This window comes from Salmo salar, chromosome 04 (genome assembly GCF_965601325.2).
Source record: "Salmo salar chromosome 04, fSalSal1, whole genome shotgun sequence".
Taxonomy (NCBI): Eukaryota; Metazoa; Chordata; class Actinopteri; order Salmoniformes; family Salmonidae; genus Salmo; species Salmo salar.
Genome location: NC_138294.1, coordinates 44,299,405 through 44,442,883, shown reverse-complemented (window position 1 = coordinate 44,442,883; position 143,479 = coordinate 44,299,405). Strand labels below are relative to the sequence as shown.

The window sequence follows — 143,479 nt, the reverse complement described above, 5'->3', positions numbered from 1 at the left end:
CTGCGGCCCACCAGTCTCCTGCAGAGTCCCTCAGGCACCGGCACTGACTTGGGCTTCCGCTTCAGCCAGGATGACTTCATGCTCAAGATGCCGGTAAGAAGTGGACATGACGAAACCAAGGCTTGTTTGAAATGTTGAGCAAATACCAGTACAGAAAGTGGTTAAGGGACAGTAGTCAGGTGATTACAGTAGTTGTTTCAACAGTCTGGCAATATCAGGGGCTGTGAAGGACTCTCTTAGGTTGTGTTACCCACAATCTCTCTCTAAGATGTATTACTGTAATGTGAGGAGTGATTATTATGGATTCTGGTTGTCATGGTGCTTTTGTGTTGTACACCTCGGTCTGCTACTCTGCGTTCTTCCACAGGTGGTTATGCTCAGTTCAGTTACGGACCTGCTTCGCTACATCGATGAGAACCAGCTGACCTCCGAGTTTGGTGGAACTCTGGAGTACTGCCATAGTGACTGGATTGTCCTTCGTACGGTAAACATGCTGTCCCACGGTGTCACCTAAAGCAACACATTGATTTATAGGCAGACCTGGTATTTTGGAACACTGACCTCATCAACGACACGTAGACAATTAACACCGCAAAGGAGCCTAGATGTGCAGTGTGGCAGAATACGTGACAAATTGGTGTTTTTGGTATAAGGCAGACGTTCATTCATATTTGTCTCCCTCTGTAGGCGATTGAGAGCTTTGCCGTGACTGTGAAGGAGATAGCCCAGTTGCTGCAGTCGTTTGGCACCGAGCTCGCCGAGACCGAGCTTCCAGATGAGGCCGACGCCATCGAGTTCCTCCTCAGATCCCACACTGACAAATACAGGCAGCTGAAAGTAAGACACATCTCCCATGACAACCTTGGAATTATTCACACTTTTTTGTTGTTGTTGTTGCAAGGCCGTAGTAGTGCATGGTGTTGTGACGTCCTGTGAATAACCGAATGGCAACGATTGCAGGAGGACATCAGGTCAGTGATGCGGGAGGGCCGTCACTTGCTCTCCAACCTGGAAGCCGCCAAGGCAGCTAAAGCTGATGGTCAGGAGGACAAAGATATCAAACAGGACTGGGACACGGTGCAGAGGTGCAGTACACTGTTAAAAAAAGATGGTTCAGACAACTGTGTTTCTTCACATGCCGTTGGTGTGTGTAGTTCCATTTATCTCATGTTGTCTTTGCGGGAGCTGCCATGGGATGGGGTTCTGGTGGAATTATCGTTTTGATAGGTTTAAGTGTTTGACCTTTAGCTTGTGTACCATCTGTTTTCTTCAGGCTTCTGGCCCAACTACGGGACATGGAGGTGGCTTTTGATGGCTTTTTTGAGAAGCATCACCTGAAACTGCAGCAGTACCTTCAGCTGATGAGATATGAGATGAGCTTTCATGAGGTACAGCCAGTTTAGAGTGGTACAAGTGAAAACTGTCAATCTGTACTATTTCCTACATTTAGTGCCAAAGGTCAAACTTCCTTTTTGCTGTTGCTCAGATGGAGGAGATCCTGGACCGGCTGTCTGGTCAGGAGAAGGAGGTCGCTGCAGTGGGCGGCACTGTGGTCCAGACAGAACAGCTATTAAAAGATCTGGAGTCACTGGACACCCGCGCACAGGTCAGGGTTCCACGCCACAAACGAACCTCTCGCTTGACCCTTATCCAGTACATCGTGAGATTTCTGTCAGAGAACCGTAAACTGCTCCAGATAGGTGCACCTCTGATGGGGATCCTTGACCGGGTTTTTTGTTGTTGTGATTGTGGTGGTTGTCAGGAAGAGATGGGCCGCGCCCAGATAATCATCCTGCGCGGCCACCAGCTGGCCACCGGTCACCACTACGCTCTGGCCCTGATCGTCCAGCGGTGCAACGAGCTGCGGCACCACTGTGACGTGCTGACCACCGCTATCCGAGCCAAACGGGCTGCCCTCACCCGCATACGCGACCTGCTGCTGCGTCTGGAAGAGGCATGCGAGCGCACGCATGCACACACACACACACACACACACACAATTGTAACCCCCATCGTCCCATATCCACTCATAAAGCTTGTAGAGACAGTGATGTCTGTGATAGTCAGTGTGTCATGCTTCCATGCGTCTGTGTGTGTGTGTGTGTGTGTGTGTGTCTGTGTGTCTATGTCCGCCTTCAGGCCCGGCGCTGGTGTGACGAGGGGGCTTACCTCTTAGCCAATCAGCTGGTGGATAAGTTCCAGTCCAAGGAGGGAGCTCAGGGAGCGCTGCAGGACATAGAGAGACTCCAGGAGGAGACACCGTTGTGTCTGAGCCAAAGCCCTGATGTCCTCAGTCTGGAGTTTGAGGCCATCCTGACCCCTCAGCTAGAGGTATGCGTCCCTGTTCCATAGTGTGTTCTTTGGTATCAGTCACTTTTCCACCCAGCCTGGCTCCAAGTCATACCGTGCCATTTCCTCCCGTTATCATTTCATCCCAAAGCTCTTTGGTACGACGACAACACCCTGTCGACACGGCAAACATGACACATACTGTAATACTACTACTGCCACAAGTGTAGAGTATTATTATCAACAACCTACTGTTGCCAGCACTTTCCACCTTTCTCCTCCCTCATGCAGATCCAATAGGCCTGTCGATCTCTATCGATAATCTCTCTCTCTCTCTCTCTCTCTCTCTCTCTGTCTCCCTCTCTCTCTCTCTCTCTGTCTCTCTCTCTCTCTCTCTCTCTCTCTCTCTCTCTCTCTCTCTCTCTCTCTCTCTTCGTATCTCAGTCTCAGATTGGGGTGGCCACTGAGAAGCTGTCTGCCATGCAGAGAATGATCCACAACAGACAGGCATGTCTGAGGAAGCTGGCTGACATTCAGGTGCGGCCCGTCCAGCTGGTGGCCCCTCGGCCTGAGCACTCTCCCCGGTGCAAATCCCCTCTCTTCTCCCCCAAACACAGTACGTTACCATAACTACACAACCGCAAAACTCTTCCCGAGGCCTAACGGACGCTGAATGTGAATTAGTTCTCGTACTCTGATTATTAGGTGTGTGAGAGAAGATTTTTCAAGGATGATAGTGGACATTCAGCAGCCTGTCTTCCTCAGATCAAGTGTTCATACTTGAAGTAATCGTCTTTTTTTTCATAATCATTCTGTGCATTTTCATGCCTGCAGGTGTAGATTTCAACTCGGTTCTCAACTCAAGGTTCTCTTTTGACCTCTTACCTGGCAAGAGGGCAGCTCGGAAAAGCCCTAGAAAGGTGAGAGTTGGGTTCTGACAACTAAAGATCAGAAGGTTCCTTAAGATCCACTGTATTCATTATAAGTGTATGACACGCACGGGACCTGTATTAATATAGGACTTTGGTTACGTGGTTATTTCGACCAGCATGTCCGGTTTTTCCCAATCGACGATTCGGATGGGATTCGTTTTTACCAAACTGCCCAGGGAAATATATCATTTTTCTCATTCTAAATGGACCATCGTGACGGGAGCCAGGAGGTTGTTCTAGGCGTGAATATATTTCAACTTATATTGGCTTTCAGTTTGGAGAAAGTCTAAATGGTATCAACAAGAGCCGCGAACTGTATGCAGACACTCAATTAACGGACGTAATTGCCAATTTATCAATTCATTGGCACAATATCATCCGCTTAATCTTTTAAAAGAGAAATAGGCACTGCCCGCTGGTTGAATCAACGTTGTATCCACGTCATGGTAATGAAATGACGTTGAACCCAAGTGGAATAGACGTTGAGTTAACGTCTGTGCCCAGTAGGCGGGAAAGTTGGTATATGACAGAACAGATCGTTCATTTGTACGCTACGTCGCGCTTTGTTTTAAGACCGCGTGCAGCACCTGTTCAACTCTGTAATATCCATCAAAACACAGGGATGACGATTCACACGGGGTAAGTATTATCAGAGGACCTGGGGAGTTTTCTGGGGGGGGGATAATAACCTTCCCGCCAGGTAAAAATGACTGACATGGCAGATACGGACAAGACTACAATGACGGATGTGGTGTTTTGTGCTCGTGCGGATAATTACATTACCCGACCATCCCAACCTCCCCCGTCCCAATAGGGCTATAGAATGTCCCCTACTTTACATTTCATGTCAACACGATTTGCGTTTTCTCCCATGTGGGATAGCCTATTTTTTTTAATCTGGCCTCCACATCATTTTTGTCCTACAGAGTGGCTTATCATTGTTTCAGCTTGTCATGTTGACTAAATTCATTCCTGCCCTCTCTCTCTCTCTCCCTCTCCAGATAGAGGTGATGCATGACTATGAGGAGAACCGCAACTCTCTCTCCTACGGCCAGGAGGGAGAGGAGAGCCCAGACCAGCTGAAACGGTGAAACAGCCCCCCACTCATCATCAGTCTGCATGTACTGTCTGATTCCAGCTTGGTTTCATCAACTGTTTATCTGTCTTTGTTATCTGCCTAGAAAATGTAATTACATTTCATTTAATAAAGGAATTTCCCTTACTGGTGCCTCTTTGTCTCTCTCTCTCTCTCTCTCTGTGCATCTTGCTGACTGTGCTTTGTGTCTTCAGACACATAATCAAAGAGCTTATTGAGACAGAGAGGATCTATGTAGAGGAGCTGCTCTCTGTCTTGCTGGTAAGGTGTTTCATTTAACAGTTGCACAGACACACAAACCATCCCGACGGGTACGATATAAAAAAAAAACAAGTCTTCATTTCTGTAGGGTTACAGGGCAGAGATGGATAACCCCGTCCTCTCCAACCTACTGCCCTCTGTCCTGCGCAGCAAGAAGGAAGTCCTCTTCGGGAATATGCCAGAGATCTACAAATTCCATAGCAGGCAAGGATGTACACAAACACTCGCTCTTTCACACGCACCGAGGCACTGATAAGCAGAAGCTCTGTTTTTACAGTGAGGAGAGTATTGATTGAAGTCATGCCTCATCCTCTCCCTCCTCTCTACAGGACCTTCCTCCAGGACTTGGAGGGGTGCCTGGAGACTCCCGAGAGGGTTGGAGCCTGCTTTCTACAACGGGTGAGCAAGCTTGTGATCACCCCTCTCTGACTTCATGTGTTATGGGGTCCTCAGTCAGAGCCCCCTTGTAACCCTCTGCGGTCAGTTGGCTTGGTGTTGACGTTTCTCTGTCCGTTTCAGAAAGAAAAGTTCCAGGTGTACGAGCGCTACTGTCAGAACAAGCCGCACTCTGAGTTGCTATGGAGACAGTGCTCTGCTTCCCTCTTCTTCCAGGTACTCTGGCTAAGTGGACTGCCAAACTGTTTTTCATTGAAGAGAGATGCACTTCCCCTTACCTCCCACTTTTGAATCCCCTTTCATGTATTGATAAAAAAGTTCTAGTTTTGACAAACGTTGCGTCTTCTGGACACATTTGAAGGATTTCTTCAGTCTTTCTGTCTCCATCCTGTGTAGGAGTGTCAGAAGAAGCTGGCGCACAAACTGGGGTTGGACTCGTACCTCCTAAAGCCTGTCCAGAGACTGACTAAGTACCAGCTGCTGCTGAAGGTAGGGCTTGGGCTCAGCCGACATCTTGACGTACATGGTCCGTGTGCGCGCTTTAACATTCCATATGAACACATTGGGGCCCTCCGGGCTCCTGTCTTTCCCGACAGGAGCTGTTGAAGCACAGCGCAGAAAGTGGTTATATCTCTGAGCTGCAGGGAGCACTGGAGTCCATGCTGGATCTCCTCAAGTCTGTCAACGACTCCATGCACCAGATCGCCATCACAGGTTATGAGGTACTGCATGTGGGTGAGAGAATGTATGAGTGACTAAGTGAGGATGAATGAGAAGGGACAGATGTGCATCTTTTGTCTCTCAGTGAATTTTTCGTAATAATTATGTCTTACCATATCCCAACGTGCTGGGTTGTGTTGTGTCTGGCTGTGTCCCCAGGGGGAGCTGAGTGACCTGGGTCGGGTGCTGATGCAGGGCTCCTTCAGTGTGTGGATCAGCCATAAGAGGGGCCCGACGAGGATGAAGGCCCGTTTCAAACCCATGCAGAGGCATCTCTTCCTGCATGAGCACGCTCTGCTCTTCTGCAAGCGCCGTGAGGAGCATGGGGAGGGCCACGACCGCACCCCCTACTATAGCTTCAAGCACTGCCTGAGGGTAAGGCCCGGGGGGGGGCAGGGCACGACTGGCACTTCTGTTCTTATCATATGGACACACGTTCGCTTTGATTAAAGGGACAGTCAATACACTTGCGGTGGGGAATTGTGTTTTCTCTGCAGATGAGTGCTGTTGGCATCACTGAGAATGTCAAAGGAGATGTGAAAAAGTTTGAGCTCTGGTACAGTGGCAGAGAGGAGGTGTATGTTGTTCAGGTGAGGGCCACGTTATGTGTCATTTGATTTTGATTATCTTCTGCTCTCAGTTTAGTCTGTGTCTTGGGAAGTGATGGAGTAGGCTTGGTCTGGTCTTACTCACTTCATATGTATTCACCGTATTCTAGTCAAGACTCATCCTATATAACTACTGCTGTACCCACCGTTTCTATTCCTACACTGTCCATAATGTCGATAAACACCGTCCTGTATATTGGAATTCCGGACTCTGACATTGCTCGTCCGGATATTCCTCAATGATTTTATTTTATGTTTGGTAGAAACACAAGCATTTCGTTGCACCTGCGATAACATCTGCAAAATGTGTACGCGGCCAATACGGTTTGGTTTGATTTGACTCGCTGACACACGCACGGTACTGACGCCCGTGGTTGTGTTCCCCAGGCCCCTACGTTCCAGATCAAGATCGCCTGGCTCACGGAGATCAGGAAAATTCTCACCAACCAACAGAGGCTCCTCCAAGGTTTCTACTTTGCGTCTACTTGTGTGTCAGCTTCCATGTTGGGTGTGTTGTTCATTCCCCTCGTCCTCTATTGTGCTGTGATGTGACTTGTCTGTCTGCATGCCAGTAGTTTGGTTAAACTACCTGGTCTAAATTCCCTTTTATCCTCCCCCCCTCTCTCCCTCTCTCAGAAGACATTCCCCCTATTCAACTCTCGGAGCAGACTCCTCTGTCTCCTCCCTCTACTGACAGGTGATGCTCTTTGCATGTCCTCTCACGTCCGCTCATGTTCTCTCATGTCCCCCATGTCTTACAATTTGCATGACGAACAAAGAGAACATTGGGATTTCCTGGAATTGTTTGAAAATGGCGCTCGTAGCGTGTGATTCGTTTGTTGTCGATTCCAATCATAGCTTGGTATCAACTCATCTCCAACCTAGTGACTCCCGAAATGTCAAGCTTGTTTCTCTGGCGTTGGTCTCGAGAACGATGTGAGTTAGCCAGTGCCTGAGGCCAAGCTTGTGACCATGTGGATGTTGTGTTTCTGCCCCGTTCCTTTGCGACGCGGGACAGTCTGGCTCATATGTCGGTGTGCATGCCGTGGAGTCCCGGGCAGATCACTGGCTGCTCAGGTTGTTTTGATGTCCTTCCTCACAGTAAACCTCCAGACCAATCCCTCAGCACGGAGGAGGCCGAGTCGTCGGGCCGCACCAGCCCCGTCCTCACAGACCCCGTGGTCTTCTCCCCCCAGCCCCAGCACAACAATCGACGCAGTGAGTAAGCGTGGAAAACAGCAGCCATTTTGTCTCACCAATTCACTTTAGTAGCAAGGCAGACTCCAAGTCTGCTGGCCAGTTGGGGCCGGTCGGTGAGGTTTTGACACGTGGGAAGGTTTTGAAAGTGTCTAACGTCAGTGACATTTAGGTGAATATGTTTGGCACGCAGAGAGACCTTTGACTTGTGAGGAGGGTTGTAATCGAGAGCTTCTGTCTGTCAAACGTAGGTTGGCCTGGCACCTCCCACTCAGTGGACGTCTGCGAGGGTCTGGAGGACTGGAGCACCACTGACCTGTCCAACCTGTCAGACTCTGACGAGGAGGACGACCCTACTCCACTGGTGAGCCGGTCTAAAGGTCACCCGGCGTTGTAGTGTCAAGTGTTCTGCAAAACAGTTTGTGGACGTAATTGGACATTGGAATTAGAGCATGGTGTAAAATGTGAGGCTATTGTCAGTCTGTTTTTTCTTTATCTGGTCTTAAGGGGACATGCTTTCCTCTCACAGGTTCCTGGGAGGTACAGGGCCCTGGTGGAAAGTAGTGTGTGTAGTACAGATGACCTCATCATTAATTGCGGCGATGTCATCCAGCTGCTGGATCAGGACACTGTAGGGAAGTGGTGAGAAGCCCCGTTACTAATATCACTACCGCTGTTACTGTTGCTTGCCGTCGTTACTACAGCAGTACTCCTGATTCTCTCTCTGTCAGGCTTGTGAGGAATGTCAGTCGTTGTGATGAGGGTCGGGTCTCAGCTGATAACCTGCACAGGATTCTGGGAGAGAGTGGCCGTGCCCACTCAGGCAGGATGGAAGGTGAGGGGCTCCCCATGGACCAATAGTAGAGATCCCTGTTCTTGTGTTTGTAGCTATTAGCAAGAATGAATAAGATGTCCTCATATCCACATACATACCTGCACATTACGACCTTACTACCTGTGTGTTTCTCTACATACCTGCACATTACGACCTTACTACCTGTGTGCTTCTCTACATACCTGCACATTACGACCTTACTACCTGTGTGTTTCTCTACATACCTGCACATTACGACCTTACTACCTGTGTGCTTCTCTACATACCTGCACATTACGACCTTACTACCTGTGTGCTTCTCTACATACCTGCACATTACGACCTTACTACCTGTGTGCTTCTCTACATACCTGCACATTACGACCTTACTACCCGTGTGCTTCTCTACATACCTGCACATTACGACCTTACTACCTGTGTGCTTCTCTACATACCTGCACATTACGACCTTACTACCTGTGTGTTTCTCTACATACCTGCACATTACGACCTTACTACCTGTGTGTTTCTCTACATACCTGCACATTACGACCTTACTACCTGTGTGCTTCTCTACATACCTGCACATTACGACCTTACTACCTGTGTGCTTCTCTACATACCTGCACATTATGACCTTACTACCTGTGTGTTTCTCTACATACCTGCACATTACGACCTTACTACCTGTGTGCTTCTCTACATACCTGCACATTACGACCTTACTACCTGTGTGTTTCTCTACATACCTGCACATTACGACCTTACTACCCGTGTGTTTCTCTACATACCTGCACATTACGACCTTACTACCCGTGTGCTTCTCTACATACCTGCACATTACGACCTTACTACCCGTGTGCTTCTCTACATACCTGCACATTACGACCTTACTACCTGTGTGCTTCTCTACATACCTGCACATTACGACCTTACTACCTGTGTGCTTCTCTTACTCCTTCAGGGAATCAGAAAACCCGAAAGCTCAGCTCTCTCTGAATGAAGCACGTGCCATCCATCCTCCGTCCGGACAAAACCTCTGTCACCACAACTGTCGTCCTGACATCATTCCCATCCAAGGTCGTCTTCCCCGGAGTCTCCGGGGGCCTTGAACATGCTGCCAGAGACCGACCAGTCATCAATCAAACCAGAGGATCTGAAGGGTCAACTTTGCCTTCTTACCGTCCATCTCCCGAAATGTATAATAATCAACACCATATTAATACCATGACGATAAACCACAAGGACGTCTTTTTACATTTCCTCCAGAGAGTGCATGTGTTGCCGTGGGTAACATCCCTTCCCACGTCAAGCAAACAACCTCAAGCACAAGGCAGTGGACTGAGTCTACTTTCCGACCCCAGGCAGCATCACAACATCACCTTAAAGAACTGTCACCCCGGGACATAGGATCTCCATGTCTTCATTTTCCTGTGGATGAGATGCATGAACTGTTTCTAGTCCACTTTATAAATATATTTACTTAGAAAAGGACTGTTTTACTTCTGTTACAGTGAAAGTGAATCAATCTCTATTTTTTTACATTTGTGTGTAACTATCATGGTTCATGATAGACCATAACAGATTTCAACATATCATCAATGCCAGGTTATGTGCCAAAACATGCTATTGTACAGTTTCCCTGTCTGCTTTATTTGTTAGAACAGCCTCATTTTGTACCACTCTCATTATCCCCAGTTACTATGGTAAATAGCTTACATTTCAGTGTGCAAGCAAACCGTGCCAAGCGTTGTATTTCTATGCTCGCTATTCTGCATGAATGTCAACAGGGTGTTGCAGGTGGTCAGTTCCCTGTTGAACATTGCCTAATGCTTCTTTTTATGTGCACTGCAGTTTTGTGCCAGTAGGGGGTGGTGTGTCAGTCATCTGACCATTTGACGTGAGAGGAGGGTCCTGCGGTGCTGCTGCCGCGGCTGCTATTTCTACTGCTGAGTGAGTGCGATGATTGGATGTTGCAGCTTATGTGTAAATTCTCCACATAGACGGACGTTGGGGATTCATGTAAATGTACAGAGAATTTCATATATGATATGGATGGAAATTATTTTACCAAATACAAGCACAAGATAATCTGATGGGAGAGTCTTTCTTTACATTCTAGTCATTTAGCAGACACTCTTATCCAGAGCGACTTACAGTATTCAAAAAAAGAATTTCAAGGAACTAAAAGACATTGAGGATACAGCCGTCTGGGTTTTGATGATGTAGAAGTAGTTCTGCCCAAGATACAGGGCTCTAGGCTGGATGGTATGGATGAAGATTCCATTTACGTTTTCGTAAATGTTTCTTTACCGTCTTAACTTTTTTTTTTTTTACCTTTATGGGTGTGGATGTGCATTTTGTAAATGTTGACTGATATTACTGTATGAGGCGTAGGCCTCTGGGTCAGTCCCTAATGTTTTTGAATCTGCCTGAATATTTTGAAGAACTTACAGAAGACATCCAGAGACATCATTTCCAGGATCCCTTTTAATAAATCAACAAAAGAGTAAATCAGCTCAGTTAAACATTACACAATTGTAATAATCCAAAACGTTAAGTAACGTAAGGGCAGGGGGCAGGGGGGGTTTGAACCTGTCAGACATCAGGCTCAGAATTGGAACCAATGCTTCTAAGCCCAGTGACATTGGAGATCCACGGGAAGTAGCGTGACACACGGGTGTAGATGCCATACTTCCCTTCCTTGGCGCACTCCTCCCCCCAACTCACGATGCCTGTGAGAAACCAAGTGTCCCGGTACTGGGTGGCATGGGGACCGCCACTGTCCCCCTGGCATGAATCCTTCTGCTCGCTGCGGTAACCGGCACAAAACATGAAGCGGGACACTCGCTCTGCGCTGCTGCCCTTGCACTCGGTCCGGTCCACGTAGGGCACCTCCACCTTCTGCAGTATGGAGGACTCGGGGCCCTGGAAGCGCATCCTGCCCCAGCCGCTGACCACTGAGCTAGAGGCCTCCCTCAGCAGCGTCTCAGTGAAGTCCTTGGGCCCCAGGCAGATGGGGAGGCTGTAGTCAGAGAGGAGGGCGGGCGTGCGGAGCTTGAGCAGGGCTATGTCGTGGTTGTACTGACTTATCTTGGCGTCGTATCTCGGGTGTATGTGATGCTCAGCCACAGCGTGGTCATGCTCCGTCCCCTCTTTGACCTGCATGTTGTGCTCCCCTGTAGAGAGACATTGGGATCAGATGAACATTATTTTGAACGAATGAAGCACACATACGAAATAGGCAGTCACTCCTACTTGGTTTGACTCACCCACTCTGACGAAGAAGGATCCAATCTTGCCCTCGTTCAAGCAGTGGGCAGCGGTGATGACCCACATCTCACTGAGGAGGGTGCCACCACAGAAGCTCTGCCCGGTCAGCTTGCTCATCAGGGACACCTGGCAGTGTCCCAGAGGTTAGCACAGACAACCGCAGTCTAAACACATTGACTGGAGGGGCTTAGTTACACTCACACACTCTCTCTCTCTCTCTCTCTCTCTCTCTCTCTCTCTCTCTCTCTCTCTCTCTCTCTCTCTCTCTCACACACACACACACGACAGTCCTACCTGCCAGGGGATCTCCCCAGGTTTCACTGTATTTCCCCCAACGATGCGCTGGTCGCTGGATGTCTCTTCCTGGATGGTGGGCAGTGTTGGGAAGAAGGCCCAGGAGGGCAAGTCCCCCAGCACTGAGGAAGAGTGGCTGCTACTGGTGCTGCTGATCCGGTGGGCGTTTGTGGGGGTGGGGGTGGTGGCATTGACCGCAAGAGAATCTAAGGTGTTGTTCACAGAGGCCTCCAGTGCCTCAGTGCTGTTGAGGGCGTTGTCGTAGGACTGCCGAGTCTGATCAACATTTATGGCTGTGATGATCGACCGAGAGGACAGCGTTGAGCTTATAGCCTTGCCAAGATGACCACAGGGGAACGGTCCTGGCAAACAAACATAGATGAGATCGGTTGAAAATAGATGAATAGATGATTTAAATCAACGCAAAGGGAACATAGTGCACGGATTTATATGCAGGATTAATCAGTACCTTCTGGTTCACAGGTGGTCTTGTCCGGAGCCAGTTTATATCCTGTGGCACAGTCGCACACTGCATGCTGGGCGTTCAGCACACAGAAGTGGGAGCAGCCACCGTTGTTAATGTCACACTGCTTAGCCATCTCTGAGTAGGGAGAATCCATGAGAACAGAGGATTAGGGGAATTAACGAGGTTAACATGTAAGCTACTATAAGGTAAACATATACAATGAAATGTTCAGGTTAAAGCAGGAATATCAGCAAATCCAATCGAATGCCAAGCGGAAGAAAAGATAGTCTACGTTACTGCGTTTGATCTGATTTTAAACAGAATACAGGGACCACATTGCTCACCTATCTCACAGTTTTTCCCATTGAATTCAGGTAGACACCAGCATACATAAGCACTCATGGCATCTTTACACTTCCCCCCATTCTGGCATGGGTTGGACTCACACTGGTCCCCGTCTGTAGGGGCACACAGACAAACACTTGACTACAGGTAGATGAGATAGATTATACCAATCAACTGATAGTACAACACTACTATCTCTATAGAATATCGATTTATTTATATTTTTAGCATTAAACGCTTACCAAGGTAATTCGCCCAGAATTGCATCTAAATAAAAAGAAAACACCATTATTGATGCTGTCTGTCACTTGACATGGCAGAGCCTAATGGGCAGATGGACTTCATGTGGGGTTGTAGGGGATGCTACCTACTGTTTTCTCCTCGTTCTCAAACACTTCCCTCGCCTCCTCCAGATTGCAGCGCTCCTCGATGCACTCCCTCTCCAGGTTGTCCTTCTTCATCTCCTCGAAGGCCCCCGTGTTGTAGCGCTTCTGCCTCCTCAGGAGGGTGTCTGCAGACTGCCTGGACAGAAAGACTGAGGCTGGGGAGGAAACGAGGACAGAGATGGGGAGTCACTAAATTAATTCCCCTTATAGGTTCAGGTTGGTGAAGCATATGTCATTTACCATGAAGAAGAAAATAGCATCATTGACATATAGAAAACATCCCTTCCTCTGACTCTTCTCATCCTCACCCTTATGCTCTCATCCTGTATCTGCACCCTGAAGTTTATACGATGTGCCACTGCATTTGACGGACTGAAAACTGAACTGGAAGAAGCAGGGGTGTCATGCACACCAAAAATCGGAGGGGGCACAAAGTATGTGAGGATGACTAGGGGGGAGTCTGGAGGGGGGCTAGGGCCCCCGTCAGGAAGTTGAAGAATTTTGCATTTTTCAAACACTTTAAACAGCTTTTTTCCTGCAATCTAGAGCCATAATTATTATGCTTAATTCTATTTTTAAAAATATGCTTATTTTTCTGCATGTCTAAGCATACCTCTTGAGCTGTCTGTATCCTCCCGACTGGTGGTTATTTTTTTAAAGAAACTAAATACACTATATATACAAACGTATGTGGACATAAAAATCGAGCACACCGCCATGCAATCTCCATAGACAAACATTGGCAGTAGAACGGCCTTACTGAAGAGCTCAGTGACTTTCAACGTGGCACCTTTCCAACAAATCAGTTCGTCAAATGTCTGCCCTGCTAGAGCTGCCCCGGTCAAACTGTAAGTGCTGTTATTGTGAAGTGGAAACGTCTAGGAGCAACAACGGCTCAGCCGCAAAGTGGTATGCCACACAAGCTCACAGAATGGGACCGTGCAGTGCTGAAGCGCGTAGCACGTAAAAATGTGTCTGTCCTCAGTTGCAACACTCATTACCGAGTTCCAAACTGCCTCTGGAAGCAACGTCAGCACAATAACTGTTTGTCGGGAGCTTCGTGAAATGGGTTTCTATGGCTGAGCAGCCGCACACAATCCAAAGATTACCATGCGCAATGTCACACGTTGGCTGGAGTGGTCTAAAGCTCGCCACCATTGGACTCTGGAGCAGTGGAAACACATTCTCTGCAGTGATGAATCACGCTTCACCATCTGGCAGTCCGACGGATGAATCTGGGTTTGGCGGATGCAAGGAGAATGCTACCTGCCCGAATGCATAGTGCCAACTGTAAAGTTTGGTGGAGGAGGAATAATGGTCTGGGGCTGTTTTTCATGGTTCGGGCTAGGCCCCTTAATTCCAGTGAAGGGAAATCTTAACGCTACAGCATACAATGAAATTCTATATGATTCTGTGCTTCCAACTTTGTGGCAACAGTTTGGGGAAGGCATTTTCCTGTTTCAGCATGACAATGCACTTGTGTACAAAGTGAGGTCCATACAGAAATGGTTTGTCGAGGCCTCCCGAGTGGCGCAGCGGTCTGAGGCACTGCATTGCAGTGCTAGAGGCGTCCCTATCGACCCGGGTTTGATTCCAGGCTGTGTCACAGCCGGCCGCGACCGGGAGGTCCATGAGGCGGCTCACAATTGGCCCAGCATCGTCCGGGTTAGGGGAGGTTTTGGCCGGCCAGGATGTCCTTGTCCCATCACGCTCTAGTGTCTCCTTGTGGCGGCCGGTTGCATGCCAGCTGTACGGTGTTTACTCCGACACATTGGTGCAGCTGGCTTCCGGGTTAAGCGAGCAGTGTGTCAAGAAGCAGTGAGGCTTGGCGGGGTCGTGTTTCGTAGGACGCATGGCTGTCGACCTTCGCCTTTCCGGAGTCCGTACAGGAGTTGCAGCGATGGGACAAGACTGTTACTACCATTTGGATATCACGAAAAAGGGGTAAAAAGTGGAAGAACTTGACTGGCCTGCACAGAGCCCTGACCTCAACTCCATCAAACACCTTTGGGATGAATTGGAACGCCGACTGCAACCCAAGCCTAATCACCCAACATCAGGACCCAACCTCACAAATGCTCTTGTGGCTGAATGGAAGCAAGTCCCCGCAGCAATGTTTCAACATCTAGTGGAAAGCCTTCCCAGAAGAGTGGAGGCTGTTAAGGGAGCAAAGGGGAACCAATTCTATATTATGCCCATGATTTTGGAATGAGATATTCGACGAGCAGGTGTCCACATACTTTAGGTCATTGTAGTGTGTGATTCCCTTCATCTCTTCTAACATCTGTGTAAAAGATTGAAAGGAATGTGAGTCTTATCCATTTAGCTATTGCGTTTCTTTTCTAAAGTATTCCAACCTTGCCAGCAGGCATGCCAGCTAAGATAGTTAGACAAGTAATCTACTCTAACTTGATTGATAGCCTGAAATGGCTTCTTGGTAGCTAGTTATGAGGATGGGTGATTGAGAACCTACCTGGGCTAGCTAAAACCAACTTCATAAAATTGCTAGATGGCTAGGTATTACAGAGAAACAACAACAAAAAATGTGCTTAAAATGATAATAGTTATATATTTTAAACAGGACAAAGCTGAGGGGGAACATGCCCCTGTGCCCACTACAGACATGAGGTATCAGGGAAGAAGTGAGGCCAGTTTACTGAAATCAGAGTAAAGTCCTGGTTTGGGTTTATGTGAAGCAGATATAACAGAAACTGTTGAGACAAATAATATGTGAATCAAACATCACATTTGTACAGTATTTCTATACTGTCACAAAGAATGATAAAGAAGCACTTATGAAAAACATAGGATACTGTTTGTCGCTATCTTTTTTTTGGTTAAATGTGTGAAGCCTACCTCCAGAAGTGAACTCGTTTTCCACCATGAATACAGCAGTTATGACAAATAAACAAATCCTTGTCATCTTGTTGCTCTAGGTAGTTATTCCTATTGATGTCCCACCAAACAGAAAATACCAAAAGGGAATGGACAAACTGACTCTAAACTCCAAAGTACAGGAGACTATTTGCACATGACCACCTGGGTAAGCGAATCTCTCTCACTCTCTCTCTCTCACTCTCTCTCTCTCTCTCTCACTCTCTCTCTCTCTCTCTTTCGCCGTCTCTCTGTGAGTCTCTTCAAGTTTTTTTTTTTTAAGTTGGGTGGCTTGAAACCTAACTGTTATTATTAAATCTATTGGTCTATATATTTTGCTGATTCAAATGTAATTGTTCATACATTTTGAGTAATTGAAGACAAATGTTGTCCAAACTTGGGCAACACAACAAATATTGACAGTTGCTGCCTGACTTTCGTCACCCGTGTGTTTGAAGTACAAGACCGCTAAATAGTGGTTCTTCAACCACAAGGTTATTTCCACTCTTGACAAAGGTTACAAATGGCTGTTGTAAATTCTAGTCTGTGTCACAAAAAACAATGATTGTGTACACAAATGAGTGGCAGAGGTGGGTATGTCAGTATAACTCTAAGTTGTATAGTATTTGCAGAGCTGTCAGCTCCCGATCTCTTCCTAGGGACGATGCCAGCTCAGGCTGAGGAAGTTCTGCCTCACTAATTATGTGTCTTTTCCAATATCTAACTGTCCTGCTGTTTACCCCGTCTGAGCTTTAGTGGCAGTGTGAAAGCATCAGGACAACACATAGGACATGGAAACTATTGGGAATATTTCTAAAAATGTACAACTGCAAAGTCCTTATGAACCATTATATAGTTTTGCACAGCTAACAGAATGTAAGATTTATCACAGACAATGCTGTCATCTCCCCATGGACATTGACAGCACCTGTATTCAAGCAATGATCTCGTTCACAGATAAATATATTTTGCTTAGAAATTACAATGGCGAGCTGAAATTTGAATTTGGTTCCTTTTTATGAAAGCTTGGCCATTTGAGTCGGTACCAATGATGTACTGCATATAAACCCTGGATTGCTGATGCTATGCATTGGCCGTTGAGAGGATATGAGGCCACTGGTCGGCCATATTGGCACTACCCAGTAGGAGCAGTCCTCCATAGGAAGGAATTGAATTAAATGTTTCAAGCACAAAATGACATCTATTTAAGTATATTTGTGTTGTAGTGGGGACAGTAACATTAGTACTCTCTAAAAAAATACTTTAAGGAAAATGTTTTATATAGTTACACAATGAGTAAATAAATACACAATGAGTAACTATAACTTGACTAAAACCAGTTGAAGTCGGGAAGTTTACATACACTTAGGTTGGAGTCATTAAAACTCGTTTTTCAACCACTCCACACATTTCTTGTTAACAAACTATAGTTTTGGCAAGTCGGTCAGGACATCTACTTACGCATGACACAAGTCATTTTTCCAACAATTGTTTCCAGACAGATTATTTCACTTAGAATTCATTGTATCACAATTCCAGTGGGTCAGAAGTTTATATACACTAAGTTGACTGTGCCTTTAAGCAGCTTGGAAAATTCCAGAAAATGATGTCATGGCTTTAGAAGCTTCTGATAGGCTTATTGACATCATTTGAGTCAATTGGAGGTGTACCTGTGGATGTATTTCAAGGCCTACCTTCAAACTCAGTGCCTATTTGCTTGACATCATGGGAAAATCAAAAGAAATCAGCCAAGACCTCAGAAAAAAAACTGTAGACCTCCACAAGTCTGGTTCATCCTTGGGAGCAATTTCCAAAGCCTGAAGGTACCACGTTCATCTGTACAAATAATAGTACGCAAGTATAAACACCATGGGACCACGCAGCCGTCATACCGCTCAGGAAGGAGACGCATTCTGTCTCCTAGAGTACTTTGGTGCGAAAAGTGCAAATCAATCCCAGAACAACAGCAAAGGACCTTGTGAAGATGCTGGAGGAAACAGGTACAAAAGTATCTATATCCACAGTAAAAAAAAGTCCTATATCGACATAACCTGAAAGGCCGCTCAGCAAGGAAGAAGCCACTGCTCCAAAACCGCCATAAAAAAGCCAGACTACGATTTGCAACCGCACATGGGGACAAAGATCGTACTTTTTGAGAAATGTCCTTTGGTCTGATGAAACAAAAATAGAGCTGTTTGACCATAATGACCATCGTTGTGTTTGGAGGAAAAAGGGGGAGGCTTGCAAGCCGAAGAAGACCATCCCAACCATTAAGCACGGGAGTGGCAGCATCATGTTGTGGGGGTGCTTTGCTGCAGGAGGGACTGCTGCAATTCACAAAATAGATGGCATCATGTGAAGGAAAATTATGTGGATATATTGAATCAACATCTCAAGACATCAGTCAGGAAGTTAAAGCTTGGTCGCAAATGGGTCTTCCAAATGGACAATGACCCCAAGCATACTTCCAAAGTTGTGGCAAAATGGCTTAAGGACAACAAAGTCAAGGTATTGGAGTGGCCATCACAAAGCCCTGACCTCAATCCTATAGAAAATGTGTGGGCAGAACTGAAAAAGCCAAAATTCACCCAACTTATTGTGGGAAGCTTGTGGAAGGCTACCCAAAACGTTTGACCCAAGTTAAACAATTTAAAGGCAATGCGACCAAATACTAATTGAGTGTATGTAAACTTCTGACCCATTGGGAATGTGATGAAAGTAATAAAAGCTGAAATAAATAATTCTCTCTACTATTATTCTGACATTTCACATTCTTAAAATAAAGTGGTGATCCTAACTGACCTAAGACAGGGAATTTTTACTAGGATTAAATGTCAGTAATTGTGAAAAACTGAGTTTAAATGTATTTGGCTAAGGTGTATGTAAACTTCCGACTTCAACTGTACACGGTGTACCAGTACCTAGTTGATGTGCAGGGGTACGAGGTAATTGAGGTAGATATGTACATATACTATAGGTAGGGATAAAGTGACTAGGCAACAGGACCAGCAGCATATGTGATGAGTCAAAAGAGTTATCAAAAAGGGTCAATGCAGATAGCTAACCAAATAGCTACCCGTACTAACTATTTAGCAGTCTTATGGCTTGGGGGTAGAAGCTGATCAGGGTCCTGTTGGTTCCAGACTTGGTGCATCGGTACTGCTTTGCCATATGGTGTCAGAGAGTCTTTGACAATTTTTAGAGCCTTCCTCTGACACCGCCTGGTATAGATGTCCTGGATGGCAGGGAGCTTGGCCCCAGTGATGTACTGTCGTACCCTCTTCATGACTGTGTTGGTGTGTGTGGACCATGATAATACCCTTGTGATGTGGACACCGAGGAATTCGAAGCTCTCAACCTGATCCACTACAGCCCCGTCGATGTGGATGTGGGCGTGCTTGGCCCTTTTGTTTCCTGTAGTCCACAATCAGCTCCTTCATCTTGATCCCACTGAAGGAGAGGTTGTTGTCCTGGCACCACACTGCCAGGTCTCTGACCTCCCTGTAGGCTGTCTCATCGTCGTCGGTGATCAGTCCTACCACTGTTGTGTCCTCTGCAAACTTAATGATGGTGTTGCAGTTGTGTGCGGCCACACAGTCGTGTGTGAACAGTGAGTACAGGAGGAGACTAAGCACACCTGAGGGACCCCGTGTTGAGGGTCAGCATGGAGGATGTGTTGTTGCCTACCTCCTGTCAGGAAGTCCAGGTTCCAGTTGCAGAGGGACGTTTTTGAGGATCCTTAGCTTAGTGGTGAGCTTGGAGGGCACTATGGTGTTAAACGTGGAGCTGTAGTCAATGAACAGCATTCTCACATAGGTGTTCCTTTTGTCCAGGTGGGAAAGGGGAGTGTGGTGTGCAATAGAGATTGCGTCATCTGTGGATTTGTTGGGGTGGTATACGAATTGGAGTGGGTCTAGGGTGTCTGGGATGATGATGTTGATGTGAGCCATGACCAGCCTTTCAAAGAATTGCATGGCTACAGATGTGAGTGCTATGGGCGACAGTCATTTAGGCAGGTTACTTTAGTCAGCTGGTCAGCGCTTGCTCTGAGTACATATCCTGGTAATCTGTCCGGCCCTGCGGCCTTGTGAATGTTAACCTGTATAAAGGCAGGCTAACTCACAGCTAACTCCACTTACCCTGAATGAAATGACTAAGCCAACGGGTTGAGGACCAATGAAATCAGAATCCCTCCATCTTGCAACGATTGCATCATAATCCCCTTCATTTTAGAAAGAAGACTGATTAAATATTTTATTCAACAAATGTTTTTTTTTGTAAAAACAAAAATAGTCATGTTAAAATATATCACATTACACATTTAGTAATGACAGAATGCATTTGAAACTTCACACACAGTAACACTCTCGTATGACTTAATAACATTATTGTGTCGATAGGAGTGGGGGGAAAATGGTGCTTGTGGTTGTTAATTGATAAGCACACCAAAGACGGCGTTAACGATAAGTAATAAAATAAAGATGGCCCCTCTGAAAGCCTATTTCACACCATAGCCTGCTGAATTTTCAAGATAACTTTGATTTCGGCGCAAAGGAAATAGTGGCACTGACTTGCCCATGGATTGCTGTTTCAGCATTGTCTCAAATGAAGAGTTCGGCGTTCGACTAACCATGTGCGACAAACATGCGTAGTTACTAGCCTGCTAGAGTTAGCGCAGGAGGATGAGCAATATATGGATGAAGCTTTACCTGGAATGTGAAGCTATCTGAAACTGGTTAGCTTTAGGAAACCCTGAGTAGATCTAGCTCGCTTCATAGGATACCCCTCTGGTATGACAGCAACCCATGCGTTGGTTTTGTCTACCTAGCCACTGTTTCAAATGCTAACTTTTTAGCATTTGTGACACAAATCCAACGTAAGTGAATTGTACCTACGGTACATTCGCATTTTTACTGTCTAACTCAATGTTACTTATAGATGATTCGGTGGGGGTTCTTAAAAAAATATTCACCTAATAGCAGGAACAGCACCATCTAGTAGTCCGAACCTGGTAATATCAGGATGTAGGATGGGACGTAAACCCAACAACTTTAATGGCAAATTACTCTAAACGGGGGGGGGGGGGGCGACGACCCTATCACCAAATTCACTGAGAATATATAGCACAGGATGAAGAAACAATACTCCAAGCCGCAGCGCCATACTCCTTGTCAGACATAGAAAACTGAAACTATGTACTGGTCGTTGGGGTGGGATTGGTGTGGTGTGGAGGGGGATCCGTGAGTAGCTTCTGACCACTTCTTTGGATTCCACATGTCTTACTCATTGTTACAAAAAAGTTTAGTCTAAATTGGATGTTAGGTACTATAATTATTGAATATTATATGAATCCTATAAATTAAAATAAATGGCTTCTGGAAAGCTTATCTTGTCTTGTTTCTAACTGCAGAAACGATTTCAGAACAATCTGAGATGGCTTGCTGAAATGACATGGAATGATCTACTTACAAAATAAAATGCTTACCATTGAAAAGGTACTTTAATCTTGTTGCAACATAATATCCTACAACAACAAAAAATGATTGTGGATGCTCTATCAGAAAGCTATTGGAGTCCTATTGGACTGCTTTCTTTCATGGACATCGAAAGTAGGCTAATCCTAACAGATCCTGTAGGATTCTCGTAATGCTGTAAGATTTTGTATCACCTCTATCAGAATCCTATTGGTGTATAGCCATGTTTTGAGAAAAAAAATCCTTAAGAATGTAATATAAATATACACTGCTCAAAACAATAAAGGGAACACTAAAATAACACATCCTAGATCTGAATGAATTAAATAATCTTATTAAATACTTTTTTCTTTACATAGTTGAATGTGCTGACAACAAAATCACACAAAAATAATCAATGGATATCCAATTTATCAACCCATGGAGGTCTGGATTTGTAGTCACACTCAAAATTAAAGTGGAAAACCACACTACAGGCTGATCCAACTTTGATGTAATGTCCTTAAAACAAGTCAAAATGAGGCTCAGTAGTGTGTGTGGCCTCCACGTGCCTGTATGATCTCCCTACAATGCCTGGGCATGCTCCTGATGAGGTGGCGGATGGTCTCCTGAGGGATCTCCTCCCAGACCTGGACTAAAGCATCCGCCAACTCCTGGACAGTCTGTGGTGCAACGTGGCGTTGGTGGATGGAGCGAGACATGATGTCCCAGATGTGCTCAATTGGATTCAGGTCTGGGGAACGAGCGGGCCAGTCCATAGCATCAATGCCTTCCTCTTGCAGGAACTGCTGACACACTCCAGCCACATGAGGTATAGCATTGTCTTGCATTAGGAGGAACCCAGGGCCAACCGCACCAGCATATGGTCTCACAAGGGGTCTGAGGATCTCATCTCAGTACCTAATGGCAGTCAGGCTACCTCTGGCGAGCACATGGAGGGCTGTGCGGCCCCCCCAAAGAAATGCCACCCCACACCATGACTGACCCACTGCCAAACCGGTCATGCTGGAGGATGTTGCAGGCAGCAGAACGTTCTCCACGGCGTCTCCAGACTGTCACATGTGCTCAGTGTGAACCTGCTTTCATCTGTGAAGAGCACAGGGCGCCAGTGGTGAATTTGCCAATCTTGGTGTTCTCTGGCAAATGCCAAACGTCCTGCACGGTGTTGGGCTGTAAGCACAACCCCCACCTGTGGACGTCGGGCCCTCATACCACCCTCATGGAGTCTGTTTCTGAGCGTTTGAGCAGACACATGCACATTTGTGGCCTGCTGGAGGTCATTTTGCAGGGCTCTGGCAGTGCTCCTCCTGCTCCTCCTTGCACAAAGGCGGAGGTAGCGGTCCTGCTGCTGGGTTGCTGCCCTCCTACGGCCTCCTCCACGTCTCCTGATGTACTGGCCTGTCTCCTGGTAGCGCCTCCATGCTCTGGACACTACGCTGACAGACACAGCAAACCTTCTTGGCACAGCTCGCATTGATGTGCCACCCTGGATGAGCTGCACTACCTGAGCCACTTGTGTGGGTTGTAGACTCTGTCTCATGCTACCACTAGAGTGAAAGCACCGCCGCTTCAAAAGTGACCAAAACATCAGCCAGGAAGCAGGAACTGAGAAGTGGTCTGTGGTTACCACCTGCAGAACCACTCCTTTATTGGGGGTGTCTTGCTAATTGCCTATAATTTCCACCTGTTGTCTATTCCATTTGCACAACAGCATGTGAAATTTATTGTCAATCAGTGTTGCTTCCTAAGTGGACAGTTTGATTTCACAGAAGTGTGATTGACTTGGAGTTACATTGTGTTGTTTAAGTGTTCCCTTCATTTTTTGAGCAGTGTATATACAATTCCCATCAACAAAATGTATTTAAATCCTATAGGAGAAAAAACATTGAAATCCTATAGGATACTATAGGATTCAAATACAAGGATCCAATTACAATGCAATTAGAATCCAATAGAAAAATCGTATCAGATTTTGGAACAAGTCCTATAGCATAGAATCCTATAGGATTTTATATACAATAATCTCATTGAAAAATCTTATCCATGTGCTGAAGCCTGGTCCGGACTATGGATCACATAGTCCGCTGACTGTCTGTGCCCTTAACCACTTTATGTAACCCTCTCTAATATCTGTCTCCCTATCTGTACTTACATCTATCCTGTCCAAAAAAAATACAATAAAATAACTCAGATCTCCCCCAAAAAAGTCAGTTAGCCTTATGCCAGAGCAGTTGTTTGTCAACAGCAGGCCAGCGTTGATTTATAGAAAATAAGGGAAAGCCGCACACTCTAAGAGCTCAGATGCAAAAATGTAATAACCAAATAACCAACGTTTCGACAGCAAAGCTGTCTTCATCAGGGTATCATCACAAACCCTGCGAGATGAGTCATTTATATAGTGTCAGAAGACACACAGGTGTTTGTAATCATGGCCAAGTGTGGCCTAATATCATTGGTTAACTCAAATATTTACAAAAAAATGGCATACAAAAAGACAAATGGATAGCATACGATCATAGCATTTGTAGTCTAACATGTATCGAACAAACAATTACAATGGCAAAATCACAATAATCACAAGAATGGCTTCAGATCAAAGTCTATGTTGAGACCGAGTGTGCGGCTTTCCCTTATTTTCTAGTTTTCTACTCCGCTAGCCAGCACCTCGCCTTTATAGGTGTGCGTTTCTTTTTTTCTACAGCGTTGATTTATAACATATATATTTTTTTAAAACAGTCAATCTACTCTGCCCTAAATCTTGTAGACCTCAGAAAGTCCCTAATGACAGGAAAGAAAGCCAAGATGAAGATAATAAAATGTTCTAAGTAGGTTTACCACTAAATACTTTGGATTATATAAGCATTCGTAGTCGTGATAATCACAACAACCTGAAACGAAGAAGTATGACAGATGATGATGATGACGATGATGATGATTCTGATCACGATGATGATGAGGATGATGATTAGGCGTTATTGAAGTCCTTTTTGGAAGAGGCTACTGCCTGTATTGGGAGTAATAATACAAATACGGGGAGTATTTCATGCATTTCAGATGATTTAAATGTAGTTTAATTCATTTTGACTGTTTTGTTTCAATGAAATCTCTTTAAACAACTTGGCACTTGCACGGTGAAGTTGGCACCTTGGAATCTTGAGTCTCGGATAGAGTTCTTCAGTCTCGCAGGCGCTGGACCTGTGTGGCTGAGTGGAGGCGGCGTTGTCTGTTCTTGTGGAAGGACAAGGAGGGAGGTTACTCAATCTTGGTAAACTACCTCCGTTCACTTGCAATTTTGTATCACCTGCTATCAATTTGACACCTTAAAAAATATGATCGTTTATACCAATGTGTGTATGTCTCGGTTATGGCAGTTTTGCTTTGCTTGCAAAAACGTGGCGGAGTGGTCTGAGTATCGAACTGGTTTATGTGGTTTACAACAATGCTGAAAATATCTTCTTTAAGATTACACTAATATGACGTGTTTTATTGGACACTGAGTTCACATGGTAAATTATGTTTTATATATTACCTCTCTCAATAAATCAAGTTAGCAGACTCCCTGGCTAAACGACCAGTAGCCTACGGTCGAGTAGCTTATCCTTAGTGTTTTTGTGCCACAGAGCCCCACCTGATGATTAAAAAAAATCTGAAACCGCTTTACATACTCTTGTAATTCGAAGGAGAACCAGTGTGGCGTTGTTCTGCTGGGTTGAAGCTTCATTGTGCGATTTACCAAGACGGCTCTATGAGTGCAAAGACGGCGAAACAAGTGACAAAAGAGGAAAAGGAACATGCAACCAGAGGTGAGTGATCAGCCTACCTAAATGTCAGAATGTATAGCCTTTAGGAATGCTTTATGTCACTTCCACTGTAATGTAGGGGTTTAACATTAAGTCGGCTAATTATCTTTTAACTAAACGAATTCAGTGCACCTCATCAATATAATATCACAACGGGTTTTGACTATTGTCAAGGTTACCTACACACAGTCGATCCGATATGCAAATAACAAGGAGAAACGACTTGATAGAAATGTAAATAGTGTAGGCTAAACAGAATATGCCGTGTGCGTGGATTTTTAGCAGTAGTGAGAATATACCGTAGGGGCGAGAAACGCGAGACAGACACCCAGTCTGTTATGACAACGGTAGTGCGTAGTGGAGAGGTTATGGTGGTTCACTGCGAGGTGCGCCTTCTGGACAAATATTTATGTCATGAACAGAATCTCCGCGGGAAACGCCGCAATGGAAGCTGGGAAAAATTAAATTGCCATGGAGACAAAGGAGGTAGTAGACCGCGAGTTCCCACCGCTTTCACTACAGGGAGTTCACCAAATGATGTATATAAACCCTGAATTGCTGATTCTATGGATTGGCCATTGAGGCTTTGAAGCCACCGGTCGGCCATGTTGGCACTCCCCAGTTAATATATTTAACTATTTTTTTGTTGTAGTGGGGACAGTAAAATTAGTCATCTCTAAAAAAATATACTATAATGAAAATATTTGTATATATTTTTCCCTTTTGTATTTTTAAGTTTGCAATAAGTTGTCTGTAATATAATAAATGTGGCAAAACGAATGTAGACGTTAATAAATGCATTTCTATTAGCTTCCAAAATATTTTTACACTGTGGGGGAGTGCCAAGATGGAGGCACGGTGGCTTCAACACAGCGCCCCTTATTAGTCATCTAGTGCATATATAATTCATTGAGTAGCCTCTACAGGGAGTAGACCTAACAGGGTTTAGACCAAGAGCTCTCACAATAACATCATATTCATACATTAGAAAAACAATGGTTCATTCATAGCATTCACATGACTAGAATGACTAAATAGTAGCCTAGGTGGGCATCTCAGAGACTCCAGGTAATTGTAGCTACTCAGAGTAAGGATAAGTCAAAACAGTTATCTGGTAAGGGTACAACAAAACATCAATGCACTCTCTCTCTCTCTTTCTCTGGTAGAAGGTTAGATGTCATTTAGCCAATTTCTAAGGACCCCAAAGGATCTTGAATTTTTAGATGCAGCGGATTAAGCTAGTGTAGACTGTAAACACAAAGTAATTCAACGTTTATAAAATCATGTGAATTAAGGAGGTTAAATAAAGTGCAGATAAAGCAACAGAACGGTTGATAACATAAGGATTTGCAAGTTGAGATGATGGCACTTTCAATTGTCTTTTTCCTTAAAGGATAGTAAAGGTGGGGATCTCCCGTAATGTTTCAGCTCAACATCCATATTGGATTTTCTACTGGATTTTCTAGACTGTCAAAGGGCTGTTTTGTGTTGTGTTTCAGGCCCCAACATCTTGTATAAACAAATGTTTTTATATATTTTTTGTCCCATATGAATTGTTGCTTTAAAGCCCTGTTCTATGCTTTAGACATGAACACAAGTGACTGTCAATTGTGTCAGCGTAAGCCACATTATTGTAGATTGTTATTCGGCAGATGGAGGTCTGTCTCTGCCCATAGCCACAGCAGACCCTAGGGCTGCAAGACTGCCGTCTCTCACCGCCCACTGATCATTTGTGGACACTAACATATCTATCCTGACAGTTTATCATCAGTATTAAAGTGTAGGAAGCGGGAGATAATGTAACTCACCGCAATTTAACTACATGCATATATTTTTGATTCTGATTGATACCGCTTCAACGTATTCATTTATGCCAACTGGTCATTTATCCAAATTACAAAGCAAATTTTGTATGGAAAAAGTAGAGGTATCAAAAAGGCTTTTATTGAAGACGTTTAAATTCCATTTACACCAAAAACCCTCCGTCCAATCTCCTTCGCCACAGGCTTACACACGACAGGAGCGCATCGACATGTGTCTTGGCGGCACAGTCACTCATCCTGAGTACTGGCAGTGCCTAGTCACAATTTTCCAGGCCAAATGGTGTGCATTACCTCCAGAAGAAAGATAATGGACATTTGTGTTCTTCCTTTATCTTGCAGGATATTCTGCTGTCTCTGGTGAGAGAGGGTTATATAAATCCATGTCTTACTGTGTGTTTCCAGTGTGTGTATTGTTGGTGCACACAATCTAACTCATTTTATGGTATGATATTAAATACCCTGGATTATGTTCTGTTACGGCAGGATTCTAGCCAATCTGTGGATGTGGTGATTATTGAGTCCCCCTGCCGTAATACGTGTTACAAAATCTTCTGCTGTCGATTGAAGCAAGCCATCAGAATGGGAAGAGAAAACTCTCCTGAGGGTTTGTCCATGAAAATGTTATGTTTGCACCTGGTTTGGCTTTTTGATATAGATCTTTGGGTTTTGCTTGAATTCAGTTGTCCTTTGAATGGCATGTTGATGTCATTCAACAGGATTATGATGTGCTTTTTCACGGAATTGGAACCCCCCGCAGCCTTGATGCACCATTTACATTACATTACATTTAAGTCATTTAGCAGACGCTCTTATCCAGAGCGACTTACAAAATGGTGCATTCACCTTATGATATCCAGTGGAACAACCACTTTACAATAGTGCATCTAAATCTTTTAAGGGGGGGGGGGGGTTAGAAGGATTACTTTATCCTATCCTAGGTATTCCTTAAAGAGGTGGGGTTTCAGGTGTCTCCGGAAGGTGGTGATTGACTCCGCTGTCCTGGCGTCGTGAGGGAGCTTGTTCCACCATTGGGGTGCCAGAGCAGCGAACAGTTTTGACTGGGCTGAGCGGGAACTGTGCTTCCTCAGAGGTAGGGGGGCCAGCAGGCCAGTGGTGGATGAACGCACCACAGTAAACCTTTAATGCTTTTTTCCTTCATGGGAGAAGTAGTAGGTGATGATGTCTTGGACCACATTTTCGTCTGTACATAAAGCGTGTCAGAGTAGTAGTGCTGATCCTAGATCAGTACTTATACTCTGACCCACTTTATGAATACGGACCCTGGAGCCTCTCACTCCTAAATGATTTGACTTTCATTTGGCTCCATCTAGTGGAGAGTGTTCAAGTGTAAAGAGTGACAACTCAACAGAGATAAGTTACCACCGGTTTGTAATACTGCACGTAAGAGGGCATACCTGGTATGCTGGTGTCCTTATAGCCTACCTTGAAAATACAATCTGTAGACTAAAGAATTTGAATTGGATTGGAAACGAACGCCCCTGCCCTGAGATGAAGTTAAACTATAGTTTAATGGTAGAGATTATTGGAAATGGTTTCCGGGAAGCTGGCTATTGTGTCTACATTGAAGTTTTCCCCAATCAGGGGCGGAAATCCCGGGGGGGACGGGGGGGACACGACCCCCCCATCCTTGGAAAAATATGATTTGTCCCCCCCAATATATCACTGAAACATAACTATGTAATTTAAATAATGTTAATAATACGCAATGAAAGCAATTGTGCTGATTATAGACACTTAATAGCGCGTTTTTAAGTTTCAAAAGATTGCGACCCCCCCGCCCTTTGCCTCACAATGGTTTGATCCACTGCCAGTTCCTTAGCTTGCTACATAACTGCCGTGAGGTTCATCCAGTCAATCGCGCACACACACTAGCTGAATATGCAGAGCTAGCGCGCAAATATGAACTATTAAGCTAGCTAGTACCTATTCCATTTATGTGGCGTCGTCAAAGATGGAATCAGCATGCAGATGATGTAAGTTAGTGCTTCAAAGTCCCTGTGATAAGGTTAGCGATAAACTGAAGTCCAAACTGAACAGAACTACACTCTCTTCTACCATTGTCTTAAATATATTTAATGGTCTTGTTACAAAAGCTAAATTGTCGCAAGGGAACTTTTATTTATTTATTTTATTTCACCTTTATTTAACCCGGGTAGCAAAGATTATAGCAAACACCACTGAAACTGAATTGGTGCTCGCTAGCTTTGCAAATTCAGCTATTGTTAGAAGCCAGCCAATATGAAACAAACTATTAAAATTACAAAAGGTTGCAGCATATGTTGTGTAAATGGTGAACTCATACAGCTGTCAACTCTTGTCATTTTAATCCGTTTCACATTTGCTAGCTACCTTTTAGATCGAAGCCCATATAGAATGATTGAAGATGATAGAAGCCCATCTCCTACTGTAAATAACCTACACAATGTGTGTGTAGCCAGCCAGCCAGCCAGGTAGAAAAATGGCAGAAAAATAAAGGACGGACATCAGAGTATTTTTCAATACACCAAAACGCATAGTAAGAACCCTAGTAGCCTAATATCTCAAAGACTAGTTGATAAAATGTTCATAAGAAAGAAATTAAATTCTAATGGAAATGTTTCACAATGATGTCATTAGGCAGAGCAGGCAACAGATGGCACACAGACAGCAGAGTTGGGGACAGATATGCAGGGACAGACTGGCAGAGACAGGGAGTCTCAGGTAAGTTTGTTGAGTCTTTGTTTGGCAACATTATGAAAGGTTCTCAATTTTTTTGACTTGTAAAATAGGAACATAATTGGAAAATGCCATGGATACCCCCACTCTCAACTTAAACTGGTGACTGAACTAAGATTTGTTAAAGGCAATGGTATTGCTGTTGTGATTAGTTGTGTAGTTTTGGGTACCGGTAGTTAGGAGTACGGCAAACACCTTATTTCTTTGGTTCCTCAATATACATTTACCATATTACAATGTAGGCTATGTGTTACAGCACTACTTTTGGTGTCCCCCTCAGGAATTGCTCTTGAGAAAATTTCATGTGATTGTCCCCTCCAAAGTGGATATCAGATTTTCGCCCCTGTCCCCAATGACTGTGGAAATGTTTATGTTTGTGGTCAGTTAGACTTTATAATAGAGTTACCTAATGATAGACAGGGTCGTAATATGACTGCATCTTACATATTGTAGTTTATATACTATATAGCCTACTCCCCGCACTAATTATGACTAATTCTAATTATTAAAAGATCTTTTTTCATTTGATAATTTCTCTACTGCAAAACCGTTGGCCTCTTATTCACCACGATGACGACCATCTGGGTCGTAACAGGAAGAAAGAGCATGTTAATATAATTGTCCCGAGCTGTAGGCCTAATAAGACTTCCTTATTACTTCTGGATTTAATGAGTTGCTAGTAAAATCTTTAAAGCTGGAATCCTTAGTGGTGAAACTGCGACATTCGTTTGCGATATTACAACAACAAAGAAGTTACTGCAAACAATGAACACGCGCAATAGAACAGAAGCATATATGTACTGTGCATTTTGTTTGCCATGATGCGCAACGTTCCCCCAGCGCTCCCCACCTCTGCTTCATCAACAAACAAAAAACTATTACAACTGCTGTGGGGCAGAAAGTGGCTCTGTTCCCCCCCTACTGCAGAATCCATCTTTAAGGGGGGTGGATTGCTTGGCTTCCCCTTTCTTTCCACGGCTATTGTGGGAGTGTTGTAGTCCATGTAATGGATACCTGCGATCTATTTGATGTTTAGATCAATTCAGCTATGAAGACATCAATGTCACAGTCCATAACATTCACAATTTACAGTATATTTAATGCCAAGGTGAATAAAATGAACATTTGCCATAACAAAGGATAGACTTCCAAGCCAGTATATGCCATGTTATGTTTGTAAAAGGGTTCCCTTACCTTCCTGCACATCAGCGTAGGCTACAGTGGCCCAGTAATGCATGTTTTTTTTCCCGATCAGCGATACCTTGTGATAAATCATTAACGAGCGTTTCTAAAGCCATAATAATGGCCAACTAATGCTCTATAATCATCTCCTATCACAACCACGTGCACAGATTTAATGGATGGAATGCCTTTGAGAATTGTCGGTTTAAACTTCGGAAAGTTCTCTTCCCTTTCACTGTGCATATCGGGGAAGTGCTGAAACATTAACAAAAGACTCTTCCTTGGCGAAGCATGACTTTCCCTCTGCGGAGATCCGCATCAGGTACGCTCATTTAAATACGTTTTATTGTTAAAATATAGAATAACCTTTATGTTTTTAAAATAAAATAGAAAAAAATGAGTTTTGGTGGGGAGGAGGCCCCGATTTAGCTAAAAAGTGTCGTACTTTTCCCATTCAATTCAATAAAATATTAGGTATAGCCCACACTCTTAGCAAAAAGGGTTCCAAAAGGGTTCTTCGGCTGTCCCCATGGGAGAACCATTTTTGGTTCCAGGTAGAACCCTTTTGGGTTCCATGTAGACTCTGTGGAAAGGGTTCTTCATGGAACCCAAAAAGGTTCTATGTGGAACCAAAAGGATTTTACCTGGAACCAAAATGTGTTCTTCAAAGGGTTTTCCTATGGGGACAGCCGCAGAACCCTTTTAGGTTCTAGATAGCACCTTCCTTTCTAAGAGTGTACTGAGCCGACATAGCCTAAATCCTCTTGTTGCATACTGTAGGTTGAAGTAGTTTCCCCTCCTGGAGTGCCTGTTGTGAGTATGAGTGCTGTCCACGGTGCTGATCTTAGACTAACGGTCCCTGTCTATGGTGCTGAGCTCAGAGGTAACATCCCTGTCCATGGTGCTGATCTTGTGACGTTTTTGCACACGGTGCTAATGTAGTGACATTCCCTGTCAAATATAATTGAGTAGGTGTTTCATAGAAATAGTAGTGTACGTTTGCGCTGTCCAAGGTGCTAAAGTTAAGTGAAGCTCCCTGTCCAAGGTACTGAAGTCATAAGTGACACTCCCTGTCCAAGGTGCTGAAGTTATAAATGACGCTCCCTGTCCAAGGTGCTGAAGTGACATTTTGTTGCTTTCCTGCGATATTTGATGTTAAAAAATTTATCTATTCACAGTTTACCTGTTGTTGTTGGTATGGGTGAGAATGTTATTTTACTGTTGATAAGAGAAGGCAAGAATTAGGTGATTCTAAGTGAGTGATTCTCTATGAACTGCAGGTGAGGCAATTGAAGAAATGATCTGTGTTAAGGGCCTTAGAGAGGGCAATTGAACACCAGAGGAACGTAAACAGAAAGTCAAAACAACAGTGCCACTAGTATAAACCTAGATTTATACCACGAATCAAGCAACTAAAGGGCTTTAAAGTGGGGTTGTAATTTGATTGAAATCTTTAATCCAAATACAAAGAAAGTTATAGGGGAAAGTTATACTAGCCTACGTGGACATTTTATTTCACATTAGATCTCATTAAATCTCAATCGAAGAATATGATTGGTTATTCTTTAATTATTCATCCATATAAAACTAGGAGGCGCCACTCATTGATCCTCGAACTTTCATTGACATGAAAGGACCTATAGGATATATGGCGCCAAATCTGAAGCCACAACTAAATTTAAACGCATTTCAATCTGATGACGGATGTGGTTGTTACCTGAGTGAAGACAGGCAAGGCATTGACGTCAGATAGATGTTACCTCAAGATGAAAACCTATACCATAGTCCTTCAGGAATCCGACGACATTTCAGTTTATGTTCTCGGCGCATCGGAATGCACCAATTTCATTAACCCTTTGGAAAGTATATTATTCAGATTCATATCACATAACCACATCCCTGTTGGAGAGGGGACAGGGAGCTGAATGAGGCATGATCTGCCGCAAACAAGTTAGTCTTAGCAGAAAACACTCAGCTGGATACACCTCCCTCTCCTGATTCTTTTTGCGATGAGGACATATGCGACATCAGAGCTATCTATATATATCCCTGGATTTATACGATACAACGTTTTCTTGAATTGTTTTTGGATCAGCGTCTCATGCCTTGCCTGTCCAGATGCTTATATTCAGTTACCTGTTTCTCCTAATCAATTTGGACAAGACTCCTGTCTATTGCGCAATTCATACCGCAGAGTTAGGGAGGTGAAAGGAGTAATGGAACCACTAGTATTCTGCCAGCAGCACAAATTAGGGCGTCACTTTTATATGGTAATGAGGAAACCTTCAAAATATAAGCCCACCACTTTTCAACATCATTTTCATTCAGCCATGAAGACATCAATGTCACAGTCCATAACATTCTCCATTTACACTATATTTAATGCCAGGGTGAATAAAATGAACATTTGCCATAACAAAGGATAGACTTCTAAGCCAGTATATGTTTGTAAAGGGGTTCCTTTACCTTCCTGCATATGAGGTTGAAAAGTGTCCCGAATTGCCCTTTTAATAATGAAATTATATTTAAATATACATTTGATATTTATTTAATGTAGTGGTGGACACCAATTTTGATAGGTCGATGTGATATCGATATTGTCTGATATCGATATGAGCAAGGCATATTGTGATATTGGTTTATTCTTCAGTGTTCTGTAAAAAAATCTTACATAACTCTTCCTGCATGCGCAATGCCCTCCAACAGACCTTCTCACAGGCTGCTTCTCATTCTTTAAAAAAGTAACACAAAAACTAAAACAGGCTCCTTAGCCTACTTAGTCAACTGTGGATGGGATTCCCATTGTATTTAAACCTGTTTAGGTAGGCTTATGCCACCATAACAAACCTGGCCCAATGGGAAATCCACAAGCAGTTGTCTGGACTATACAGAAAAGTGAACATTCAACACAGTCGCAATGTATTATTCTACAAACCGACATATCAATATTGAATCGAAAAACGCAACTGATGTCGATATAGATTTTCCATATCGGTGCCCATCATTCATTTTGTTTATTTATTCAATGATTGATTGAAACTAATCATAGAGTGTGTTAGACCATGCATATTTAGCCTAAACATTTGATGAAATGGGGGGACTGAAATGAATGAGCGTATCCTAGTGTGTTAGACCATGCATATTTAGCCTAAACATTTGATGAAATGGGGGGACTGAAATGAATGAGCGTATCCTAGTGTGTTAGACCATGCATATTTAGCCTAAACATTTGATGAAATGGGGGGACTGAAATGAATGAGCGAATCCTAGTGTGTTAGACCATGCATATTTAGCCTAAACATTTGATGAAATGGGGGGACTGAAATGAATGAGTGTATCCTAGTGTGTTAGACCATGCATATTTAGCCTAAACATTTGATGAAATGGGGGGACTGAAATGAATGAGCGTATCCTAGTGTGTTAGACCGGGAATTAACTGACACGTTTTATTAAATCAATTGCAGTGCTTCTCAGAATATTTTCTCTTTCGACTGTTATTGTGGCTTGTCTCACGTAATGCACTTTAAACTCAGAACATGCCTTTGCTGACCGTCCCAGACAATCACCATAATATAAATTGTAACTGACCTTGTCTCTGTTATTGTTTTTGAAGACGAGTTAATAGACCTTTACTGTATACTGCTAACCTTGTTAGATAAGCAGCACATAAAGGCCTGTAACTTGGAAATAATTGTGTCCATTGCTGTTCTGAAAGCGTGATTATACTGTGTACTAATAGCCTGGTTGATATTCATTACGTTTAACTTGTAAATAAACACGATTTTCATTTGGAATAAAATGTTTGCAAGGTGTGTTTGGTTTTTGAGTGTTAATAGTTCTGTGTGTATATAGGCATTGGCTTCAGGACCATGGATAGCGCCAGATCATTGTAAGGCGGTTTCACCTACAATGTTCATATTAAGTACTTGAAATACTGAGGGTTGTTGATAGAGGTAGTCTTCATACATTTCAGGCCCACATTTTACGATACAGGTACTCTACTTTTTATCTACAGTCAAAAATGTCTTCGGTGTTTCAAGTACAGCGTCATCAATGAATTGCAGTGCATTGAGGAGGAAGAGAAGAAAGTGCTGCTGGGTATTTAGACCACAGTCCCCCATTAAATGGCACCATATATAGATAAACTATATGATATATCTTTGAGCCAATATGTAATTGCTGGGGACCAATGGATTGGTTGGAGTAGAAAGTGCTGCTGGGTATTTAGATCGCATTTCCCCAAGAAATAACACCATATATAGATTCTACAGACCCCACTGAGTAATCCCAATCCCCCTTTTACCTCTGCACATTGGATCGTTTTTTCTATATAAGCCAATATGTAATTCTTACACAGTGTATGGAGAGGGTGGAGTAAGGAGTCACTAGCACTCTGTATTAAACCCATTGCCCAGACCAATTTAGGTTTTGCAGACTCTATTGAGTAATTCCAGTTACATATATTTGTATTTTATTAAAAGTGTATTTCTTTAAATATAGTCTACACAATAGCTTTCAACATACCAGTATTGGTGTAAACCTTCTAAAGTGGTTGCAATGCTGTGAAAAACATTTGTACTGCACTAGAGTGCTTAAATATATATATATATATATATATATATATATATATATATATATATATATATATATATATATATATATATTCCTAAAGTTTAGCGTGTCTTTGCAGGGGGACTCTTATTTTTAAATAAAAAATGTGTGCTCTTGCAGCCAGCATAATATCCTGCTGCTAGGAGAACGGTAATAGGGGAACCTCTGCACCAAAATGAGGCTAGACTCTCTCTCTCTCCTCACAGCATAACATACATGATCTTTATACCTCATGGCTTTAACAGGTTCCCTTTACCATAAGCCATACTGTAGGTGGCATTGGCTCCAACCCGGAGGAGAGGATTGCTTGTGGTTGCTGCATCAACGGCACACATAACTATGACAAGAGTTGTTTCATTGACTGAAAAACAATTTGAGGACTGCATTTTTCTCACGTAGAGCGGACACATCACAGCCATTGTGTGCATGCAAGAGAAGCTGCGGTGATCAACAACAAATCAAATGCATAAATTGGAGGGACTAGCTGTTGATTCACAGCTGGAGGCGCCCAAGGTTTTTCTGCTTGGAATATCCCGAATCTTCTTTTCCAGCTTTGACAATTAAAATGTGTAGGCTAATATAATAATTTTATTACACACTTGAAGGCTATCATGGATTATTTGGTTGACTTAAAAACAATACTACAAAGACTGCATTGGTTAATATTCATTGTTTGGTGAGCGGAGGATCTCCAATTTTCTCCTGGGACGTTTTGTCATCACCAAGCCGCCAAGCTGGCTATGGCCGCGGCGATCGCCAGCTCCCTCATTCGGCAGAAGAGGCAGGCGAGGGAGCGGGAGAAGGCGAATGCCTGCCGCTGCGCAAGCAGTCCGGATAATTGCAAAGCAGGGGACAGGGGACCCTGTGAGAAACCGAGCAAGCTGAACGTGTTCTCACGCGTCAAACTCTTTGGCTCTAAGAAACGGAAGAGAATAAGGCGACCAGGTGTGCTCTTGAGTGTGATCTTTCGACTTAACACAAAAAAACGGTCATCATAACCATCATCATCATCAGCGGTGTAGTGGTGACTGGAGAAGTGGGTATACTTTCATTTTGCTAATCATTTCCCAAACGGTCAGCCCGGCGAAAGGAAAGGTGCCCTGTGTGAAAAATTCTATGAGAAACAGTGATATACACTCTGAATGATCTAAAATGATCAATCCCATATTGGTCTTTCACAGTCAGGCCAACCCAAGCCGTACTGTGCAATTAGGCTAATTGTAGGCCTGTTATTGAAACAGATAAATGAGGCTGTCAGAAATGTACAGGTTTAGAATTTTTCCCATTTTCTTCAGGTTTTTGGACTCACAGTCACACTTTTTTAATAGAAAAAAAACGACAACATTTGGTGTTCTAAGTCGATAACGAACCTTAAACCACATCAGGAGACCATTTTTGAGGTTTGGGAAAAATCGAAGAATATTTGATTTTTAAGTGTAGTTACCCTTTAATTCAAGTGTGCAGGCACCTAGCACTGTTGTTTGGTTAGTGGTGTTTCTGTAGCACATAAGATGGAGTTTGCAAAAAAAATTGCCAATGGATTGGTGCAACTAATCATGATATAATTCTGCCAGGTAGGCATAGGCTACTTTGTAGCTATTTAATATTTAATTGAGAAGGTTTATGGGAAAGCCTTTTTCGTCTACCAGAAGCCGGTTAGGCCTATCATCACCATCGTTCAATTTTTCCTGTTCCTTAATTGTTGAAACCTGGATGTTTTACTTCATATTATGAGGCATGTCTTACCTTGCTTTAAAGTAGCCTATAGCCAAAATCCCACCATAGAAAATATGGAGGTAATTATTTTAAAAAGACTTCCTCATTATGAGTTCTCCTGTTCTATTGGTTTTCTTTCCACTTTCTTTCATTGTCTAGCAGCCAAAGGCATTATCCTAGTCATATTAGCATCCCATGATAGTTGTTGCATCTTTAGATCTCCCCTCTTTCTAAATTTCTGCTCACGTGCAGTTCGCATTTTTCGAACAGTATATATCCGCAAATTGCATTTTGGAACATTTGCACATAGGACTACCGCTGCTCCTAAAATGTGATCAAATAATAGTTTGCCAACATTTTAAGTAAACATTCTGACCTGTTCCATCAGCCGTATTAATTGATATGGCATGTACCTCCACCACACTACTTTGATACGCATCGTGGGGACTACGAAGTGAGTATACGCAATGCCCACTGAAAAATAAGTCGGTATACCCTTCACTACACCACTGATCATCACCACGAACACCAACAGCACCACTTCTATCACACCACTCAACACTTTCAAATGTGAAGACCTTGGAGTAATGGAAGCTCTGTCCAAATGGTGATATTATAGCATAAGAAAGACCTTATTTGACGACCTATTCCATCAAACTCTGGTGATCCTGCAAGTCCATGCACTCATCAATTCATTACCTCACTCGAACACCAGCAATACATTCAGTGTCATTATCGGAGAAGTGCACAACACCTTCACACTTCCAACGCTTCTGTTGTGCATGAAATTATCATCTAAACAAGAATTACATTCAAAATACATTGTACCGTATCCAGGAAGCTAGTGCACCTGTTTTTGAATCTATGAATTAGCTTCTTTTTTTTTTTTGCATGGCCGGTCACCACGATCCCAGGTACCCATCACACTGTCTGGGTTTGTGCCATAGTGTGATGTCTATGGGATGCCTGAGGTTCCCCGGCAAGTTTACTACTGACTGTGAAGCAGTGGCAAACGAGTAGCGTTGGACTATAGACATGGCATATGTCCAATCTCTCCTCTCCTCCTCTCTTCCCTCTCCTCCCGTTCTCCCGCTCTGCCCTGTCGTCGCCGCAGAGCCCCAGCTCAAGGGGATAGTAACAAGGCTGTACAGCCGCACAGGCTTCTACCTTCAGATGCAAGCTGATGGAACCATCGATGGAACCAAGGACGAGGACAACAGCCATGGTAGGACGATGTGCATTTGACTGGTGTTTTTGCCTTTAATTCATGCTGATTTCAGATTATTGTTATGTAGAATTCAAGAAGAAATGTAGGCTTGACTTTTTTGCTCAACATTTCCTGCAGCTGTATTTTCACTATTACATATTGAGTATATTGTTTCTCTTATACAGTATACCTCTCTCTTTTGTATTCCACATTGCAGCTGTGTTCAACCTCATTCCTGTTGGGCTGCGAGTTGTGGCCATCCAGGGGGTTCAGACCAAACTCTACCTGGCCATGAACAACGACGGCTTCCTGTATACCTCTGTGAGTCTCCTTCCTTCCCAACCACAACATTGGGTCTCCTACACGCTACACACAGGTTGTACAGTACATTTGGAAAGTATTCAGACCCCTTGACTTTTTCCACATTTTGTTACATTACAGGCTTATTCTAAAATGTATTAAATAAATGTTTTTCCTCATCAATCTACACATAATAACCCGTCCAGCCAAACTGAGCAATCGGGGGAGAAGGGCCTTGGTCAGGGAGGTGACCAAGAACCCGATGGTCACTCTGACAGAGCTCCAGAGTTCCTCTGTTGAGATGGGAGAACCTCCCAGAAGGACAACCATCTCTGCAGCACTCCACCAATCAGGCCTTTATGGTAGAGTGGCCAGACTGAAGCCACTCCTCATTAAAAGGCACAAGACTGCCCGCTTGGAGTTTGCCAAAAGGCACCTAAAGGACTCTCAGACCATGAGAAACAAGATTCTCTGGTTTGATGAAACCAAGATTGAACTATTTGGCCTGATTGCCAAGCGTCATGTCTGGAGAAAACCTGGCACCATCCCTAAGGTGAAGCATGGTGGTGGCAGCATCATGCTGTGGGGATGTTTTTCAGCGGCAGGGACTGAGAGACTAGTCAGCATCGAGGGAAAGATGAGCAAAGTACAGCGAGATCCTTGACGAAAACCTGCTCCAGAGCGCTCAGGACCTCAGACCGGGGCGAAGGTTCACCTTCCAACAGGACAATAACGCTAAACACACAGCCAAGACAACGCAGGAGTGGCTTCGGGACAAGTCTCTGAATATCCTTGAGTGGCCCAGCCAGAGCCCGGACTTGAACCCGATGTAACATCTCTGGATAGACCTGAAAAAAGCTGTGCAGAGACGCTCCCCATCCAACCTGACAGAGCTTGAGAGGATCTGCAGAGAAGAATGGGAGAAACTCCCCAAATACAGGTGTGCCAAGCTTGTAGCGTCATTCTCAAGAAGACTCAGGGCTGTAATTGCTGCCAAAGGTGCTTCAACAAAGTACAGAGTAAAAGTTCTGAATACTTATGTAAATGTGATATTTCTGTTTTTTTATTTTTAATACATTTGCAGAAATGTCAAAAAAACTGTTTTTGCTTTGTCATTATGGGATATTGTGTGTAGATTGATGAGGTAAACAAGCAATTTAATCATTTTTACAATAAGGCTGTAATGTAACAAAATGTGGAAAAAGTCAAGGGTTGTGAATACTTTCCGAATGCACTGTATACCACAGTATAGTAATTACCTGTGTTACTGAGCTAGTTGATTACATTGAAGGTTACCATTAACTGCCATGTTAATTACATTTAAGAATCATTTGTTGGTGTGAAAACCCAAGTTGGTTCCATTTGTTATGTCCCCATTGGTAACCTGCATCTTATTGAGAGGGCTGGTTTGTATTCTGGAAGAGTTGCAAGTTACCATGGAGACACATGAGTATGGAAATGCTAATGTTAACCCTCTCAAGTTGTTGTTGTTTTAGCTTTGGTAAGGTTATTTAGCAATCTGGATGGATATTGAATTTCAAACACTTTATTTAGATTCATTATGTTTATTTAAATTCCCTAAAGCATAGTATAGTCATTTGTGTGTGTGTGTGCGTGTGTGTGCGTGTGTGTGTGTGTGTGTGTGTGTGTGGTCACCATGAACATCGGTGTCGCTGGGTATCTCGTGCCAGAATGTGGTTTTGTATCGATCTTTACCAATGAAAGTATTGATCTTTGTCTGGCAATTGAATGAGTCAGTGTTTTCATAGCGTGCAGTTTAAAAGTCACAATCTGAGCAAGCTGTGAGAGTGATGGATGGCTCGTGGTGGCTCCAAAAATCTGAGATTCCCATCCTAGGCTTATTCACATAGTATGGCAAGCGAGTTCAATTCAGCTCATCAGTCAACTGAGGTTTTCGCATTGTAGATTTGCTGCCGGGCACTGTGTGGCCGTCCTATCCTGACTTGTAAGCTGTGCACGTAAAAGGTTCCCAAGCATAGAAATGGAATTGGTCCCAACTGCATTTCAGCTCAGTCTTCTGTGCCGCTTTGAACCGATTCTGTCAGTGTTTCATTCCAGTTAGTTGTTCCATCCCTTCTGTCGTCATTTACTCCCCTTTGGGCATTTGATATGAATGGATAGCCTAGGTGAGAGTGAAATGGCTGAAACTAGGTGGAGCTTTCTTTCTTTCTCTCTCTCTCTCTGTCTGTCCATCTCGGTTTCCTCTCTCTTCATTTTTTTCTCTCACATACCCACATTCCCACTCCTGTCTTTCTCTCTCTTCGCTGTCTCCCTCTTTAGGAGCACTTCACCCCAGAGTGTAAGTTCAAGGAGTCAGTGTTTGAGAACTACTACGTGACCTACTCCTCCATGATCTACAGACAGCAGCAGTCAGGCAGGGCCTGGTATCTTGGCCTCAATAAAGAGGGGGTCATCATGAAGGGCAACCATGTGAAGAAGAATAAACCAGCGGCCCACTTCATCCCTAAACCACTGAAAGGTACGTGGGCCTTTTTCTGTGAGGCGTTGTGTATCTGTGTTGAAGTCTGTTGGGGGAACCCTGAAGTGACTCGTTAGAAAGACTCGCCCTAGTATATTTTGGCGTTTTACTGAAGAATGTTTGTCAAAAGCATAATCAGTGTTGGGGAAGCTACTCTGGAAAAATAGTTTACCAAGCTACCGGTTACTTCACACCGGCAGAAGTAAAGTTACACTAAAGCGACCCTTAAGAAACACATTGTTTACTTAACTAAAGTTACTTTGAAAAAGTAGTTCACTACATCCAAACTACTTTCAATGCCAATAAAGAAAGGAAATTCTTGCCTACTTTATCCATATTTTCTTTTTGCAAAATAAGTAGTGCGTAGTTCCAGTAGTTAGCTACACCGTCTCATGGCAAACAAAGTATTTAACTACCGTAATTTCCGGACTATTGAGCGCACCTGAATATAAGCCGCACCCACTGAATTTTTTTTAATTTTTTTATTTTGAACATAAATAAGCCGCACATGTCTATAAGCCGCAGGTGCCTACCGGTACATTGAAACAAATTAACTTTACACAGGCTTTAACGAAACACGGCTTGTAACAAAAATAAATAGGCATTAACGAAACATGGCTTGTAACAAAAATAAATAGGCTTTAACGAAACACGGCTTGTAACAAAAATAAATGGGCTTTAACGAAACATGGCTTGTAACAAAAATAAATAGGCTTTAACGAAACACGGCTTGTAACAAAAATAAATGGGCTTTAACGAAACATGGCTTGTAACAAAAATAAATAGGCTTTAACGAAACACGGCTTGTAACAAAAATAAATGGGCTTTAACGAAACATGGCTTGTAACAAAAATAAATAGGCTTTAACGAAACACGGCTTGTAACAAAAAATAAAAAATTTGCAGTAAGCTTTAGTTGTCAATTCCTCACGCTGCTGTTTCCAACGTCTTATCATCGACTCATTAAGACCAAGCTCCTGTGCAGCAGCTCTATTTCCTTTTCCAACAGCCAGATCAATCGCCTTCAACTTGAAAGCTGCATCATATACATTTCTCCGTGTCTTTGCCATGATGAGGGTGACAAAATGACTACCGTAATCAGAATGATGGGAAGTTTGAGAGCGCTCGATTTAATATAAACAGTAAACAAAAAAGTTGTTTGACCTTAACCCGTTAGGCAATTTCATTGGTCTAATGAAAGCTTCATGCCGCCAAAAAAACTGAGCACGTCACAGAATGTGTTTTTTTGGAGAAAAAAGATTTGAAAGCGGGAAAAATCCATATATTAGCCGCGTCCTTGTTTAAGCCGCGAGGTTCAAAGCGTGGGAAAAAAGTTGCGGCTTATAGTCTGGAAATTACGGTACTGTAAACACCACCAAGCTGGAGCAAAATGTAATTACTACTCCCCAACACTGTACATAATACAGATAACCAGACTTTATCTTTACCAAACGTGATCTCCTCTCTGCCTCTTTCTCTTCCAGTTGCCATGTACAGAGAACCATCACTCCATGACCTGACCGAGTTCTCCCGCTCCGGCAGCGGTACTCCCACCAAGAGCCGCAGTGCATCGGCCCTGCTGAACGGTGGAGGGAAGACACTGAGCCAGAACGAGCAGTCCACATAGCTGTGGGGATCAGCCTCGGTACAGTAAGCAGACTCAACTGATCCTCGTCAAACTGAACAGGTGGAGAGCAAGGAAATTAGCTTAGCTTAGTGTGTACTGAAACCACTGTGACAGACTGTGACATCATCAATGAAATAAATCCATGAGCTTCTGCGGGTCAACTTTGCTATGAACTTTGATACAAAAGGCCTAAACCATTTTCCTGGTCTGGAGTATATATTCTTCCGTGGATTATTCTTGAGCATATGTAGCGTATTACCCATGTATATCTTTCTCTAAGGGTCTTGAGAGGGAGAGCTACTGGCCAGTATTTATGTGGTCCGTGATCGGTCGCTTCCATGCCTCCTAAAAAAAGCAATTTTTTTGGGGTGTTTGAGTCCAAGAAAGGTGTACATATCTGCAAGCCTTCTGCCTCGGTCTTACTATCTGCCATATGCATTGCTTGCCAGCCGTACCCATTGCGTTAATTTGTTCCTGTGTACCAAAGACTCAAACCTGTTTCTCTGGTTTTGCTGAAGACAAAAAAGTTGAAAACACTGTGGACTAATCGTACTACCTACTATTTACAACATACTGTTTGGCAAAAATGTATACAATAAGTAACACATTTCAACATACTAGGCTCACTCATACTGAAAATGCCTCATCTAATGCGTTGTTTTCCACCATTCATACATTTTGGTACAACTCTTTCCCTTATCTGATTATCAGCTGTTGCCAAACACACGTTGGTCTGAAAAGAGGTTTCTCTTCCCCCCCCCAATAGCACGTAGCGAACTCGTACTAGATGAAACGTGAAATGACTATGACATCGTGGCATTTAAAGCGTCTAACATTTTCTAAATTTGACACACCACAAAACTTTCTTTCGAACGCAAGTAGACTATGAGTAGGCCACGGGTAATTGGACAGGGCCAATGTGTGGTTTATAGGGACTTGTTTTCACAGACCCTCACTGTTGATCTATATTATTTAAAGAGTCAGTTTCCATCTTCAGTTATTCCATCTGAAAGCCTAACCAGAGACCTCTTGAGTTTTGGGAGATCTTGTTGTTTGAATATCTTCGTCAACCCTTTTACAGCGTTGTGTCATTAGTAGGTTCCTTTTCCATTCTAGATGACATAGCAAACCATGAACGTACTTTCATAGTGTATTTAGGTGTGTTTCGTCTTTTGTTTACGTGTATGTGTATTACGTGCTTGCTTGCGTGTATGTGCAAGGATAATAACATAATCCCTGATTTTTTTTTTTTAATGTACAATCAAGCGGGGATTATTAGTGAAATTGAGGGCTCTTCCAGATAAAATGATTATATGTATTCTCCTGCATTGTTTTTTCCTTCCCTGGGGCCAAATGCACTGAACAAAAATATAAATGCAACCTGCAACAATTTCAAAGATGTGACTGAGTTACAGTTCATGTAAGGAAATCAGTCAATTGAAATAAATTCCTTAGGCCCTAATCTATGGATTTCACATGACTGGGAATACAGATATGCAACTGTTGGTCACAGATACCTTTAAAAAAAGTTAGGGGCATGGATTTAAAAAATACTGTCAGTATCTGGTGTGATCACAATTTGCCTCATGCAGCGTGACACATCTCCTTCACATATAGTTGACCAGGCTGTTGTTAGTGGCCTGTGGAATGTTGTCCCACTCCTCTTCAATGGCTGTGTGAAATTGCTAAATATTGTCGGGAACTGGAACACACTATCATACACGTTGATCCAGAGCATCCCAAACATGGTCAATGCGTGACATGTCTGGTGAGTATGCAGGCCTTGGAAGAACTAGGACATTTTCAGTTTCCAAGAATTGTGTAGATATCCTTGCGACGTGGGGCTGTGTATTATCATGCTGAAACATGAGGTGATGGCGGCGGATGAATGGCACGACAATGGGCCTCAGGATCTCGTCACAGTATCTCTGTGCATTCAAACTGCCATCGTTAAAATGCAATTGGGTTCGTTGTCCGTAGCTTATGCCTGCCCCATACCATAACCCCACCGCCACCATGGGGCACTCTGTTCACAACGTTGACATCTGTTAATTGCCCGGTAAAGTTAAAACTGGGACTCATCCGTGAAGAGCACACTTCTCCAGCGTACCAGTGGCCATCGAAAGTGAACATTTGTCCACTGAAGTCGGTTACGACGCCGAACTGCAGTCAAGACCCTGGTGAGGACAACGAGCACGCAGATGGCCTTCCCTGGAACAGTTTCTGACAGTTTGTGCAAACCCACAGTTTCATCACCTGTCCGGGTGGCTGGTCTCAGATGATCCCACATGTGAAGAACCCGGATGTAGAGGTCCTGGGCTGGCATGTGAGGCCATTTGGATGTACTGCCAAATTGTCTAAAACAACATTAGAGAAATTAACATTCAATTTTCTTGCAACAGCTCTGGTGGACATTCCTGCAGTCAGCATGCCAATTCCATGCTCCCTCAAAACTTGAGACATCTGTGGCATTGTGTTGTGTGACAAAACTGCACATTTTAGAGTGGCCTTTTATTGTCCCCAGCGCAAGGTGCACCTGTGTAATGATCATGCTGTTTAATCAGCTTCTTAATATGCCACATCTGTCAGGTGGATGGATTATCTTGGCAAAGGAGAAATGCTCACTAACAAGGATGTAAACCAACGTGTGCACAAAATTTGAGAGAAAGTAGTGTTTTTTTGTGCGTGGGGAACATTTCAGGGACCTTTTTATTTCAGCTGACGAAACACGAGACCAACTCTTTACATGTTGCGTTTATATTTTTGTTCAGTATAGATGCTGATGTCTATCATTTGGTTTGATTCATTGATTTATTGACAATATTATTGCATGGGTGACTGTGGACCTCTGGGAACTAGCAGCATGATGTACTACTGTAGGTCTAGTGTTCTTATTATCTATCTGTTTTGGACCCTGTGCTCCAGTCTGTACCAGACTACAAGTGAATGATCCATAGCACAGACACACGTTTAATCTGGAACCTTCTTCCAGTTTGTTATTTGTTGTTCTAATGAAAAAGCACTGAATAAAATGTTTATAAAGAAATACAATTTTTGTGAAATTGTGCTTATGCTGTCCCTCTTTTCCACTTGTTGATACTAGTGGCCCCTCCCCAGCTATGAAAGGGTTAAACTGCTGTCATCAGTGCTAGTACTGAGACTACAATATCCTGGGTGGTGTAAAATGTCCATTCATCTATTATGGATGGGCTAGCTAGATCATCTTCAATGAATCCTTAGGGAAGTGACGTACCCCTCCACTAGTGGTACTAAAGACTGAGAGGCCATTAATATTGATGGTAATTCCTCACATGTTGAAATCCAAGGCCATCTCAGCAGGGGGGGTAGCCAACCACACCAGAGTGGAGCACAACTCTAGAGCTCTGCTTGAGATGGGATAGACCTCAGTACAAACAGCATTATAAATGTGAGTGCCCACAAAACCGAGAAAGAGACAGAGAGGGTCAGGAGAAATTGTGCAGACTAAAATAAAATATTGGCAAGAAAAACAACATTTGTTTTATTTGATTTGGTTGAGCATGTCTATTCGCCACAGAAATAGAGAAATGTAGTAATGTGGGGAGAGCCCTTCCGTGCAGTGAGGGTGGAGAAAGCATACAGATGTAAGATCTTAATTTGAGCCAGTTTTCTACAGCAGGAAATAAATCTTGCAGCAACAGGAAATGTGAATTATTATATGGATTATAATTAATGGGCATTTTTTTGTTGGGGTTGATACATTTTTCGTTCGGGCAAATCAAGTCTGACATTTTAAAATGGAAATTAAGAAGAGTGGAGACTGTAATAGCAGCAAAGGGGGGACCAACTCCATATTAATGCCCATGATTTTGGAATGCGATGTTTGACGAGCAGGTGTCCACATACTTTTGGCCATGTAGTGTATGTCAGAGACAGAAATGTCAGAACAAGGGGTTTTGTCAAGGTAGAGATGGACCTCACTAGAAACAAACATCCTACCATGATATACCAAATGATTGATTCTGAATCACTGATTGAATTGAATTTGGCCTAATAGGTTCAAATGAAATGGTTGTGGTTAGCCTACACAACAGAAAACCGATGCAAGGTCAACTGATGTAAGGTCTTGTGTTGGGAACATGACAATGACTTCTTGTGAATAGAGTGGAATTAATTCTCCATGGGACACACTCCGGAAGGAACGCAGATGTGTAGCCAAGACTTGAGAGGAGTTCTGCAGCAGCCTGGCCATCGTCTGTGAGTACCAGAGTCGCCATCTACTGGTGAACAAAGGGAGCCACCATTCCATTTAAATGGGAAATCTACAATTCAAATAATAACAAAGCGCCCTAGCCACTTTCGGTAAACAGCGGTGGGATGGGGCTGGAAAAATGTCACCGCTATGAAATCCATAACAGAGCTATGGATGCAAGGACTGACCGTCCATGATATTACAATTACAGTCTTAACCATGTTTTGAGGCTATGCATTGTTTACAAGCAAAGATGTAAAACGAGCTTATATTTTGGGCTCTGATTGGGTTAGACAGTTGAACTAAGCTCACGACACCTTTCTAAGTTATATTCATCAAGAATAAAAGGCTGTGTAGCGTGAGAGAAAGAAATGTATGTAGCAAATGCAGATTGAACCTTTAATGTAGAGAAGCACGCCGACTGGACAAGGCTCTTTTCGGTTTAACTCCCGCGTCCTCTCTCCTCGGTCTACTTTCGCCTCCTTTTTTGAAAAAGGTCGATGGTAATCGAGGAGAGGCGGCTAGGAGACTGAATGTGGGCGAAAATGCGCTTGTATGAAATGAAAATCTCCTTCCTCACTGAGCACACACTGGTTGAATCAACGTTGTTTTCATGTAATGTCAATGAAATGACATTGAACCAACGTGGAATAGATGTTGAATTGACGTCTGTGCCCAGTGCCCACTCGCACATCATCAGGCAAAAGATGTTTACCGGGGTGGGATCCCAAAATAAATGTGCAAAGTGATAAAAACAAATTAAGTTAGTTGTGCAAGACATTTTAGTATTAAGTAGAATATCGTTTTTAAATGTAGTCTATGCATGCTTTTCTCCTACATTACAATGCAGCATCAGATTCAAAGGGTGATGGAAAATTTACTAAATTGTCATACTTGAGAGAAAGTAAAGATACCTTAATAGAAAATCAAGTAAAAGTGAGTCGCCCAGTAAAATACTACTTGATTAAAAATCGAAAGTAACAGGTTTTAAATGTACTTAAGTACAGTGGTGGAAAAAGTACTGAATTAACATACTTGAGTAAAGTAAAAAGTAAACGTAAATGCTATACATCAAATTCCTTATATTAAGCAAAGTCGACGGCATTATTTTTTTTATTTTTTTTTATTTACGAACAGACAGGAGCACACTCCAACACTCAGACATCATTTACAAATGCAGTATTTGTGTTTAGTGAGTCCGCCAGATCAGAAGCAGTAGGGATGACAATGTGTTATATTGATAGGTGCGTGAAGTGGACCATATTGCTGTCCTGCATTCGAAATGTAACGAGTACTTTTGGATGTCAGGGAAAATGTATGGGAGTAAAAAGTACATATTTATTTTATGAATGTAGTGGAGTAAAAGTAGTCAAAAATATAAATAGTGAAGTAAAGATACCAAAAACACCTACTTAAGTAATACTTTAAAGTATTTTCACTTAAGTACTTTACACCACTGGGTGTGGCAGATATCAAAAGTATTCCGCAGTAGGATACACTTGTGCTTCCTCTCCAAAAGGAGGCTATCGAGGAGGGGAGGACCGTTTTCCGTTTCTCTGCTAATGAATTGACACAGTCCCCGACCACTTATTGGTATCCGGGTCACGGAGGACAGAGAACGGAGGACAGACTTTTGCCCAAATGAGAAAAGGCCAAGGTATGGCCATCTGTGCACTTCTAGAATTTGTTAACCCCGTTATTTGTTAACTCTCTCTTTCTCTCCCTTGTAGTTAGTCAGTGTAATGATTAGGGCTCATTCACTTGTTCAAAGGTGCAGTAAGAGTTGTATTTGACACCTGGTTGTTAAGGATTTCTACTGTGGTTTTGGAGTATGGAGTCAGGGCTTGATTCATGCCATCTGGGTAACTGTCTGTTCAGGTCGACCAAAGCCCACCAACAGGGTCATTATCTCAATGCAGTAGAATCCCACTGGACAGCCATATCATTCTGGTTTGAGATGTGTCAGGGCCACTAGCTGCCATTGTTCAAAACAATAGTAGGATTAAGTTGGGTTGAATCAATTTTCACGGCAGAATACAGAAAAAGACAGAGTCACACAGCCATGGTTGGTCACTCCTATATAGAGGGATTCGATAGAGCAGCTCTCCTCTCTTATCTGCCTCAGAATTGCCTTACCTCAACACATACATGGAAACAAGGACCCAGGCCAGTGCTATCCTTCCAGCAGTAGTTGCTTCTTTCATTTGTTCTATAGGGAAGGGATTATGGATTCATCAGGAACCATTTTGGTGGGACAGACAATTTGAAAAAACTTGATGTTCCTGTGTTTTATATTTCCACACTATGAGATTGGAATAATACTGTGAAATTGTGAAAATGATGATGAAGCCCTTTTAGTGTTGGAAAAGACCGCCTGAAAGTTCAACCTGTTTTGGTGGGGTGGAGTTAATAGACCAATAACAAAGAGAGTTCCAAACTCTCAGCCAATAACAGCTAGTTTTCAGTTTTCCCCTTCCCACTCAGGCCACTCGCAGACAGTCCTAGCAAAATTCTTAAATTAGGAATTTCTCTTTGCTAAGAAGCTATATTTGTTAAGTTTTGACCATTTTCATTTACAACAATTACAGTAAGGTACTTCATTGTTACCCAGAAAGGATTTGATATTGAGATAAAAACAGCTGCATTGAGTACTGCGCTCAAGATAAATTGCTGCATTAACCGTAGTGCACTAGTTTTGGCTATGCAGCAGAGGGCACTCTCTTCTAATGTAAATATCCATTTTCTGTTACCTTTTGTACTACTATTTTGAATAGTACAGGTAAAGTGTAATATAAATGGGATAAAATGATATGTGCCATCATGTAAATATGATGACATATCCAAAGATTTCATTTATTTATATTGAAACCAAACCCACAATGGTCCAAAACCTGGTTGGACTACTAAGATTTTTAAATCATAGTGTTGCGAACAGCATCATAATACTCTCATCATAACCATTCATGGAAAAAGACAAATAGCATGACAGAAGTAGCCAGTAGGGGGCACAGTGCTTTCTCTCTGTCCCCTGTTTTGTGACGAGAAAGGCCTCTAATCTATATACTTTCTCCCACATCTCCTCTCCCCTTTTCATCCATAAACGGATAAATAATCACCTATTCAATCTGTCAGCCATTCTACTGTTTATTCTCTTCTGTCGAGTGATAGGCCTACTGTAGATTGATCATCACGATGAGCAAGACTATAGTTATTTGTATAACTGTGTGGGGGACATTTGAAAAGAGACAAAAACAGCAAGAGCTCCTTTTTATAAGGGAATGGGACACCAGTACTTAATACCCTCCCACCTTCCTCCACCCCTCTTCTTCCACATATGCTGTATGATCAGCTCCTTGATCTGTACTTTAAAAAGAAACCTAAAGTCCAATATCTTTCTCTTCTAATGGCTCATATAATGCAGGTTTAACGTGCCATCCAAATTCTCACCAAGGCTCCTTCTTAGTATCTCCTCATAAAATCTACTGGCCCAAATAGAATCTGTAGTCTTAAGTAAGTGGCCCATTGTCCTGTATGCTTATATTGGGGATCTTTTCATAGGCACGAGAGCCAGCAGTGAAATATAGAGGTGCTCCTCCAAGGTACTGTACCCTCTTCTCACTTTTCTCCTCTGCGATAAATACCTTTTAGAGGGCAAGGGTTTGAGGATGGGTTTAATGTGAAAACATTTGAAATACATGGACAGATTTTGTGATAATACATTTTTTGGGTAAGGATTATGTTTAGGACAGGTTACAAGAATGCATGTACAGTGTTTAGTTTCCGTTTTACAAACCTCATCTCGGATTGCAATTGTTCAAGTAATAGTCTGTACATTTTGTCGTTGGGTAATGTGATGTTAGCTTGTTCAGGTTTTGTCAATTGTTAGGTTATCGTCAGTACCGGTTTGTCTGTGTTTATGGATTATAGTTTGTGGTATGAATGGCAGGTCATTTGATAAGGGATATTAGAGATGTACTGTATTATTGCTGTCACTGGCAGACAAAGATCTCAGTACTTATACTCAACAAACTGTGAGCAATCACGGGTTGGATAACACATCACTGATAATGTACATGACGGATACAATGTACTTTATTTGACCTCTGAACTGGTGGGTTTGCTGAAATAAAGCGGACATCGACATATTCAAATGCACTGTTTTGTTTTTTTATCGAACTATATGTGTACGATTAATACAAGGTTAGGCTAGTGGTTTACTTTCTCTTCATTGACTTTGTTTTCAAATGAGATTCAATAAGAACACAAGCAATATGTATAGATATATAGTAAAGCAATACCTTGTTGAAGACTCAATAGTAGGGATTTTCCTTTTTTTAAATTATTTTAAGCTTCACTATTGATGCTGCTTCTGCTTGTTGCTAATACGAAAACACACAGGGACATGGAAATGTAACCGTAGTGTCAAATATAATATTAACCCATCAATTATACAATGAGCGTATTGAGACAATGGCGAGTAAGGATCAACTGATACATGTCTCATAAATAACACAGAAATGAGACATAGTCACAAATATCCTTTGTTCTTACATTGCCACTACTAGTATTGGAATAGTTTCAATTATAAATGTTCTTCCATATCAAAGGCTGTGATAACATTAAACATTACGAAATCAAAGTCACGTCGCGAGTAATATTTCAAATCTTTCTCACGGACAAATATTTTTCATAATATTTCCAACTCATTGAAACATCAGACTCTCACAAAACATGGAGGATCCTGATAAAACAAGTCATCCTACCAGGGACAAGAACACCTAAAAATGTCTACCATCCCTGAATCATATTTTGTCTTGACAAATTCATGCAGTGCATGACAGCTCGTAACATAATCTTAGCCTTTATTTACATACACAGACGTCCAAAAAAAGAAAGCCATGTTTTTTTGGGGTGCGTTTAGGGATGCGTTCGTTAGATCTATTTAATCCGTTGGGCCAGTGAATGACTTAGAATTTGTTCAATCTATGCTACTGTATCTGTATTAAAGATCAGGCTCAGAGATGTTTTCAACTTCCTGATGCCTCAACGTCCTTTGTCTCATACTGGTGCCCTTATGATCATGAGAGTGTTTTGATATTGATTTAATAATGGGACTCGGCTACTATGAACTGAATCGCGTATGCTCGGTACTTGACTTGGACTGAATTAGGTGCTGGTACTTATTTTAGGTGCTGGTGATGTTTATATTTAGATGCAGGAGCTCCACAATACTTCTGAGCTAATAATCTATGAGGAACATGAGATCAAGCAGGGGAATATTTGAAGTGCGTGTACTGAGCTCCGGTGAGCTCCTGCCCAAGGCTGCCTTTTGAGTTTTGAATTATTAAGGAGCTTGCTATTGAGGCCTGCATTCAATGCTTTGCATTTCGACCAAAGACACAAGGGGTGATCATCACAAGGAATTAATTCATGTTTACTCTGTGGTTGCGGAGAATTCCTTTTCAATGCCAAAGGCCTCTGAATACTAGCTGCGTGAGATTGCTGATGCCTCTGATGCAGATGCCATTTGAATGAATCTTTATATAACGTCCCGACACGCTAGATTGGTTAGTGCACATGTTTATTGCCTATCACAAACATGATATTACCAATCCAATTGTTTTTTGTTGTTGCGTGAATTGTATCAATTTGTTTGCTTATGGGGTTATTGAACACACCTTCTTAAAAATCAGCGAGAGCCCTCGAACCATGGATCACAATAATCACACCGACTCCTCAAATAGGAAACAGAGGGACATCCCTGCAGTAAGTGGATGAGAGAAACCATCATAACTAGGGGCTGGCATTTGTTAGATGAGAAAGTAGATAGATATCAAAGGGAGATGCTTCTTGCATCCAAAAAGTAGGTCCATGTTAATGATGGGGAAAAGCTTCAGGATTTCCTCACTTGTATGCTTTGATCCGCCAGGCCTATAGTTTCCAATGGCTCCAAGCTGTTTTTACAAAAAAATGGGATTACGATTAAAGGCACCATTGGACGTCTTCAAATTTTAGCTCTGTTTTCCCGAATTAGAAATGTCATAGACCAGGCTACCTGGATAGTTCATTCTTGTATTTGTTTATTCATTTCATTAGAGCTACGCTACGGTCTGCCGCACCTGGCACTCTATGTGGTAGGCTAACTACGGAGGTCCGCCGTAATGCCCCTATCTGATCCGTGACACCGCCTGGACTTTGTTCAACTTTATTGGCACTTGGATTGGAACCGGTGCAATGGTTAAATAATAACATGAAAATAAAGCTCTTTGGCCACGCACACCATTTATTTATTATTATTCACTTAACCAGGCAAGACGGATAAGAACAAATTCTTATTAACAATGACAGCCTACCCCGTCCAAACCCTAACCCGGACGACGCTGGGCCAATTGTGTGCCGCCCTATGGGACTCCAGTGGTGGGTTTGGTATTGAAAAACTGAAGCATATGCAGAAAAGTACCTCATACCTACGGTAAAATATTGTGATGGATCTTTGATGTTATTTTAGTCAAAAACTTGGTTGCCTCTGCCAGGAGACTGTCACTTGGCCGCAAGTGGATCTTCCAGCAAGACAATAACCCCAAGCACACATCAAAATCCACAAATAAATGGTTCATTGAGTTACAAATAAACATTTTGCATTGGCAATCTGTCTCCGGACATGAACCCCATTGAAAACCTGTGGTTTGAATCAAAGAGGGAAGTCCATAAGAGCAGATGAAGGATATCAAGGATCTGGAAAGATTCTGTATGGAGGAATGGTCTAAGATCCCTCCCAACGTGTTCTCTAATCTCATAAAACACTTAGGAAAAGGCTCAGTGCCATTATCCTCGGAAGGGGAGGGCGATGGAGTAGTACTGAAATCAGGGGTGACAATAATTTTGACCCTTATCTTTTGAAGTTATTATTAAACAACGTCTCTTTTTCTGAGCAATTGTATTAGTATAAAATAATATACAGTACCAGTCAACAGTTTGGACATGCCTACTCATTCAAGGGTTTTTCTTTATTTGTACTATTTTCTCGATTGTAGAATAATAGTGAAGACATCAAAACTATGAAATAACACATTGAATCAAGTAGTAACCAAAAAAATGTTAAACAAATCTAAATATATTTTTTTATTTGAGATTCTTCAAAGTAGCCACCCTTTGCCTTGATGACAGCTTTGCACACTCTTGGCATTCTCTCAACCAGCTTCCCCTGGAATGCTTTTCCAACAGTATTGAAGGAGTTCCCACATATGCTGAGCACTTGTTGGCTGCTTTTCCTTCACTCTGTGGTCCAACTCATCCCAAACCATCTCAATTGGGTTGAGGTCGGGTGATTATGGATGCCAGGTCATCTGATGCAGCACTCCATCACTCTCCTTCTTGGACAATGACCCAACACAGCCTGGAGGTGTGTTGGGTCATTGTCCTGTTGAGAAACAAATGATAGTCCACTAAGCCCAAACCAGATGGGATGGTGTATCGCTGCAGAATGCTGTGGCAGCCATGCTGGTTAAGTGTGCCTTGAATTCTAAATAAATCACTCACGGTGTCACCAGCAAAGCACCATCAAACCTCCTTCTCCACGCTTCACGGTGGGAACCACACATGCAGAGACCATCAGTTCACCTACTCTGCGTCTAACAAAGACACGGCGGTTGGAACCTAAATTTGGACTCATCAAACCAAAGGACAGATTTCCACCGGTCTAATGTCCATTGCTCGTGTTTCTTGGCCAAAGCAAGTCTCTTGTTATTATTGGTGTCCTTTAGTAGTGTTTTTTTGCAGCAATTAGACCATAAAGGCCTGATTCATGCTGTCTCCTCTGAACAGTTGATGTTGAGATGTGTCTGTTACTTGAACTCTGTGAAGCATTTATTTGGGCTGCAATTTCTGAGGCTGGTAATTCGAATGAACTTTTCCTCTGCAGCAGAAGAACTCTGGGTCTTCCTTTCCTGTAGCCGTCCTCATGAGAGCCAGTTTCATCATAGCGCTTGATGGATTTTGCAACTGAACTTGAAGAAACATTCAAAGTTCTTGACATTTTCCACATTGACTGACCTTCATGTCTTAAAGTAATGATGGATTGTCGTTTCTGTCCTTGCCATAATACGGACTAGGTCTTTTACTAAATATGGCTATCTTCTGTATACCACCCCTACCTTGTCACAACACAACTGATTGTCTCAAACTCATTAAGAAGGAAATACATTTCACACATTAACTTATAAGAAGGCACACCTGTTAATTGAAATGCATTCCAGTTGAATACCTCATGAAGCTGGTTGACAGAATGCCAAGAGTGTGCAAAGCAGTCATCAAGGCAAAGGGTGGCTACTTTGAAGAATCTCAAATAAAAAATATATTTAGATTTGTTTAACACTTTTTTTGGTTACTACATGATTCCATATGTGATATTTCATAGTTTTGATGTCTTCACTATTATTCTACAACGTAGAAAATAGTACAAATAAAGAAAAACCCTTGAATGAGTAGGTTTGCCCAAACTTTTAACCGGTACTCTAATTTTCACACAAAAAATAGCATGCAATATAGCTCAGTGTGTATTATTTACTGTGTTGTATTTTTGCTTATCTTTATCAAGGGTGCCCATAATTATGGACCTGACAGTATATTCCTCAAGAATCAATGGGTATATATCATTAATTTATAAGTTAAAAAAATGGATGTAGCAACTAAGGATTCTAGCTTTTAAAACCTTGAATTAATCACACATGCACCAATGCAAATCGGAATGTTGTCTATTCTTAGGCTATATTTATTGAAATTGTGGTTCAGGTTGATATTGAACTTTATATAGGTAAAAACTATGATAATAGGTCAATACAACAGAAGAAAAAAAATGTATAGCAACTATAGTCATTCAGCTAACCATAGCCCCTAAGGCATATTTGAATTTTGTTTGTTTGAATTTTTAACTGTTTGGTCACAGTGTTATAGCCTACCACTGTAACCTACACGTGGCAGCAAAACTGGATGAAATTGCTCAATTGCTCTGAAACAGAAGTGATTCTTGGGATAAACAAATATAGTCTAAACCTTAGGCTACATAAAACCTCCCTGAAATGTCCCAATTTTTAGGCCTATGCGCACATAAACAGTCCTTTCAAATGACATGTAAGTGATTGGTGATAAAATATTCAATAACATATTGTTGCATAAATACACTGAAATGTTTCCTGTGTGTTAAACAGTAGCCTAAGCTAGCAATTATCTCGGTTTTTCGGACATATGGCGATTCGTCTATTGAGGCCTGTCTATAAATTCAGAAAATAACACATATTTACACAATAGACAGGCTACTTGTGTTATTATGAATTCTGTAGCAAAATATCAGTTGTTTCAAATACACTACTTTTATTTTCAAACATGCATGGGGCCGGACAGGATCAAACGTTCCAGATATTCTTATGTACAGTGAACAAAAACGCAACATGTAAAGTGTTGGTTTCATGAGCTGAAATAAAAGATCCCAGAAATGTTCCACATGCACAAAAAGCTTATTTCTCTCAAATTTGTGCAGAAATTTGTTCACATTCCTGTTAGTGAGCATTTCTCCTTTGCCAAGATAATCCATCCACCTGACAGATGTGGCATATCAAGAAGCTGATTAAACAGCATGATCATTACACAGGTACACCTTGTGCTGGGGACAATAAAAGGCCACTCTAAAATGTGCAGTTTTGTCACACAACACAATGCCACAGATGTCTCAAGTTTTGAGGGAGTGTGCAATTGGCATGCTGACTGCAGGAATGTCCACCAGAGCTGCTGTCAGTGAATTGAATGTTCATTTTTCTACTATAAGAAGCCTCCAATGTTGTTTAAGAGAATTTGTGGCATTACGTCCAACCGGCCTCACAACTGCAGACCACATGTAACCACGCCAGCCCAGGACCTCCACACAAACTGTCAGCAACCGTCTCAGGGAAGCTCATGCGCGTGCTCGTCGTCCTCACCAGGGTCTTGACCTGACTGCTGTTCGACGTCGTAACCGACTTCAGTGGGCAAATGTTCACCATGGATGGCCACTGGTACGCTGGAGAAGTGTGTTCTTCACGCATGAATCCCGTTTCAACTGTACCAGGCAGATGGCAGACAGCTTGTATGGCGTTGTGTGGGAGAGCGGTTTGCTGATGTCAACATTGTGAACAGAGTGCCCCATGGTGGTGTTGGGGTTATGGTATGGGCAGGCATAAGCTACAGACAATGAACACAATTGCATTTTATGGATGGCAATTTGAATGCACAGAGATACTGTGACGAGATCTTGAGTCCTTTTGTAGTGCCATTCATCCGCCGCAATCACCTCATGTTTCAGCATGATAGTGCACAGCCCCATGTCGCAAGGTAGCCTGCATGGCCCCTTGTCAACATTGTGAACAGAGTGTCCCATGGTGGAGGTGGGGTGTTGGTATGGGCAGGCATAAGCTACGGACAATGAACACAATAGCATTTTATGGATGGTAATTTGAATGCACAGAGATACCGTGACGAGATCCTGAGTCCCATTGTTGTGCCATTCATCCCCAACCATCAGCTCATGTTTCAGCATGATAATGCACAGCCCCATGTCGCAAGGATCTGTAGACAATTCCTGGAAGCTGAAAATGTCCCAGTTCTTCCATGGTCTGCATAATCACCAGACATGTCACCCACTGAGCATGTTTGGGATGCTCTGGATTGACGTGTACGAAAGTGTGATCCAGGTCCCGCCAATATCCAGAAACTTCGCACAGACTTTGAAGAGGAGTGGGACAACATTCCACAATCAGCCTGATCAACTCTATGCGAAGGAGATGTGTCATGCTGCATTAGGCAAATGGTGGTCACACCAGATACTGACTGGTTTTCTGAATCAAGCCCTTACTTTTTTTAAAGGTATCTGTGACCAACAGATGCATATCTTTATTCCCAGTCATGTGAAACCCATAGATTAGGGCCTAATTGAATTGACTGGTTTCCTTCTATGAACTGTAACTCAGTCACATCTTTGGAATTGTTGCATGTTGCATTTATATTTTGGTTCACTGTAATCATTTTGCAACCTGCAGAAATGTAATTTTTATGTGGAGGCATTTTCATGGGCATGGGCTTTAAAGACCTGTCCGGTAACACGTGAGAAGTTACGGTGTAAATACTACAGTGCGGGTTTGGTTGAATTACCCAATACTGAAATTCCATACATTGCCGATCTAAAGCAGCAGCAGCAGCATCATTGCAGGTAGTGGTGGTAATTAGTGTCAAGCATATAGCAATGACGCGAAGCAGAGTCATGGAAGACATGGGAATAAAGGTACACTTTATGATAGACATGGAATAGTACAGCTTGACGGGTTTGGTGTTACTATAGACGCTTTAGAGGACATGCGGGCTACCAGTTTGCAATGAGGAAATAGCTTGTCAATTAATTCACTGTGCGAAAAATCACGTGCCAAGAGGTTATCTTGGATGTCATTGGTTACTGTATGGGTGCTGCTGTCGTCGTATTTGGGTGGAGTGATTGACTTGATTCGACCAAATACATTTAGGCTACTATAGCCTACGTAATCGAAAGTGTTAGGAGTTTAACCCCCTCTCACTTTGTGCCTTCTGAAAACCAACATTTAACAGAATGGAAGCATACATACGATTTTCGCGCAGTATGGCCATGTTGGAGACCACTTGGCTGTTATGAAGCTGTAAAAGGTTTCCGTATTGCTTTATTTGTTTTCCGTCTTCTGCGTTTCAATGACCAAGCTAGTTGATGGTGGTGCGCAATTCTCCGCGCTTGGTGTCGGGGGCTTTGGAATACCAAGACAACATGAACCGGGGGACAACGACCTTCGGTTAGGGATCAGCCCGTATGGAGAGACCTCTCACTTCACAGCCTTCAATCTCATTGCCGCGTGTCAAGACATTGCCCCCGCACAGAAGTCCCAGTTTATTCCCCAAGTCTCTGGATACGCAGCTGCGCTAGGAAGCCACTACGGAGGCCACATCGGCTCACATGGATACAGAGCTATCGATTCCAGGAATTTTACGTTTACCTATCGCACTCCAGACATAGTCGATTCCGCAGCAAGAGATACTCGGCACGGATTTTTCAGCCGCACCGCAACAGGAAGTGTGCGAATTCCCCCAAGGATCTCTGAAAACCGAGCGCACACTCTATTTTCGTCTATAGGTGAACAGAGCGCATCCCCAAATGGATACATGGCGAATAGCAGGGCGCATTTGGGTACACAGGGAGACATATACGTGGGAGCAGATCCGCATCAACCTGTCTCGGGCCCGCACCCGCATTTCAGTGATACCCAGCGACACTTTGATCACAATGTGGACATGGGCATGAGAGTGACTACACAGACTGGTCACGGTGCTTTCTTTCGATACATGCGACAGCACTCTCAGCAGGATGTCACTTGTAAATGGATAGATGCGAATCAGACGAATCAACTCCAAAAAACGTGCGGCAAGATGTTTTGCTGTATGTCCGAGCTGGTTACGCACCTCTCCATGGATCACGTCGGCGGTCCAGACCAGAGTCTGCATACTTGCTTTTGGGAGGATTGTCCGAGAGAAGGCAAATCTTTTAAAGCGAAGTATAAATTAGTCAACCACATGCGTGTACACACTGGAGAAAAGCCATTCAATTGTCCCTTTCATGGCTGTGGGAAAATGTTTGCCAGGTCGGAAAATTTGAAAATACATAAAAGGATTCATACGGGTAATGAGCCTGCCATACATGCTATAAAACCAACCGGCCTAACACGCAATATTTAATGTTTTATTTGAACTTGGTTGAAGTTACAATGCTCTTTGTTTAAGACTGCTATGGGTCCAACTTTGGCCAATTACCAGTCAATAGGCCTATCCAACTGCAATTTTGACCTACAACGCATTACAATTTCTGAACTCCACGTCTATGTTAAAATTAGGCTACACATTTTCTTTGGCAGGTGAGAAACCCTTCAAATGCGAATTCGAAGGCTGCGACAGGCGGTTCGCAAATAGCAGCGACAGAAAAAAACACATGCACGTTCATACCTCAGACAAGCCATACATCTGCAAGCTGTGCGACAAAGCCTACACTCATCCCAGCTCTCTGAGGAAACACTCGAAGGTAAGCCATTTTTTTTCTTCTGGAGGATGAATGCGAATGTACCTGTAACTGCCAAAATAAAGGAAACACCAACATAAAGTGTCAATAGGGCGCTAAGGCCATCAGGAGACAGAAGAGCTTCAATTAACCTTGGCATAGAGTGTCTGGGGGTTGCGACACCATTCTTCCACGACAAATTCCATCATTTAGTGTTTTGTTGATTGTGGTGGAAAATGCCGTCTCAGGCACCGCTCCAGAATCTCCCATAAGTGTTCCATTGGGTTGAGATCTGGTGACTGAGACGGCCATGACATATGGTTCACATCGTTTTCATGCTCATCAAACCATTGTGACCGTTCCTGCCTTATGGATGGGAGCATTGTCATCCTATGAGGGCTATCCAAAGTAATGGCCTGCCCAGCATTTTTATACTTTACCCTAAGCACGATGGGACTTTAATTGCTTAATTAACTCAGGAACCACACCTGTGTGGAAGCAAATGCTTTCAATAGACGTTTTATCCCTCGTTTACTCAAGTGTTTCCATTATTTTGGCAGTTACCTGTAGGCTTATATGACCTAGAAATCACGTTTCTGCATTGTTATTTCAATGTTTTTTTAAACACACAAAAAATATTACAAAAACAACGGAAGGACTACATAGGCATTTTTTTTATCAATTGGATCAATCAAAAAAATACAGTTTTAAATGATCAAATGTACAATAAATGTTCTCACTTCGCAGGTTCACAAATCTCAACCCTCGGAGAACTCCCCAACGGGAACTTCTGGATATGAGTCGTCCACGCCACCAGCTCCGTGTAGACCTACATCCTCAACCATCGAAGACTCGACAAAAACGTCCATGCTGCTGGTCAAACGTCATAAGTCAATATTCAAAGAGGATCTCTCAACCAATTTGGTTGAATGGTACGTTTGAAAGGTTTAACTGTCCAAGTGTAAACACTAAAACGTCAATAGAATTAGGAACACAGGCCTATAGGCCTACGTTTGCCAAGTTTTCAACAAAGTTACAGAAAACACAGGGTATAGGCCTATGCATTGCCTTAGTGTTATGCTTTAAAGGCGCCATCATAAAATTGAGTCATTTTGGAGTCATTTTTATTCTGTGTCCTCCCTCCCAAATGTTTGGAAAAGTCTTATCCTTGGAATAGACTACACATTGACTGTATAACAGATGAAAATGTGACCCACACAAAGCCTTTAAATTAATAGACAGGCCTCTATATAAGCCTATGGGCTACTGATAAATAGACAAATAAATGAATACACGATGAAAGACAAAAATATACGAAATGAATAAGCAAAAGCCAAATAGGCCTATAGAAACCAAGTGTATGAAAAAGAAATAAGGAATGCACATGACCGAGGAAATGTATGAATAAATAGAGTTGAAGAACAGTCTAGTCTAATTTGCATGTTAATAGGCTAGCGCTAGCCTATTTTAGCTCTTTTGTCAGAATCCGTTTTAAGACAGAAAAAGATAGGTCTACTGTGGTCGACATTCCATGTCGCCTTTAGAAAAGAACATAAAAATGAATGGCTTTATTTCTCTATCTTGAAATATACAGTTTATAATATCATTTATTTAATTGTATTTTTGTTGGAACGTATTATAATGTTGGTGTATACATTTACGGATATAAATAAATCAAATACAAATTATATTTCTATCACATTCATAAGAGGCAGGCAACTTCAGTCAAAGCTTTAATAAGAAATATGTTTATGAGAATTTTATACGATGTTGAGTCTAATAACTTAGATAAGATAACATCCATTTGTATAGATGTTTAGGCGTTTATTTTTTAGATGTTGGAGGGGTAGCCTACCTTTTGCTAAAAGATTCCCATGATCCATTATTTGAGGACAATGCTAAAATTGACAACCCATTACTGCCCACAAGACACAAAATAATCTGAAAGTATTCAGTTGAACATCAAGGGAAAGATTTTAAACAAGCAATTTAAATACATCTGGTATAGGCCTAGTATGTTGTTCAGCTCGTCAAACTAGCATCAGATTCAGACTCAGGTAGGCATCTGTTGTTTCCCCCGCTGGAATTCAAAAATGAAATGAAAGCTAAATGTAAACTACCATAGAACAAGGCAAAAGTTTAATAAATATCAGGAAGAATAAAATAAATTACATAAATCTGACCTTTAAAAAAAAAAATGGTGGCCTTTAATTTATGGCTCGTTGATTTGTTGGAAAGGATCCCATCCGTGCGGTCTATCCCAAATGGCCAATAAATTGTTTCTACTTTAATTTAGCGTTCCCTATTATTTATCATGATGCTGTACATTGTGTAGATCCGTACACTAATCTGCTCTCAATGTAGCCTATGAGATATCATCTGCTTAGAAAATGAAGAAATTGTGTTGAAATACCTGGATATCCTTCATCAGATTATTACAATGAATGCACTTTTGACGATGAGCACGGGAGCAGAGAGAACCCATATTTAAATCAATGCACTACACCGTTCATGTATTATCTATTGCAAGTGTTTCTTTTACTGTTGGCCTTGAACGGGCACACAACACTTACTCACCTCCTCAGCCTACCCTTCATCTCTATTCGTCTAGATCTGCTGGCTTAGCTCGCACTACGTTCTAAGAGGATCAACCGATATAAGCAGTTTCCAACGGCCCTTTGTCACGCAAGTGTCTGTGTCATCGTTGAGGGGGTCTAGTCGTGCTGATTTCTAAAGGATAGCCTGGCTGTGCCAATGTCAACAGACTTCCTGTCGGTTTTGGGGGACAACTTCACAAGTATCAAATGTATACTCAGTAATATCACCGCAATTTCACAAGCGATTGAGTAATCATGCTTCCCACATATTTGATTTCAATTTATTTATTTTTTCAAAATTCCCCCATATCTTCATCTTCCCTGTTCTCCTGCTTCCTCTTCACCACAATCATCCTCATTGCCCTCCACGGCACTGTTCTGAGGAAACTCCTGTCATAGGAGAGGAGCAGTCAGCCATGGTGGTGGTGGTGGTGGTGGTGGTGAAGGTTGTGGTGACAGGCTCGAGCCTGCAGTAATTGCACCCCTGCTGAGGTGCTGGCCTGTCTTGGATCAGGGCCCAGCAGGAGGGGGGCCCCTGACCCTGCAACCATGGAAACAGCCAGGGGAGGAGGAGGAGGCGAGGGGCCTAACCAGTCACAGACTAAGACTGGCTCTTCTCTCATACTCACTCAACTGAACAAAAATGAATCTTCCACCTCTTTGGAACATTTGGGAGAGGAGAAACCGATGAGCAAATATGAAATTCCATCTACAGTTGAGGCTGAAGAGGAGGGAAGGGAAGTTGAAGAGACCTAGCATTCACAAAACCGTTTATAGTCAACTATTATTTGATTATCTGAAGAAAGAGAAAAATAAACTATTTGTAAAACATTCTAGGTCCTCGTCATTCATCAAAAATGTCGCTCGGCTTTTCTGATTCCAAAGTATTTTATTTTCCTCTCTGTGTGTTCGTGCATGCATTTGTGTCTACTCCCCTTCATTACTTTTAAACTTATTTTCAGAAGTCTCTCCTCTCAGTGGCAGACCAAGGCTCCAGGCTAGTAGGGTACACCTCTACCCCTGACCACCTGATAGGCTCGGAGCACTGGGCCAATCAATGACTCTCTCTCCCTCTCCATCACGGTCCCCTCCCTCTACAGACATTTGCTTTGGTCCCTGTTTTTGTCCACTTTCCTATCGTCACATCTGGGTCATTTTGGACAGAGAGATGAGCTATTGCTGTATTATAAAGCCCCCTGGTACAGTAGCTGTATGCAGAAAGAAGAGGAACAATCAACTTCACAGGACTGTCACATAAAAAGGGGGAGGCTACATCATGAATCACACGGGTTTGAAGTGGGTCACGTCTAGATGGGATTCCAGCTTTTGTCAACTTGATCTTTAGATGTATCTTTTCTTTTTGGCATTTTAGCTAACCCTAACCCTTTCCTAACCCGCCACGATTATTGTCCTAACCTGCTGCGTAAGTTCTCCTAAACATGCTACGAGAAGTCAATTCTGACAACAGCTGAAACTCTTCTAGCCCATGACCTTAGAAGTGGTTTACCTCTGCTCGTGGCATTCCATTGTGAGGTGTGGTTCATTGAAGTGATAAAAGCCTATTGGGACTCAGAGTGCCATCTAGTGGTGAAAATGAGATGTAGCGGGCAGCCTTTCAACAGGGCGACGGTCCAAATAACACCGAATCTTCCTTTTACACATCATCTTTGTAAAACATCTTTATTAAACAGGTCACTACATCAATGATAACCCAATGTCAAAGTGTAACAATGTTCATCGATAAAGAAAAGGTTGGGAGCCCCCTATCAGAGCCTCTTAATAATAATGTGACAACCATCTTGTAGATGAATGGTGATTCTCAACATGAATACCGGGAGCGTTGTGAACGGTACTGTGTTTGAACATGCGGACACAACAAGGCGTCCGGGTTCTAGTTACATGTGAGAGAGAGAACCCATGATGAACAATGGGGGTTGTCGTCTCGTAATCTACATCGGAAACACTGCCGTCAAGTTCTGCAGACACATCAACTCACCGGCCGCTTGGTACAAAGATTATATACAGGAGATTTTACATCTGGTGGTATGTGGGGCTAAGACGGATGAATGTTTTTTATCTCTACAGACTCCAACATAGGTCAATGTTACAGCAGGCTGCCACCTTGTGGCCGAACAGCACACATTCAACCGCAGGGTGAAGGAAAAGGTGGCTGCGATATAAACGACAGAGCATTTACACATCCAGGTGACAAATAACACCATCTAACGAAAAGAGAGATACTTATGTATCTCCGGTTTGCAGCAGAATAGATAACTTCCTCTATCATATCATATTTTGCCGTGTGGGGCATCATGTGTTTTGGCTCTTATGAGCAGGGGAGTGGGCTCTTTCTCCACGGCCCAAAATACCTCTGTTCCTCAAGGGGTGTAGTGCACAACCAGGATCAGGTCAGGTTTCTCTCTCTGCTGACCACATGTCTGAGTCTTCGAGGAGGTCCCACTGCCGTCCAGAGGCTCGCGTGTACCGGGCTCCTCTGGGACTGGAGAGTTGCCATTAGGGCCAACCACTCGGCTGCTGGGCAGGGTGTGGAGGGTGTGGCTGCCTGCTGGCTCTGACCCACAGCTCACGAAGGCCAGGAAGCACCTGTAGAACTGGCACACATGACATCATCAATGCGTCCAATGTGTAATAACGGAGTACTGACGTAAAAGGTTTCCCCCATTTCCATATCAAATCACTGAGAAGTAGAAAAATGGCCAGTGTCCCGTTGATAAGCCGTTACCTGGTTATTTAAAAGCCCGTATATGACAGGGTTGAGAAAGGTGCTACTTTTGGCAAGGATGGAGGGGACAATGCTTGTGGTGGGGCTGACCAGGCCAACCTGGCCGAAGGTGGCCAGCAGAGCCACCACCCCGTAGGGCATCCAGCACAGCAGGTAGCAGGACACCATGGAGACGACCATCACCAACACATGGGTCTCCCGCCGCTGTGCAGACGACTGGTTGATTTTGGCTACCTGAGGAGATAACACATTTTATTCAAGTTACCTTACGAAACCCTGTACCAAAGCCTCACTACCGTCGGGTCATTAACATTCTCAGTGGTCAGGTTTAGGTTACAGTGACAGCAGTGTAAAGGCTGCCTCGTGATTTCAGTATATCAGGGAAGGAACACATAAAACACGCTTATTTAATGTTTACGCAGGGAAATCATATAACCATTACACAGACAGTCATAGGGTGGGAGCTTTAACCTAAAAAAACAGGCATAGAAGCTAGAGGTCATGGTTAATAATGGCTAAAATGTGGTGGCCAAATCTCCATGGAATATGCTCGAGACCTGAAATCGAATGGTTAAATGATGGAAAACAACACTGATTCTGAGATGCGCATCAGTCCCCGTTGTGCAGGAAAAACTATATGATCATTTATTTACTCCTTGAAGTCTATACATATTCTGTTTGCCCACTTAAGAAACGATGAAGTCATGACCTCTAATGTTTTTCTGCACAAGTATTGTCACGTCCTGACCAGTATAAGGGGTTATTTGTTATTGTAGTTTGGTCAGGATGTGGCAGGGGGGTGTTTGTTTAGAGTGTTTCGGGGTTTGTTGGGCTATGTTCTTTGTTAGTCTATTTCTATGTTAGTTCTAGTATGTCTATTTCTATGTGGTGTTTGTTGGGTTGACCTTCAATTGGAAGCAGCTGCTCCTAGTTGCTTCTAATTGAAGGTCCTATTTAAGAGGGGGTGTTTTTCTATGGGATTTGTGGGTAGTTGTTCCTTGTTTAGTGTTTGTTGCACCTGACAGGACTGTTTCGTTTTGTTCATTTTTTTGTATACGTGTTGTTTCTCTTTCTTCAAATAAAAAGATGAGTATACATATTCCTGCTGCGTTTTGGTCCAATCCTTACGACAACCGTGACAAGTATTCCCCATGAAACCCATGAATAATTTGATATGCTGCATATAACTCATAGTTCTCCCTGCATGGTAAACTATAGGTAATGATGAGAATAGTGGGGTGGAGATAGCTTCTTGTTGATGGATGTGGAACAATATTACCCCCCATCAATTACAATTTAGCAACTCAGATGTAGACTACCTAGTAACTAAATTTGTCGCATTTTTCACCAAATAAGAAAACTCTCTGGAGAAACAGAGAAATCTGGCTAAAAGAAATCTCAACTTGTTTACATGAATGAAAAGTCATCTCTCATCTTAATAATCGAACCACAACAAATATACGTCCCACTGGAGTGGAACAAGCCTTGACAACTGACAGAGGAAATCAAACACAATGGGGGGGTAAATCAACAACCTCGTCCATTTCTGCTGTCATTCCAACTTGTCAGCCACCTACGGCGCAGTCATTATTGAGTCCTACGGATTTGCTGAGAAAGTCAAGCTGTACTGAAGACTGCCTAATGCATAAAACCACAGTAGGTCTACAGTGTAAAAGCGTAGCAAAACTGGTGCTCAAACTCATACCCAAGCGGCATGCATTTGTGGCCTAACACCAAGAAAACGTGTTCCTAAATGGCCACCGGGAATATCTATCGGAATGAAAGGAGAGTGAACAAAGACTGATATGTTTATGTTAGGATATAGGACAGGCGATCTGGGTGCTCCTCCGAGCGTTTGGTTTCAGAAGGACCTTGAGAAATTCTGGTTACCATCAGAATGCCCTCTACGGCAGTCAGTCTTCTACAAAACACTTCTGATGTTGTCTTGTCCTTGGTCCCTCTGTGTGACATGTGGTATAAAAACAAGGAAGCCAGCGGTAACACAGGTTGTCGTCATTAGTGACCAATGATAGACACATTCAATCTGGATTCAAAATAATCCCCGGGTTGATTCATTCATGAGACCTATACGAGCTCTGGCCACCAAGACGGACGACTTTGAGACAGGTTGCGTCAGCAGCTATCTCAATCAACCTCAGCTCTCCCCGTCTCCCGCCGCAAGGCGAAGGACACCACCTCAAAGGGTACCGTGTTGTGGATGAGCCATGTTTTAGTTAAGGCTGACAGCCTGTTGTAAACCTGATTTCTCTAGGCATATTTTTCCCCCTGGAGGAAAGACACGGTGTCATTGCCATAACCGCTGTTACTCATCTTCTATATATTTTTTTCACAAAAATGTGTGAGAGTCAAGCATCCTTTATGTTTTCATTTGTTTATGTCCCAAATGTTTCACTATTGCACTAGTGGAAAGGTGGAATAGCAAGCCTGCCTCGCCTTCAGAGTGAGGACTGCAAGCTGGCAGAACTGAGCATTAATGATGTTGGCCACTAGAATGTCACAGCTGTCCCAACATGACAAATGGTTTCATTGGACTGAACGTGTAGTTCAAGGATTTCTTGCTAATATATTTAACTAAGGTCTGCTATACAAACATTGTGACATTTCCACTTACTACTTTTTCTATTATTTTCTCTGTCTTTAATATTTCACCATAACATGTGGAATCTATTCATTCTGCTGTGATCACACAGTCCTAAAGATCACACAGTCATAAAGATCCCACAGCCCTAAAGATCACACAGTCCTAAAGATCCCACAGCCCTAAAGATCACACAGCCCTAAAGATCACACAGCCCTAAAGATCACAGCCCTAAAGATCACACAGTCCTAAAGATCACAGTCCTAAAGATCACAGCCCTAAAGGTCACACAGTCCTAAAGATCACACAGTCCTAAAGATCACAGCCCTAAAGGTCACACAGTCCTAAAGATCACACAGTCCTAAAGATCACAGTCCTAAAGATCACACAGCCCTAAAGGTCACACAGTCCTAAAGATCACACAGTCCTAAAGATCACACAGTCCTAAAGATCACACAGTCATAAAGATCACACAGTCCTAAAGATCACACAGCCCTAAAGATCACACAGTCCTAAAGATCACAGCCCTAAAGATCACACAGTCCTAAAGATCACACAGTCCTAAAGATCACAGCCCTAAAGATCACACAGCCCTAAAGATCACACAGTCCTAAAGATCACACAGCCATAAAGGCTACATAGTCTAGTTTATATATTTTTTTATTCATTAACAAAACACATTAGGAGGTGTGCAAAAATGCCCTTCAGTGACACATCAGAGACATGATAGGAAAGAGAGTGTAAGTGCCGCAATTCAAGGACCGTTTTTAAAAACGTATTTGTGCTGCCTTGATCGTAGTCAGTTTTCTACACATGTCAGGCAGCAAGCTGAAGCACTCTGAGCAGACTTTTGGGAGCGGTCTAGGACAAGGCCGTGGCAGATTGATGGCTCTCTGGAGAGGGAGATGAAATATGCTTTTTGAGAGACTGATGCTGCCATCAGAGAGGGGTGAAGGTGTTTACTCGGGGCAAAGCTATTTGAAAACTCCTTCAGCACATCAACGACGTTGTTTGCGTGACAAACAGTCGAAGAGACATAATCAACCGTGACATGATTATCAATTGTGGCCATTGTCATCTTCACATGCAAGCGGTGCCCACCATCATCATCAAAATTCTCACCATGATCAATATAATCCGTACAGCGTTAACCAACGACACTGACTCACCCCACGGACGGCAAAGAGGATCTTCCCATAGCAGAACATCATGAGCAGCAGGGGAAGCAGGAGGCAGAAGATGAAGAGGCAGGTGACATAGGAGATGTTCCGAGAAGAGCGCTGGTGCCACTGCACTGAGCACGTGGTGCCTGGCCCCTCTGGACCGTAGCTGCTCCAGCCAAAGAAAGGTGGCACCGTCCACACCAAAGAGTAGAGCCAGGCGCCCGCGATGGCCAGCCAGGCCTTCTTGTAGTCAGACGGGTCAGCCTTTGTGTAACACAATATCGTGGAGTAGCGCTCGTAGGAGAGGATTGCCAGGGATACTAGAGAAACGATGCCTGCACAGAGAAATGGATGGAGGTAGAGTTGTAGCTGTGGTGAGCATAATGCTCCATTCTTGCTGGGGACTTCATCAGACGTAAAGGTCATGCAATACACTGTCCAGAATGTCTACACGGAGTACATTACTAATTGGCCATTGCAATGCATGTGGCACACACATTCACATGCTTGAGCATAGAGGAAGTAAACGTTTTCACATTGCAATCCTTAACTCATACCCTTGCGCTCTAAAACCTGTAATATAAATTACACTCTGTCTCCAGATGTCAGCATTTTAAGTCCTGAACAAGCCCAGGTTACTCCACTTGGTATGAAAGGCATGCAGAGCATGCACAAGAGCACAATGTTGATCATTTCCGCTGTGGCAAAAATCCAGTCAGCTAAATAACATGTAGGTATGATTCTAATGGTTAGCAGACGCCTTAACCAAGGTGACAGTTGGTATATTGTTGAGCTATGGACAAAATACAGTGTAAACTTAGGCCTACATAACAAACAAAAAATACAAACATGTATCAAGAAAGACTGGTTCGACTGGGGAACATTTGACCCAAAATACAGTATGTCTCTTTACCAGTCAAACTGACTGTAGTGTGTCTCGAAGATCAACACTGTTCGTTGCGTATTTACTGTTATGTTAATTCATCACCCATCACATTCACGACTACATGCAGCATCTCTCACACAGGACAGAGAGCATGGCGTGAGGGGACCTGTTGAAACATGAGATTATGTACTTTTCTCCCTCGGATTCCAGTCTCTCTGAAACGTTACCATTATGAATAGGATAGGAAGCTTACAGATCATCAAGTCAACTCACCGAAAAGCGAGTTGGCGAAACCGTACCATTTGCACCCGTGGGCTCCGATGAGCCATCTGCCATAGAGGCTCGCGGCAAAACTGAAGGGAGTTCCGAAGATACACACCAGCATGTCGCTCACACAGATGTTGAGCAGGATGAGGTTGATGGGCGTCCTCAACACCTGAAACCGCGCAAAGACGAGAAGGACGAATAAGTTGCTGAGGAATCCTAACAGGAAAATGACACCGAGAAACACGGCTACCACTGTGTGCCCTGTCCTGCCGAGTTCGGACTGCTCCCTGGACATGAGAGTGTCGCGGACACTGTCATTCGCGCTGAGGTTCGTCCCCGAGCTGTCCTCGGTGCTAAAATTTAAATTGCCGCTCTCAACTACCATGGTAGCGCTTGCTGAGTTGGTAACGCTGGACGAGTAATTTCAAGGGGCCGGGGGAGAGTTGTTCTGGATCTCCCACTCACACCTTGTCAGTGCAAACATGGGCAATAAATATCAGTCGCCTGCAGATTTCAGTTTCTCCTGCTCTCGCTTGCAGCTCTACATATGTAGGCTCTTAATTTGATCACTCTTTTGTTGCTGAGAATGTTCCTGCACAGAAGGAAATGCAAATTGATAGTGCATTCGAGGTTTAAAAAGGCTTCTAAAGTTTGTAATATTCACTTTAAAATGTCAGACTTGATTTTCCCTAATGAAAAATGTAACCAGTACAACAAATGTCCATTAGGCCTGATTATAATACTCATAATTCACATTTCCTGTTGCTTTAGGATTATTTTACTGTTGTAGCAAACTGGCTCAAATTAAAATCATACATCTGTAGCTATACACTTCCAAAAGAGTACCAGGCTATGTATCGACAAAACGGCGGCTCAACGCCAACTCTTTATTTATCTCACTGTCCCATTGGCAGTTGTCTTCGTTTTAATTGAACACCATGCTACGCAAAGAACAGGGCATTACTCTAAAATACACTGAACCACAATATGAACACAACATGCAACACTTTCAAAGATTTTATTGAGTTACAGTTCATACAGTATAAGGAAATCAGTCAATTTAAATAAATTCATTAGGCCCTAATCTATGGATTTCACATGACTGGGAATACAGATGTGCATCTGTTGGTCACAGATACCTTAAAATAAAGGTAGGGGCGAGGATCAGAAATCAGTGTTTTCAAATGGTGTGACCTCCGTTGGAACAAATCATGCAATGGAACAAATCTCCTTCGCTAGAGTTGATCAGGCTTTTGATTGTGGCCTGTGGAATGTTGTCCCACTCCTCTTCAATGGCTGTGCGAAGTTGATGGATATTGGTGGGAACTGGAACACGCTGTCGTACACGTCGATCCAGAGCATCCCAAACATGCTCAATGGGTGACATGTCTGGTGAGTATAAAGGCCATGGAAGAACTGATATAATTTTCAGCTTCCAGGAATTGTGTACAGATCCTTGAGACATGGGGCCGTGCATTATCATGCTGAAACATGAGGTGACGGAGGTGGATGAATGGCACGACAATGGACCTCAGGATCTCATCACGGTATCTTTGTGCATTCAAATTACCATCGATAAAATTGAATTGTGTTCGTTGTCCGTAGCTTATGCCTGCCTATACCATAACCCCACCTCCACCATGGGGCACTCACTTCACAACGTTGACATCAGCAAACCGTTTGCCCACACAACGCCGTCTGCCCGGTACAGTTGAAACCAGGATTCATCCGTGAAGAGCACACTTCACCAGGGTCCCAATGGCCATCGAAGGTGAGCATTTGCAACGCCGAACTGAAGTCAGGTCAAGACCCTGGTGAGGACGACGAGCACGCAGATATGCTTCCCTGAGATGGTTTCTTACAGTTTGTGAAGAAATTCTTCGGTTGTGCAAATCCACAGTTTCATCAGCTGTCCGGGTGGCTGGTCTCAGACGATCCCGCAGGTGAAGAAGCCGGATGTGGAGGTCCTGGGCTGGCGTGGTTACACGGGGTCTGTGGTTGTGAGACCGGTTGGACGTGCTGCCAAATTCTCTAAAACGACGTTGGAGTCAGCTTATGCTAGAGACATTAACATTAAATTCTCTGGCAACAGCTCTGGTGGACATTCCAGCAGTCAACATGCTAATTGCACGCTGCCTCAAAACTTGAGACATCTGTGGCATTGTGTTGTGTGCACTTTTATTGTCCCCAGCACAAAGTGCACCTGTGTAATGATCATGCTGTTTAATCAGCTTCTTGAAATGCTACACCTGTCAGGTGGATGGATTATCTTTGCAAAGGAGAAATGCTCACTAACAGGGATGTGAACACATTTTATTTTAGCCCATGAAACATGGGACAAGCACTTTACATGTTGCGTTTCTATTTTTGTTCAGCGTAGCTGTATTAACCAACGAGGGTAGGCTACGGTTAATAGACTAATGTGATTAGACGAACACCCAAAATCGTTTCTCTTCCATGAAGAAAGCACACTATTGCACTAATGCACAGAGAGTGTATTTTTACCATGAGCCGTGAGTCATGACGGAATACAAGGTGTTCTGTTGAGTGGCTAATTCCCTATTAGTCACAACCTGCACACTTGGATATACCATACTTTTCACAGTCAGATCATGCCTATGTTCCTGTAAATATAAAAATAGCTGCAAGCATGAAGACCTGTGGCCCATGGCTTTTATTTGAATGGAGCTTTTCTTCCTGTGGTTGAAGAAAGAGGCATCTTCTGTCTGAAGTGCCATGATACTGTCCCATCTCATGGGGCATCTCACTTTCCCCATACAGAGACACACTGCTTATCTATTGACCATGTGGAATCTGATGCCAGCGCTTCCCCCATCAAAACAGAAAGCAAGACAATACACTTGAAATAGTCTGACAATCTCTTTTGGCTGTCAAGTAGAACTGCATTTCAGTGTAAACAATACTATTGTACCTCTAGCTGCTCAAAAGCTTTTCAGATTGTTATCCGAGAGAAAGAACTTCTCTGAGCCATAACGCCCACAAGCTTCCAGGGGTCAGGATGTAACCCTTTGAGAGAGATACACCCTTGATCTCATCAGTCTCAGCAGTCTATAAGACCAGGTGTCACATCAGTGCAGCTTCCTGATCCCCTCTCTGGTTTGCTCGTCCACAGTGGTAATGAATTGTAAATCCTCAACATCGTCTCAAAAAGTAATCACTTATCCCGGAATAATACAGCAGATCAGTTGATGTAGTAGTTGGGGGCTGAGGCAAGAGGAATGAGGGGCAAATATCAGGGACCTGTAGACCTGTAAAGGCCGAGTGCAGTCAAAAATGTGATTCTCCTGTGTTTAATATATATTTCCACACGACGAGGCTGGAATAATACTGTAGAATTGTGAAAATGATGACAATGCCATTTTAGTGTAAGAGCTGTTTGAAAAGACTGCCTGAAATGTTTGCCTGTTTTGGTGGGACAGAGTTTGGCCTACCTGGTGACATGATTAGGTAATAGACCAATAAGAAAGAGTTCTAAACTTCTGTTCCAATAAGAACTCGTTTTTTTGTTTTCCCCTCCCCACTCAGACTACTCCCAGACAGTCCTAAGCAAAATTCTTGCTTGTGAAATTGCTCTTTCCTAAGGAGCTATTTTTTGTTTCTTATTTACCAATTTAATTTAAAACAATCACTGTAAGTTACCCAGAAATGATTTTATATTCAGGTAAAAAATGGCTTCATTGGACCTTTAAGAGCAGAGGCCTCATGCCCATAGGATCCCCTCAGTTTTTTTTTACTTTGTTTGTCATGCCCTGATCTGTTTCACCTGTCCTTGTGATTGTCTCCACCCCCTCCAGGTGTCACTTATTTCCCCCAGTGTATTTATCCCTGTGTTTCCTGTCTCTCTGTGCCAGTTCGTCTTGTATGTTTCCAAGTCAACCAGCGGTTTTCCCGTTCTCCTGCTTTTTGCTATTCTCCTTTCTCTCGTCCTCCTGGTTTTGACCCTTGCCTGTTTCTGGACTTTATACCTGCCTGCCAGACCATTCTGCCTGCCTTGACCACGAGCCTGTCTGCCACTCTGTAGCACCTGGACTCTGAACTGGTTTTGACCTTTTTACCTGTCTTCGACCATTCTCTTGCCTTCCCCTATTGGATTAATAAACATTGTAAGACTCCAACCATCTGCCTCCTGCGTCTGCATTTGGGTCTCGCCTTGATAGTTGTTCCTCTGTAATACTACTAGCCCCTAAGCAATTTTATGAAGTTGGCGCTAGCTAGCCCAGAAAAGTTCCCAATTCTACAACCTCATAACTAGCTACCAAGAAGCTAGCTGCTTTTAGCAACGCTGAAAGGGTTGGTCCTTATGTGTGGGGGAAATTAAGAATTGAAAACATTAATAGAATGTCATTTAAACAGGCTTTCCAAACATGGGTCTGTTGTAGACCTACTTCCTCTCCGCTTACCTGCAACAACAAAAAAGCAAGAACTTGTGGGGGACTTATTTTGACATGAGGAAAGCAGAGAGTAACTGACCCTGCTGAGGAACTGCAAAAGAGTGAAATTCTGGAGTCCTATTTTGATATAGCAACAACAGTCTACTTGTCAATCCAAAATTCATGACAATCTGGTTTAGGTTGCACATAAAAATGTTGAATTATGCATTCCTGCTGATTTGCTATGTGAATGATTTATGATCTTTTTTTTCCTATTGTGTGATGCCTTGGCAAAACTTTGGGTCCAACTCATTGGCTGGTGCCATCAAAACCTTTCAGCAGGGGAAAAGGTTAGTCTGGAGCCCTGACTTACTATATAATGTTGCAGTATACTGTAGAATACTACTGTATATTACACACTGTAGTATCTCTCGATCATGTGTACTCTAGGTAGTACTTACTATAGAATTCTGTGGATAAACTGTAGAAGGCTACACTACACACTGTATTGATATGCCCAAGTTTTAATTTGCATATACCCCGGCCATTCCCATCCCCCATATCCCAATATGTGCCATCCATGAGTGAGAAACCTATATCCCAAGTATAGACCATATATTGTGTCCCCTACAGCCATTTAAAACGTGTGTACTTACTTGCAGTGACCTATTATAAAAACAAAAACATGCAGAAAAGCCTTAAACAGGAATACCTATACATCCCAAACTACTTACCTGCGATCCAAACCGCCATGTGCCCAGTGTGTTGCTGCTCTGGAGAAGACCTGTGTATAATCATCTCAACTAACTACTCCCAATCATAAAGCACCAGGCCCTCCCAGCAACCCGAAGAGCAAGTTTCCATCCCCAATTTTCTTTTCTTCTAATAAAAGATATTAAATCCCTCCCCGAACCACTTCCTATTCCCTACCCTACACCCTAAAACTAAACCCTTACCCGAAATCGGGTCTGTATCCCCTACCTAACCCCTCCCTCTTTTTTTTTTATCTATATTTTTCTTCTTTATTATACAATGAAGTTTGTTTTAATTAAAATCAAGCCCCCTTGGCAAACCTCACCCTTGACTGGACAGACACACTGAGAAGAGGGGTGGAAGCCCTGAGCTATCCCTACAAGCCCCAATTCTCTTTACTTACTTACTACAGCTTATGGAAAATGTGCTCTTTTAGTGTGTCCAGTGATTTTCCTTAAGGAGAGAGGGCCTAAGGGAAGTGCCAGCCCAGACCTTATGGTCTTGCTCCCTTGTGTGCCTGCTTTCTTCTCAGGTTGCCCTTCCTCCCCTCTACAGACCCAGATTCCGACCTAGCATCAATCCCCGGTTCCCAGTTCCAGTCACAACCCTGGACACAGGAGCAGACACCACAACTGCCACCTCCTTCCAACCACTGCCAGCCCAGAACCCATCCCCTCCCCCTACACAAGGACACAGACACACCGTCAACCACTCCACCAAACTCATACAAGATTCATTCCTCAACAGACTTTGAAGAGAAACACAGAAATACGAACAGTGAAAGCAATACTTATCTCACTGATTTTCTTATTTTGCTTTGAAGTTTTTTGTTGTTGCTTTGATGGTGATTCATAGCTTTTTCCTTCTAGGATGACAGTAACCTTTGTTGTGTTGATGATTTCAAATCAAATCAAATTGTATTAGTCACATGAGCCGAATACAGACTTTACAGTGAAATGCTTACTTACGAGCCCCTAACCAACAATGCAGTTCAAAAAAAATATGGATAAGAATAATAAATAAAAGTAACAAGTAATTAAAGAGCAGCAGTAAAATAACAATAGCGAGACTATTTTTTTATTTTTTATTTCACCTTTATTTAACCAGGTAGGCAAGTTGAGAACAAGTTCTCATTTACAATTGCGACCTGGCCAAGATAAAGCAAAGCAGTTCGACACATACAACAACACAGAGTTACACATGGAGTAAAACAAACATACAGTCAATAATACAATAGAAAATTAAGTCTATATACAATGTGAGCAAATGAGGTGAGATAAGGGAGGTAAAGGCAAAAAAGGCTGTGGTGGCAAAGTAAATACAATATAGCAAGTAAAACACCGGAATGGTAGATTTGTAGTGGAAGAAAGTGCAAAGTAGAAATATAACTAATGGGGTGCAAAGGAGCTAAATAAATAAATAAATACAGTAGGGGAAGAGGTAGTTGTTTGGGCTAAATTATAGATGGGCTATGTACAGGTGCAGTGATCTGTGAGCTGCTCTGACAGCTGGTGCTTAAAGCTAGTGAGGGAGATGTGTTTCCAGTTTCAGAGATTTTTGTAGTTCGTTCCAGTCATTGGCAGCAGAGAACTGGGAGAGCGGCCAGGAGGAATTGGCTTTGGGGGTGACCAGAGAGATATACCTGCTGGAGCGCGTGCTACAGGTGGGTGCTGCTATGGTGACCAGTGAGCGGAGATAAGGGGGGACTTTATCTAGCAGGGTCTTGTAGATGACCTGGAGCCAGTGGGTTTGGCAACGAGTATGAAGCGAGGGCCAGCCAACGAGAGCGTACAGGTCGCAGTGGTGGGTAGTATATGGGGCTTTGGTGACAAAATGGATGGCACTGTGATAGACTGCATCCAGTTTATTGAGTAGGGTATTGGAGGCTATTTTGTAAATGACATCGCCGAAGTCCAGGATCGGTAGGATGGTCAGTTTTACGAGGGTATGTTTGGCAGCATGAGTGAAGGATGCTTTGTTGCGAAATACAGGGGCACCGGTACAGAGTCAATGTGCGGGGGCACCGGTTAATTGAGGTAATATGTACATGTAGGTAGAGTTATTAAAGTGACTATGCATAGATGGTAACAACAGAGTAGGGTGGCTGGAGTCTTTGACAATTTTTAGGGCCTTCCTCTGACACCGTCTGGTATAGAGGTCCTGGATGGCAGGAAGCTTGGCCCCAGTGATGTACTGGGCCGTATGCACTACCCTCTGTAGTGCCTTGACGTCGGAGGCCGAGTAGTTGCCATACCAGGCAGTGATGCAACTAGTCAGGATGCTCTCGATGGTGCAGCTGTAGAACCTTTTGAGGAACCTGAGGACCCATGCCAAATCTTTTCAGTCTCCTGGGAATAGGTTTTGTCATGCCCTCTTCACGACCGTCTTGGTGTGCTTGGACCATGTTAGTTTGTTGGTGATGTGAACGGTTTAATGTGTTAGAATGTTTCTTAGGCGGTTTAATGTGTTAGAATTTGATTTGATGTTTAATGTTGACTGTTGATTGATTTGAAACTTAATATTGAATTTGACTATTGCTTTTGATTGAACAGAGAAAAAAAATTGTAAAGGATTTAGAAAAAAACGAACAAAAAGACCCCACTTCAATGTCTAAGAAAATAAAACAAAACACTAGAGTAAATACTATATTTTGTTTTTAACTACAGTATTTATACTATAGTAAACTGTAAATACTATATTATACTACAGTAATATATGCAACAAAACAAAAATGATGTACTGAGTGTACAAAACATTAGGAACACCTTCCTCATATTGAGTTGTACCCACTTTTGCCCTCAGGGCAGCTTCAATTCGTCCGGGCATGGATTCTACAAGGAGTCGAAAGCGTTCCACAGGGATGCTGGCCCATGTTGACTCCAATGCTTCCCACAGTTGTGTCAAGTTGACTGGATGTCCTTTGGGTGGTGGACCTTTCTTGATACACACAGGAAACTGTTGAGTGTGAAAAACCCAGCAACTTTGCAGTTCTTGACACACTCAAACCAGTGCACCTGGCACCTACTACCATACCCTGTTCAAAGGCACTTAAATATTTTGTCTTGCCCATTCACCCTCTGAATAGCACAAATACACAATCCATGTCCCAATTTTCTCAAGGCTTAAAAATCCTTCTTTAACCTGTCTCCTCCCCTTCATCTACACTGATTGAAGTGGATTTAACAAGTGACATCAAAAGTGATCATAGCTTTCACCTGGTCAGTCAATGTCATGGAAAGAGCAGGTGTTTCTAATGTTTTGTCCACTCAGTGTACAGTGAATAGTACAGTATACTAGTCATATAAGAAAAAAAATGTGAATACTACAGTAATGTCCGCATAAACACTGTAATACTACAGTATTTATACTATAGTAAACTATAGTATTTCTTCATGTAGGGCTGGCAGCACCTTGCTCTATAACAAACATAGCCATATTGTACATGTACTATCTACCCCACATTGCCATTTCAGATGAGGCTGGCCTGCGAGCAGGAAAGTAACAGAGCGGCAGGATGCATTGGATAAAACAATACATGCCAGGTTAGCGACTGTCTCTGACGTTCCAGAACACAAAATGGTATAGGGTCAAATTGGACAGGAGAAATCGGAATAATTAAATCTTTCATCCATGTCAATCTAAAAACTTCATCTAGATGAAACAGATGGAGGGAAGTAATTTTAGTGCCAGGGCATCAATAATCTACAAGAAGGCATGTTGAGATGTCTGTCCTTCCATCTGTGGCTCCATTACTGGCAGCCATGCTGGCCAAGCCTATACTGTGCAATGGGGACAGGGGGTCCCATCCAAGCCCAGTCTTGGAGCTTCGGGGTGCAGGGTCATCTGTCGATACAAGGTCATCATCACCGCGGTATCCAGACTGGTCACAGGGTCACGGAGAGGACAATGGCTGGGGCTTCAAGTTCTTCTATTCTAACCCTTTGGTCATTTTAGTGGTTAGTCGTTGGTGTGGCCTATTATTATGGGATGCGGTCCCTTCAAGTAACCATTGCAAATCCAGAATCATTATTTACCTCAGTATATATACAGTTCCTGTAAGATTATCTTTAATGCAAATGTGACAGTGACAAACATGGATAATGTCAACTAAGCTGAAAAGATGCTGCTATACCTCCTGAAATACAGAGCCTTCGGAAAGTATTCAGACCACTTGACTTTTTCCACATTTTGTTACGTTACAGCCTTATTCTAAAATTGATTAAATTGTCCCCCCCCCCTATCTACACACAATACCCCATAATGACAAAGGTTTTAGACATTTTTGCTAATTTATTGAAAATAAATAATTGAAATATCACATTTACAAAAGCATTCAGACTCAGTATTTTGTTGAAGTACCTTTGGCAGCGATTACAGTCTCAAGTCTTCTTGAGAATGATTCTACAGGCTTGGCACACCTGTATATGGGGAGTTTCTCCCATTCTTCTCTGCAGATCCTCTCAACCTCTGCCAGGTTTGATGGGGAGCGTCACTGCACACCTATTTTCAGGTCTCTCCAGAGATGTTCGACTGGGCTCTGGTTGGGCCATTCAAGGACATTCAGAGACTTGTCCCGAAGCCACTCCTGCATTGTCTTGGCTGTATGCTTAGGGTTGTTGTCCTGTTGGAAGGTGAACCTTCGCCCCAGTCTGAGGTCCTGAGCGCTCTGTAGCAGATCATCAAGGATCTCTCTGTACTTTGCTACGTTCATCTTTCCCTCGATCATCCAAGTCCCTTCCGCTGAAAAACATCCCAACAGCATGATGCTGCCACCACTATGCTTCACCGTAGGGATTGTGCCAGGTTTCCTCCAGACATGACGCTTGGCATTCAGGTCAAAGAGTTCAATCTTGGTTTCATCAGACCAGAGAGTCTTGCTCAGTTTGGCCGGGTGGCCAGCTCTAGTAAGAGTCTTGGTGGTTCCAAACATCTTCCATTTAAGACATTTTTTGGTACCCTTCCCCAGATTCGTGCCTCGACTAGGGTTGCACATTTTGGGGAATATTCAGAGGTGGAAACTTTCCGTGGGAATTAACGGGAATATGGGAAATATATGGAAATTAACATTAATACCATTTAAATGTAGATGTTTTTTGCATTGCATATACACTACCGTTCAATAGTTTGGGGTCACTTAGAAATCTCCTTGTTTAATAAAGAAAAGCAAATTTTTGGTCCATTAAAATAACATCAAATTGATCAGAAATACAGTGTAGACATTGTTAATGTTGTAAATGACTATTTTAGCTGGAAACGGCAGATTTTTAATGGAATATCTACATAGGTGTACAGAGGTCCATTATCAGCAACCATCACTCCTGTGTTCCAATGGCACGTTGTGTTAGCTAATCCAAGTTTATCATTTTAAAAGGCTAATTGATTATTAGAAAAGTCTTTTGCAATTATGTTAGCACAGCCGAAAACTGTTGTGCTGATTAAAGAAGCAATAAAACTGGCCTTCTTTAGACTAGGTGAGTATCTGGAGCATCAGCATTTGCGGGTTCGATTACAGGCTCAAAATGGCCAGAAACAAAGCACTTTCTTCTGAAACTTGTCTATTCTTGTTCTGAGAAATGAAGGCTATTCCATGCGAGAAATTGCTAAGAAACTGAAGATCTCATACAACGCTGTGTATTACTTCCTTCACAGAACAGTGCAAAGTGGCTCTAACCAGAATAGAAAGAGGAGTGGGAGGCCCCGGTGCACAACTGAGCAAGAGGACAAGTATATCAGAATGTCTAGTTTGAGAAACAGATGCCTCACAAGTCCTCAACTGGCAGCTTCATTAAATAGTACCCGCAAAACACCAGTCTCAACGTCAACAGTGAAGAGGCGACTCCGGGATGCTGGCCTAGGAGATTTGCAAAATAATCTAAAAACCTGCTTTTGCTTTATCATTATGAGGTATTGTGTGTAGATGGATGAGAACGTTTAAAAAATATATATTTTAGAATAAAGTTGTAACTTAACAAAATGTGGAAAAAGTCAATGGGTCAGAATACTTTCCGAATGCACTGTAGTTCTCGTCTGACAGTCACGAATTCTCCACTTCCATTTGACGTGGACAGAGCACGACGAAATAACTGACAATTAGGCACCTGCAGGCGTCAGAATTGTCACCCTCCCGACTGGGTCTGAGGGCAGTGTGCGGGAGGAAAAGGAAACCCCGTTTTACACTTCGTTCCCCTCTCGTTTCTTTACTAAGCTTGTGGGCACAACACCTCTAATCCAAACTATTGAGGCGTTCCTCGCCTCCACGCTAACTGGTCGCCATTCTTAGACTTGAGGGCGTGGATACAACCACAGATCTCCCGTTCAGTCTCACCCAACACGCTTCCCATCTACACACAATGGAGGGGCATTATGACGCGGACGTCCGGCTTCTCAGGCTATTTATCCATTTAAGATTATTATTATTTTTTTTAAACATTACTTGGAGATGGACAATCTGTTAAAGTTAGAGGATGGGGGCAGCAGCATTTTGTGTGTGAAAGACAATGGCTATTGGCATGACAGCGCATTAGGGCACGTTATTAAGAGGCTGCACGTGAGCTCGTCTGGAAGCTGGAGGTGTTGGTGGCCTTATACCAAGTGAACCCGCCTTCAGTACAGCCAGCCTGCTACCAGGAGAGTAGACTGATATCTGGCTCTCCCTCCCACACAGGCTGATACCTCAACACTGCCAGAAACACTTCCACTACTTCCTGCCCTTTCTAACATTCCACAACTCTCATTGTATTTTGTTCATGAGACTTTTCACACACACAAAACAAGTCTAGTGCCTCATGGCAATAACTACACAGAAATCAATAGCATGGGTGAAAGATTACACACAATGCCATGCATGGTTGCCATTGGTAACGTTGCGTTTATTTTCCATCTCAAAACAAATCATGACAAGACAGGATGGAGTTTTAGCTTTAAGGTTGAAATCGAGTTCACTGCTATATTCAAGAGAGACAATGGAAAAACATGGATGTAAATCCTTTCAGTTTAAGACCTCTCCAAAGCTTGGTCCCTAACTGTGTTTCCATTCCCAGAGTATTCAAACCAAGACCAAGACCATTTAGTTCATTACACAAATTCCTAGTATAAAAGACATAAAAGTGATGTTTAAATTATTGAGGTCAATCAATAAAACAGATCATTGTGGAGGGAAAGAATCGAAAATATACAAATAACTTTTTTTTTTATTCATCACTATGTACGCAACAGAGTATTTCCATCCCAATAGCCTTATTCCTCAGTGTGTCACTTTCCACCAATCAAACAAGGTGTGGGGGCAGTTTAGCAGACGTCAGGCAAGACTGTCCTTTTATATGCTGAACACAAGGAGATGTACAGTGATGTCTGTGTGTCTGTCTACGTGTCTTCTTCATCACTTCCTGCCAGGCTGCTGTCAGTGGAACTTACTTCTGCGTCCTCAGAGGTCTTTGGTTCCACCCCAGGGTCTACTGCTGCCTTTGCTCCTGCTTCCTGGCTCTGAGAGTTGGAGGGCTCCGTCACAGGTCCCTCTGCCTTGCTGGATGACTCCTCTGTGGTTGTGGTTGGTCCCTCTGTACTCCCTGGCGGTGCCCCCGGCGGTGCAGGCCCCTTGCTCCCACCCTCTAGGTAGGCTGCCCAGCCTTTCAGTCTCTCCTCTCGCTCCCTCGTGGTTTCCTCCACCTATAGACAGACACGCGTCAACAGTTATTTTCACTCTGGTACATTAACAGAGGTGGTCGCTATGTTCCGGAAACAACCGACGAGGTATTTAAGCCTCTCGTAACTTTAATGTGATAGGGACCTAACAACGGTACTACCTGTCGCTGCCTCCTCATGAGCCCCATCTGTGCTGACATGTGGGCCGTAGCAGCTTCTGATGCTGCACCAGCACGGTTCTTACCTGGTAGTCAGTGGATCCATCCCACAGCTGTGCTGATAACTTCTTGCCGCCAAACCAGCGACCGTCCAGCGCTATTTGACACACATCTGCATCCTCTGGCTCTTTGAAGGCCACCGAGGCCACTCCATCAGGATGTCTCTATGGAAGACATAGGACCATGTCACTAGCTAGGTTTCCCTCCAATTACCAAAAGATTTGAATGCGAAATTTCCCCACCGGCGGTGTTTCCGTCTAACTTACTGGTTGCGAATAAAAAGCGGTACACAGTGATGTCACATGTGGCAAAACACTCTGTCGCATAAAACTTTTATTGATCCATTTAAAAAGTTTGAAGTGTTCCTATTGGATTTTTGACATGGTTGCCTACGTGACAGCGAGGCACCGATCATCATGTCACCAGCATACAAATACGCCGGTGACATGAAGACGCAGTCCTTCACCACCCTGTCGCCATGACTTACTTCAGTCTGTTCAACTCCATAACCTAATAACCTCCACGGTTATCCACGTCGTAGTAGTGGGAGGAGAACACAACAGAGCTAGCTTGACTCCAAGTTTACTTCGACAAAATATCTCGATTTAGACACACAAAAGCATTTCCACTACCATTTGTTGCATTATCTCAATGACAGAAAACGACCCACCCATATAGAATATATTTTATGTTGTCAACATTCAGGAAAGTTTACCAACAATTTGCTGTTTCCATCAGGCCTGCTGTGAGTTTGTTTTATGCAACAGGTCATTCACTGCATAAAAATGGTTGGATAGAAACATGGCTACTCTCAGAACACTAAAGATATGGTTCCCAATTGACACCTTACGGAGGACATGTTTCGGATTTTGGAGTGTGTTATTTTGCTTTATAAACTGGATGGTTTGAGCCCTGAATGCTGATTGGCTTCGAGCCGTGGTTTATCAGCCCGTATACCACAAGTATGACAAAAAATATTTTAACTGCTCTAATTACGTTGGTAACCAGTTTATGATAGTAATAAGGCACCTCGGGGGTTTGTGATATATAGCCAATATACCACGGCTAAGGGCTGTGCCTAAGAACACCCCTTAACCTGTTAGGGCTAGGGGGCAGCATTTGCACGTCTGGATAAAAAAAATGTACCCGATTTAATCTGGTTACTAATCCTACCCAGTAACTAGAATATGCATATACTTATTATATATGGATAGAAAACACTCTAAAGTTTCTAAAACTGTTTGAATGGTGTCTGTGAGTATAACAGAACTCATTTGGCAGGCAAAACCCTGAGACATTTTCTGACAGGAAGTGGATACCTGATGTGTTGTATTACCTTTAAACCTATCCCATTGAAAAACACAGGGGCTGAGGAATATTTTGGCACTTCCTATTGCTTCCACTAGATGTCACCAGCCTTTACAAAGTGTTTTGAGTCTTCTGAAGGGAGATCTGACCGAACAAGAGCCATGGAACGATGATGTCCCATTAGACACCTGGCGCGCGAGTTCATGTTGGGTACCCTCGTTCCAATACGTTATAAAAGAGTATGCATTCGTCCACCTTGAATATTATTCATGTTCTGGTTAAAAAAGGCCCTAATGATTTATGCTATACAACGTTTGACATGTTTGAACGAACGTAAATATATTTTTTCCCCTCGTTCATGACGAGAAGTCCGGCTGGCTTAGATCATGTGCTAACAAGACGGAGATTTTTGGACATAAATGATGAGCTTTTTTGAACAAAACTACATTCGTTATGGACCTGTGATACCTGGAAGTGACATCTGATGAAGAGAATCAAAGGTAATGGATTATTTACATAGTATTTTCGATTTTAGATCTCCCCAACATGACGTCTAGTCTGTATCGCAACGCGTATTTTTCTGGGCGCAGTGCTCAGATTATTGCAAAGTGTGATTTCCCAGTAAGGTTATTTTTAAATCTGGCAAGTTGATTGCGTTCAAGAGATGTAAATCTATAATTCTTTAAATGACAATATAATATTTTACCAATGTTTTCTAATTTTAATTATTTAATTTGTGACGCTGACTTGACTGCCGGTTATTGGAGGGAAACGATTTCCTCAACATCAATGCCATAGTAAAACGCTGTTTTTGGATATAAATATGAACTTGATAGAACTAAAAATGCATGCATTGTCTAACATAATGTCCTAGGAGTGTCATCTGATGGAGATTGTAAAAGGTTAGTGCATCATTTTAGCTGGTTTTATGGTTTTGGTGACCCTGTCTTTGAATTGACAAAACATTACACACAACTCTTGTAAATGTAGTCCTAACATACTCTAAATTTATGCTTTCGCCGTAAAACCTTTTTGAAATCGTAAAACGTGGTTAGATTAAGGAGATGTTTATCTTTCAAAGGGTGTAAAATAGTTGTATGTTTGAAAAATTTGAATTTTGACATTTATTTGGATTCAAATTTGCCGCTCTTGAAATGCACCTGCTGTTGATGGAGTGCACCACGGGTGGCAAGCTAGCGTCCCACCTAGCCCATAGAGGTTAACCGTGGTATATTGGCCATATACCAGAGTGACAGAAATGAAGTGAGCTGATTCTCATCAGTAGGCACTTACATCAAAAATGATGACCTTCTTCACCTGACCAAATTTCTCACATTCAGTCCGGAGGTCGTCTCGGTACTCATTTAACACCAGGGGGTCTTCCTGTGGGACAGAGATACAGTACACAGGTTTACTACAGCGCAGAAAAGGACTGGAGGTGAAGTGTTGGGATGTGAAACTAGAACACAACGATTCCTGATCTCTTACGGAGAAAGACTCAAGCCTGACTCCCTAAAATACCCCAGCGCTGTCGATAGGAAGGAGTCTAAATCAGTGTTAGGAGAATTATGTTCTCAATGTTAACTTCAATTAAAAATACTGTCTGCCACCCGGAATGTGTGAGATTCTGGTTGAATCAAACAGACGGAGGCCCAGCTTACAGGAATCAGAAGTGTTTATTCACGAGGGCGTTCTGAAGTTCATTGTACAGAGACATCATTATATACCAGGCTCCGTATTTACGCACACACATACACACAAACATGAAGGCCCCAGATCCCTTAACACTGTAGATCATTACCCAGCCGACAGTTCCATTCCTCTGAGATTAGGTAAACCTTGAGGGGGACTCCCTCTCATATCATAAACCCTCAGAGTTCAAGCTAGGGCAGGTCAACCACAGTTGAACAGTTCTTGGTGTTTACTTAAACACACAGACACCCATTCCTCTCTTATCCTAGTCCAACCTCGTTAGACTTAGGCTTAACCCTTTAGTTACTCATTCTACATGCTATATAGACCATATCCCTAATAGTTAAGTTTCAGGGTAGAATTATTTAATCATTACATTTAAACATTTAAATCCCTTAACAATCAGTTTAAACGACTCATTGCAACTGGGGGTATTTGCTGTCCTCACACCAGTCATCTATATCTATTCACACCAGCTCTTTGTGGTCGGTCGGTCGGTCGTGAGTGAGTGAGTGAGAGGTATTTGCTCACCTCAAAGTCACTGGGGTGGAACATGTTCTGGATGATGAGCACGCGTTCATGCCTCATGCGCGCCTCCCCTTTCTTCTCTGGCCTCCAGTCCAGCTGCCTATCAGTCAGATCAATGGTGAGAGATGAGCCACACAAAAGCCAATTAAAGGGACACCTAATGCCCAGAAGCATTGAGCTATTCCAATTCCAGTTACAGAATTTTGGCACGACGGGTCATACTTCTGCTGTGCCTTCATCCTCTTGCGATAATCCTTGCTCTTCTTCTTCTTCTTACTGGCGTCGTACTGACCCTTGAGCTCGAACCTGGCAGCCTCCACGTGGAGCTGATACCCCCTGATCTCTGACTCGTCAATCAGTCGCTCAGCCAGGGCTACAGACTCCTTCTGCAAGGGAGGGAGAAAAGGAGATGCACGCTGAATGGAAACGCCACACACGCCACACTACATACACACATCCTCTCATGGAAATAGACGCATAGCAACAGAGAGATCCACCCAGACGTTTCCCCCTCTAACGGGAGAACACTAATCGTCTCGATTACACTCCTCGTAAGACCAAAACACACACAACGAACCATGACAACGCTAAGCCCAGAGCACTCACCTTTAAGTAACAGCAGAGTCCGTCGCCTTTCTGGTTCCCCTGGCCGTCCCTGTAGAGTTTGACTTTGTACTCCTCAGAGATGGGGTCCCTCATAACAATGCCACACTTAGACATGACCTCAACAAACTCCTCCGTGGTGATGTCCGGTGGAAGACCTGAGGCATAGAAAATAACTTCCCTGACTGAAAGTTGTGTTGGTAGCCATCAGATCTGGGTTCAAAATACACGTGTATTTAAATATTTATATTTCCTATTTTCGGTGTATTTGAGTATTTTCAAATACACTGGCCAAAGCATAGCCGAAAATGCTCCGAGGGGAATGCTCCGAGGTAATTTTGTAAAAACATTTTAAAATCCAACTGCGTGTAAAACACAGCTATCCTGTTGTCACGGTTGAAGAGAGGAGGTTCTCAGATTTCTATAGGTATAAAATGTTTTTTCAACTCTCAATGTTGAGCTCAATAGCAACTATTTTACAACCAACATATTTGATATGGCTTTGAGATACGGAGCGCGCAAAATGGGCATCAGCCATTACGATTGCATAGGCCGAATGCATGGCTACTAGCAGCGGGCATTATAATTAGAGCTAGCGATTTCGCTAACGTGTTTTGAGTTTCCATTTACTCAGGTCGTGAATTAGCCTTTGATATTAGCGCACATACATTACCGGTCAAAAGTTTTAGAACACCTACTCATTCAAGGGTGTTTCTTTATTTTCACACATTTTTTTTGTTTAACACATTTTTGGTTACTACATGATTCCATATGTGTTATTTCATAGTTTTGATGTCTTCACTATTATTCTACAATTTAGAAAATATAAAAAATAAAGAAAAACCCTTGAATGAATAGGTGTAGATGCAGGCAAAACATTTTTTTTTTTAAAGAACATTCTGGAGGCCTATTTTAACAGTAAAATATAACAACAAAAGCAAACTGTCAACCCACAATTCATGACATTAACTGGATTAAGTTGCACATCTAAATATTTAGAATCACAACATGTTAAAATAAAACAACTTATTTACTGAATACCATCTCATTAGTCTATTACACTTTTTAATAAAGCACTGTGAATAACTTTATATGATGATTACACGTTTTCTAACGCGCGACGCTGCAAAAAACATTGGGGCATGGTGCCACCAAAAACTTAGTGGTACCAGGAGAAAATGTTCGTCTGGAGCCCTGCAAATACATTCCAATATTCAACTACTTGTATTTTCAAAATAAACTTTGTCTAAATAATTGTTTTGAAATGTATTTGAAAGTACTGTATTCAAAATACAGTAAATGGTATTTGAACTTAGTTCTGGTAGCCATATCCAGAGAAGGGAGACTTACCTGACACGTACACATTGGTATTCTTGTCGGTTTCCACATCAAACCAGGCTGCAAAGACAATGATATTTGTTTGAGTATTCCCTTTGAGGATACACCAAGTCACATATCGATTTCATGCTAAACACATGTCTGTAAAACATCCTGTACCTGCGGTATCTGCCTTCCTTTTCTCTCCTTTCTCCTTCTTGCCATCTTTCGGCTGTTCCGTGTCAGTGCGCTTCTCGGCTTTCTTCCCCTCCTCTAGCTTGGCTGTTGTGCCCGTGTCAGGTGCACACGCAGCATTTGGATCGTGCTCCCCATCCTTTGTGAAGCCGTAGTTAGCTTGATACGCAGCAAGGAAGTCCTCTGTTATCTGGACGAGAAGACCAGAATTAGCCCAACCACCATTTCACACAACATAATCTCACAACCAAAAGGTGATCAATGAAAACGGACAGGGGGTCGTGGCAATTCTAAAAGGTTCTAGAAACATAACATTAGAACAGGGATGGGCAACTTTGATGGGGGTGGGGGGCCATCAAAATCTGAACTCGTCATGAGGGGCCGCAGTGGCACGGGGGTCATCCCCCATCATTTCCCGCAATTCTAAACATTTTGCTATGGGGCGTAGAGAAAAATGTGCTGTTTTACAGCTAATTTCCTACAATTATACACATTTTGTCATAAAATGGAGGAAAATGTTTGCAGTTTTTATATATGAAAACTGATGATCAATGGGCCCCACCAAGGTCGGTTATTCGACCATGCTTACAACACGTTAAGATATCTGGCCGCTAGACTAATTAACCAATCAAAAAAAAAATTGCTGACATGGGCTAATTGAATGACTGCTGATGCACAAGCAAATTTCGAAATTGCACCTTGTGAATTCTATTATTCTAACTATCAACTGTCAGTTGAGAACCTGACTGAGTTCCTAAAATATATATATATATATATATCATTTTCTGGGGGAGGGGGGGGAAATTGGTCCGCAAGCCTACAAAAGGCAGGCCGCATCCGTCCGCCAGTTGCCCATCCTTGTATTACGACATCCAGTTGTTGCAGATAGAAATGTAAGGTTTTAGCTAAGCAGAAGACGTGAAGGTAACACACTTTAGGAAACCATGCTTTCTTGTCGTGGTCCCAGTCATACATGGTCCCATCCTCTGGGTCCACGAAGGTGTTAGGGTCAGCTCCGTCCCCCTGTCTCTGGCCATACAGCTGCTGCAGCCGGAGCTGCTCATGGAACTCCTTATTTCCATCAGTATCACCACTCATCTAAACAACACAGGAAAACACAGGTTGTTACAAGGACATACATTGAAGATCTTGCTTGTTTCGAGGACATGTGTTGTTGTTGAATGGGCCACTACTAGGTAGAATAGTGGGCCAGCCAGCCAGCTAGAATAGTGGGCCAGTCAGCCAACCGGCCAGCCAGCTAGAATAGTGTGCCAGCCAGCTAGAATAGTGTGCCAGCCAACCGGCCAGCTAACAATATAAAACAAACGTAAGACTTGTGAACTGTCAAGTCAGGAGTTGCAGCTAGCAAGCTGTCGATAAGCTATGTGGACAGCTAGCTGGTTAGCTAATGTTAGTGAACTAGCTATAAATCTATACTGAACAAAAATATAAACGCAACATGCAACAATTTTACTGAGTTACACTTCATATAAGGAAATCAGTCAATTTAAATAAATAAATTAGGCCCTAATCTATCGATTTCACCTGACTAGAGAGGGGTGCAGCCATGGGAGGGCCTGGGAGGACATACGCCCACCCACTTGGAACCAGGATGACCCAACCAGAATGAGTTTTTCCCCCACAAAAGGGCTTTATTACAGACAGAAACACTCCTCAGTTTCATCAGCTGTCCGGGTTGGCTGGTCTAAGACGATCCCGCAGGTGAAGAATCTGGAAGTGGAGGACCAGGGCTGGCGTGGTTACACCTGGTCTGCGGTTTTGAGGCCGGTTGGACGTACTGCCAAATTCTCTAAAATGATGTTGGAGGCGGCTTATGGTAGAGAAATTAACTCTGGTGGACATTCCTGCAGTCAGCATGCCAATTGCACACTCCCTCAAAACATCTGTGGCATTGTGCCGTGTGACAAAACTGCACATTTTAGAGTGGCCTTTTATTGTCCCCAGCACAAGGTGCTCCTGTGTAATGATCATGCTGCTTAATCAGCTTCTTGATATGCTACGCATATCATGTGGATGGATTATCTTTGCAAAAGATAAATGCTCACTAACAGGGAAGTAAACAAATTTGAGCACAAAATGAGAGAAAAACGTTTTTTTGTGCGTATGTAACATTTCTGGGATATTTTATTTCAGCTCATGAAATCAAGACTTTACATGTTGCGTTTATATTTTTGTTCAGTATAGCTACAGTAACGTTAGCTAGCTTACGAGTGAGCTATGTTAGCTAGTAGCCCATGGGTGCTGCGTGACAATCTGAAATCAGACAATGAAAAGTATATTATACACATCTTTATAGCACTAACGTTACTAATATCTAGCCAATTGACTGGACCTGGCTAGTTAGCTTTGTTTATTTATAAAAATTGTAGCTTCTAAGTTAACGTTAGCTGACAATCAAGCGAGGGTGCCTAGTTAGCTAACTAGCTAACGTTAGCAAGCACTGCTTTGTGTGTTTTGCCAGGAATTCGACTAGAAAATAACGTTACATAACGAGCCAAGGGGCAGCAATCCTTGTCTTTGAAGATCAATTCTTTGTATGTGGATTATTGATTAGTTAGCTAATTAAACGTTAAAACATTAGCCAGCTCAGCTACCTTTGGCTTTGACGGTCCGCCGCCAACGATGATTGAAGATACACTTCCGGTGTCAAAGAAGAACTTCTGGTAGTAATAAACCCATCGAGTCAAGGTTAGAACAGATCCAGCTTTTGTCAACTCAAAACGTCAAATGTTTTTTTTTTTACGTACAAAAATTAAGCATTTTAGGTAACCCTAATCTGTTACGTTAATTCTCCTAACCTGCTATGAAAAGTGAAATTTGACGTAAATTTCACAAAAGCTGGAGGCTTTCTAGCCATGACCTAAACCTGTGTCGTCACCAGGGGGAGAACAACTACCTCTCAGTGAAGCCAGAACATATTTGATGAAGCCATGCAATTCAAGGCTGACCGTGGTACTGCAGGCAGGCATTGTTTGCAGAAAACAGGATCCCCCATTATAGGCAACGGGAGTATGGCGATTTTCATGACTTTGTATGGGCAAAGATGTTGGTATGTGTAATTGCAATAGTCTGTAAAAACAATGGACAAAGCAATTACTGGTTATGGTCCAAACGCGAAGTAGACAGGCTCCTGAGTGGCACAGCGTCTAAGGCACTACATCTCAGTGCTAGATTCGTCACTACAGACCCTGGCTCGTTTCCAGGCTGTATCACAACTGGCTGTGATTGGGAGTCCCATAGGGCGGCGCACAATTGGCCCAGAGTCGTCCGGTTTAGGGTTTGGCTGGGGTAGGCTGGTTAACTGACTTGCCTAGTTAAATAAAGGTTAAATACATTTTTTTAAAAGACAGCCCTTGAATGACGTTTTACATCGTCACATCCGAATGAGCCTTGATCTGAGAGGCAAAGTCCATGTTGGAAATCTTGACATTGAGCCTAAAAACAACCAACCTGAAGCTATTGATGTACCTAGCAAGCTATGGTAGCTAGTACTCATGTCAGGTAGCTAGCTACAGTTACCCATAGCTGGCTAGCTAGTTTTATAGTTTGGTTATTTATTCCAAATATATTTTATGTTTATGAAGCTAGCTACGTTTGATAGGTTCCTATGAGTCTGAGTTTCATATTCCCATTTGCCTCTGCTAAAAATCAATGCCATCTATATGTATATTTTTAGCTAGCATCATAATTTTGTCTCACATGCCAAAAAATGTTGCGTGTTGATTTAATTTGACACTTGGCGATCAAAGTTGTTCACTCGCTCCCTCAAGCTAAATCGAGGACCAAGGGGCAACTTTTATGAATTGGACTGCCACTTAAGATGGCAATCTCACTGCATCCAGTTTCAACACAGATTCCCCCGAGGGAAAGTGGCTAGCGTGAGGGCTGAGGGGGTAGAAATAACACGATTGGACCGCATCTACTGTATATATGAATGGACAAAGCCATCGATCACTTTACACCATTCATTCAGAGACTCAATAGCGCATTGAAGCCAAATGAAGTCGGTTAAGATGGCGTCTCACGGAGACATGGGGAGCATTCCTCTGCCCGTGTGTTGCTGACGCATGCCAGATCTTACAACGCCTGGATAGGTATTTTAAGTATCGGCTAGCCACAACATATGTTATAGCAATCTGTCAGTCGGTGACACAGTCGTTGACGTGGCACGCAACTATTGGTTGATGCATGCAACGTCTAAGCATTAACTCTAGTTGAAAGCCGACCGGGGTACTGCAGGCTGCCATTTGCAACTAAATTATCCTCATGACTTCTTCTGTGTGCGCAATTTTATCTGTTCATAATTAAATTGGCAGGTTAGGAGAATGAATGTAGCCGGTTAGGAGAATGAATGTAGCCGGTTAAGATAATTAATGTGGCAGGTTAGGAGAACTAACCTAGCAGGTTAGGAGAATAAGGTTAAGGTTAGGAAAAGCTAAAATGCTACAAGGAAGCAGCAAGCAGCCACTGAAAATGGTCTTGAGTGGCAACCAATCTTCACATTTAGCTGTTAGGTTTCCATACATATGCCCACTTATGTTGATCCTCCCACTTCTTTCTCAACGCCCACTTTCAGACACACTCCACATATGCAGGTACCCATGACTCTAAACATGCCGCATACCAGAGTGGGAAGAGTCTAAACAGAATCCTTGGGACATCTTGCCAGTGATACTCTAATGACGAGATGATCCAAGTATGGGTAACTGCTTACGAATTCTGCATTCATAACCAAGTAGGAAGGTGGTAATTACCAGTTGTGAAGTCGTAAATACCAGTTGAATGCATTCACGGGGTGAGTTCTAGTGGTACGCCTAACGAAGCCGACTGCAGACGAAAGTCGAGTAAAGTTGGACACTGTGGTGGTTTTCCAACAGCAAGGCTCAGATCAACCAATGCCAATGTCAACATAGCTGCTATTGTTTATAAACGTTTCTGTATAAATGTCGAAATAAACTTTTCTATACCCCCCTATTACACACTCACAAACTGCAAACATAGTGCGTGGAAGATGAATTTGTTAAAGCGAGGTCGCAAATATCACTTTCATGTATATCTCCTGTAGCTTTAGAACCGTGGTAAAGTTGGTTCCTGTTTCAGTCATGTCTTTGGCCACATTCACGTGGGTCAAACAGAAATACCCTAATGATTGGTTGACAAATAGTGCCTCCAACAATGCAGGCGATGGCTGCATTGTGTAGTTGGTGAGAAGCAATTGCAGCTACTTGAAGGCGACTTCATCAAAAACTGCATGTCCTTTGATCACATGATTTTTGTAAAGTTCATGCAGTCATCACGTAGTTGCAAGTTGGACAATTTTTATGCCCATAATGCAACCCACTTTTGAAAGGTGGTGACCATTGAGGGTCACCGACTTGACAAAAGTGATCACTCGAACGCGCCCACGTTCTTTGAACTCCTTGAGAAACTCTGATTGGCTAATGGCCAGCAAGCTTTGTCAAGCATAAACTCAAAGTGCAGCTATCATGTTTGTAAACAAATCATAGTGTTCAAAAACTATATTAATAGATTGTTTTTTATAAATAATGTTTTGTTGTTGCAGTTAACTACCGAAAACTGTTATCAAGGTAATTTCCTTAGTAGTTGACGTCAGAGGTGGGAGAAGTCAGAGCTCAGGGATGATAATTACTAGTCTATCAGTTGAAGAGTTGTTCAAGTGTATTTATCCAGTAAATACTACTTTCCCACTTGGTTATGAACGCAGCATTAGAGTGTGTCTGAAAGTGGGCGTGGTGAAAGAAATGGATGGATCAACAGCAATGCGTGTAACATCTGCGCTCCGTTATTTGTTAGACAGTTTTGAGTGAGCAAAGTTTGTTTTCCTTCTTACCATGCAACTACCATACCACGAGAGTTTGGACTTCTGTTTTGTCTGAGTTGTATTTTACTCTTACAAATAATTGTACATTTTTCAGTTAATAAAACTCACAATTGTTTATATTTGATTAAAAGTACTGATGATGATGGGTGTACTGTTGCTGGTATGTGTGTGAAAGTGATCCCCTCGAACACGCCCATGACACAGATCGTCTTGTCTCGTCCCTCAAAAATAGGAGTCGTTGGGCGCGTTCGAGCGGATCACTTTATCAAGTCGTGACCATCGTTGGTCACCGCCTTTCAACGTGTGTTGCATTATGGGGATAACAATTGTCTGGGCTCGTTTGAGTGGTCGGGCGTAAGCAACCGACTGTAGACAAGTCGAGGAGTATGTGGATTGGCGGTAATGCACCATAAATAGAAGGCGGAAAGGCAGGCGGCAGGTGGGAGGAGGCGAAATCATGTGGGAACATTCTAGCAAATGAGAGAGCAGATACGCGTGTGCACAGCAGACAACTTTTTGTCAAAGTTGCCAAGATGCCACGTGTGTCCACTTGTATCAGTACATTCGTAACTACCTTAACATTATAAAACTATTTGATCAAATCAGATCCAACACTCTCATACAAAGAATCCTTAGTTGGTCTGCTTACCGCTGTATTCTCACATGGACAGATTCTTACAGGTGTGGAGCCTCTCACTTCGCATCTTGCTCTCTGGCCGTGCATATAATGCATGGCAGCAGGGGGCAGTAGAGAGCACCACCCGTTAACCACAGATCAACAAAATCTCCCATCCCAACTTTTCAGGCACATGTCAGCACATACTGGTATTTTTCATCTCACATAAAACTTTGATACACAAATACTGATATTAGAAAAAGATTGCAGTCAATGTAATTTATTGTCTGTATTGCACACATGCATACTAGTCTAATTTGTCACACCTTCAGTACAATAAATAGATCAGTGAAGATGGCCAGGACATCATTCATCAGATAGATCATCACAAAGAACTTCATTTTAATTTGCTCCAAGGTAAGTAGAAATTAAAAACACCATTCATATTATGTCCTAAATGTTGCTTTATCATACAAGTGCATTCATGTCCCAGATTGAGTCAAAGCGAAAGCTGCCATGTTACACAGAACCAAGCCTTGTCTGATATTTCAGATTGCACAAGTTACAATCTTTGTTTCTCTATTCATTCATTTAGCACAAATTAAGGTGTTCCTCCTTGCCGTATTTCAAAGGTCTTAAGGAATGGGAAGCCGATGTCTTGGGTGAGATCCGTCTTGCCAAGAGGGCCCCTCGCAGTTCCCCTCCTCTGGGAAAGAGGCACTCTTGTGAGGTAGAGGAGTGGAGTTGTGTTGGACAAGTGGTAGTGCCAAGTTATTCTCATACACAAGGTCTGCCGAAAACAAGCAGAAAATATATTTCTACACCATGCACTCGAGCTCTAACCACTCATTAGAACGTCATCATTGGAGTCATAGAATAATACTAAATCACAACGGTTCTTCCTTCAGAAAAATTTAATCTCACCCAAGTTAGGTCTTCTGATGGAGACCTGTCGTTGACTGGAGTCGGAGGAGGCCGAAGTGCTTTCTGTGGCACTGGACTTTATGGACCTCACTGAGGGCATGCGCACCAGAGGGTTAGGTCTGGATTTGGCACCAACTGTAAAAGTCTGGCTCCACTCTGAACAACAAGACAAATTACACATTCATAACTAGATTTTCAGATCAACATAATCCATACAGTACCAATCCAAAGTTTGGACACACCTACTCATTTCAGGGTTTTTCTTTATTTTACTATTTTCTACATCAAAACTATGAAATAACACGTGAAATCATGTAGTAACCAAAAATAGATTTTAGATTCTTCAAAGTAGCCACCCTTACTTAGCCTTGATGATGGCTTTGCACACTCTTGGCATTATCTCAACCAGCTTCATGATGTAGTCACCTGGAATGCATTTCAATTAACAGGTGCGCCTTGTTAAAAGTTAAATTGTGGAATTTCTTTCCTTCTTAATGCGTTTGAGCCAATCAGTTGTGTTGTGACAAGGTAGAGGGGGTATACAGAAGACTTGCTAGGGCCAAGAAACATTAGATCGGCGGAAATATGTCTTTGGTCTGATAAAACCAAATTTGAGAGTTTTGTTTCCAACCGCGGTGAGATGCAGAGTAGGTGAACGGATGATCTCCGCATGTGTGGTTCCCACCGTAAAGCATGGAGGAGGAGGTGTGATGGTGTGGGGATGCTTTGCTGGTGACAGTCTGTGATTTATTTAGAATTCAAGGCACACTTAACCAGCATGGCAACCACAGCATTCTGCAGTGATACGCCATCCCATCTGTTTTGGACTTAGTGGGACTATCATTTGTTTTCCAACAGGACAATGACCCAACACAGCTCCAGGCTGTGTAAGGGCTATTTGACCAAGAAGGAGAGTGATGGAGTGCTGCATCAGATGACCTGTCCTCCATAATCACCTGACATCAACCCAATTGTGATGGTTTGGGATGAGTTGGACCACAGTGTGAAGGAAAAGCAACCAATAAGTGCTCAGCATATGTGGGATTCCTTCAAGACTGTTGGAAAAGCATTTACAGGTGATGCTGGTTGAGAGAATGCCAAGAGTGTGCAAAGCTGTCATCAAGGCAAATTGTGGCTACTTTTAAGAATCTCAAAAATAAAATATGTTTTGATTTGGTTAACACTTTTTTGGTTACTACATGATTCCATATGTGTTACTTCATAGTTTTGATGTCTTTACTATTATTCTACAGTGTAGAAAATAGTAAAAATAGAGAAAAACCCTTGAATGAGTAGGTTTGTCCTAACTTTTGACTGGTACTGTGTATATATATATATATAAAAAATACATTTGTTTTATTTTGATCACGGTCAAACATTCATTGAATTTCTGATTTGGGTGGTTATATTACAGTATATTGATATGTGGTTGCATTACCAGAGTAGTCTTGGAGTCTGAAGCGGCCAAAGCACAAATGGATTCTCCATTGTTTTCTCACATTCTCCTTCATCAGACAATGGAACAGAAATATAAAGAACCCTAAAACACACCAGTGACACTGGCATCAGGTTTATACCCTCTATACATTACACCCTATGACAGGATAGTGCGACATCTTGGCAATTCCATTTTTTCTACTTACCCAGAGTCAGATGAACTCATGGATACCAGTTTTACGTCTCTGCGTGCAGTTTGAAGCAAGCTTAAGGTCATTTCTGGAGCCATTGCTAACTAGCGTTAGCGCAATGACTGGAAGTCTACAAGAACAGCTAGCATGCTTTAAACAAATAAACGCCTAGCAGCAGTCACTCACCTTGCAGACTGTTGAGGACACAGAAGAGGTAGAGGAAGGGAACCTTGGCTGGCCCCCAGGCAAAGAAAGCCACAGTCCAGGTGAGACCCAGCAGGAAGGTGAGACTGGAAACCCCCTTCAGGTCCTGCAGAAGGAGGCCGCTGTGGATGCCAGCCGGCTGATTGACCCGCATGTGGCGGATCTGGACCAGGACCACCACGAAGATAGCCATGTTGCACAGCATTACTAGCAGAATGTAGCCCACCACAGACACATAGAAAGCCACTTCATCCTGGATCCAGCAGCTGATAATAGGAGAGAGAGGGATTTTATCTATACATCTGAATAACAACCTCAGTCCAGAATCCAGGGGTGTAACTTTCACTGGGGACTGGGGGGACATGTCCCCCCCACATTCTGAAATTGAATTTTTGTCCCCCGCAGTTTTGTCATTGGAATGTGATACAAAACGAGGCGCGGTGTACTTTAGGACCAGGCGAACGCCTCTGAGCTGTTTGGAGTGTTTATCTCACTTGAAGAAAAAAACACACACACATATATATTTATATATATATATATATATATATATATATATATCCCCCCACTTCTAAAACCAAAGTTGCCCCCCTGCCAGAATCTACAATACACAGACTCCAGTACCACACAATGATCTACACGTAGCCCAATTTAACTGTAGAAAGTTTTGAGTTGACATTGAGTGTCAGATACATGTCATTCAGTGTCAGAAAACGGTGCTGTTCATCTGATGATAGTGACATGGAACAATAAAGTACAACAGGATGAATCTAATACTTACAACGCCTCGGAGTTATCTAGTGGTTCCATGGACTCACTGCCGAGGGAGCTGCCGTAGGACTCTCTCTTCACAACCAGAACTACGCAGCATATAGCCAGAGGGATTCCTACGAGAGGGGAGGAAGGTGGAGAAGGAGAACACGTGATATGGTTCAACTGATAAGAGTGGAAGGGGAAATACGGATAACTGTAGTTTCAAAAAACGTAGCATTTCGCTATTGTTCTAATTGAACAAAGTTGATCTCACCCCATCCTAGGGAGCAGAACTTTAGGATGTATGAGGGCACATAAACATTGAAGACTTTGACCAATGCAAAGTACATGTGCACAGCCTCCAGGCCCATCCAGGTGAAAGAGGCCAGCAGGAAGTAGTGCAGTGCGGAAGCCACTGCCACACAGAGCCCATAGCTGCCAAAGGAGGAGAGCCAGGAGTTGACCAGGAAAACCATGTTGAGCCCCAGCAGCGCCAGAGACAAGTTCATGAGGATCTTGGATGGGTAGTCTCTGCGGAGCTTCCTGTGAGGGAAAATGGGGGTATGTGAGATTGAGAGAAAGCTGAGAGGGCAACAATTGAGCAGATGGTATAAAGTGCATGGAAAAAAGGAGGAGGCTGTGGAAAGAACACTGTAAGTCACTTTACAAAACGCACAAAGATGATACAGTGTGAAAACAGGAAGAGGGTGCCACTCCAAAAACTGAAGGTGCAGAGCGTAGATGTAACTGAATTGATTCTTACTCAAATGCTGTGTATGTCAATACAGTGATTCCCAGGAAGAGAGAGGAGACACCGCAGCCCAGATAAGTGATGATGGTCAGAATTTCCTCATTTGCTATGTCGATTTGAGTCCTGGATACATCCTACAGTACGAGGGAGGATAGTGGCGTAGAGGAGAACATCGTGGTGAGAACAAAGCTTATGTACCGTTTTCTAAGGTAACCACCCTTGGTGCATTTCAAAGAGGGTCATTACCAGAAGTACTCCAAAATGAGTGAGGTGGTCACACAGGCATGTGGTATAGTCAGCACTGCTGTTGTGCTTCCTGCATCCATGCTGTTCCCATCCTCCCTTTCCTTCTGTAGTGAAATACAATATTTATCTACCCCACGCCTCCGCTATACCCACACACACACACACACACACACACACACACACACACACACACTACACAGATCAACTCTGAGTACACACTTTCCAAAATATTAGGATTTCATTTGCTGGATTATTCCTCTGCGGTTTATAATAGGACCTACCATTTTGATTGAAGTCCCAGTAGACACACTGCACCTCCTTGCCAAGCTTCGAGAGAAAATCCAATGAGATCAGGCAGCAAAATATGGGTTTGATTGATCATTTTACAAGTGATTGTTCAGTTGATTTATTGTCAGGAAGTGTTCCACATACTGGATTGGACATCACGTGATGTAGTGTCACCTCAACATCCTCCTCTAGGTCCTTGATGGGGCCACTGGCATTGGTGACACTGGCTGAGACCACATACGTGTTCAGGATCTTCCCATCCGGGTTGTTCTGAAATGTTGAAGTATACAAGATTGCGACTGACTTCTATCCAATAATACAGTGCCGTTCTGACATAATAAAGACGGCCCTGCAGTGGTGCAACTCTGTTACCATGAAGAGAGTTGGGACTCCATAAAACTGAAACTGAACCCGCGGCTGGGTTCCACTGTGTTGAGGAAATCTGTACTTCAAGGCTGAGGGTAGGGAGATGAATGCAACCGTCCCTTTGAACGGATCCTTGTTGATATAAATCTACAACACCAAGATTAAGGCCATGATCAGAACAATGCCATCTTAATATCAATGACTGTACAGATGGGTAAAATGGAGGGGTTATATCACCTTGTGTTTAGAAGTATAACTCTGGGGAACCATTTTAATGTTTGGCAATCAATTAGCGCTAACCTCGGGGTTTAGGCCCTCTGCAGCAGACGAGACCCCAAAAGTGAGGACCTGAAACTGGTCCCGGTCTACGTCCACCACGGAGATAGCCATCGCAGAAGCAACCAAAGTGTAATTTGTCTGGTCAAAATAAGACATCTTGTCGCCAACCATCTCTGTAATGTTCAGTATTCTGCAGAGCAAAGAGCAGAGGGCAAAGTTGAGGACACAGTAAATATTGATAGCAGAACGTACAGGAAAATGAGAGAGAGAGAGAGAGAGAGACGTTCTCCATTTGTACAGCTTCAATAGTCCAGGGCTACGTTCCAATATCCATACTAACATTAGCCCAAATATTCCTTCATTCTAATTGGTAGGCTAGTATGGATTCTGGATCGGATACCAGGCGTATCTCGTATGACCGTGTGGTTTTGAGGAAGCCTCCTCCTAATCGCCACTCCATTTCTTTAACCACCTGACCTGTGTGGTAGGGATGAGTGCAACAGAGAGAAAACACCCACTGGTTGGTGACATGCTGCAGGTAGCTCTTAGACTCCAACATGTCTGAGATGATGTTGATGATAGCTTTGCCCAGAGGTGGGGTCATACAGCTGATGAATACAATGTTTTTGAGTTTGTTCAGAATGGTGTTAAGTTCAGTGCAGTTGAGGTCTGGATGGTCCTTCAGCAGGCTCTCTATCATCTCCACCACATCCATAGCATTCTCTGAAAACACAAAAAGTACAATGCATTGGTTATTATGGTCACAGACAGTGTGTGTCCCCCAAATGGACGCAGTAGAACTACCCAGGTGAAGTCAACTCACCAGGAGTGACATCAATGTTGTCTAGGTCTGGAATGGTCTCAACCACAAACGGACATTGGTGCAGATCTGGGATGCCCCAATGGATTGGCAAACCCAACAGACTGTCAGCAGGACAGGTGTGTCAGGCGTCATCCACCCATGGTCAAACAGATGACAGACAGGAATATCAAAGTCAATGAGTATAATATACACTGAACAAAAATCTAAAGACAACATGTAAAGTGTTGGTCCCATGTTTCATGAGCGGAAATAAAAAATCCCAGACATTTTTCATTCGCACAAAAAGATTATTTCTCTCAAATGTTGTGCACAAATTTGTTATATCCCTGTTAGGGAGCATTTCTCTTTTGCCAAGATAATCCACCCACCTGACAGGTGTGGCATATCAAGAAGCTGATTAAACAGCATGATCATTACACAGCTGCACCTTGTGCTGGGGACCATAAAAGGCCACTTTAAAATGTGCAGTTTTGTCGCACAATACAATGCCACAGATGTATCAAGTTTTGAGGGAGCGTGGAATTGGCATGCTGACTGGAGGAGTGTCCACCAGAGCTGTTGCCAGAGAACTGAATGTTCATTTCTCTACCATAAGCTGCCTCCAACGGCATTTTAGAGAATTTGGCTTCACAACCGCAGACCTCGTGTAACCACGCCAGCCCAGAACCTCCACATCTGGCTTCTTCACATTCGGCATCATCTGAGGGGGGGTGGGGGGACAGAGGGGTGGTGAGGAGTATATATATATATATATATATATATATATATATATATTTGTTCTTCCAGTTTCGTCGCAGGAGTAAAATAATCTTGCGGCAGGAGGATTTGATTATTCTCAAAGAATTGCTAATTTGTAACGGGAAATTCGTTTTGGTAGGCTATGGTAGACTATAGTTTAGGTGTAGCTTACGGCTGCATTTCAGATACACTTGTATGTCGTATTGGAGACAAATATTTATCTTGTGTTATTAAGCTACAGTATATAAAACAACATTGTTGATGTGTTTGGAGGCATTTCAGATACATTTTTGTTCATTTGACTTTGGCAGTAGTAGGGTTTACACTAGTAGGACATGTATTCTGTCTGGTGCTTTAGCGTTTGAGCGAGTGAGAGAGAACTGCAGGCTTTCATAAAATGTATGTAAATCACAATTTGAGTTTCCTGTAGCGCAGGAAGATTCTCAGTGACAACGAAGTGATCAAATTAGGATACCACATATGTAGGTTTACAATTTGCAGTGTTTCTTCCCTACACATTTTTATTGTTATGGAGGCGAACAGGTCTCTCAGAGACAAACACTATCACATCCCTCGCAAACAGTATTTAACACCCATAATAAAATTGATCAGGGTTATAATAGAAATATTACCTCTGCTTATTATCTACAACAGATTCATGCTTTTATTGCAGGACATATTCCAGATGTACAGTCATCGATTGATTTAGTCATAATCGTTCAATGCAAATAGCCCTATTCTAATGTTAAGGAGAGACAGCTTGGTCATTATGTTGCAGACAGCACATCGTTTCTGACAACAAGATGAAATTGGCTATAAAATCAATGAGCCAGAAACGATAAACCTCTACAACTCAGTTGTTCACTGAGAGACACCATTTGAGACCAGAAGAGCCCTTTATCATTGGTAATTTGTCATGACCTTGCATAATATACTAACTACATTATGTACTACAATAGTGTAGCTTGACAGCTTGTCTCACCAGAGCCTGCTAGCTGTCTTGCTGGTGTCTCCCTGACATGGCAGTGTGGCAGTCCGGGGGGCCCAGGTGCCTGGCCACACAAACAGGCCCTGTCTGGTCTGGTGTCGGTGCTCAAGACAACTCCCTGGCGCTTGGGGGAACAAGGAAGACAAGGCATCAACTCCTGCACAACTCACAGGGACAAAGGGTGTATTTTCAAATCATTCACATCAAAGGGAATGCAATTTTTGTACTGGTTCTTAAACCCTTAAATCTCTTTTGCTCTTGTCTAGACAGTACCAGAGTCCATTCAATTTCCGTTTTTATGGGTCTCGTTTCAAATCAACAAAGTGAAACTTACGTATATGACGAATGTTAATGTCGTTGGACTTGTTTTCCATGGTTATAGTGCCATTGGTGTATGTCTTCTCCAGGAGGGTACGGATCCTTGTCCTTGTCTCCTCTTGACTTGATGACGTTGTCACCCGCATCTGGAATCGGCAGCCGTGTCTGTGGATGGATGGGGAAACATTGCATACATCTGTGCGCCAAACTACTTGCTCCTTAAGTTAAATCATCCAGTGAAGTAGTTACATATGGCTCACTCCATTTTATTATAAATGACATGCGGTGTCTTGTTGTCCTCACTGTATGTCTGACTTTTGGGGTATTCTTTTGTATGATCATACCTTGATGTTTTGAGCAAGGAAGGCTGTAAGAAAGAATTACACTGTTTAGTGCTTACAAACCTTGAATATTTGAGCAGAAACTGTACGGGTAGGTCAAAGCCGTTTTTATTTTCAATGGGAATATGTTAACCTCTCACAAATACATGTATTGCTGCCTCAACTACCTGGAGAATAATTTGTATGTCCTGCCGATACATACCCCATCAGAATCAACCATGTTTGATCGTGGAGATGGATGCTGCACACTGAAAGACAGAACACCTACTGATTAAACTGATATTCTCCGCATATCAGTTTTTTCTTAAAAGGCCCAATCCAGCCATTTTTATCTCCAATATCAGATCATTTCTGAGTAACAATTACCTACCGTTCTGTAATAGGTTCCCATTAAAATTGTCAACGGGAAAAAAAACTTTTACAGCGTTAGTTTCATCAGCTCTTTTAGAATATGATACAAAACACAGGAAAGTATACTTTTTACTACACTGGGCCTTTAAGAGGTTAAAATTAAGAGCTCACTATATCCCACAAATGGAATTAGGGGAGATTTTATCTTGCTCTTAATTCGAACCTCATAGGCCCAGTGCATTCAAAATGCAGTTTTTCCTGTATTAGTGAGTGTTTTACTGATACATACCTGTATGCCTTTCCCAAAAGCTGGAAGGTCAGAACAGACATCTCATCAGGTAGAGTGACATGCAGCTGAAATTGTCAGAGAACAGGCAGTGTGAGAAGTAACCTGGGTTCATCAGGAAATCAAGGATATGAATGAAGAAAAGCTATCCTTTCAGCCTACATACCCAGGTAATGATAGTCAGTTCTGGATGGATACAGAACCCAGTAAGGGTCACGTTCACATCAACCTCAAAATATATGTCTGTGATGAAAGACAACATTAAGAAGTTTAACACCGAGAGTGTGAGATATTTGAAACCAATATATTTCAGGCCAGAAATGATATCACATGCTGTAATTAGTTTGGTTGTGGATGGATCATTTCCTGAAACAGATGAGGAAGACACTAACCTGAGAGTTCACCACCAGTCGTGACACTAAGGTCTGTGGTTGTGTCAGAAGAGGTTCCAGTGGCCATGACAATGGGAGGAATGACTGTGGCAGGGGGGAAGTCCTCTGGGGAAAGAAACAATCCCTCTCATCATCACAGTGGAACCATGGACCCGCATTGGCATCACTCTTCTATATCATATATAGGGCCAGGAATCTGTCATCCTGACCATGTGACCAGGAAAATCTCTGGACCTAATCATTCAGTAACCTTCCTTCCCCAGTTGGCTACTCTTTAGTTCTGACTTTCTTTCCAGAGGTGGGATTCCTTTTGGAATGGTTTGTGACTTACCTACAGCGTTCACTTGGATGCTCTGGGGGTTAGCCATTAGCGTGAGATATCCGACGTTGTGAGGTGTGTTCAGCAACTGAGAGACCTGTTTCTGCACTGTGCTGACATCAGAGCTGGGGATCACGTTGAGGTGGACCAGGCAGTCAAAGCTGTGTGGTGAATACAGCAATTATCAAACCACAACAAGAGCAAGTCCTTTTAGTCCCAAACCTATAGCTTCAATCAGCTCTTGGACATATCAGACAGTGTGTATATTTTTATTTTCATTTCTGCCAATTGTAGTGTCACAGAGACCATTAAAAAAAAAAAAAGGAAACTCGAAACTTATGAACCCCACCAGAATAATGTCTTTCTTACCGGTTTGCATAAAATTCAGCCCGCAATATTGGTTTGTCCTGGGGAATTGAAATGGTAGTACATGCTATCATCTGTGCTCTAAACAAGTTGCAATGATTATTGTCAGAGTAAATGTATAACGACGTAACTATCACGTTATTGTGGTTACTGTGTAGTATCGTCGTTCCGTCGAGTTCAACACTTACATGGGCCTCTTCCTCATATGTCTCACTGGCACTGTCAAAAGTGTGAAAAAGCTTGTGTTGGTGATTGCAATTGAGATGAAAAGATTGTTGATTAGAATATTGCATAAATAAATCCAAGATATACCTGTACTAATTTTGTATTTGGGACTTTCCTTACCTGGTTGACACAGACACAGAGACTCTGTACAAATGATATTTGTTGGATGGTAATATCTGTCTGAGCTGCAAGGACATAAAGGTAATGTAGACATTCAAATTGAGAACATTACATGTGCTGAGTCATCTCGGAACCATTTGAAACACTGTGCAACATACAGGAAGTGAAATGTGACCCCATTAGCTTACCCATTTCTGTGCAAGGTCTCTGGCTTTGTATACGTCTGTACTGTTTCCATCGTAGCAGATGATGGCGATCTTGACTTTAAGTTCGTACAAAGACCAGGCTGACACAAATTAGGAAAATGATGGCATTGATCAGTAGCAATGTATAACAGACAAAGCATTGCCTTGGTGTTTAGCCCATTTACCTTCTGATGTGTAGCTAACGCTACTTAACTTACCTACATATCTACACAAAAATGTAAACGCAACATGCAACAATTTCTAAGATTTTACTGAGTTACAGTTCATATAAGGAAATCAGTCAATTGAAATTGAAATTGATTAGGTCCTAATCTATGAATTTCACATGACTGAGAATACAGATATGCATCTGTTAGTCACAGATATTTTAAGAAAAATGTAGGATCTGAAAACCTGTCAATATCTGGTGTTACCACCAGTTGCCTCATGCAGTGCAACACAACGCCTTCGCATGTTGATCAGGCTGTTGATTGTGGCCTGGAATGTTGTCCCACTCGTGTTCGTACACGTCGATCCAGAGCATCCAAAACATGCTCATTGGGTGACATGTCTGGTGAGTATGCAGGCCATGTAAGAACTAGGACATTCAGCTTCCAGGAATTGTGTACAGATCCTTGTGACATGGGGCCGTGCATTATTATGCTGAAACATGGGGTGATGGCGGCGGATGAATGGCACGACAATGGGCCTCAGGATCTCGTCACGGTAACTCTGTGCATTCAAATTGCCATCGATAAAATGGAATTGTGTTCGTTGTCCGTAGCTTATGCCTGCCCCATACCATCACCCCACCGCCACCATGGGGCACTCTGTTCACAACGTTGACATCAGCAAACCGCTCTCCCACACGACGCCATACAAGCTGTCTGCCATCTGCCCGGTACAGTTGAAACCGGGATTCATCCGTAAAGAGCACACTTCTCCAGCGTACCAGTGGCCATCGAAGGTGAACATTTGCCCACTAAAGTTGGTTACGACGGCGAACAACAGTCAGGTCAAGACCCTGGTGAAGACGACGAGCACGCAGATAAGCATCACTGAGATGGTTTCTGACAGTTTTGAGTCGCAATTCTTTGGTTGTGCGAACCCACAATTTCATCAGGCCGATTGGACATACTGCCAAATTCTCTGAAACGACGTTGGAGGCATTTTGTGGAACAGAAATTAACATTAAATTATCTGGCAACAACTCTGGTGGGCATTTCTGCTGTCAGCATGCCAATTGCACACTCCCTTAAAATTTGAGACATCTATGGCATTGTGTTGTATTACAAAATTGCACAATTTAGAATGGGGTTTTATTGTTCCCAGCACAAGATGCATCTGTGTAATGATCATGCTATTTAATCAGCTTCTTGATATGCCACACTTGACGGGTGGATGGATAATCTAGGAAAAGGATAAATGCACACTAACAGGGATGTAAACAAATTTGTGCACAACATTTGAGAGAAATAAGATTTTTGTGCGTATGGAACATTTCTGATGTCTTCTATTTCTACACATGAAACATGGGAATAACACTTTACATGTTGCCTTTATAGTTTGTTCAGTGTACTTAATACAATGTAAAAGGACCATCTCTAACGACATGAAAACATCTGCAGTTAGCTTTGATGTTTAACAAGTTTAATTATGCGCCCTGTGTATGCACCATTAAAATGAGTACACAAGATCACTATTTTCCAGTCACCTAACAGGAACAGGAGATGAGGCCTCCAGAGATATGGAAACATGACAAAAAGGCTGCTCATTAAAGCGCACACCAATCAGTTTTTCCATAGAGAATGACATTCAACATACATTTATAGACAATCAAAATGGATATAAAATGTTAACGGTCTCCTGCCTCACCACACTGTAGATGTGAGTCTGGGACTGGAGGGCAGCTCAGGGTAAGCCAGTCAACAGCATCCCAGCGCACCACATCTCCCTCTGTGCAGCTCAGGTCCGACACCTGTTCAGGGGTGCGTGCCTGCCCCCACACGCGGAACAGAGAAACACTCCCATTGAGGTTGGTATCGTTTTCCACATGCATCTCCCCTTGGATGAAGTAGTGGGAGACACCCAGGGTGAGCGTGCCGTGCGGGGCCAGCCTGCAGCAGGACGGGGACAGGGGGGATTCGTTAGCATGGGCTGTAACATCCACACTGGTCCCATTGACATAGAGGGCTGGCTGGTGAGAAGCCCCAGACCAGGTTATACAGATGTAGTGCCAGTGGCCCAGGGGGAGGTGGAGGGGGGCTGACCACCTCATCCCAAACAGCCAGGTGTGGACCAGGCCCTCCTGACCCGCCAGGCCCAGCTCAGCCTGCAGCCCGTCAGGGTGGCGATACATGAAGGCTGTCCAGGCCGGTGTGCTGATGTGCTGCTGAAGGTGGACGCACACGCTGAGCTCCTCCAGAGCAGGGATGGAGAGGTCCGGACTCAGCTGCCAGTAGCTGCACTCCCCTGTGAAGTCAGCCATCTTCCCCCACAAGCTCACACTGGAACATTCTGGTATACACAGGGCAAATGGACCACTGTCAACAGGCACTTTTGATTTTGTTATCTTCTACACTGAGTGTACAAAACATTAGGAACACCTTCCTACTATTGAGTTGCACCCCTTTAACCCTCAGAACAGCCTCAATTCGTCAGGGCATGGACTCTACAAGGTGTCCAAAGCATCCCACAGGGATGCTGGCCCATGTTGACTCCAATGCTTCCCACACTTGTGTCAAGTTGACTGGATGTCATTTGGGTGGTGGACCATTCTTGATACACACGGGAATCTGTTGAGCGTGAAAAACCCAGCAGGGTTGCATTTCTTGACACACTCAAACCGGTGCGCCTGGCACCTACTACCATACCCCGTTCAAAGGCACTTCAATATTTTGTCTTGCCCATTCACGCTTTGAATGGCACACATACACAATCCATGTCACAATTGTCTCAAGGCTTAAAAATCCTACTTTTACCTGTCTCCTCCCGTTCATCTACACTGATTGAAGTGGATTTAACAAGTGACATCAATAAGGGATCATACTAGAGGTCGACCGATTATGATTTTTCAACGCCGATACCGATTATTGGAGGGCCCAAAAAGCCGCTACCGATTAATTGGCCGATTTATTTATTTATTTGTAATAATGACAATTACAACAATACTGAATGAACACTTATTTTAACTTAATATAATACATCAATAAAATCAATTTAGCCTCAAATAAATAATGAAACATGTTCAATTTGGTATAAATAATGCAAAAACAAAGTGTTGGAGAAGAAAGTAAAAGTGCAATGTGTGCCATGTAAAAAAGCTAACGTTTAAGTTCCTTGCTCAGAACATGAGAACATATGAAAGCTGGTGGTTCCTATTAACATGAGTCTTCAATATTCCCAGGTAAGACGTTTTAGGTTGTAGTTATTATAGGAATTATAGGACTATCTCTCTCTATACGATTTGTATTTCAAATACCTTTGACTATTGGATGTTTTTATAGGCACTTTAGTATTGCCAGTGTAACAGTATAGCTTCCATCCCTCTCCTCGCTCCTACCTGGGCTCGAACCAGGAACACATCAACTACAGCCACCCTTGAAGCAGTGTTACCCATGCAGAGCAAGGGGAACAACCACTCCAAGTCTCAGAGCGAGTGACGTTTGAAACGCTATTAGCGCGCACCCGGCTAACTAGCTAGCCATTTCACATCGGTTACACCAGTCTAATCTTGGGAGTTGACAGGCTTGAAGTCATAAACAGCGCAATGCATTGTGAAGGGCTGTTTGAATGAATGCTTACGAGCCTGCTGCTGCCTACCATCGCTCAGTCAGACTGCTCTATCAAATCATAGACTTAATTATAACATAATAACACTCAGAAATACGAGCCTTAGGTCATTAATATGGTCAAATCCGGAAACTATCATCTCGAAAACAAAACGTTATTCCTGTTACATTGCACAACCTTCAATGTTATGTCATAATTACGTAAAATTCTGGCAAATTAGTTCGCAACGAGCCAGGCGGCCCAAACTGTTGCATATACCCTGACTGCGTGCAATGAACGCAAAATGACACAATTTCACCTGATTAATATTGCCTGCTAACCTGGATTTCTTTTAGCTAAATATGCAGGTTTAAAAATATATACTTCTGTGTATTGATTTTAAGAAAGGCATTGATGTTTATGGTTAGGTACAGTCGGGCAACGATTGTGCTTTTTTCGCAAATGCGCTTTTGTTAAATCATTCCCCATTTGGCAAAGTTGGCTGTCTTTATTAGGAAGAAATAGTCTTCACAGTTCGTAACGAGCCAGGCGGCCCAAACTGCTGCATATACCCTGACTCTGCTTGCAAAAGAAGTGACACATTTTCCCTAGTTAAAAGAAATTCATGTTAGCAGGCAATATTAACTAAATATGCAGGTTTAAAAATATATACTTGTGTATTGATTTTAAGAAAGGCATTGATGTTTATGGTTGGAGCAACGTGTACATAAGCGATTATATGCAACGCAGGACAGGCTAGATAAACTAGTAATATCATCAACCATGTGTAGTTAACTAGTGATTATGATTGATTGATTGTTTTTTATAAGATAAGTTTAATGCTAGCTAGCAACTTACCTTGGCTTCTTACTGCATTTGCGTAACAGGCAGGCTCCTTGTGGAGTGCAATGTAAAGCAGGTGGTTAGAGCGTTGGACTAGTTAACGGTAAAAAGGTTAAAAAAAAACGGTAAAAAGGTAAAAATCTGTCGTTCTGCCCCTGAACAAGGCAGTTAACCCACCGTTCCTAGGCCATCATTGAAAATAAGAATGTATTCTTAACTGACTTGCCTAGTTAAATAAAGGTAAAAAAAAATATATATATATATAAAAACATTCGGCCAAATCGGCGTCCAAAAATACCGATTTCCGATTGTTATGAAAACTTGAAATCGGCCCTAATTAATCGGCCATTCCGATTAATCGGTCGGCCTCTAGATTATACTGTAGCCTTCACCTGGATTCACCTGGTCAGTTTATGTCATGGAAAGAGCAGGTGTTCCTAATGTTTTATCCTCTCATTGTATATCTCCATTATTAACTTACACATCTTACAGATACAGTGTTTCTCAGAGAATTGGCTACGTGTGGCGTGTTATTGATCAGCTGTGTGTGTTATTGAGTGTGAGTAAAGAGTGCTGAGTGCTGTGCAGTGCTGTGGCCAGCTGCTAACCTGGATCCTGGGGAGAGCCACAGCTTAGTAGAGACAGGCTGAGAAGGAGGAGCGTCTTACTAAACTTCATCACGGCTCTGAAATAAACATAAATAAGAATAAGACCCGCTCTCAAGCTTTTACTCGGATGTTTTATCTATCTTTAAAATGTCATCTTTGAAGATCGTATTCTGTAGGACAAAATGTGGTTCTCTGTAGTATTCTATCAATCATTGTATAAGCTTTACATTTGGGTAAGCACTTTACAAAGAGCAGTTATCTAAACTGCTATTAACCGTCACAATACAATATCAAAGCAAATGTAGCTACCCAATTGCACTGTGTAAATGTGTTTGCATGTTTTGTCTCTATTGTATTGCTTCCACTGCCGAAGCCTTTCTAGTTCTTTGAGGGACGGTTGAATTTAATTCCAAATGAGACCGACAGTATTTACAGTAATGAACATTTATAATAATCCTAACAGAATTATGGACAATCATAAAAGATGACAATGTATGACATGAATGAGAGATGACATTAAGATTAAAATGAAATTGAGTTGGAAATTGATATTCTAAACAGAGAATAGAGTTCAAAACATCACTATATCGCTGTGTAAACCATTGTCTTAAAGTACATTTTAAAAGGTCAGTAATATAAATGGTAAATTGACTTACCAAATCATTAGGAGGCATACAACAGGCAGCTATCTGACTGCAGAGGGTCCTGATATATAGTAGCCTATTGTATGGTGTTATTAAGCATCGTCTCTATCCCTGAATGGATGGATGAGACCGATTGTGTTTTCTAATGTCAGTGAGACCTGTAGGTGTACACACATGGAAAACCCCGACCTGACTGTCGCTCCCCCCCCCCCCCCCCCCCGCCCCACCCCCCGCCTATCCCTTCTTTGCTTTATATGCTGTGACAGTGAATCAGCCTTCAGGGTACGAGCTCTTCTCTTCCCTACATTACTGCTCTCTCCAAACGCTTATAATCAATGGATGTTTGTTACATTTTCAATCTCTTGGTTTTGATGGCACACAAACTGTACAGTTAAATGTCTGTGTTGCTGGATAAATTAGGCATTCGTCCATGGGTCTGAGATTTTGTATTTTTATTTGAATAAGGATGTTATACCTAGTATATACTGAACCCAATATATAACAATTCAATGTAATTACAACGATCACGACAAAAGAAACCAGAGTCCCCTCACAATGCTTGGGAACACAGAAAAAGAAAATCACACAACTTTGTGGAAATATATTTGTTTATTGCTGATTACAGACCCACAAATGGAAGACACCAGACATGCAGTTCATTATATTGGATTTTCATAGATTTTCATTGGCTTTGTGCATGGTAAGTGACAAATGAAAAGTGCTTATAATTACCCATCACAATTACTATTAGCTAAGCAATCTCTCTGGGACACTGTTTTCCCCTTTAAGACCTTTGAATTAACAGGTATAGTTATGATGTTCCCCAGGGTTGAAACGTCTCCTATAGAACATGACTCCAATCTTTAGGAAGATACTCGATTACCCCACTGAATCCACAGATTTCATCAAAATATTTGTATCCCTCGCTATCGCTGTAAAATAAAAAAGTAAAACAATTGCTTTCAGCTTCACACCCTGAAAAGCTGGCATGGCAGACCCACTGTTTCTGTTCCAAGTTCACCTCAGACCTTGGCACAGTCGGAGCAGAAGATGTTCCCTCCGTTGGCCACAAAGCGCTTGTTAGCCAGGCTCAGGGAACACTTCTTGCAGTTGAAGCAGTGCTCGTGCCACGAGCTGCCCTCGTAGTTCACCACATTGGTGGCTTTGCCGAAACCTGGATGGGACGGAGAATAAACAACAAACAATTACAAATGTGTACAATCGTTCAATAGTGACGTTAGAGAGAGAGAGTGTGTGTGTGTGTGTCTGTGTGTGTGTGTGCGAGCGTGTATTGACCTGTTATGGGGTTCTGGCAGCCGTTGCATTTCTTGGCTACAGTAGTCTTGTAGCAGTCCACACAGAAAGCCTTCTCCTCGTGGGAGGTGAAGCGGGTCCCAGACAGAGGCTTTCGGCAGGAGCTGCAGACAAAACATTCTGAGTGCCATGGCTGCTCCTGGTAGTTCACTCCCCCGGAGGTGATGGTCTAGACAGGGGTCGGCAGAGAGTCAAGTCAGTTTAGAGGGGAATCCTCATGTCCTTTATACAGGAGAACCATTGGTTTCAAATCAACCACTTTGGTCCAATTGGCTTATTGAAAATGAACATCCATCAATGATATCCAAGAATTTGGAGGTCATTGAAAAAATGAAATCTTTATGTTACCTGCTTACAGCTGACACAGGTCTTAGCAAACTTCTTCTCATGGCACGGGCCACAGTAGATGTCAGTGCCTTTGGTCAGGAAGCTTTGGGAGCGGATGGGTTTTTTACACTGGTAACAGGTGAAGCAGTCCTCATGCCACACATTGCCTTTATACTCCACATTCTCAGAGCCTTTAGGAAGAAAAAAGCACACATCAGTCTCTATGATGGTTTAAAGGGGCAATCTGCAATTGGTACATACATTTTTTGATTTTTGAATTATATATATATATATATATATATATATATATATATATATATATATATATATATATACAGTCGTGGCCAAAAGTTTTGAGAATGACACAAATATACATTTTCACAAAGTCTGCTACCTCAGTTTGTATGATGGCAATTTACATATACTCCAGAATGTTATGAAGAGTGATCAGATGAATTGCAATAAATTGCAAAGTCCCTCTTTGACATGCTAATGAACTGAATCCCCCAAAAACATTTTCACTGCATTTCAGCCCTGCCACAAAAGGACCAGCTGACATCATGTCAGTGATTCTCTCGTTAACACAGGTGTGAGTGTTGACGAGGACAAGGCTGGAGATCACTCTGTCATGCTGATTCAGTTTGAATAACAGACTGGAAGCTTCAAAAGGAGGGTGGTGCTTGGAATCATTGTTCTTCCTCTGTCAACCATGGTTACCTACAAGGAAACACGTGCCGTCATCATTGCTTTGCACAAAAAAGGGCTTCACAGGCAAGGATATTGCTGCCAGTAAGATTGCACCTAAATCAACCATTTATCGGATCATCAAGAACTTCAAGGAGAGCGGTTCAATTGTTGTGAAGAAGGCTTCAGGGTGCCCAAGAAAGTCCAGCAAGCACCAAGACCGTCTCCTAAAGTTGATTCAGCTGCAGGATCAGGGCACCACCAGTACAGAGCTTGCTCAGGAATGGCAGCAGGCAAGTGTGAGTGCATCTGCACGCACAGTGAGGCGAAGACTTTTGGAGGATGGCCTGGTGTCAAGAAGGGCATCAAAGAAGCCACTTCTCTCCAGGAAAAACATCAGGGACAGACTGATATTCTGCAAAATGTACAGGGATTGGACTGCTGAGAACCGGGGTAAAGTCATTTTCTCTGATGAATCCCCTTTCCGATTGTTTGGGGCATCCGGAAAAAAGCTTGTCCGGAGAAGACAAGGTGAGCGCTACCATAAGTCCTGTGTCATGCCAACAGTAAAGCATCCTGAGACCATTCATGTGTGGGGTTGCTTCTCAGCCAAGGGAGTGGGCTCACTCACAATTTTGCCCAAGAACACAGCCATGAATAAAGAATGGTACCAACACATCCTCTGAGAGCAACTTCTCCCAACCATCCAGGAACAGTTTGGTGATGAACAATGCCTTTTCCAGCATGATGGAGCACCTTGCCATAAGGAAAAAGTGATAACTAAGTGGCTCGGGGAACAAAACATCTATATTATGGGTCCATGGCCAGGAAACTCCCCAGACCTTAATCCCATTGAGAACTTGTGGTCAATCCTTCAAGAGGCGGGTGGACAAACAAAACCCCACAAATTCTGACAAAGTCCAATCATTGATTATGCAAGAATGGACTGCCATCAGTCAGGATGTGGCCCAGAAGTTAATTGACAGCATGCCAGGAAGGATTGCAAAGCTCTTGAAAAAAAGGGTCAACACTGCAAATATTGAGTCTTTGCATCAACTTCATGTAATTGTCAATAAAAGCCTTTGATACTTATGAAATGCTTGTAATTATACTTCATTATTCCATAGTAACATCTGACAAAAATATCTAAAGACACTGATGCAGCAAACTTTGTAGAAATTAATATGTGTCATTTTTAAAACTTTTGGCCACGACTGTATATACCTATTGATTCTTGATGAATATAACTTATAAATGCCTTATGAGCGTAGTTCAACTGTCGTACCCCATCAGAACCCAACATACAAGCTTGTTTGACTCCATTGGTTGTAAATAATGTCATTGTAAACAAATACTGAATAGCCTCAAAACATCGATTTTATGGATGGTCATTCATTCCATCTATAGCTCTGTCTATGCATTTGAAACTGGTTAAATTTCTCCAGCCCCAACCCTCAGCTATTTATCAAAACAGTGGTGGGGTGTCCACTTTGTTATTGTTTGAACTGCAGATTGCCACTTAACTGAAATGTAGGAAAATGTTTACTAATCTAAGTTCACGTGATGGAGAGCACCTAAGAAATGAATCATACAGAGGGTATAAATATCACTAGCTTCATTTAATGTCAACGCAAATCAGTGAGTCTTAGCCCATAGTGTCCCTTACCGGCTAGAATGGCTTTGTAGCAGGCGTGACAACGAGGGGCATCCTCCCGGGAGCTGCACTTCCCACACATGATGCGGTCATCCTTAGCACTGAAGGACTCCTTGGCTAATGGCTTGTAGCACTTGTAGCAGCGAAAGCAGTCGGCGTGCCAATAACGGCCTTTATGTTGCAACTCCTGAAGGAAGGAAGGAAGGAAGGAAGGAAGGAGGAGGAAGGAAGGAAGGAAGGAAGGAAGGAAGGAAGGAAGGAAGGAAGGAAGGAAGGAAGGAAGGAAGGAAGGAAGGAAGGAAGGAGGCAGAGGGCAGAGAGAAGAAGGGAATGGAGGAGGGAAAGAAAGACAATCTTTTCAAATCAAATCTAATGTTATTGGTTGCGTACACATATTTTGCAGATGTTATCGCGGATGTAGCAAAATGCTTATGTTCCTAGCTCCAACACTGCAATAATACCTAACAATACAAAACAATACACTCAAATCCCCCAAAATAAAAAGAAACAAATTAAGAAATAGAAAAATATCACAACGAGCAATGTCAGAGTCTGGAATATAAATATATGTATATGATAGAGTGTATAGACATTATGGACAGTATATAAATAGAAAAGGTGTGTGAAGCAGTAGTTATATAGGATGAGCCTTGACTAGAAAACAGTATATACAGTTGAAGTTGGAAGTTTACATACATTTAGGTTGGAGTCATTAAAACTCGTTTTTCAACCACTCCACAAATTTCTTGTTAACAAATTATCGTTTTGGCAAGTCGGTTAGGACATGTACTTTGCGCATGACACAAGTCATTTTCCAACAATTGTTTACAGACAGATTATTTCACTTATAATTCACTGTATCACAATTCCAATGGGTCGAAAGTTTAAGTTGACTGTGCCTTTCAACAGCTTGGAAAATTCCAGAAAATTATGTCAAAGCTTTATAAGCTTCTGATAGGCTAATTGACATCATTTGAGTCAATTGGAGGTGTACCTGTGGATGTATTTCAAGGCCTACCTTCAAACTCACTGCCTCTTTGCTTGACATCATGGGAAAATCAAAAGAAATCAGCCAAAATCTCTGAAAAAAAACTGTAGATCTCCACAAGTCTGGTTCATCCTTGGGAGCAATTTCCAAACGCCTGAAGGTACCACGTTCATCTGTACAAACAATAGCACGCAAGTATAAACACCATGGGACCATGCAGCTGTCATACCACTCAGGAAGGAGACGCGTTCTGTCTCCTAGAGATGAACGTACTTTGGTGCGAAAAGTGCAAATCAATCCCAGAACAACAGCAAAGGACCTTGTGAAGATGCTGGAGGAAACAGGTACGAAAGTATCTATATCCACAGTAAAACAAGTCCTATATCGACATAACCTGAAAGGCCGCTCAGCAAGGATGAAGCCACTGCTCCAAAACTGACATAAAAAAGCCAGAATACGATTTGCAACTGCACATCGGGACAAATATCACACTTTTTGGAGAAATGTCCTCTGGTCTGATGAAACAAAAATAGAACCTTTTGGCCATAATTACCATCGTTATGTTTGGAGGAAAAAGGGGGAGGCTTGCAAGTCGAAGAACACCATCCCAACCGGGAAGCACGTGGGTGGCAGCATCATGTGTTGGGGGTGCTTTGGTGCAGGAGGGACTGGTGCACTTCACAAAATAGATGGCATCATGAGGAAGCAAAATTATGTGGATATATTGAAGCAACATCTCAAGACATCAGTCAGGAAGTTAAAGCTTGGTCGCAAATGGGTCTTCCAAATGGACAATGACCCCAAGCATACTTCCAAAGTTGTGGCAAAATGGCTTAAGGACAACAAAGTCAAGGTATTGGAGTGGCCATCACAAAGCCCTGACCTCAATCCTATAGTTTAAATTTATTTGGCTAAGATGAATGTAAACATCCGACTTCAACTGTACATATAAAGTGGGTAAAACAGTATGTAAACATTGTTGAAGAGACCAGTGTTCAATGCCTATGTACATTGTATCATGACGCCGGAGAAGATGGCTGATGTTTTACGTGCTCCTAACCAACTGTTTTTTAGTTCGTTTTTTTGTTTTGTTATGACCGAACATAACTTCTGGACATCAGAATAGCGATTACTCACCACGAACTGGGAGACGCTTTTTTTTCCTTTAACGGGTCAGACGAGCCCAACGTGAACGACATACTGCTTTCCCGGGAACAGGCCCAAATCCCCGTCATTTGGTGAGGAGATGATGAAAAAGAGGAAGGAGGTCGGGTGGCCTTCTGAGAATTCGTAGGCGATCGAATAAACCCCCCCTACCTTCCGTTCTACTAGCTAACGTGCAATCATTGGAAAATAAAATCGACAACCTACGAGGAAGATTAAACTACCAACGGGATATTAAAAACTGTAATAGCTTATGCTTCACAAAGTCGTGGCTGAACGACGACATTATCAACACACAGCTGGCTGGTTATACTCTGTATCGGCAGGATAGAACAGCGGCGACTGGTAAGACAAGGAGGGGCGGACTATGTATATTTGTAAACAACAGCTGGTGCACGATATCTAAGGAAGTCTCAAGGTGCTGCTCGCCTGAGGTAGAATATGATAAGCTGTAGACCACACTATCTACCTAGAGAGTTTTCATCTGTATTTTTCGTTGCTGTCTACATACCACCACAGATCGATGCTGGAACTAAGACCGCACTCAATGATCTGTATTCCGCAAACAGGAAGACACTCATCCAGAGGCAGCGCTCCTAGTGGCCCGGGGACTGTAATGCAGGGAAACTTAAATCCGTTTTACCAAATTTCTATCAGCATGTTAAATGTGCATCCAGAGGGAAAAAACTCTAGACCAGATTTACTCCACACACAGAGAAGTGTACAAAGCTCTCCCTCCCCCTCCATTTGGAAAATCTGACCATAATTCTATCCTCCTGATTCCTGCTTACAAGCAAAAATTAAAGCAGGAAGCACCAGTGACTCAGTCAATAAAAAACTGGTCAGATGAAACAGATGCTAAGCTACAGTTCTGTTTTGCTAGCACAGACTGGAATATGTTCTGGGATTCCTCTGATGGCATTGAGGAGTCCATCAATGATGTTGTCCCTACAGTGACCGTACGTACACACCCCAACCAGAAGCCATGGATTAGAGGCAACATCGTCACTGAGCTAAAGGTTAGAGCTGCCGCTTTCAAGGAGAGGGACTCTAACCCGGAAACTTAAAAGAAACCCCGCTATGCCCTCCGACGAATCATTACAGACTACAAAGGGAAGCACATCCGAGAGCTGCCCAGTGACACGAGCCTACCAGACGAGCTAAACTACTACTATGCTCGCTTCGAGGCAAATAACACTGAAACATGCATGAGAGCACCAGCTGTTCCAGATGACTGTGTGATCACGCTCTCCGCAGCCGATGTGAGTAAGACCTTTAAATAGGTCAACATTCACAAGGTCGCAGAGCCAGATGGGTTACAAGGACATGTACTGCGAGCATGCGCTGACCAACTGGCAAGTGTCTTCACTGACATTTTCAACCTCTCCCTGTCCGAGTCTGTAATACCAACATGTTTTAAGCAGAAGACTAAGGTAACCTGCCTAAATGACTACCGACCCGTAGCACTCCCGTCAGTTGCCATGAAGTGCTTTGAAAGGCTGGTCATGGCTCACATCAACACCATTATCCCAGAAACCCTATACCCACATCAATTTGCATACTGCCCCAACAGATCCAATGATGCTATTTCTATTGCTCTCCACACTGCCCTTTTCCTCCTGGACAAAAGGAACACCTATGTGAGAATGCTATTCATTGACTACAGCTCAGCGTTCAACACCATATAGTGCCCTCAAAGCTCATCAATGAGCTAAGGACCCTGGGACTAAACGCCTAAACACTGGATCCTGGACTTCCTGACGGGCCGCCCCCAGGTGGTAAGGGTAGGTAACAACACATCTGCCATGCTGATCCTCAACACAGGGGCCTCTCAGGGGTGCGTGCTCAGCCCCCTCCTGTACTCCCTGTTCACTCATGACTGCATGTCCAGGTACGACTCCAACACCATCATTAACTTTGCTGATGACATAACAGTGGTAGGCCTGATCACCGACAACAACGAGACAGCCTATAGGGAGGAGTTCAGAGACCTAGCCGTGTGGTGCTAGGACAACAACCTCTCCATCAACGTGATCAAGACAAAGGAGATGATTGTGGACTATAGGAAAAGGAGGACCGAGCACGCCCCAATTCTCATCAACGGGACTTTAGTGGAGCAGGTTGAGAGCTTCAAGTTCCTTGGTGTCCACATCGCCAACAAACTAACATGGTCCAAGCACACCAAGACAGTCCTGAAGAGGGCACAACAATGCCTATTTCCCCTATTCCTGCTGGGTCCTCAGATCCTTAAAAGGTTCTACAGCTGCACCATCGAGAGCATCCTGACTGGTTGCATCACTGCCTGGTACGGCAACTGCTCAGCCTCCGACCGCAAGGCACAACATAGGGTACTGCGTACGGCCCAGTACATCACTGGGGCCAAGCTTCCTGCCATCCAGGACCTCTATACCAGGCAGTGTCAGAGGAAGGCCCTAAAAATTGTCAAAGACTCCAGTCACCCTAGTCATAGACTGTTCTCTCTGCTACCGCACGGCAAGCGGTACCGCCAAGTCTAGTTCCAAGAGGCTTCTAAACAGCTTCTACCCCCAAGCCATAAGACTCCTGAACAACCAATCAAATGGCTACCCAGACTATTTGCATTGCCCCCCCACCCCCTCGTTTACGCCGCTGCTACTTTCTGTTATTATCCAGGTACTGTTCACCGGACGTGCTACCTGTCCCAGACCTGCTGTTTTCAACTCTCTAGAGACAGCAGGAGCGGTAGAGATACTCTCAAAGATTGTCTATGAAAAAGCCAACTGACACTTACTCTTGTGTTACTGACCTGTTGCACCCTCGACAACTACTATGATTATTATTATTTGACCATGCTGGTCATTTATGAACATTTGAACATCTTGGCCATGTGCTGTTATAATCTCCACCCGGCACAGCCAGAAGAGGACTGGCCACCCCTCATAGCCTGGTTCCTCTCTAGGTTTCTTCCTAGGTTTTGGCTTTTCTAGGGAGTTTTTCCTAGCCACCATGCTTCTACACCTGCATTGCTTGCTGTTTGGGGTTTTAGGCTGGGTTTCTGTACAGCACTTTGAGATATCAGCTGATGTAAGAAGGGCTATATAAATACATTTGATTTGATTTGATTTATTATCTATGCATAGTCACTTTAATAACTCTACCTAGATGTACATATTACCTCAATTACCTCGACTAACCGGTGACTCCATTGACTCTGTACTGGTACCCCCTATATATAGTCTCGCTATTGTTATTTTACTGCTGCTTTTTAATTACTTGTTCCTTTTCTTAATTACTTGTTCCTATTCTTATTCATATTTTTTAAACTGCATTGTAGGTTAGGGGCTTGTAAGTAAGCATTTAATGTGTGACTAATAACATTTGATTTGATTTGACATAGGTAGCAGTCTTTAAGGTGCAGGGTAGAGTACTGGGTGGTAGTAACAGTGACTAAAGTTGAGGGCAGTGTACTGGGTGGAGGCCAGCTAGTGGTGACTATTTAACCATCTGATGGCCTGTAGATGGAAGCTGTTTATCAGTCTCTCAGTCCCAGCTTTGATGCGCCTGTGAACAGGCCGTGAACAGGCTGTGGCTTGGTGGCTGAGGACCTTGATGATTTTCTTGGCCTTCCTGGGACACCGGGTGCTGTTGATGTCCTGGAGGGCAGGCAGTGTGCCCCCGGTGATGCATTGGGCTGACGCACCCCCCTCCGGAAAGCCCTGCAGTTGTGGACAGTGCATTTGCCATACCAGGCGGTGACATGGCGCAACAGGATGCTCTCAATGGTGCATCTGTAGAAGTTCATGAGGGTCTTAGGGGCCCTCACCTCCTCCTTGTAGACTGTCTTGTCGTTGTTGGTAATCAGGCCTAGCACTGTTGTGTTGTCTGAAAACTTTATGATTGAGTGGCCACGCAGTCATGGATGAACAGGGAGTACAGGAGGGGGCTGAGCATGCACCCTTGTGGGGCCCCCGTGTTGAGGATCAGAATAGCGGACGTGTTGTTGCCTACCTTCACCACCTGGGGTCGGCCTGTCAGGAAGTCCAGGACCCAGATGCACAGGGAGGTGTTCAGACCAAGGGCCCCGAGCTTAGTGATGAGGGTACAGAAACTATGGTGAACAGCTTGAAGCAAATTGGGACAGCAGACTGGGATAGGGAGAGATTGAATATGTCTGTAAACACTCCAGCCAGCTAGTCTGCATATGCTCTGAGGACGAGGCCAGGGATGCCGTCTGGGCCGGCAGCCTTGCAAGGGTTAACACATTTAAATATCTTTCTCATGTCGGCCCTGGAGAATGAGAGCTCACAGTCCTCGTGAGCGGCGGTGGCCCACGTCAGTGGCCCGCGTCTGCGGCAATGTGTTTTCCTCGAAGTGGGCAAAGAAGGTGTTTAGCTTGTCCCGGAGAAAGGCGTTGGTGTCCGCGAAGTTGCTGGTTTTCCCTTTATCTTCCATGATTGTCTGGAGTCCCTGTAACATATGTCTTGTGTCTGAGCCGTTGAATTGGGACTCCACTTTGTCTCTGTACTGATGTTTTGCCTGTTTGATGTCCTTACAGAGGGCATAGTTGGACTGTTTGTACTCGTCCATCATCCCAGTCACCTTGCCGTGGTTAAATGTGATGGTTCGCGCTTTCAGTTCTGCATAAATGCTGCCATCTATCCACGTTTTTTGGTTTGGATAACTTCCTGATGAACACAGTAACAGAGTCAGTGTGGACGTCAATGTTATACTCAGAAGCAACCCGGAACACATCCCAGTCCGCGTGATCAATCTTGAAGCATACATTTCAAGATTGAAAAAACAATCCTGAAGCATAGATTCCGATTGGTCAGACCAAAGTTGAACAGTCCTTACATGGGTACTTCCTGTTTAAGTTTTTATCTTTAGGAAGGGAGGAGCAGAATGGTTTTCTCCCTCACATGCTGTGTAGACAGTGTGCACTCATAAACAAGTCTAGACAGACAGTCTGCAGTCATGAAAACACATGCTGACAGTTTGCAGGTATAGACAAACCCATTTGGAAACACACAAAAATACATAACACATGTAATACGTAAAATACATTTCATGCCAGTATATTAGACATGGGAGGTGTCACTGAACACACACACACACCTTGGAGTCGATACCAATAGGACGGCGGCACTCAGTGCAGTTGTTGGCACAGAACTTGTCATGGCATCGGACACAGACAGGCTTCTCCTCCTGTTTAACGTACTTCTTCCCACTCAGGTCCTCCCGGCAGTATTTGCAGTTCATACTGTCCGTCATGGCAACATCAACAGCAGAGTAGCAAACACCTGGAAAACACACAGGCGTAGAGGACATACTGAGCTGTTGCTCTGTTAATCACAAGTGGTATGTTTCAGGAACTATTGTCAGAATAAAATGGTGTAAGTCCTGCAGAGTACATCAATACAATTGAAAGCTATCAGATATGGTAATGACTGGGTTTTACATTACTTGGCCACTTGCATTACTTCTTATTGCCACAGAGGGACAGCGTAGCTCTAGTAGTGTAGCTCTAACGATATGAGGGAATGAAAGTGAACCGCAAACAAAGAGAGACGGAACACTATTCAATCAAAACCTGTTCACATCCAGACACAGGTTAACAACAGTTCGAGTGTACTCCGTTCCCAGGGAAACCATGCTGTAATATTTACTGAGGTGTTGATAAGATGCTATTTGTTCAACAATCTTTTAACAAGGAGGAACATTGAACTGGGTTGGACCCTGGTTGCTTTGTTCTGTAATCACAGCAAACAAAAGGTAGACTGTGCATGTTCCTCACATTATGCTTATCTCCTACTAATATGATTGGCAGGGATGTTGTAAAATGGAGAATTAACTGTGACGGATGGTTGAAAGGGCATAAAAAGGTCTGGAGAAAATCACCATGTGCCCTGCCATAGATCACAAATAGATCACAAATAGATCCTTGATTGTAGGGTTAGGATGACAGAAAATAAATAAAATCCATACGTAAAATGAGTGGAACCTAAACCACGGAGACTGCTGATAGCCTACACACACACCTTTTTACTGTATCAGCATGTTCTTGTGCATGTACTAGGTGTGAGTGTGTATGTTTGTGCGTGAACATGCGTTGGTGCGTGTGAACGGTATGTTTGTGCAGGGAGGTGTACACATGAAGGAATGCCTGGTATGAATGTGGTGAGATCTGGACTGTTGACACAGCTCTTTGACAGACCCAGTGAGCGTAACCTCCCTTTGGACCCCCTCTGTGAAGCAGAAGAGGTACTAAGGACCCAGAGCATACAAAAACTAGACTCTTACGTTCATCTATTGCAATGTGTACGGTTATTCCATTGTTGCTATGACAGAAATATGCACGTTTAATACAACAAAATCTATATACTGTGAGCAAACACTTACAATAAAGAACCGTTGGTGTCTGAAAAAAGAAAATCGTGTTAAAGAGCTTGTTGTTGTAAGTGCAGTGTAAAGCAGTCAGAACCCAGGGAATGTCTGCCACTGCCTTAGACCTGACCACAGACTCAAATAGCTCGTCCCTTTTCACTGCACTAGAATATTTCAGACAGTGGCATTTTACTACAGTCTGAATGCACAAACCAAATTGGAGCTCATTCATGTCACATGTTGTCTCTACCTATCTTCCCTATCATCTCCTCATCTCCCGTAGTAACCTGTAAAAGACTAACGCATCACTTAAGCACACGAGAAAACAAAAACGAGAGGGGCCAGGGCCCACAGAAAGTTTCCATAATCGAATGTATCTTCTGTTGAGTTGACAGCCAAGGCCAACCCACACATTCTCTGTCTTTTCCCTTCTTCTCTTCCTCTGTTGAAATCCTTCTTTTTTTTCTTCTATTCCACCATCGCGCACCCCCCATCTCTTGCTCTCTCTTTCTTTCATAGACACATGTTGACGTTATCCACATTTTCCCCTCCTCTTATGTTGCTTTTACCCCCCCCCCCCAAAAAAAAGGAGAACTGGCATCTATGTTAAGGTATGACCAAAGAGAACATTGAAATGAAAGAAGTCAATGACTTTTCTTTATCTCTGAGTGAGCCACCACCACCATTATCAGTAGCCCGGGTGGTTTGGCACTCAGAGGTAACTTGAGCTACTCAGAACAATGACCGCCATTCATAGGCCAGCCATTCTGCTCTGTGCTGCATGCTATCATCACTGTTTTCTGGTCATTCCTCGACAAATGCAGACATGTACGCACAGGAACTTAACAATGAGCTCTGACGATGACGTCAGAGGTAATCAAACTTCTTTTATCTGAATTGATCTGATCTCCATGGAAACGATAAGAGTTATTGGGAAACAGAGAAGTGGAGTCTTGCTTCTCTGACATCTCGTGCCAGCATCTGGATCCCAGTTGGGTAATGTGTGAAGGGCTACAGCCAGAGAGGGAACACGACAAAACCAGAGCATCTGTGGCCAGGGCTCTCTCAGCAGAGGATATGCATCAGCCACGGGACTCTACGGAATTCCAGAGTGGTTGGCGAGCCATATACTGCCTTGTGGCCTCTCCCCCCCTCCCTCTCTCTCTATAGTAAAGTTGTTTTTATCCCTCTGGCCATGGAAAAGGGTTTGGTGCTTTACCTCACCCTAACCAGTGGCACAGATGTGGGAGACCTAATTAGAATTGGGACAATGACATCATCTTGTGGTTCAAACAGCTTTTAGGCACATGCACACATACACACAAACAAACACACACACACACACACACACACACACACACACACACACACACACACACACACACACACACACACACACACACACACACACACACACACACAGAAGACAATTCAGCAGCTGGGGAAGCATTGAAAGGTTCTGGTATGTTGGCATGAGCTTATCACTAAAGAATGTGGAGGAAAGCTGAGAAACAGGACGTCTGGTAGACTGGTGGCACATTCTGCTTCGAGCTGTCAACAGTCTGCAAAAACTGCTGAACTATTCTCAGAAACTGCCTATAGTCTAGTTCACACACACAAGTACACACTATCCTTCCAGCAATACACTTTTACTAGACATGAGCCAGATATCTATCAGCAGCGGTCTGACACCAACCAACATGGGCATTTTACAAGGGTGTGAGTCATACTACTGCCTTGGTGTGTTTGGACCATGATAGTTTGTTAGTGATGTGGACACCAAGGAGCTTGAAACTCTCAACCCGCTCCACTACAGCCCCGTCAATGTGAATGGGGGTGTGTTCGGCCCTCCTTTTCCTGTAGTCCACGATCATCTCCTTTGTCTTGCTCACGTTGAGCGAAAGGTTGTTGTCCTGGCACCACACTGCCAGGTCTCTGACCTCCTCCCTATAGGCCGTCTCATCGTTGTATGTGACCACCGTTGTGTTGTCAGCAAACTTAATGATGGTGTTGAAGTTGTGCTTGGCCACGCAGTCGTGGGTGAACAGGGAGTACAGGAGGGGACTGAGCACGCACCCCTGAGGGGCCCCGTGTTGAGGATCAGCGTGGAAGATGTGTTGTTGCCTACTCTTACCCCCTGGGGACGGCCCGTCAGGAAGTCCAGGATCCAGTTGCAGAGGGAGGTGTTTAGTCCCAGGGTCCTTAGCTTAGTGATGAGCTTTGTGGGCACTATGCTGTTGAACGCCGAGCTGTAGTCAATGAACAGCATTCTCACAATGGGATATGGCTAACTCCCGTATCGCAGACATGTTCTCCGAAGCCAGGGTAGTCCCAACAGCATCACCACTCCTTCTTCTGTAGAAGTCAAGGGCGGTGGGTGGAAATCCATAAGCTCTAAGGCGAGACAATTGCAATTGAAACTGACCTTAGGGGTAATGGCGGGGTTGGGTAACTATGTTACCTTGGATAACCCCGGAGCAAACTTTAGGCACGAGTGGTGGACTGACAGCTTACTCACTCGCTTTGCAGATGTAAGGGCAATCAGCAAAGATGTTTTGAAGGAGAGATATTTCAACTCCAAGCCTTCCAGAGGCTCAAAAGGTTGCTGTGGAATTGCCTCAAGCACAATAGACAGATCCCAAGATGGGGCTAAAGGGCTGGAGAATGGGGGTTAGCGCGACGCGCTCCCGACATGAAACAACATAACAGAAGGTGTTTCCCTATTCTGTTAATGTCGAAGCCTATATGAGATAGCAGCTAGTGTAACGCCCTGGCCATAGAGAGGGGTTTTTGTTCTTTATTTTGGTTAGGCCAGGGTGTTACATTGGGTGGGCGTTCTATGTTCATTTTTCTATGTTTTTGTATTTCTTTGGTTTGGGCCGTGTGTGGCTCCCAATCAGGCACAGCTGTAGTTTGTTGTTGCTGATTGGGAGTCACACATAAGGAGCCTGTTTTTCCTTTGGGTTTTGTGGGCGATTGTTTCTGTTTCGTGTTTGCACCTGACAGTACTGTTTGGCTGTCGTTTTCTTGTTTTTGTATAGTGTTCACATTGTTTAATAAATGCCTGAAGATGAACACTAACTCCGCTGCACCTTGGTCTACTCTCTCTTCTGACGGCCGTTACAGCTAGTTAGACATTAACAATGGAGAAAGCCTTCCCTCTGTCCAAAAGGTCCTACAAGAAGCATTAAACCTCGGATACAGAGCAATGGTCAGGAATAATCTGTTTTCGGTCCCACGACATGTTTCCATACAGTGAGGGTGTAGAACGGGCTCTGGCACTGTATAGTCTCAATGACTCTGAGAGGCAAGCCTGTTGCATTCAGATTTCTCCTGTCACGGGCGTGGCCCAGAGGGCCATGGTTCCTAGGTGAGGATGGAAAATCTCTCAATTCGCAATGGTAGTTGCCAGGGAATGTCGTAAAGCAGGAGAATGATCTCTGCTAACCAGAGCGTACCTGGCCATCGAGGGGCTACCAAGATTAGGAATAATCATTGTTCCATCACTCTGTTCAGGGTGGGGAGTATCAAGCATAGAGAAGGAAAAGAGTAGAGCATCACCCTTAGCCAAGGGTGATGCCAACGCGTCCAATCCCAGTGGTGCGTATCCTGCTATTGCAAAGAACAACGGACAGTGCATATCTTTGTGCGATGCGAAGACATCTATGGCGGCTATATCATATCTCTCCCAGATCTGGTTCACAATCTGGGGATGGAGTCTCCAATCCCCGTAAAGGGGATTCCCTCTGGACAACAAGTCCGCTCCTACATTCAGTACACCCAACAAATTTTGGGTGTCAGGGAAAATGTATGGAATAAAAAATACATTATTTTCCTTAGGAATGTAGTGAAGTAAAAGTAAAAGTTGTAAATAATATAAATTGTAAAGTACAGATACCCAAAGAAATTACTTAAGTACTATAAAGTATTCTTACTCAAGTACTTTACACCACTGTACGCAGGAATTGGGGTTAGTGAGTGTTGCATTAGCGTGTCAGTGCTGGGGCAGGAGACCTGCTCGGTTCTCCCTGTGTAAGGGTAGCATCCTCCATGGCTCTAAATATTATTCATTGAGCAAAGTGGGATCTAGCTAGTGTTCCAGGTAGAAAAGCTAGACAGACGTAGCTAGCCTAGACTGGTGCGTATGGAACTTTCTCACTCATCATTATTCACGACTCATTAAGGAATATCGGTAATCATGGTAGCATCCACATTAATGTAAAAGTGGTTAGAAACATATTTGATTCTTATTTGCATTAAAAGTGACTCCAAAATGACACAATACACGATTTACCATTCATTTCTATTGGGCACAAAATAATCTGAAACATTTACATTTAAATTTTAGTAATTTAGCGGATGCTTTTATCCAGAGTGATTTACAGTAGTGAGTGGATACATTTTCGTACTTTTTTATACAACCAAAACAAACAGCAAATGCATCCAACAAGTTTGTAGAGTCACAACCTTGATTTAATCATTGAGTGAAAGGAATATGGGACCAAATACTAACTTTTGACTACTTTAATACACATACAGTAGAAGTGAATTTGTCCCAATACTTCTGGTCCCCTAAAATGGGGGGACGATGTATAAAAAGTGCTGTAATGTCTAAACGGTTCACCGAATATGGACGAAAATACCCTCAAATTAAAGCTGACAGTCTGCACTTTAACCCCATAGTCATTGTATCATTTCAAATCCGAAGTGCTGGAGTAGAGAGCCAAAACAACAACAAATGTGTCCCTGTCCCAATACTTTTGGAGCTCACTGTATGTAAAGATATACAGTACCAGTCAAAAGTTTGGACACACCTACTCATTCCAGGGTTTATCTTTATTTTGTACTATTTTTTACATTGTAGAATAATAGTGAAGACATCAAAACTATGAAATAGCACATATGGAATCATGTAGTAAGCAAAACAGTGTTAAACAAATCAAAATACATTGTATAGTTGAGATTCTTCAAAGTAGTCACCCTTAGCCTTGATGACAGCTTTGCACACTCTTGGCATTCTCTCAACCAGCTTCATGATGTAGTCACCTGGAATGCATTTCAATTAACATGTGTGCCTTGCTAAAAGTTAATGCATTCTTAATGCGTTTGAGCCAATCAGTTGTGTTGTGGCAAGGTAGGGGTCGTATACAGAAGATAGCCCTATTTGGTAAAAGACCATGTCCATATTATGGCAAGAACAGCTCAAATAAGCAAAGAGAAATGACAGTCCATCATTACTTTAAGACATGAAGGTCAGTCAATCAGGAAAATTTCAAGAACTTTGAAAGTTTCTTCAAGTACAGTCGCAAAAACCCATCAAGCGCTATGATGAAACTGGCTCTCATGAGGACCGCCACAGGAAAGGAAGACCCAGAGTTACCTCTGCTGCAGAGGATAAGTTCATTAGAGTTACCAGCCTACGAAATTGCAGCCCAAATAAATGCTTCACAGAGTTCAAGTAACAGACACATCTCAACATCAACTGTTCAGAGGAGACTGCGTGAATCAAGCCTTCATGGTCGAATTGCTGCAAAGAAACCACTACTGAAGGACACCAATAATAAGAAGAGACTTGCTTGGGCCAAGAAACATAAGCAATGGATATTAGACAGGTGGAAATCTGACCATTGGTCTGATGAGTCCAAATTTGAGATTTTCGGTTCCAACCGCCATGTCTTTGTGAGACGCAGAGTAGGTGAACGGATGATCTCCACATGTGTGTTTCCCACCATGAAGCATGGAGGAGGAGGTGTTATAGTGTGGGGGTGCTTTGCTGGTGACTGTCAGTGATTTATTTATTTTGAATTTATTTAGAATTCAAGGCACACTTAACAAGCATGGCTACCACAGCATTCTGCAGCGATACGCCATTCCATCTGGTTTGCACTTAAGTGGGACTATAATTTGTTTTCAACAGGACAATGACCCAACACACCTCCAGGCTGTGTAAGGGCTATTTGACCAAGAAGGAGAGTGATGGAGTGCTGCATCAGATGACCTGGCCTCCACAGTCATCTGACCTCAACCCAATTGAGATGGTTTGGGATGAGTAGGACCGCAGAGTGAAGGAAAAGTGTTCAGCATATGTGGGAAGTCCTTCAAGACTGTTGGAAAAGCATCCCAGTTGAAGCTGGTTGAGAGAATGCCAAGAGTGTGCAAAGCTGCCAAGACAAAGGATGGCTACTTTGAAGAATCTAAACTCTAAAATATGTTTTGATTTGTTTAACACTTTTTTGGTTACTACATGATTTTATATGTGTTATTTCATAGTTTTGATGTCTTCAATATTATTCTTCAATGTAGAAAATATGAAAAATAAAGAAAAACCCTTGAATGAGTAGGTGTGTCCAAACGTTTGACTGGGTACTGTAGGTATTTTGGTATTTTATTAGGATCCCCATTAGCTGTTGCAAAAGCAGCAGCTACTCTTCCTGGGGTCCACACAAAACATGAAACATAATACAGAATGACATAATGCAGAACATCATTAGAGAAGAACAGTCCAAGCACAGATCTACATACAATTTTAAAAAGGCACACGTAGCCTACATATCAATGCATACACACAAACATATCAATGCATTCACACAAACTATCTAGGTGTCAAGATCTTTGGGGTATACTGCCTACCACTTTACAGGATGGATAAGAGTCAGCTTTATATAGCAGCCATACAGAAATATTAGCAAATTAAGATTTTATGGAGCACTGAGCTCATAGTAATTAATTTTGTGCATGCGACCTCTGACATTAGCTCTTTTCTGGGAGCGGGAAAGCTGCTGAAAGAAGCAATCTCTGGGCCAACATCTGTCCAATAACACAATTGGACTTTTAGCCAGACAGACACAGACACACAAAGACGGAGTGTCACGTCCTGACCATAGAGAGCTCTTATTTTCTATGGTAGAGTAGGTCAGGACATGACTGGGGGGTTTATCTAGTTTATTTATTTCTATGTTGTGTTCTAGTTTCTTTTTTCTATGTTGTTTTTTTTGTATGATTCCCAATTAGAGGCAGCTGGTCATCGTTGTCTCTAATTGGGGATCATATTTAAGTAGTTGTTTTTCCCCACCTGTGTTTGTGGGATATTATTTTGAGTTAGTGCATGTTGCACCGCTGGCGTCACGGTTTGGTATTAGTTTATTGTTTGTCTTGTTAAGTTTCACATTCAAATAAAATATGTGGAATGCGGAGAGAATGAGTGCGAGACATAAAGAGAGAGAGAGCGATATATAGAGGGAGAGGACAGGAATTCATTGAATTGATCTTGGTGATGCATGTTTCTGCCATCACATGCCTCAGTCCCAGAAGTCCATCCCTACACTGAAAAATCTTAATAAGAAACAGATTTGAGGAAGATTTTCAGAAGTCAGCATGTTGCATATGATATTTAAGCCAACGCCCCAACCAACTCAACACATTATTGCAAATAGCCTTACAGCATTTATTTAAGTCTAATTGGTTCAAAGGAAATACTATTCGGTGTTTAAAGAAAGATGACGGTCTATTAAAGCAGGCATATTCCTATTATTAACGCTGGTGATTTAACTGAAGTCGCCAGAGTTTGCTATGTAATCATCATGGAGCCAATTCATGTGCAGAAAACTATTAATAATAGGTTTGTTAAAATGCGGTATGTATTGCTGATTCTCGAATAAAAGACAGACATGAAATGCAGAAGTCGAAGATGCAAATCAGAAACAATATCAGTCTATGTTGCCATGTTGTATTAGATGGACTGACTAACTGTACGTTCGTGTTTACATAGCTTTTACATTCACAATTGAATCGAAAAACATGCCTCGCCAACAGGTCTACAAATAGTTTCTAATGTCCTTGTATTAATCAATAACGACAAGATTTGGATCTGTCCATGCAACTTACCAAATTCAAATAAAGTTATGTGGGACGCGCACGCACTCCCTGATCTGCACAAGCGCCAGTTCTTCTGCACAGGATATAGCCCACTACTGTATAAGGTACCTACAAAAAAATGCAAACCTCTCTGGAGGCAGGATATCGGGTAATAAATCATGACAGGATATGACTACCTTCGAATAAACGCATAAGTACTGTATTTCCATGCAGAATATATTGGCCAAGTCTTCAGGAAATGGTTGAATTAACAATACGCCTACTTATTGTTCTGAGATGTTGATTGAACTTTGTTTTTAATTGTAGCACTATTCTTTACACAATTGTTTTCAACTGAAAGTGTAGCCTATGTTAGGGGTTTTCAAACTGGGATCTGCGGAGGTACTGCAGGTCTGCGATTTATAAAAATATATAATTGGGAAACTTTTTTTTTGTGATTTAAAAAACAAATTTATGAATAACGATAGCTGCAAAAGAATACCATCATGGATACCATTTGTATGTATTTGCATCCAATATGAAATAAGTTGGAAGTAGTTTCATGAGCCAATGTTAACTAGCGTTAGCGCAATGACTGGACGTTAGCATGCTAGTGTTCCGTTTCAACGGACTCTGGGGAAGGAGATAAATGGCTTCATTGCCAAAATCTAGAACTATCCCTTTAATATGGAGGAAATTACAGTCATTGGCGCTAATTACTGGGTTGTTTCTGCATAGAAGTGGTAATTTTCGGGATGGAAAAACAGTTAAACGACCAAAGCCAGATAGAAAGCAAGCAGAATTTTTCTATATATATTTATTTAATACCATCTTTGAGAACTAACAATCAAATAAAAGCTAGACAGTCAGGAAGAATCAAACCATGTAAAAAATCAGGCATTCAAGGCACATGGCCATTGATTTTGTTTTGTTTGAGCAGAGGAACATTTAGCCATGGCAAAATGCATTTTCTCTACTCCGCCAATATACCTTTAGCTTTCTAGCTAGATTACTCAGTTCACACTTGCTCTTCCAATGAACTGCGGGGAGTTCAAAATAATGACAGTCTACCACATCTATTCATTTTAAAATGTTGATTAAAGTTACTTCTACTTTCCATTATCATTCACTTGATGATAAAACAAGACGTGATGTTGTTTTGTTATGCTAACATATGATGGGGTCCCTGGGTCGCTGATTTGCCTGGGCAGGGGTTTCTTGGCAAGAAATGTTTGAAAACCCCTGGCCTATGTGATATACAACAAGTTACAGTTTAACAGTTATAACATACTTGTACATAAATACACACACAGTGAGATGGATTAGCTTTTTTTTGGTAATAGCAACATTTATTTTTATTCACCATTAGATTCACATAAGTATGAAATAATTTAAACTACAATATTTGTTTTTATTGTGCTGCTAGTAACTTTGTCAAGTACAAATGAATAACACAGATCTAAGGTTTTGTTTCTCCCCACATCCACCAATTTAAACTTTATTTTTTGAATTCGCATTTCAAGGCAAAAACAAAATATACATCAATATCATGCACCCAAATACGGTTGGAACAAGTAAAGACAGCCTCACCTTTTCAGGTTGAATTTGCTGCTACTTCAACAACTGGCCTTTTATATACTAAATATCTACAACCCCACCTACAACCCTACTTACAGACTAGATTTGTTCCAGGGTAGACTATGTGAAGCATTCCATTCATATACTGACTACAATACACCGGTACAGTACTCATAACATGTGGTTACACTATCTACTGTCTGTGGTAGGGTAGAATTTGTTAGCGCAAGTGGCTTATGTTAAATAAAGATGACAAAAGCTAATACAAAAACGTAATATAGAACAAATGTTAGAATATGTCTATAGTTGTATTCGGCGCATGTGACTAATAAGATTTGATTTGATTTAGATGTAGTTTCTGCCTACCTGACTAAAAAAGAAAGGGGTTGGCAGGTATAATTCTTTGAAAACAAAAACAAATCCTGCATAGCAGAAGCTCGGAGTAACAGTTCCAGTTTCCTGTCTCGGAGCCCATACACACATTACGCCAGGGTGTACTCCATAGACAGCAGCTCTGTACAGTATCATACCAAACCCTTCTTCAGGTCAATAAATTCAGTATAAAGGCATCTGCTTATGGATAAGGACATCGAAGTGCACAGAGCAAGACTTGAGTAGACAGGAATCTCCTAACATAAATCTGCTTATGAATAAGTCTACTCATACACATGATATTCCACAGTGTATTGGTATGACATTGAGCTGGATTTCAAGGTATAATAATCCAAATGATTTCCTGTAAATTATTCATTAATATGTACAAATCACAGTAGGCTCAGGGGGGGTTGTCCATGGGCAGGGACCAGACATGTTCCCTTTACGACCAGTTCATGCTCCCCAAACACCACCACCTGGATCAAGGAGGTCACACCCCTTGTGGAGGCAGACAGGCATTTGTGGTTGGTGGTGCTGGGTGCTTGAGGCATCGGTGCTCATTGTGATGTCACAATACATGGTTGCATTGCCGTCATTCAGTTCGTCAGATACATCATTGTGCAGGAGCCCTTCATTCTGGAGAGTGAACGAATCAAGAACCACTACCATTACATTACCAGTGTGTGTGTGTGGGAGTGTGTTTGCTTGTGAACACTCACCTCATATGCCTGAGGGCTGGTGAGACAGCGTGCCAAGGGGCCATAGCAGCCTGGCAAGGTGGCAGTAAGGGATGGGCCGCTGTGAGTCCACAGCAGTTTCAGTTAGCTGGAGGAGGCTACACTCAAGGGATCTGATCCTCAAAACGCCACGGATTCCTTTAGCAATTCATTAGGAGATGACTATTACATTTACATTTTAGTCATTTAGCAGACGCTCTTATCCAGAGCGACTTACAGTAGTGAACGCATACATTTCATACAATTTCATACATTTTTTTCTGTGCTGGCCCCCCGTGGGAATCGAACCCACAACCCTGGCGTTGCAAACACCATGATCTACCGACTGAGCTACAGGGAAGGCCACTGAGCTACAGGGAAGGCTATACATTAGTCTTGGCGTTTTGGCTCTGCTCCTTCGGGGTAGCTCACTGCCAGAGCATATATCATGTAAGATATAATAATAATAACAGGCAGTGAACAATGCATGCTATACCAATCCCCCTGACCGAAACAAAAGCAGAGCCCAAACAGGTGGAGGCTGGGGTGGGTGGTGGGAAAGCAGAAAACGGATATGCATTGCGAGCAACGCATGTTACAGCATTAGAATGTCACCGAGAACACCAGCCATCAGAGAATGTGTGCTCAACCTGGTCGGCTAAATAGACCAGCATATTAAGGGTAGTGTGATGAATCTATTTGATGCGATGCTATCAGCTAATGCAACATTCGGGTTTCCTGTATGAAACTGCTGCGCTTGATTTTATAGTAGTCTGAGCACAATCATCATCAATAAAGGAATAACCTCTATAAAGGCATTCAGTGCCTCGTCATATTTTCATTGATTGTGTATCACATGAACTGACTTTCCTTTACGTTGCAAACGAAATTCAAAGAGTGCCCTCTAGCGTATAATGTTTAACATTGCATCTGCACTGCACTATACTGTACATATAATCACCATTGAACAGTGCTTCCTGAATGGTGGGTCCAATTTGAAGACTGGATTGTTATGGCTAGAACTGTTGTCTTTATCTAATGAAAAATAAACAATTTAACACCAAAAATCTAAATTCAAATGTCAGGCCAGGCATTGTTTAACAAAAACCAACAGCATGGTTTTAGAGACCAATAGACCGGTATCTGTTCCAGTACCGGTTTGACTCTGTCCTGGGAGTCAGACGAAAGGTCGTTGAAGGTGTAGTGAGCCTGAGTCCTCCTACACAACAACACGGCCGCCGCACCCGCAGGACGAAGCACACACAGACGAGCATGTGATAGGTGAGTCTATGAAAGGTAGGCTGAAACCGTGTGCGTACCTGTGGGTAAATACGTGTACCAGTGGAGGCTCCTCAGTGAATTTCATAAAAATTGTGAAAGATTAAAAAAAGTTATCCTTTTTAGATAAAACTACACTAAATATCACACATTGTTTTGCAATTAAAGGTCTATAGCAGCCTCAGCAGCACTCTGTAGGGTAGCGCCATGGTGTAGCCGGAGGACAGCTAGTTTCCGTCCCCCTCTGGGTACATTGACTCCAACACAAAACCTAGGAGGCTCTGGTTTCTCACCCCCTTCTATAAACTTACACAGTAATTATGACAACTGCCGGAGGATGTCCTTCAACCTATCAGAGCTCTTGAAGCATGAGCTGACATGTTGTCCACCCAATCAAAGGATCAGAGAATGAATCTAGTACTGAAAGCATAAACTACAGCTAGCTAGCACTGCAGTGGCTAAAATGTGGTGAGTAGTTGACTCAAAGCGAGAGTCAACGATCAGCAACACGTGCCAGTATTGTGGAAAAACTCAATAATTATACCCATTCCTAAAGCATCTAATCCCTCTGTGCTGAATGACTACCGCCCTGTTGCCTTGAGATCCTTAGTATTGAAATGCCTTGAGAATATTGTGAAAAGTCATGTTCTCAGCGCCACCCAGAAGCTCTTCCATCCGTTTCAGTTTGCCTATCAGCCCAAATCAAATCAAACCGAATCGCATTGGTCACGTACGCGGATGTTATTGCGGGTGTAGCGAAATGCTTGTGCTTCTAGCTCCGACAGTGCCATAATATCTATCAAGTAATGTCTAACAGTTTGACAACATATACCCAAAATACATATAAATCTAAGTAAGGAATGGACTAAGAATATATATATATATATATATATATATATATATATATATATATATATATATATATATATATATATACATATGTCAGAGCGGCATTGGACTAAGATACAGTGGCATAGTATAGAGTACAGTATATCCATATGAGATGGGTGATGCAATATTTACAAACAATTAAGGTGACTAAGATACCGTAGAATATGGAGTACAGTTTATACATATGAGATGAGTAATGATAGATACGGAAACATTAAAGTGGCTAGTGATCCATTTCTAAAAGTGGCCAGTGATTCCTAATCTATGTCTATAGGCAGCCACATCTGATGTGCTAGTGATGGCTATTTAACAGTCTGATGGCCTTGAGACTGAAAAACAGCTTCTGTCTCTTGGTCCCAGCTTTGATGCACCTGTACTGACCTCGCCTTCTGGATGATAGCGGGGTGAACAGGCAGTGACTCGGGTGGTTGATGTCCTTGATGATCTTTTTGGCCTTCCCATGGCATCGGGTGCTGTAGTTGTCCAGGAGGGCGGGAAGTTTGCCCCCAGTAATGCATTGGGCAGACCGCACCACCCTCTGGAGAGCTTTGCGGTTGTGGGCGGTGCAATTGCCGTACCAGGGGATGATACAGCCCGACAGGATGCTCTCAATTGTGCATCTGTAAAAGTTTGGGAGGGTTTTAGGTGTTAAGCCAAATTTCTTTAGCCTCCTGAGGTTGAAGAGGCACTGTTGTGCCTTCTTCACCACACTCTCTGTGTGGGTGGACCATTTCGGTCCCATTGATGTGGATAGGGGGGGTGCTTCCTCTGCTATTTCCTGAAGTTCACGATCATCTCCTTAGTTTTGTTGATGTTGAGTGAGAGGTTATTTTCCTGGCACCACACTGTGATCAAGGATTTCTATTGGAGAAGCAATTTTTGCCTATCTTCATACTATACTGTCTTTGGTTCTAGGTCGATTTTCAACCATTTTGAATGAAGTGCCATTTGAAAGCCAAACGATGCGGCACTTTTAATCAAGTAATCAATCAATCAAATGTATTTATAAAGCCCTTTTTACATCAGCCAATGTCACAAAGTGCTGTTTAGAAACCCAGCCTAAAACCCCAAACAGCAAGCAAGCAATGCAAATGTAGAAGCACGGTGGCTAGGAAAAACTCCCTAGAAAGGCCGGAACCTAGGAAGAAACCTAGAGAGGAACCAGGCTACGAGGGGTGGCCAGTCCTCTTCTGGCTGTGCCGGGTGGAGATTATAACAGTACATGGCCAAGATGTTCAAACGTTCATAGATGACCAGCAGGGTCCGATAATAATAATCACAGTGGTTGCAGAGGGTGCAACAGGTCAGCACCTCAGGGGTTAATGTCAGTTGGCTTTTCATAGCCAATCATTCTGAGTTCGAGACAGCTGGTGCGGTAGAGAGAGAGTCTTAAACAGCAGGTCTGGGACAAGGTAGCACGTCCGGTGAACAGGTCAGGGTTGAAAAGTTTAAACTGGAGGCATGGTCCTAGGGCTTAGGTCCTCTGAGAGAAAGAGAGAGAGAAAGAGAGAGAGAAAGAGAGCGAGAATGAGAGAAAGAAAGTGAGAGAAAGAAAGTGAGAGAAAGAAAGTGAGAGAATAAGAGGGAGCATACTTAAATTCACACAGGACACCGGATAAGACAGCAGAAATACTCCAGATATAACAGACTGACCCTAGCCCTCCGACACAAACTATTGTAGCATAAATACTGGAGGCTGAGACAGGAGGGGTCGTGAGACATAAATGCTGCCAAAAGATGCTCCACACCGAAAAGACTCGGATTGAGAATGCTAACTAAGCTGGCTAGTAACTTGTGACTCGAGTTCACGCTGTTCCGCCAGCCTAACAAACTTCAGAACATCCTGTTGGAATTATTAAATGCATTAAAAAAAGTAGCTCGTCATTAGGCCAAAATAGCGTAACTTATTATTGCAGCTTTACTCATGAACTGCACAGAAATAGGCCTGTTGTTGAGTCGTCAAATGCAAGTGGGACCTGAAACACTTGGTTGGTGACACCAAAAATACTTTAAAAAATGAAAGTAATTTTTTTTTTTGCATTTTAGTATCGGCTCGCCAGATATGTCTGGATAAAGATACAGTAGTTCACTCCAGCCCAGGGGCGTAATGTATGGAGATCGATTTCCAGAGGTGTGGACTCGAGTCACATGACTTGGACTCGAGTCAGACTCGAGTCACAAATATGATGACTTGCAACTCAACTTTGACTTTAACACCAATGACTCGTGACTTGACTTGGACTTGAGCCTTATATCTCGACCTGACTTGATACCCTCCCCAAGCCCAAATATTAAAACTGATGCTATTAAAAAAATGTGCAGTGCATCAACTCTTCATTTAACGGATTACAGTTTGAATCGGACAGCAGCCAATTAAATTGTGCCAGCTGAGATAAAGTTGTGCGTGGCAGTGCAGAGGAACGTCGGCGGGTGAATTCAGATGGAGCCCTTGGAAAGATGATACCCAAAAGTATTATTTTCGGATATAAAGACGATGCTGTATCAACAAAAAACGGATTGCAACTTTCAAAACATACGGGAAGAAAATTACAGACGGAGGCGCAACAATTTCCAACTTTGTTTGACATTTGAAGCTGCACAAAGAATGATAAGTCGTGGCTAATATAGCCGACAGCTATATATTTTATTACTTGACTAGTGTATCATGTAAGCTAATGTAACGTTAAATCAATGGGCCTCCACGCAGTCAGTCAGTGCGGGAACGTGATCATTGCACCCAAGATTGAGCTACAACTGGCTAGGCAGTTGGTAGCCTAAATCCTGCCTGATGTTACTGTTGTTCCTAAAACCATTGACATACGTTAGCTACTGTAACCACAGAGAGTGTGTGTGTTAAGGTTGGGCGATTGTGTACAAGCCTACGTCGCCTGATTGCGCCCCATAGCGATCCTCGTTAGTCGATCACTATTGGGGGGGGGGGAGTGTCTTTCTCATGGCTACCCATGCATTTCCATGGAAATATAATGTTTATTTGGAAAGTAATAAATATAGAGATATTTTCATCAGCATTCATGATTTGCGTAAATGTAATATACTAACTATTACTCTTGTTAAAAATATGAAATGGTATTACATTTGGTGAAGAGCACATTATGACTTGTTTAGGACTCGAAACTCAAAGTTTAGGACTTGAGACTTGACTTGATACTTGACGGTCTTGACTTGAAACATGACTCGGACTTGCCTGTCTTGACTTGAGACTTGACTTGGGACTTGAGTCTTACTTGTGACTTGTAAAAATATGACTTGGTCCCACCACGATTTCTATGTTTGAAATGTTTTAAATAGTGAGTCACACACAAACAAAATATATGTTGTGCAAATATAGAATGCAACTTTTAAATAAAAATCAGTCTGTAAATGTCGATATACTGTAGTTTCACAAACATGTCACGAACCAAAAGGGACGAGTCATCAGTTCTGGGCCATATAATGAAAAATGATTGTCAAATAAAAAGGCGCAGCCCAGGTCTGGCCTAAATAGGGCACAAAGGTACGGCTGAGTTCCCACCTAGGTCCCTGGTCCACAGGTGGGCCAGATGCAGGATTCCACACAGACCTTAAGGGCTACATTAAACCAGCTATATTCTCCAAATTACATTCAGATACTCTGCTATTAAAATGCTGTATTTAAACAAAAGAGAAGATAAAGAAAAGAGAAGAGCAGTTGCAGATAAGTCAATGAAAAACATCTGGTTTATTACAAGTTGCAACAGGGAACATGCGGTGTAGAAACACAGCACACAAAACCCCATAAAAAAAATCTAAAATAAGTGCCATTGAATTGGATTTGTGTCACAAATGCTAAAACGTGAGCATTTGAAAACATTGGCCAGGTAAACAAAAACAAAGCATGGACTGCTGGCATACCTTGTCCATAGACAGCTTACAGGGTAAGGACATTTGGGTGAACTATCCATTTAATTACTGTTTATCCTTCCCATGGGAAGCCCTTGGTGTTGATATCCCTGCCCTGGTGGGCTAACATTAGCTAGCATGTCACCACATGGAAAAGTGTGACTACACGAATGGTGAGCTAACACTAACTAGCTGGCTAGCTATCTCACAAAGTACTTGTGGGCTCAATGTTTCCCCATACAAAACACAGAAACGGTTTTGTTTCACGAGTGCATTGGTTGTACATGACTAATCAAATGACCTGTGAAGTCAGTTAGAAATGTCAGAAGGGATGAAAATTAAGCTAGCCCAAGGCTAATACTTTTCAGACTGGGCTAGTAGACAATCTGCCAAACTAGCCTGACACAGCAGTGCAACTTTGCTTTCACAAACATCACATGCCACAGATTTAGGACCTGAATGTTACCCAGGCTAGTAGAAATTGTGATCTGCTGGCCAGTGCCCAAAATCCTTGTGTTCCATCTCTGCATGTCAGTCCCTTTCAGACGATCCCTCTACGACTGTTGGTCCTCCTCACGGCTGAGGGTTTTAACTTTCCTCTTGAGAATTAGAATCATAAGTACAGCCGTATAGCCCATCGCAATAATTTGCCTCTTTGGGCAATGGTACCCGTCCTGGTCTAGTTGAGCATTCCAGATAATTCCTCCAGCCCAGCAGAAATTTCCCATCCAAATGGTAAGATTTTTTATGTGCAGATCGACCAAAGCCCAATCTATTTTACCGTTACTATAGTGAAGTTTGTGGGTTATGGTATTTAAATATAGATGTTACCATTTTAGTAATGAACCCAGCTAGCTAGTAAAATGTTTGGTTTTTTTCAGATGGGTGTGCCGGAAACCCAGTGACAACACTTGGGTCTGCAGCTGCCATTTTCCGGTGGGAAAGATAATTGGTAGCTCATCCACCATGGCAAAAGCGGAAGATCCCGACACATCCACCATGACAGAAGAAGAAGATCCAGACACATCCATCATGACAGAAGAGGAAGATCCAGACACATCCACCATGACAGAAGAGGAAGATCCAGACACATCCACCATGACAGAAGAAGAAGATCCAGACACATCCATCATGACAGAAGAGGAAGATCCAGACATATCCATCATGACAGAAGAGGAAGATCCAGACACATCCACCATGACAGAAGAGGAAGATCCAGACACATCCACCATGACAGAAGAAGAAGATCCAGACACATCCATCATGACAGAAGAGGAAGATCCAGACATATCCATCATGACAGAAGAGGAAGATCCAGACACATCCACCATGACAGAAGAGGAAGATCCAGACACATCCATCATGACAGAAGAGGAAGATCCAGGCACATCCATCATGACAGAAGAGAAAGATCCAGACACATCCACCATGACAGAAGATGAAGTTCCAGGCCCCTCGGCAGGCTGAAGAATGTAGGAGGCTGCTGTCTGCACAGTTGCAGAATGTTCTCACTGAGGTGCATCTTGAGGAAACATTAAGTCAGTTGAAGGTTCTACAGGAGAATCAGCTGAATACCTGCAACAGGAATTCAGCATCGCAGCTGTCTGATAAAGTACTTAGGATGGAAACAGGACTTCCAGACAAAGACATTTTCAACATGGTTGTTGATTACTTGGAACATCACAAGGACTGCGTCGTCTACTTTGCAAAGTGGAGTGTCGAGATGCTGTCATTTTAGGTCAAGTGCTTATGGAGCTTAGGAAGTTGCGCCACAGATACACCAACTTGCACCTTACTCAACTATTCCATTGTAGTGCAAGCACTCTCAGCAATGTTACCATCACTTTCATTCATGTCATCCACAATCCTTTTTCCATTAGCATCATGAAGACTGTTCCAAATCAGGAGAAGAATCAAACGTGCTTGCCTGCATCGTTTCATGGGTCCAGCAGAAACTGCTGGATTGTCATTGACGGTATTGACATAGAAGTTGCAACTCCAAGTCAGATGGATCTACAGAAACAAACCTA

At 42.9% G+C, this 143,479-nt stretch overlaps 9 protein-coding genes and 1 long non-coding RNA gene across 12 annotated transcripts in view; 3 read left to right on the top strand and 7 right to left on the bottom strand.

Moving 5' to 3' along the window:
* mcf2b (MCF.2 cell line derived transforming sequence b) overlaps positions 1 to 10,409 on the top strand; it is a 17,136-nt gene extending 6,727 nt beyond the window's left edge. Inside the window, 26 exon segments of the mRNA XM_082974419.1 lie at positions 1 to 93; positions 368 to 484; positions 688 to 837; positions 961 to 1,085; positions 1,274 to 1,388; positions 1,487 to 1,606; positions 1,763 to 2,063; positions 2,066 to 2,331; positions 2,734 to 2,905; positions 3,124 to 3,209; positions 4,223 to 4,308; positions 4,512 to 4,578; positions 4,667 to 4,782; positions 4,908 to 4,977; positions 5,098 to 5,190; positions 5,371 to 5,463; positions 5,571 to 5,696; positions 5,854 to 6,069; positions 6,192 to 6,284; positions 6,690 to 6,768; positions 6,939 to 6,999; positions 7,321 to 7,520; positions 7,751 to 7,863; positions 8,029 to 8,141; positions 8,231 to 8,334; positions 9,278 to 10,409. The exon segment at positions 1 to 93 is cut by the window's left edge and continues 36 nt beyond it. Coding sequence (XP_082830545.1) covers positions 1 to 93; positions 368 to 484; positions 688 to 837; positions 961 to 1,085; positions 1,274 to 1,388; positions 1,487 to 1,606; positions 1,763 to 2,063; positions 2,066 to 2,331; positions 2,734 to 2,905; positions 3,124 to 3,209; positions 4,223 to 4,308; positions 4,512 to 4,578; positions 4,667 to 4,782; positions 4,908 to 4,977; positions 5,098 to 5,190; positions 5,371 to 5,463; positions 5,571 to 5,696; positions 5,854 to 6,069; positions 6,192 to 6,284; positions 6,690 to 6,768; positions 6,939 to 6,999; positions 7,321 to 7,520; positions 7,751 to 7,863; positions 8,029 to 8,141; positions 8,231 to 8,334; positions 9,278 to 9,312 — 3,210 coding nt within the window. The 3' untranslated portion in view covers positions 9,313 to 10,409.
* Positions 10,410 to 10,788: 379 nt separating this feature from the next.
* f9b (coagulation factor IXb) lies at positions 10,789 to 16,090 on the bottom strand. Its single transcript, XM_014196044.3, has 8 exons — positions 15,934 to 16,090; positions 13,063 to 13,232; positions 12,934 to 12,958; positions 12,691 to 12,804; positions 12,350 to 12,481; positions 11,881 to 12,242; positions 11,586 to 11,712; positions 10,789 to 11,492 (listed from the first exon to the last, which is right to left on the bottom strand). Exons 1-8 carry the CDS (start codon positions 15,998 to 16,000, stop codon positions 10,912 to 10,914), a joined length of 1,578 nt encoding a protein of 525 aa, XP_014051519.2. The 5' UTR covers positions 16,001 to 16,090; the 3' UTR covers positions 10,789 to 10,911.
* Positions 16,091 to 25,006: 8,916 nt separating this feature from the next.
* Positions 25,007 to 45,977, top strand: LOC106602967 (fibroblast growth factor 13). Of its 2 annotated transcripts, none has more exons than XM_014196033.3 (5): positions 25,007 to 25,228; positions 38,408 to 38,518; positions 38,718 to 38,821; positions 41,102 to 41,300; positions 42,784 to 45,977. In XM_014196033.3, the coding sequence occupies exons 1-5, from the start codon at positions 25,171 to 25,173 to the stop codon at positions 42,924 to 42,926; spliced, it is 615 nt and encodes a 204-aa protein (XP_014051508.1). In that variant the 5' UTR covers positions 25,007 to 25,170; the 3' UTR covers positions 42,927 to 45,977. The 2 variants fall into 2 exon arrangements, with proteins under 2 accessions (XP_014051508.1, XP_014051506.1); XM_014196031.3 differs by lacking the exon at positions 25,007 to 25,228 and adding an exon at positions 35,750 to 36,522.
* Positions 45,978 to 56,324: 10,347 nt separating this feature from the next.
* LOC106602965 (zinc finger protein ZIC 3) lies at positions 56,325 to 63,678 on the top strand. Of its 2 annotated transcripts, XM_014196026.3 has the most exons (4): positions 56,325 to 59,878; positions 60,111 to 60,274; positions 60,998 to 61,182; positions 62,862 to 63,678. In XM_014196026.3, coding segments are annotated over exons 1-4 (1,329 nt in total). In that variant the 5' UTR covers positions 56,325 to 58,899; the 3' UTR covers positions 62,863 to 63,678. The 2 variants fall into 2 exon arrangements, with proteins under 2 accessions (XP_014051501.1, XP_045572846.1); XM_045716890.2 differs by having other exon boundaries at positions 56,326 to 59,878; positions 60,998 to 63,678.
* An 833-nt stretch (positions 63,679 to 64,511) lies between these two features.
* LOC106602966 (pinopsin) lies at positions 64,512 to 71,026 on the bottom strand. The gene is made up of 4 exons (XM_014196028.3): positions 70,512 to 71,026; positions 69,359 to 69,687; positions 65,591 to 65,824; positions 64,512 to 65,459 (listed from the first exon to the last, which is right to left on the bottom strand). The coding sequence occupies exons 1-4, from the start codon at positions 70,888 to 70,890 to the stop codon at positions 65,226 to 65,228; spliced, it is 1,176 nt and encodes a 391-aa protein (XP_014051503.2). The 5' UTR covers positions 70,891 to 71,026; the 3' UTR covers positions 64,512 to 65,225.
* An 11,471-nt stretch (positions 71,027 to 82,497) lies between these two features.
* htatsf1 (HIV-1 Tat specific factor 1) lies at positions 82,498 to 91,888 on the bottom strand. The gene is made up of 10 exons (XM_014196024.3): positions 91,767 to 91,888; positions 90,085 to 90,249; positions 89,137 to 89,341; positions 88,990 to 89,037; positions 87,643 to 87,797; positions 87,259 to 87,422; positions 87,040 to 87,136; positions 86,110 to 86,199; positions 83,535 to 83,672; positions 82,498 to 83,314 (listed from the first exon to the last, which is right to left on the bottom strand). The coding sequence occupies exons 2-10, from the start codon at positions 90,247 to 90,249 to the stop codon at positions 83,012 to 83,014; spliced, it is 1,365 nt and encodes a 454-aa protein (XP_014051499.1). The 5' UTR covers positions 91,767 to 91,888; the 3' UTR covers positions 82,498 to 83,011.
* A 6,110-nt stretch (positions 91,889 to 97,998) lies between these two features.
* adgrg4b (adhesion G protein-coupled receptor G4b) lies at positions 97,999 to 101,781 on the bottom strand. The gene is made up of 9 exons (XM_082973804.1): positions 101,585 to 101,781; positions 101,088 to 101,256; positions 100,566 to 100,691; positions 100,415 to 100,460; positions 100,134 to 100,237; positions 99,900 to 100,021; positions 99,411 to 99,679; positions 99,165 to 99,270; positions 97,999 to 98,652 (listed from the first exon to the last, which is right to left on the bottom strand). Exons 1-9 carry the CDS (start codon positions 101,779 to 101,781, stop codon positions 98,361 to 98,363), a joined length of 1,431 nt encoding a protein of 476 aa, XP_082829930.1. The 3' UTR covers positions 97,999 to 98,360.
* A 3,528-nt stretch (positions 101,782 to 105,309) lies between these two features.
* Positions 105,310 to 106,106, bottom strand: LOC145850516 (uncharacterized). The gene is made up of 3 exons (XR_014392143.1): positions 105,992 to 106,106; positions 105,635 to 105,783; positions 105,310 to 105,408 (listed from the first exon to the last, which is right to left on the bottom strand). It is a non-coding gene; the product is annotated as an uncharacterized LOC145850516 (long non-coding RNA).
* A 2,267-nt stretch (positions 106,107 to 108,373) lies between these two features.
* LOC145878518 (C-reactive protein 1.4-like) lies at positions 108,374 to 109,067 on the bottom strand. Its single transcript, XM_082973803.1, has one exon. It carries the CDS (start codon positions 109,004 to 109,006, stop codon positions 108,374 to 108,376), a length of 633 nt encoding a protein of 210 aa, XP_082829929.1. The 5' UTR covers positions 109,007 to 109,067.
* A 3,907-nt stretch (positions 109,068 to 112,974) lies between these two features.
* fhl1b (four and a half LIM domains 1b) lies at positions 112,975 to 132,999 on the bottom strand. Its single transcript, XM_014196022.3, has 6 exons — positions 132,763 to 132,999; positions 123,610 to 123,794; positions 116,376 to 116,550; positions 114,047 to 114,216; positions 113,681 to 113,867; positions 112,975 to 113,558 (listed from the first exon to the last, which is right to left on the bottom strand). The coding sequence occupies exons 1-6, from the start codon at positions 132,911 to 132,913 to the stop codon at positions 113,407 to 113,409; spliced, it is 1,020 nt and encodes a 339-aa protein (XP_014051497.1). The 5' UTR covers positions 132,914 to 132,999; the 3' UTR covers positions 112,975 to 113,406.
* Between the last annotated feature and the right edge of the window lie 10,480 nt (positions 133,000 to 143,479).

Coding starts and splice junctions, on each gene's coding strand:
- LOC106602965 (XM_045716890.2), top strand. CDS start 58,900: ATGACCAAGCTAGTTGATGGTGGTGCGCAATTCTCCGCGCTTGGTGTC. Junction 59,879..60,110: donor ACATAAAAGGATTCATACGG/GTAATGAGCCTG, acceptor TTTCTTTGGCAG/GTGAGAAACCCTTCAAATGC. Junction 60,275..60,997: donor CTCTGAGGAAACACTCGAAG/GTAAGCCATTTT, acceptor CTCACTTCGCAG/GTTCACAAATCTCAACCCTC.
- f9b (XM_014196044.3), bottom strand. CDS start 16,000: ATGACAAGGATTTGTTTATTTGTCATAACTGCTGTATTCATGGTGGAA. Junction 12,959..13,062: donor TTGAGAACGAGGAGAAAACA/GTAGGTAGCATC, acceptor CTTTTTATTTAG/ATGCAATTCTGGGCGAATTA. Junction 12,482..12,690: donor TGGGAAAAACTGTGAGATAG/GTGAGCAATGTG, acceptor CTCCCTACTCAG/AGATGGCTAAGCAGTGTGAC.
- fhl1b (XM_014196022.3), bottom strand. CDS start 132,913: ATGATTTATTACCCGATATCCTGCCTCCAGAGAGGTTTGCATTTTTTT. Junction 116,551..123,609: donor CTATTGGTATCGACTCCAAG/GTGTGTGTGTGT, acceptor TCCTTCCTTCAG/GAGTTGCAACATAAAGGCCG. Junction 113,868..114,046: donor CCTGTGTCAGCTGTAAGCAG/GTAACATAAAGA, acceptor ACCCCTGTCTAG/ACCATCACCTCCGGGGGAGT.
- htatsf1 (XM_014196024.3), bottom strand. CDS start 90,249: ATGAGTGGTGATACTGATGGAAATAAGGAGTTCCATGAGCAGCTCCGG. Junction 87,798..88,989: donor TACCAATGTGTACGTGTCAG/GTAAGTCTCCCT, acceptor TCTATGCCTCAG/GTCTTCCACCGGACATCACC. Junction 86,200..87,039: donor TCCACCCCAGTGACTTTGAG/GTGAGCAAATAC, acceptor TCTGTCCCACAG/GAAGACCCCCTGGTGTTAAA.
- adgrg4b (XM_082973804.1), bottom strand. CDS start 101,781: ATGGATGTGGTGGAGATGATAGAGAGCCTGCTGAAGGACCATCCAGAC. Junction 100,238..100,414: donor CTGGGACTTCAATCAAAATG/GTAGGTCCTATT, acceptor ATTTCACTACAG/AAGGAAAGGGAGGATGGGAA. Junction 98,653..99,164: donor CTAGATAACTCCGAGGCGTT/GTAAGTATTAGA, acceptor TCCTATTATCAG/CTGCTGGATCCAGGATGAAG.
- LOC106602966 (XM_014196028.3), bottom strand. CDS start 70,890: ATGGTAGTTGAGAGCGGCAATTTAAATTTTAGCACCGAGGACAGCTCG. Junction 69,688..70,511: donor TTTCGCCAACTCGCTTTTCG/GTGAGTTGACTT, acceptor TTCTCTGTGCAG/GCATCGTTTCTCTAGTATCC. Junction 65,825..69,358: donor TCCTCTTTGCCGTCCGTGGG/GTGAGTCAGTGT, acceptor TTATCTCCTCAG/GTAGCCAAAATCAACCAGTC.
- LOC106602967 (XM_014196031.3), top strand. CDS start 36,318: ATGGCCGCGGCGATCGCCAGCTCCCTCATTCGGCAGAAGAGGCAGGCG. Junction 38,822..41,101: donor ACGGCTTCCTGTATACCTCT/GTGAGTCTCCTT, acceptor CTCCCTCTTTAG/GAGCACTTCACCCCAGAGTG. Junction 41,301..42,783: donor CATCCCTAAACCACTGAAAG/GTACGTGGGCCT, acceptor TTTCTCTTCCAG/TTGCCATGTACAGAGAACCA.
- LOC145878518 (XM_082973803.1), bottom strand. CDS start 109,006: ATGGCTGACTTCACAGGGGAGTGCAGCTACTGGCAGCTGAGTCCGGAC.